Raw genomic sequence first — 142,690 nt, 5'->3', positions numbered from 1 at the left:
GCATAGCAGATCTCTTCTCCTGCCCCAGCTCCCTAGAAATCCTGCCCTGGCACTGCCCTGTGGCCAGTTACCATTGTCCCTGGGGCTGTGTACACCAGTGTTGGCTGGCTTGGCCACTTCTCCATGCAGTGGAAGAGATGTCTGCAGCACATGCTGGTGATGTGCCTCGTGCTGCTGGATGTTTCCAGCCTGCTACTGACTGCATGACTTTGGTCTGCTCTCTGCTTGTGTGCAGACACTTGGGGATTTTTCTGCAAAAAACATACGCACATTCCCTGCTTTTCTACTCCTTTTCATCAGATTTAAATGGTGCCAGGTAAAGATTACAGGTTTTAACCAAGCAAAACAAAAATGATGGTGAAATGAAGCCATGAGTCTACAAGACTGACTGCATGTTTGCTACAGATACCTGAGGGCAAAGTTCTGGGTTTTGTTCATCTTGGCTGCTCCAGAATGCCTCTCATTTCACACACAATTTCAGCAGTTCTGAATGATGACTTTTGATCACTAGGGACATTTTCTTTATTTCCTGGTATGCTTGGGTTTCACCCTCCAGTTCCAGCCACTATTTCCACTATTTTCTACTTGGAAGCAATTCTCCACCTCACCCAGCTGTGTCTTTCTGCTCCTTCCAGTCCCTCCATCTTGAAACCTCAGCCCTTTCTCCCACATCTCACAAAGCCTTCTGCAGGGACAAGCTCCATTCCCAGCCCTCTCCTCCGCATCCGCACCAGCAGAGAACTTTCCAAGCCTCTTCCTTCCGTGCTCTTTTCTTAGGCTGGACTCCCTTCTCCAGCTCCCCCGCCACCTCCCCTGCACTCCAGCAAAACCCAGCACTCGCTGACTTCCTCCTCCATGAGCGGCTGCAGCGGCTTCCTCTGGCCACGGCTGTCCCAGACACTCTGGCTCCACAGCATACCCTCTACATGCACAGAAACACCAAACCAGGGCTTTGCTTTCTTATTCAAAAATGCAGCTCGGCTCAGGCAGCTGTGCCACTGAGGAAACCTGCAATGCCTGTCACCCACTGTGCCACTGCCAGCACGGACACCCCAGTCGGCTCTGCCAGACATCATGACCCATCACTGTCAGGCATTTGCTCGTGTCCTTATCATCCCTGTCTCCTGTAGGGCCTCCTGGCACAGGATGATAATTTTTCAAACCAAATCTGATGTCACAATGTAGATGCCCTGTGGTTTGCAGAGGGCACTAAAATTTTAATTGAATCCATACGAAAGCACTCTGCTTGGGTGAGAGTTTGCACAAGAGAGACAGGGAAAATTCTTCCAGAGTTAGTGTCTGTGGGCAAGCTTGGCCCAAGGGCCTGTAGGGAATGTGCTGGACAGACAGAGGCACCTCTGTCCTGGGGAGCCCTGCTCACTCAGCTGCCCCCCAGGTGCCGTGACTCACCATCCTGCACAGTTAGCGTGTGTAAGGGAGGGCAAATCCCTCCCTGAGAGTGGATCCTGTTGGAGCTTGATTGGGTACAGGCTGCTCTGTGTGTGTCACCACCCTCAGCAGAGCTGTCAGGGATGGGGACAGGACCTGGCCACCTCTGAGCCACCTTCTCATGGCCAGTGTGGGGCTGCTGTTTCCTGGGAAGTCTGGACCATCCCCGGCAGCCTGTGCCCAATCTGTGCCCACATGACTGCTGGCAAAGGGATAGCCAAGCTCTCAGTACAGTTCTCCTTTGGTGCTGCCAGCTCCCAGGCAGATGTGTGTTTTTAGGTCTCATGAACTCAGCAGGCTGGGAACAAGCTGCGACTTGGCAGAGACATCCGAAGAACATCCAGATGTTGCAGGAAGTTCTGTCAGGTGGGGTCAATGTAGGACTAATTCAGAGCTGGTAAGGGCCATGGTGCTGCTGGCCTCCAGACTCCCAAAGAGAAAGCTGCTTTTCATTTCCTGGTGGCTTGTGGCCACTAGAACCACCAGGACCTTCCATTCCCAGCTGCTGGAGTCTGAATGTCTTTGGCCGAGCTCACTTTTAATTTACTTAATTTTCTGCTGCAATTTAAACTAGAGAAGTTTCACTGATTTCCTCCTTTCTAGGCAATGGTTGTGTAACACTCCTGGCTTGAGAGACCTGTTCTGTTCCAGTCCAAAGCAGCTGTGCTGCAGTGGTGGATTTTGGTGATCCTCATTGCTTAGGTGGAGTGTTTGTCATCTGTCTGGACACCCTTCAGTCTGGTGGGGGAACTCTATGATGATAATGAGTTAAACGCCTTGACCTCATTTGGAAATTTTACTGAGGAACATGTGCAGAACTTGGCTGGCAAGGGGGAGGGATAATCAGCCTGTTCTTTACATTTCTGTTCACTTAAACTACATATGCTCTGGCACATGCTACCTGGGAAGCCTGGCATGGCTGCAAGCTTTCCGTCTCAAACAAACCCTGGGTCTGCCCACAGGATGGAAGACTGCTAGGGGAAGTGGTGCCAACGATGTCTAGAGATTCTTTCTGTGCAGAGGTGTGACAAGAAGTGTCTGGCTCTTTCACAGAGGGGTGGAAGGTGAAGTGACATGCAGTCAGGAAAGCAATCTTGCATCTCTTACCAGAGTGGCTTGTGTTAGGGCAGTGAGGGGACATGAAGGCACCAGAGGGTGTAAAGAAGGACAAGTGAAGTCAGGCTGCAGATGGAAAAAGAGCTTTGGGGGCCAGGATGCTCTTTGCTTGTCAGACAGAAGGTTGAGAAGTGATTCAATCACGGTGATTCCACCTGGAAGAGAACTGAATGAGGGGAACTGAAAGCACTTTTGAGTCTTGCTAGTGAGCACAAGCAAACAGCATGAAACCTGGCAAACCCAACCTTGCAGTAAGGAGTCCACTGACACCCCACCTTCCCACTTTGTTGTAACAAGAAGGGATATTTTTCTGCGTGATGTGCTTTGATTCAGCTATTGGCACTACTCTTCAGTGAAGTGAGTAGGTGCAACAGGACAAACTTGCATGGTGTGGGGAATACTCTGTCCTCTGATCCAGCTCCTGATCTCCCTCTTCTTGGACATTATGGAGAGGAAGAACAGCTGCAATTTTACTCAATGTGGTTATCATACACATGGCTGAGTCTTCAGAATATGACAGTAATACAAGCTCATGGCTGCTGCAGAAGTAGGTGCATTCTAAGGGTAGATTTTTTGCTCATTTACAACTTCCCTCTGAAGTTCCCAATATGACAGTACAAAGTGACAGACTTTCACTTCGAAAGTTTTGAAAAATTCAAAAATTTGACAATTGAAGTGTTCCTGAAAACACACTTCTGCCTGTCTGATACCTGGTTGACTGGCCTTGCTGTCAGACCTCACGTGCTTGCAGAGGGTGCCCACAGATTGGTTTCTCCAGAAGGAAACAGAAGGAAATGCGTGTATGTCTGCAGAGGGTTGGATGATTCAGTGGGGAGTTCCCAGCTGCAGCCAGTGAAAGGATGCTGGGCTTACTGGAAATGCCCAGGTGTCATTTCCCCTGGACAGAGCACGAGCGTAGGCGGCTGAGCTGGCAGGTTGGACTCATCAAAGCACAATTACCAAGCAGTTCTCTCTTTTGGACTCAGTTTGAACAACCCAGCAAAGCCAGACTTTGTGTCCTGTGTGGAAGACAGGCAGAGGCCTTTGCCAGCAGCTGAATGCTAAACCAAAGGGAATAGAATAGAATAGAATAGAATAGAATAGAATAGAATAGAATAGAATAGAATAGAATAGAATAGAACAGAACAGAACAGAACAGAATAGAATAGAATAGAATAGAATAGAATAGAATAGAATAGAATAGAATAGAACAGAACTATTTCCGTTGGAATAGACCAATGATGATCATCCAGTCCAAGTGCCCAACTTTGATCAGCAGGACTGATCAGAAGTTAAGGGCATTGTCCAAATGTCTCTTTAAACACTGACAGCCTGGGAATATCAACCATCTCTCAAGGAATCCCGTTTCAGTGCTTAACCACCCTCCTAGTAAAGAAATATTTTGTAATACCAAGAGTGAAATTCTTCTGGAGCAGCTTTGAACCATTCCCATGTGCCCTATCACTGGATCCCAGGGAGAAGGGATCAGCACCTCCCTCTCCACCTCCTCTCCTCAGGGAGCTGCAGAGAGCAACGAGTTCACTCTTCAGCCTCCTATTCTCCAAACTGGAAATGCCAAAAATCCCAACTGTTCTTCACAGGACATTTTTTCCAGCCCTTTGACCAGCTTTGTTGCCCTCCTCTGGATGCATTCAAGTGCCTTAACAACTTACTTAAATTTTGGGGCCCAGAACAGCACATGGTTCTCAAAGTGAGGCTACACCAATGGTAAACACAGCAGGATAATCCCCTCTGTTGATGCATGGATTGCTTGTTGGGGAGAGGCTGAGGTGCTGCCATTCCTCCCTGTTCCAAGACAAGAACATTAGAGAGGAGAAACACCTCTGAAAAATCAGGTGGGAATGAGTGCTTGCATGCATCTGTGACAGCAAATACCTTCTGACACTTTGTAACAGCAAGAAAAGGCAGAGAAATGAGGAACACAAAAGAATGTAATTGCCTGGGGTGCCTAGATTTACTGCCTAACTGATTTTCTTATAATCTGTTTATAGTATTCTATAGCATGCTCAAGCCTTTGTGCATAAAGTCTTAAAGAAACTACCTATGTTCATTTTACACATTGTCTGGGAGCTATTAGAAGTTACTAATAAGGGTGTTAGCCACTATCATGCTGGACTTCTAGTTACAAACACTGGCAAGTCCTGGCCAAAAGGATCGTGGACTGTTCTTAAGCAATAAGTGGAACTGTAACAAGAAAAGTGGTGCAACAGTTGTACATGGCAATGTTTCCACATCCCCTTTTGACTCTAGACTCTCTAACTTGCTGAGGGTCAAAGTGAACACTCTGTTTGAGGTTCAAAACTGTTTTTGTCCCCGGAGCAGAGGACAAGAATCTTCATTCATTTTGCCTTCCTCTACAGTGGTGAGTTGCAGGTTGCCTGGTGGTACCAGCCTAGCCCTTTCCTGCCACTGCTGAGGATCAGTCCATTCCATTCCCAGATTCTGACTGAGACATTATAGTCTCGAGATGATCAAGATATTTTGCATGACCAAGTTGCTGGATGCAGTACTCATGTGAAATCCAATGGTCTGTGATTGCCAAGCCAGGTAAGACAAACTAATGGCCCTTTCTGGTTCCCAGCTGCATCATATGTTGTGTTCATGTTGTTTTGTGGTTGGTGCTCTGTGTGGGACCTGGAGCAATGCCACTTTTGGGGTGTGTGGAGGAGAAACCAGGGTGGGTCACTCAGAGATGTCACATATCCCCACCAGGGAGGCTCACTTCAAGGGGAAGGTGCTGGGTGCAGCGGGAGCAAATGCCCTGATATTCTTCCAGGAGGGCTCCTGAGAGCCTGAGGGTGCTGCACTTTGAAATCCCACTTGAGATTTCCCCTGGGTGAGCCAGATGGGTTTTCAGAGCTGTTTTCAAACTGCTCAAGAGCTCATGTATCTGCAGAGTGTGTGATGGACTGTCTCCACATGGAATTCCTACCAATACCTGTGATGTTTTTCAGGCATTTCCTTTTTCCAGCGCAGACTCTCCTTTCTATCTCTTCTCCCATGCTGCAACCACGGACCCATCCCCAGCTCCAAGTGAGCTGTTTTGGGAGGGGAAGCAGGACCCCTGGGGCAGTCCTGGATGTTGGGTAGCTCCTGTCTCAGACAGTACCGTGAGTGCTGATGTTCATCGCTCACAGAGCACTGCTCACAAGGGAAACTTCTCACGTGTTCTTCTTGGCTCCTCTGTTCCCTCTCACAGCAATTATGTGTCTGCTTCTTGGCCTTCATTTGTGCTAAGCTGTTGTGCCTCGAGTGAGTGCTTATTAGCACTTCCTTCTCTGAAAAGGAGTGACTGCAAAATAAGCCAAGGGTCATTTCCCTTCCCTTGAGACCAGGAGACATCCTGGCTTTTAAATCAGGCTCCATAAATTTCCAGCCTTAGCATCTCATGTGTTTTGCCTAGAGAGGGGTGGAGGTTCCCCTGGAGAGAGCAAGGAAAAGAAACTCCTGATGTGACAGTACATTGCTTGAGCAAAATGCTTTTAAAGCATCTGAGACAGCACAGACCAGTGAAAAAACCAATCATTAATATACCAAGTGTGTGAAATTAATCAGAAGAAGTGGAAAAAGGAAGTCACCATTTTCTATTTCTTGCATCATTTTTACTTGCATATCATCCTTTGGGGTTGGGCATCAGCAGGTGGAGCTGCTAAATATCGACCAACAAAAAATGCTGGGAGTAAATAAAATGCTGTTGTTGAAAGTCAACACAAATAGACTGTGATATGTGTGGTGAATAAAAATTTTTCAACTGAAAGTACTCTTAATATTTGCAGTGTTCACTATAAGCTCAGAAAAAAAGGATTCAGACTAATGTCAGAAGCTTGAAACTTCTGCAAGTCCATAAAAATCCTAAATTTCCCAGCACATCAATTGCCTTCTCAGTACTACCCATGGGTTTCTCTAACCCATGCTGATTCCTTCTGCAAGAGATTCCAGTAGGAATGGCTGTCAGAGAGCAAGGTGGCCCCGAACAAGTGATATCAGGGGTACATGTTGGTGGGACGATGCTGCAGGGAGCTGTGATGGTTGGCTGGTTCCAGTGGTGAGGATGGTATCAGGACCTCAACATGTTCTGCTCCTCTGAGAGAGTATCCCCCTGGTGCTTGTGTTTACATCCTGAGAGCAGAAACAAGGGCTGCACCAAGGACTTCCTCTCTGCCCCTTCCCTGGGGCTAGCTTTTCTTTTCCCCAAAAGTCCCTTGCCTTCACTGGAGCCTCTGTTCTAATTTCTTCCCTACAGACACATTAGTGATGTTAGAAGTTGCCATATTCATGATAGCTCATGGCTTGAAGAAGTCAAACTTTCTAAACCCATGAGATGCTTAGTGAGATTTTTCACCCAGTCCAGAGCTGCAGCCCAACCCACCTCCACCAGAAGGGTTCATGGAAGCAGATCATGGGTAGGAGACAAACACATGCCCAGGGTTATTTCACTCCATTCCAGAATGTCCTGCATGGCCATAGCAAGACAGCAGCATGATGGTTTCATCCTCAGGCAGGGATTGGATCACCAGCACCCCATCCACCGGCATAACCCACAAGGTGGGTATGTGGGATGAGCCTGATGTAGGAGCCACACCCGAACACAAGCTGTGTGTGGCAATACAAGACCCACTTCTGCCTGAAAATCCCAGCACTGCTCGGGGATGGAACAGTCTCTGTGCAGAGGAAAGCTGCTGTCATCTTCTCTGGTGACAGACAGGGCCACAGTGAGGGTGTGCCACAGAGGGAGAGGGAGAAGGAAAGGATTCAGCAGAATATTATTTCTTGATTCCGATCCTGCAATTAAGAAAGGATTGTGTTTTTCACTTTCACGTGCCTCAACTCCCACCAGCTGCATGCACCCACCCACAGCATGTGTGCTGTGTTTTTATTACGGCTGTAGCCTCAGGTAGCGTGGAACTGGGGCCAAGCATACATTAGTAAAATTAGAAGAAATATCATCTGACGGGTCTGGACGGTGCTGTGGGCAGAGCATATTTGGCAAGACTGCTTCCTTCGCAATCCAGCCCAGAGACATTCCCTGATCCTATCTGAACAGGGACTGAACTTGCAAAACGAGTCCCAGCTTGTGAGCTGTGAGTCAGGGATGTCTTAAACACTGCCTCAGCATCCAACACCAACAAGCCCTTTTTATCTTGTTCATCCTGCTTAAATAACTGCAGCAAGCCCTCATGTTAATAGAGCAGCCTTAAGGGTCATAAGGCTGGGGGTTTTTCACACCCTCTAGCAATTGCCCCTTGTGTATCTGGCTGGTTTTGACCCATTATTGTCCTTTTCTCTGGTTCAGCTAATGGGACTCAGCTGCACTGCTCACAGACAATGGTTTGAAACCTGCATCTGCTCCATATGGCCACATTCATGTCCCTCACTGGTGAGCCATTCACTTCAGTGGGTTTTTTCTATGCATCAGCCTTTGAAGAATGTGTGTGCTTAAAATCAAGTATACTTTCCAACATCTTTTGAGTACCTTCCTAGTAAATAAAGCCTCCTTCATGACTCAAGGGATTTCATAAATTGTCTGCCAGGGCAGGCCAGGACAGGCAGGAATCTGTGGAATACCTTGTGTTTACAACCTGAGATGATATACCTCCACCATATCTGAGAAAACCTAGTTAGAAATGTTGGATTTGGGAACCATTCATTGGAAAATGGTGGTGGAAAACATGAGGTCAAAGAAAGACAGGATTTACACTTATCCATTCCAGAAAATCCCACCTGGTGTTGGTATCACAGTGGCTCAAACTCTCCTTGCCCGAGTTTCAGCAAGAGACTTGTGAAGATGTGAAGGCAGTATGGATTAATGACTGCAAAGGTGCATTCGCCTTGTTACTGGAAGCTGGAAAGAGAAAATGTTATTTACCTGTGAAGCAAAGGAATTTAGGAGAGAAGTTTGTAGCAACAGAGAATAGAAGTATAGTGCTTTATTCAAATGCAGAACAATGGAGACAAAAGGCTGATTCAAAAGGACTACATGGGATGTGCCTTCATAGCTTTAATTTATCCAACCTCAAAAACAGGCACGTCACAGGGAATAAATGAGTCCTGGATGGTTATAAACAAAGTGCATTATTTTGTGGGAGAGAGAGGGTCATACCCTCATGTACCAAAGATGTACCAAGATTTACCATTCTCTCATGTACCAAGACACATTCAAGTCTAAATTTCTCAGAAGGCAGGAGAAGGATCAGATTGGAAAGAAAATAAAGGCGGCTTGAAACTGGCTTTTATCTTAAATATATTTTGCTCTTCTTCCACAATACAGTGCAGCCTTTATGCCTCTTTTCTCACCTTCCTTTTGTTTTGCAGTATAATCCATTTCTCTTTACATGTCAGTACTGCCCACTGTCAGCACCACGCACAACAAACACCATTCCCTTCTCATGGGCTTAGGATGACTTATTTCAGAGGTATCATTCAAGGGCCTTAAATATATTGGCCTTAGAGCTATTTTTACTTGCAAGTGCTTGAATCAGACCTTTGATGTTTCATTTGGGTAAAATAGAGAACACATTAAAATAAGCAAGAGCTGGTGGTTTTGTTCTAAGTGTTACCAGAAGCCAGGGAGAGACTCAGAAGAGGAAGGGAAGGGGATTGCCAAAGATTTCCGTTGGATACTTACCCTCTCCAGGGCTTGTAAATCTGTTCTGTAACCCTCTTAATCCCTCCTCCTGCAGGGGAGTATGGTATCACTGAAATCTTCATGATCTCCTGCAAACAAAGGTTTTAATGCAGCCTTTTGTTTATTGTCTCTGCAAAGAAAAAGGGGGTCATTTTTTCTCTGTAGCCTGAAGGCTTGGGGAAGTTACCCAGTGTCCTATCCTGCTCTGCTTCCATCCAGCATTTTGACAGGCATGGACTAGTCAGTATCCAGACACCACCTCTCTGGATGTGCCAAAGGAATGGGGTCCATCTCATGAAAGTCTTCCAAAGTCAGGGTGGAGGGAAGCCAACCACAACTCCCCTCATCTGATGCCACCTAAATGCAAGAGAGAAGGAGACTGTCCTCTTCCAACCTCTGGATCGTACAGGGAATGATTCACATTCAAATCAAAACCTTCCTGTGGCCTTGTCGTTGTGCTGCCCACTTGTGCTGCTTCATCTAGTGAATTTTACTTACCTTTTACTCCATCTTTGAGCATGGGGAAACACCCATCGTTGTCTGTGCCTATTTCAGGGACACCATGTGTTAGAGGTGGACAGGTATAAACCTGTCATGTCTAATATGTCTATGTAGAAAGAGGAAAAAAAAATGTTTGTTTTTAAAAAAGGAAAAGGAAATCCTATAGAAGCCATTCAAAGTGGAAAATATTCTGGGAAGAATATTGGATAATAGAAAGTATAAAAGTTTGGAGAAAGATGAAAGCAAGTCACATGCAAGTAAGCAGGGGAAATTCACAGTACAGCAAGATGGTGTTGATGCTAAAATGGGAGAAGATTTGAGTGCAACTGAACAGAGAATTTACCCTGTGGCACCTACAGAGATTAGAAATGTGGCCAGGAAATAACATCATGCAAGTGGAATAATATGGGCCACCATCACTCAGGGGAAAATATCCCCAAAGGACACTCGGAAGCAGCCATGTTAAGGAAAGTTGGGAAGTGATATAGGAGGAGAATCTATGTATAACTTCTGGCAGCCAGCTGGCACTGTGAAATTCCCTGCCATCCTCAGTGGGCATCACCCTAATCTGCCAGGTTGCTGTTAATTTTTTGGAATCTCAATGCCTTACACTGCAAAGTCAGAAGCCTCAAAGGAGAGTAGAGACATGATCAGATCATTTGGAGTGGGGTTTGATTCATGAAGATGAAGTTGTGCTTAGATATTAGCTGGCAAAGAGATAAGAAAAGAGCAGACTTGAGTCTACAAGTATCTGAAGGATGTAAGCAGGGTCACACAAATACACTTGAAGAGAGAGAAAATAGGACATAAAAGAGAGAAGGAAAAATTTCCTACCAGTAATGAGGAGACAAAACTTGGATATGGGGTCTTAAAGAAAATTCTCTTGAATGTCTTTCTCTTTCAAATAGTAGGAATTGTCTTGTAGATGCAGTCTTGCTTGGACAGGATAAAAGCTAATAATCTCAGCTGAAACTTTTCAGACACAATGCTTCTTGATAAAAGGTTAATTTAAAAAGCGAGTTAATTTCTGCCATGGATACAGTGAGCTGGAAAAGGTCACCTATTCCAGTTTTCTAAAGTTCCTTTAAAAACATTGTGTGCAATGAGCAAAGGAAAGCCAAGAAACTGAGAGCCAGGAGTTAGCAAAATCATTAAAGAAACAGCAAAGAAATATAAAGAGCACAATGCATTCAAATCGGCAGAGAGGGCCAGATGGTACATACCCAAGGGTATTAAGGGAATTAGCTGAAACACTCTTAGGCCCATTATCCATTATATTCAAGTGCTCCTGGAGAACTGAGGGAGCCCTGGTGACTGGCAAAGGGAAAACATCACGCTTCTTTTCCAAAAGGGGAATTACAGATCAATTAACTTGGCATCCTTTCCAGGTGAAACTTAGTCTCTAATAATCAGAAAGCACTATTAGCTGTTCTGCAGGAGGAATGAAACAGAAATGTGTCACACACACAGAAGGGGCACGCTAAGAGGAGCAGTTGCACCCAAGTGATAGACTCTACAGACAGAAAATACACACAGTGTTGATGGGAGGAGGAAAACCCTGTGGAATGGGAAGTGTTGGGTGGGGAGAGTGAAGGATAAGCAGCTGCTTATCCATCATGTGGGATGAGTACACAGCGTAGTGGGACATGCTGGTGGGAGGAAAAAGGGATATGGTCCCTTGAGTCACTTGGTAAATTTACCCTTAAGGGTTTCACTGGCTGACAAGACAACTGGTTTTACAGAGAACTCTTCTGCAGAAAGGTTCTTGGTTTGAGTAAGTAATTTTACTCAGTTTCTTCAGACATAATATGCCTTTAGAACCTGATCCATCCCTAAAGGGTTCCATGCAGACACAGTTGACTGTAACAGTGGCTGGACTGGGCCCAAAGCATTACAAGAAACATGTAGGGTGGATACAGAGAATAACAATGAAAGAGATTAAAATCAGCCCCTACAATAGAAAGTGGAGTATGCTTATAAATATTGCCATATTGGGCTCCTCAGGGACTCCTGCTGACTTGGACATTATATTCATCTGCAGTAGCACTGAGGAAGGAGAAGAAAAATACATCAATCAAATTCAAAGATAACACTCAGCTGGAGTGTGAATTGCAAATCATTTATTAGAATCACCATCCTAAAGGGATTTCAGTAAATGAAGAGTGGGACATATTGGGAATAGCAAGAAATTGAACAAATCTAAGTGCATCCACATCCACAGGGTAACATTGCTCACTAAGGAGAGGTCAAAGCAGTAACCCCAGAGGCTGTGGAGTAATCCAGAAGAGCTCCTTGGATGCTAATTTGATAGAAAGTTACAGCTGATAATTCATTAAAAATACCCAGATCAAGTCTCTTTTGAAGTGCTAATAGGAATACCACTTGGGGTAGGGCCTTCTGAAATGAGTGCAGGCAAACAGGTAATGGTATAGATTAACTGGTATAGACAAGAGGGTGGAAGGAGTGACCTATTTACTAGAACATCAAAGGAAATAAACATACGTAGCCTGGGGAAAAAAAAAAAAAAGAAAAAAAAAAAAAAAAGAAGAAGGCAGCAGGGTATATTCAGATGCAGAGACAAACTTTACCATGAAAGAATGCTGCTGAGTGGGAGAGAGAACCAAGGAACCAAGGTTCATCAGTAAGCAATGGTGGGGGCTACACACATGGCCACTTTCAGACTGGGAAGGGAATAATGACCTGATGACTTGGATCTCCAGCAGGATTGGCTTGGACATGTCTCCATTGTAGGGAAGAATAGGGTTTAAAACCACCATGCACTCAGATCCTGTGTTTGGTTCTCCACCTCCATGGAATCACCATCTTGCTGCCTCTGGGATCACAGCATGTTTACAGTCATATTTTTGGCAATGTTCCTTGAGCCAGTAGACGTGAAAATGAAAGCAAAATCATCAAGGCTTCAATACTGGGGGGAGAGTAGAGTGGAAGGAATGTCACTGCAGATGAGGTGGAAAATCCCAGTGGCACAGGGTTAAATACTCCAGATGTGTACAGACAGAGACTGGCAAGGCAAACTTCAGGCAGGTAAAGACAAGGACGTGAATTATCACACAGAGAAGCCCAGTCCCATCACAAGGATTGCAGATGTCCTTTGTAGTGGTGCTATTTGTTCCTTTTTCTAGGAGACTAATTAATGTGGGCCAGAGGAGAGATTAATCCCACCTTCTTTTAGATATCCATGGGGTAGTATCATGGATATACAGAGCAGGAACTGTGAGAAAGACATGCTACACTGCCATACCTCAAAGACTTAACTCCTGTTAACTCACAACATCATCTAGACTTTTACCACAGACAGGAGATTCATGCTACACTTGAAAATACCAAGCAATCTGGAAAATATGAGAAGACCTATCGGGAATTTCACTGATTTCCTTACAAAACTGCTGGACCACTTGTTCCATCAATGTTCCCATTTCTCTATATCATGTGCCCACTGACTTCCAGATGGGATTCACAGTGCAAATTATGATCCAGAAATCTCAAAACGTGCGTGGCCAACTAGCAAATGCTTTGTTTTCACACACATCACCTCTAAGCCCTTATTAACAGGGTGCTTTGGGGACCCCACATCAGGACGTGTCTGCAGCAGGCAGTTCTTGAATTCACACCCAGCAGAGACACTCCTCATTCTTTCCTGATCCTCACCGCAGGTGGCAGCTCTTCACCTCGCAGCCCTGGCAGTGCTGCTCACAGCAGACCAAGGAATTCCTGGCAATTCTTCTCAGTGGAGAGGCTTTTGCCACACGTAAGCGATGTGAAATCCACCCACACTTTGGGAGGGTGACAGCGCATTAGAACCACGCAGCATCACTCGAGTGCCCGTGACAGCAACTGGAGCAACACCAACGGAAGCTCTGGAGAGAGGGCATGAGAAACTCCCTCCCACCACTTGACTCGTGTGGGCTGCTGCTTGGATACAGGTTGAAGCAGCCACTGAAGTCGTGGCTGTCTGTGGGCTGCCGAGTTTCTAACTTGATGTTTTATGGGGCCCTGTCTATCAAAATATTTGGGATCTGCTCATCTGTGGTTGCTGTGCTGGTTTCAGAAGTGTGTGTTGGCTGCACAGAAGCCGCAGTAAGGCACCATCTTGCTCAAACGCTGGCTGAAGTACCTGCTTTTTGAGCCTGGTTGTCAGGGAAAAGCCATACATGTGCAACAAGCTGTTGCAAATAGTTTTTAAGGGGTGTCCCAAGTGTTCCTACCCTGACTAGGCAATGTAGTACTTGCCCAGGTATTGTTTCAGAGAAACAATCACAGTGAGAATATGCAGATATGTGAACAACTGTTGGGTTTGAGACCTGTAATCAAGGACCCAAAATTTATTTTAAAGAAAATTAAAATTTTCAAAGGAATTTTTTCAAAGGAAATGTTTCACTGTCTGATCTTCAAATTACACTCCATTTTGGTGTTAGTAAATAAGAGGAAGGACAGGCTTCTGGCTGAGATGATGGGACAAGTAGTCCAGGATCAGTTCCTGGTCCTAGCCCAGCTTTCCAGAACCCAAGTTACTCAATCCTCCTATGTATTACAGTTCACTACCAGGAGATAAGGACAATATTACTTTCTCCACACTTCATCTATTTTATCTATTAAATAATGGGGAGAGACAGAGGGAAGATTTAATATAAAGATGAACAACCTCTTGCACAGTGGAGTACCTCATCTTGATTAAGGACTTACACATTATTGATGTTTATATTAATTTCAGCAGTCACAACATATTTTTTTATGCAAAGGAAGACTATTACAGGAAACTGCAGTTATGGAGCACAGTTAACTAGATATTACATGTATCTGTCTCTCTGCTTTAAAAAGCAGGTGTTGGCAATATGTTAGAGGCTGAGTGGTTTAGTAAGCAACCAAGTCTTGTGATGGAGAATTTATTGTGGCTGAAAGGCTAAAGACTACCTTCACTTTCACATGGTGGTTCCCAAAACTAGCTATTATTCACTGTACATCTACACCATGAAAAGCTAATACATATAATTAAAACTAATACAGGTATTTAACTGTTTTGGCACAGATTACCATGAGTCTATTTTAATTCATAAGTCTCATATCTATTCTGTGTTCTGTAAGCAAGAGTAAAAGTGTAAGGTATAGTGTTTCTAAATTGTGATGAGTCAATGGTAGACTATTTAAAGCTTCCTATTCAGGTGAGTGGTGATCCCCATGTCTCCTTCCAAACCTATGATCTCCCTTCCTGCCTTTAATTGTCCTAGTTTTCCTGAGGAAATCAAAACATAATGGTATAAACCAGTCATTTTGTTGTACATAATGCGTATGATTTGCCTTTAAACTTCACTGGGTTTTAGCCATTTAAGGCTAAAAATGTTGTATTTGTGTGCTGTGGGCCTGAGTCAGTTCTGTGGTGATGGTGAGCAGGTTCTGCTGCCTGGAGGATGCTCAGGGCCACATTCAGACCTGAAGAAATCTCACACAATTTCAGATATTTGAAACTCAGGGGCTTGATCCATGTTCCTCACCACTCACTGGAGAAACAACTCTGCAGAGCAATTCTTCACATGCTCTTCTATGGCTGTTGTCAGAACCTGAAGAACCACCAGTGCTGCCAACCAGGCACTTAACCCTTCCAGCTGGAGAGCCTACCACAGTGTAACAATCTGGTTATGAAAAAAAGGCTCTGCCAGAGTGCAAAGGGGCTCACACATAACTGCTCAGCTCCTCTGGAATGTGTGCAGTTACCAGGGAGCAGTCTGAGAGTCATCCACCTCCTTCCACACAAGCCATTCCCACCAGGTCATACACAGATTTCATACAGAACTAAAGCCTAAAGTCCTTGTTTAGGTATCTGCTGTGCCCTTGTATTCAGCCTTCTGCAGGGGCTGAGCTGCAGACATCTCTGAGGCAAATTCTCCATCCCCTCTTGCCAGCTAATAGGAAAGGAAAGTTTAATATTTCAGATTTAGTGCTTCTTATCCATGACTGCTTGAGTTTATTTTAGTCAGTGAGGTGGAAAGGGAGGTGTCAGTTCTTGCAATCCAGGAGTTCTTGGCCACTTGATGCCACTTTTGATTTATGTTTGATACATGTCCCTTTCTGTTTCTGTTCTCAAGCTGTTAAGTGACCTGACACAGAGCACCCTGAAATCTCTGGGTTTCAGAATAGGTCTGTGATGGGTTTAATGCATAGACCAAAGCAGATTGATAAAGCATGAGATCTTCAGCCAAGATGGAAATTTATCCCAAATGTTGATCTACATCAACATTACCTGCATTGACAAAATACCCTTTGTATTATGCCCCATCTGAATTTGTCATGGGAACTATTTAATTTGCCTTTGTAAACCCTGTAGAAATAGCAGGCTTATATTTTATGAAAACAATCAATTGCACTTTTCATTTACAGATGACACCAGTCTTTACAATAGAACTTTCACCACTGCATCTTCTTTAAAGGATTAAAAAGGCATAAGGGAAACAGCATTGGAAGTACTGGTTTGTTCATTTCTATAGGTAGTCAAATGCTGAATCACTACAAAATATGCATTATGCTCTTCAACCTGCTGCCAAGGAGAGTGAGGAAGCAGGCTCCTTTCCCATGTTTGTCTGTGTCATCCTCTCAGGGTGTCTGTTCTACAAATAGCACCATTTGTGTGTTTGAGCATTGACAAGCTTGCAGGTGGAACTTCTGTGTAAACCAAAGGTGAGACAGATCCTGGCTCAGCAGAATAGTCCAGGTTTTATTGAAATCCTCTTGGGTTACTCTGCTGAATATGGGTGTGATGAAGACATTCAGGTAGATAGGGCTATTCACACAGTCACCATTCTGTTTGCCAAGCAGAGCCTCTCTGTCCACTGAATACTGATTTCTTCAAATTTGGTGACTAAGTCTCTACTTTTTCATAGAATCATAGAATCAGAATCATAGAACAGCCAGGGTTGGAAGAGACCTTAAAAATTATCCAGTTTCAATCCTTTTGCCGTGGTCAGGGACACCTTCCACCAGACCAGGCTGCTCTGAGCCCATCCAGCCCCATCCAGGGATGGGGCAGCCACAGCTTCTCTGGCCAATGTGTGCCAGAGCCTCACCACCCTCACAGGGAAGAATTTCTTCCTAATATCTAATTTAAACCTATTCTCTTTCAGTTTGAGTCCGTTCCCCCTTGTCCTGTAACTACATGCCCTTGTAAATAGTCTCTCTCCAATGTGTATATTTTGTACATATTCTTTACAATATTTTGTGAATGTTCTTTAGAAGATGTAGAATTTGAGTTGCAAAAGCAAGTCCTGCCAGGGTCAACATTTCTGTTGGTTTATTTGAAATTTGTTTTTCCTAAACACACATGTAACAATGTATCATTCACTTTCTAGTCATTTATGCCAGAAGATCATGAAACACACTGTTAAGCAAGACATGGAGCAATATTAATAAGATTTAAATTATAATTACTGTCCACAGAACATAGATATGAGTTAATACACCTCCTTCCACACTACTGTTGGACATATTCTGTTTTCAAAATATCCTAAATGAAGTATCTTCCTGAAGTCTCTGCTGCTCCCATATGTTGCTTTTAAATATCAGATGAGTTTTCCAGTTGGTTTTAACATCTTATGCTGTGGCCAGCTGATGTGATTTGGCATAGATCCATTACACCATCAGAAATATGTCAGTCTATACCAGCTGAGATTACAGCACAGTTCTAATTTTAAATATACTTAACATCTTTTTAATGCTTTCTCTAACAATGCTAGTAAAACCTGTTTTATCTCAGTTTCTGTACTCAGTAAGGATATGTGCAGAAGTTAACATCTTGGGAGAGAAGAAAAAGAACAGGACCTGTCCCTGCTCAAACTTTAAGGCAAATATCCCTTGTGAAATCATGACAGGAAGGACTGAGTTTCCATAAGATCAGTGGGATAAAAGAACATAATTTACCATTTTAAGAGGTTCTGAAAACAGAGCCATTCAAAGCATTGAAGAAAATCTTGGTTTCAAATCTGGAGCTGCTTAAATTATTCTCTGTAAACATATGAGCATACTGACTTATCACTTTTGCTGTTCTTTGTCATTTTGTTGACTGAGATGACCTTGATTTACTGACTGTTCAAAGCACAATTTTGCCTATTAAATAACTTTCAAATGCTCACCTTGGACTGCATAAAGCTATTACTGACATGCTGACATAATTCTTCCCCTTGAAGTGCCAGTCTAGTTGTACCAAAAAGAAGTGCACACACACTGTTCTCACGAGCCTGTGTAAAGCCCTGATATGGCAGAGCTTTGTACTTGTCTGGCATGCTGGTGGTCCCTTGTGTGGTGTCTCACCTCCACACCCTCTCAGGAAATAATGATGCTGTGGGATGGAGCAGTTGACTCCTGTGTTCTCTCCCATCCTGGGCTCATTTTCCCCTGGTCCTTTGGGACAGTTGTTGGCACCACGAGTGAAACCAAGAATCCTGAGCAGGGCTCTCAATAGGGACTGCAGGCTGGCCTAAGGAGGGGCTGGAATGAAGCTTTCCCAAAGGTGTGTCAGCTCCAGGGTGGCACACAGAATTCACTTTCCCAGCTAAGCTCACCCCAGCACTGGCAGTGCTTTATAAACCCACAGTGGGATATATCCTGATATGCTATCAAGCTTGGCACTGCAGAGATTTCCCATTTCTGTCAAGGCAAAGCATGGATAAAAATGGGTGTTGTCAAGGTGGAAGGTGACTGACTTGGCTAAATGTACCTTCTGGAAGTTCACTCCTTGTGGGAAGACTAGCACTGACAGCAATTCTTATTCCCAGGTGGTGTGGTCCCCTAGGTATAGGTGTAGGTGGTGTTGGCTTCCCCAGGTGTGCTCCAGAATGGGTTTATCACAGCAGTGTCCTCCCAGGGTCAGTGCTGGATCCTTTTCTGAGGAAAAAGTGCCCCTTTTGGATGCTTTCAGAGTGTTTCAGGAAATTGTGTCTGCCACAAAAACCTCCTTGTGCACTCGGGCATCACACCAGCCTTTCCTGCTCCCTTTTTCCTTCTCTCATCTTATGAAGCACCTGATTTCAGAAGGGAAAAAAAAGATTTTCCTTTTTTAAAGCATTTTTTTTTGAGTCAGAAATCCTTAAATGTTTGTCTCATTCTAATATATCTAAAAGCCCGTTGAGGAACATTCAGCTCAAATCTGGTTTTGTGAGAGTTAAGTGTGTGAGTGGTACTCTCAGGCACGGCACATGGTGTGATTCTTGGGGATGGTGCTGTGCAGGGCTAAGAGTTGGACTTGGTGATCCTTGTGGGTCCTTTCCAACTCGGCATATTCTGTGATTCTGTGATATCTGAAATCTGCTCAAGTGGGAAAGCGAGACGGATGCCATTTGGGAAATGGGGATTTCAACATGAGGACGTTATTGTGCTACTTTTATACAGCAACAAAATAAAGCTTAAAGGTCTCTTCTGTGCATGCCATTTTCAGTATGTCGGGGAAAATATATTTTTACATATATAAAGCAAAGCAAGCTCTGAGAGGCTGCCAGCTCCCTCCAGATGACATAAAAATGCCAGTACCTAGGAAGAATAAGTTAAAAACCCAGAGCTGTGAGAAATAGTAAAAAGCAGAGCACAGACTAGAGTAGTAAAACTCTTCTCCAAAGCAGTTTGGGTATATCTATGTGGAAGGTCATGCTGCCTATAGCTGTCCTATTTAATGTCTGTCTTGTCAGAGATTACAACATAAAAAGCTTTTGGTAAGTTTTGGGCTGATTGTCATGTCCAAAGGGTATTTAAAAATGCCCCCTTTTGACCTGAAGGAAGCACTGCTTGCCAAGGGAAGTTAAATGTCAATACAAACACAAATGTGAGTGCTAGCACCGGTACCCTTAACGCTCATCAACAAAGAAATTTCCCACACTCCCTGCATAAAATGCACTGCATCAAGGTCTGAGCTGAGTTCATTAGACATTTGAACTTTATCCTGTTGCAGTTTAAGTCAGTTTGGTTGTGTTGCAGCCCTTGGCAATGCTTCCAGTCTACACCAGTTGGACACATCTCCCTGGCCATCAGTCTTCACAGTGTGTTGCACCCAGCAACTGGCAAATATTCAGTGGTTTTCCTGTTGCTCGAATTTCTCCTAATGGAACTTCTAAGTAACCTAATTGGCAATTCCTATTTTAATGAGCTCCTTATTATGGGGTTAATAGCCTGCATTATTTTGTGTGGTTCTAGCCATTAGCAGCTTGATGTTAAATGGTTTTAATTTGTTTTGATGTGCATCTGTTGACTTAGCGTCTCAAAGAGTAAATAGTTCAGCGCAGATCTGATCAGGAACGAATTTGGCATATGCCCCTGAGGTCCTAAATGCAGGCAGCAACCCTCCCACTGTCTGCCCTCTTTCAATTCTCCTTATTAAGACTTTCTCAAGACCCAGCAGGGTGCATTTTTCCAATATGATGCTCCACAAAGTTGTCCTGTCTCTGTGGTAATTGGTGGTGTGCTATCATAACCCGGCAGGCTGCTTTCAAAGCATCTCCCTTGTGTTCAGCACAAGGAATGGATTGGCACGAGCACCTTGGGAAAAAAAAGAGGAAAGAAATCTGAAAAGGGACCTGAATGGGTGGGGGAAGAGGAGGAGGAAGGGGACTGGTTCCCAGGGATTTCACACACAACTTCTGTTGCTATGGCAATCGCTCTGTCTGTCTGTACTTGCTCAGAGCAACAGCTTCATCTGGAGCCACAAAGTCAGGTAATTTCAGTAGGGCCCTTTTGGAGTGTGGGGAACAAGCAATGGGGGATGTTTACTCCAAAAAAAAGGTGATGTGTGGGGGTTGTGATAGAGAGAGGAGTTTGCAAATATGCATTTCCTGGTGCCTGTTCTCACCAGGGTGGTGCCAGGGGCACGTTTGTGTACAGCACCCAGCACAGCCACCACCTGAGCTTCAGCTGGAGCTCCCAGGCAGAGCCACAGCATTGATAAAGCAAAAAGGTTTGGGTCAGAAAAGTGACAATTCAGCCTCCAGCATGTGGAGGAACTACGAAATGTGTCTCCTACCCAAGCATCTTTTATATGCTCTGAAAACAAGTAGGATGGGAGAAAGTGTTGAATCACAGATATTGTCCTTGGTGAAACACCGTCTCTCCCACAAATTGCTTCTAACACTAATAGCAACACGGCACAGACAAGAATCTGTGGGAAGAGTGAGTCACTGGAAATGACATATTTATATAGCACCCTTCAGCATTGTATTATGGCATCCCTGCTTTCATGAGATCCGGTCCTAGAGGCCCTGCTGCACTCTAGACCTTGAGGATGTACTCAGTCTTCAAGCTCTGCATAATCTTGGCCTCCCCAAATATAGGAGCTGGTCAAAGTGTTCCTTACAACAGAATCCCAGGTGTCTCACTTCCACTGACCTCCAAACAGGCCAGATTTCAGCTATGGTTCCTGGTGCTATGTGACCACGGAACAAGAGAGCTGCAGCATAAGTCTAACCTGCTTGTGAGTAATCTTGCTTCTGCAGAAGGTGTTTTGACCAGGGCAGAATGGAAAAAAGACTCCATACCTTCCCACACCCTTTTCACCGTGTGATTTCAGGAAACTGCTCCCTCGTGATAAAAAGTTCCTGCAATAATGCACCCCGAGGTGTTGGGTTTTAAGCTTTTCCAGAGAACAAGACGTGTCCTGCTTCAAGAAATACTCACCAGGGTGCAGCTTGCCAAGTGCTGGTATTCAGACTCAGAGAATTGATTTTTTTTACCTTTTTTAGGTTTGTTTTGTTTTGTTTTTGTTTGGGGTTTTTTTGTGCTAAATTGAGATGGATCAAATGTTCATAAGAAAAGAGTATCTTGGCACAGCAAGGAGGGAAAACAGAGATAATTCCAGTTGTGTGTTAACTTTTCAGCTGGCATGCATTTTGTTGTTTAGAACTGGTATTAGAGGGATGTGATCTCTCTGGTGCCAGAGAGGTTAATGGAACTGTCACTGCAATCATTTGAGTTGGGCAACACATATCTCAGTTTAAATCATGCTTCACATGTGGACTTAAAATATTGAAAGCATTTAGGATTTCAATCCACACTTCCTCTTTCAAGTCAAGGCTTCTTTCAGCTTCACCAAATACTTTTGAATGACTTTTCTAAGTAACTGAACCAGGTGGATACAATTTCCAGCACGCAGAGCAGTACAAACTCTGTGCCCTGATCCTCACGCCCCATGAGTCTGGCAGTGCCTGCATCCTTTCCTGAGCCACCATGCAATGGTCTGGAGGTCTGGAGGAGCATCTGCTCTGTTTCCCTGCATCTTCCCGAAACGTTTCCTGGCTTCATGTGCCCTGGAGTCTACTTTTATCAGGACAAAATGTGAGGTGCCCCTCCTGTGTCCTGGCTGCTGGTGAATGCAGCACCATGAGGAAGGGAGCCTCTGACTGGGGAAAACTCCTGACAGAAAGCCCTGCTCCAAATAAATACCAAGCAATGCCCCCATTTTGTCAGGCCCTGCTTCCCTGGTTTCTGCTGGCTGGAGCCATCTGCATCTCCCTCGCTTTCAGGAGCAGGATGGGGTTTTTCCCAGCTGTTGAAATATTCCACTTAAATACATGGGCTCCTAATGGGATTGTCTCTCCACTACAAAAGTGAGAAGTAGTAGAGCCTATCTGAAGTCAGCTGCCCGCAATCATGTTTCTCTTTGAGAAAAATCTCACTTTTTCCAGAGGGCTCCCCTAGCCTGGAAGCCTGGAGATAAGGAGGGGAAGATAAAGGCTGTGCTGCAGGGCTGTTTGCATTGGAAGAGACAATAAAGTTGATGATAGTAAATGCTGAGTGTATGAGACTGAATGGATGGATGGAAAATTACTGAGATATTATATGCTGCTTTATCTTGGGAACTGGAGTGAATGTGATTTCTAGCCCAGCGTGATGTGATACTGGCTGAGCTGCATCCTAAGATACACAGGAGAAGGCCTGGCCTCTCCTGCCTGCCAGCCCCCTGCTCCCCTCAGAGTCCTTTTCCAAGAGCTTCAGGGCATGGACAGAGGGTAGCCTGAATCTAGCAGGAACCACTGTCAGGAATCCTGTCCTACCCCTGCCATGCGTGGAAAATCAGGCAGACTGTTCCTCACCTTCCTCTGATTTTTATCTGTGTCCTTTTGGGGTTCTGAGCCTTCATCTGCCTGTCAGTCACTCCATGTTAATTTATTTTTTTTTTCAGGGCTAATAGCACTTCCCTTCCCACAGCCTGCTGTGTAGATAAACAGGGGATGCCTGAGGGTGTACACTCCAAGCCTTTCTGGCAGAGTAAACCTCAGGCCAGCACTGGGAGTTGGCTGCTGGGGCAGCAGAAAAGGAGGCTGTACTGCTCTTAAAACAACATCCCAACCAACAAACAAGTGAGTGAGACACTTCCCCACCATCTGAAACCTTCCTAACCCTTTCCAGTCCTCACAGCTGCCAGAAAAAGCCTTCATGGAGCACTGAGACAACTGAATGGAGGCACAGTGACACTTTCTGTCCTCCAGTCTGTGGGTTGCTGTGTTGCACTAGAAACCTCTGTGATAGTAGGATGAATTCTTAAATGGCAAGATCCACAAAAATGGAAGGTTGCTGATGAACCTGACCTGGAATTAGGATGGAGCCTCTATCATTCTTTTATACTTTTCCTTTCCTTCTCCTCTTCTCCCACTCCATTTCAGTGAGGGGCTGAAGGGCAGGACTGGGGCCAGGCTGCATGTGGGGAACAAAATGTGCATGCAGTACACAAAGCCCAAAGGATGCACCTGGGTCCCTTCCAGGGAACTGAGTGCAGCCTGTGGATCACCTGTACCCAACAGCCAGGTGTGCTTCCTGCAAGGCTCATGCACCCAAATCCAAAATGAAGGAATGGTCTGTGACAAGCTCAACAGCAACCTGCACCCTGCTCCTTTCCAAAATTGCTGCAGAAACACAATGGGCACTGCAGGCATCACAGCTTTGGTTTGCTTTACAAAAGGAAAGCCCTTGAAGAATTAGGAGAATGGAAAGGGTGAAAATAAATGTATGGGCTACATCCCTCTGAGATATAAAGCAACTGGGACCACCAGGAAATAACTTTTCCCATTGCCTTATAATCTCAATGAAACATTTTTTATTTTTTTTTCCTCCAGAAAGGCACATTCTTTCTAGAGTTAGGTGTGGAGTTTTTCAGATGTGAACTTCAGAGCTCTGGATGGAGTTCCCAGTTTTCCCTCTGGAGTCTGAGAAAACAGCCCCTGTTTCCAGGATGGACTGGAAAATGGAGAGAACTCAGCCTGTCCCAGCAGGGACACTGATCCTCTCTGTGCTTTGGTTGATGGTGCAGAGTCTTCTTGCCCAATATGCTGTTTCCTCACGAGCTTGGAATCTGCCTTTAAAAAGGACAAAAATTATACAGATGTGCATTCCAGGCATCATTCCCACAAGAAAGGATGGTGGCCAAATTAGTCTGGATTTACACCAGCACTGTAGGTCAGCCCAGATGAGAATTGAGCTCAGCAGCCATCCAGGAGCCCAGCCCCACTGTCACAACTGCTTCTTTTGGACCAACACATGATGAACAGGATGGGGAAGGGTCCTGGAGACACCACGTGTCCACAGTCTCCTCTGCAGCAGCTGCTGCCTCAGTTTCCCCATTCCCAGGAGGTCTGGAAGAAAGATTTAGCAGGGCTTGGTTATTCCTCAGTCCGTGGGGAGGAGGTTACTGTACTTTCACATTTCACACATAACTGAAAGGCTGGAGAAAGGTTCCAAAGCCTCAGTTAGCATCCAAGGGGCAGCATTTGTACTCCAAGATCTCACACTACACTTTCATGACCCACATGAGGGTGTTTCTTATTACATATTGACCCTGCAAACTGGAGATTATATACATGTACACGTGTACATGTGTCTGTGTGTATATATATATACACATATATACATCTTCCAGAGATTACTGGGTCAGAGCCTTCACTGGCATAAACACATGCAGGTCCAATAGGGCCAGATGGTGTATGCCAGGAAACAAGGCTCTGTGTGACTGCAGAAAAATCTCACTGGGATAGAATTGTCTGTGACATTTCATTGCATGTCACATTGTTAGTGAAACTGAGCAAATTAATTCGCCCTAAATCATCCAGCCACATCACTGCTCAGAAAGCCAGCATGGGACTGATAAATATTCTTCTCCTGAGCCCCAAATCTGTGCCAGGGCATGCTGGGCATGCATGATTCCCTGTCCTGTCTCCCCAGTTCAACAGGGAAGGACTCCCTCCACAAGGCTGCAGAGGAGAGCTCTGCCTTGGAGTTCACGTCCCTCCTGGTCTGGGCATGGCCAAATTACCCAGGAGCAATGTCCAGCACTCAGAAATTAATTTCCCATGACTCACGATGCAATAATTCCTGCTGTAATTCGCGGTATGACTCCCAGCGTTGTGCTTCTAGGATTCACCACCTGAAATTTGAGGAGAATTGTGAGGGCTTGACTGGATGTGTGGATTGCAGGGCGTTTCCCAGGGATCTCTTGCCCATAGAGCAGAAAGCACCCACTTCTCAGCTACAAATGTTCCAGCCCAGAAGTGTTGTGGATTTCCTGTTTGCAGAGATCCCAGATGTTTGCTTTAACATTCACTCCAGCCCAAATGTTCAGGCTGGTGAACTTGTTCGCTGGACCGTTTCCAGAAAATGAATGCAAAAATGGGGCTGGGACAGGAGTGACAGGCGATGGTTTATTAGTTCACCCTGTGTGAGTCAAATGCACACAGACACTGTCTGGGATTTGACCAGCCATGGTTGGAAAACTTGTAGGAATCAAGTAATGGAGATGGTAGAGGAAATCCTGTCATTCATTGTTTTAGTCTTACTGATGTCACTTTTATGTCCCTTTTATCCCTTGTCTCATCCAAGGCTTCCAGAGAGAAAGTTGTGACTGACAGTTTTGGTCAGACAACCAGACATGACGTGCAAGAGGTCAATTCATCCTCTGTTTGTCAGAGAGGAAGAGATTTATTTGCTGTAGGTACATCCGGCTTTGACTTCTTTGCGATGCTCTTTGTTTATGCAAACCAGTGGGCCGGGGGCACAGAGGTCAAGATCTACATCCCAAGTAGGAAATCGGTGCTCAGAAATAGCAGCCCTGGGAGTTCATGAGATGAAGGTCCCTCCAGGCTCCCTTTCCAGTGTGCCTCATGGAAGGAAAAACAAAAGCCCTGTCTTTCTACGGGAGGGCGTATTTATGGCTTTAAATTGCAAAGCCAAGCTTTATCAAAATGCAGCGAAAAGATTTCAGGGTTGATACACAGAGGAGGTGATTGAGAACTATTAGCTACCCACATTTTTCAAATGGAAATTCCAAGCACTTTAGAACATGCTGTGTTTTGATAAATTTTGCCATACCGGCCCCTTTTGCAAAAACATTCGGGGATTGAGACAATGAGTCCCTATTTGCTATTTAAACACGGGATAAAGGTCAGGTTTGTGCCCAAAAGAACACAGACTCTTAATAAGCCTAATCAGGTGGCTTTCTTCCCTTGAGCTGCAGTTATGTGGTAATCATCAGAGGGTTTTATGAGCTGAAGGCTATCTCCACATGGCATAAGACCTCTCTTTACAAGTTACTTTTACTACTTATTTGCAGCCGAGGCTTCTTTCTTGTTTTCTTAACCCATTGCTGTTAAAAATTGAAAGTGGTTCGAGTCTCAGGTGAAATAACTCCCTCCACTGACCCTGTTAATGACAGACCTCTGTACTTGCCTTGCACAGTTCATGAAGCTGGTTGGTTTCCTTGTGCTGCCATCTACAGAGCAAGCAACAGGTAGTGCCTGGGGATTATTAACAGCCAGTTAATTGTAAATCCTCCTCTTTAAATCTTCATGATCAGCGCCTTCTGCAGCTCCGGTAAGGACTGATGGCAAGTGAGACTGATGGTTTTCTCTTCCAAGATTGTCCTTGAAGTTATCCCCATAAGACCATCTTATGGAGATTCAAGTCTCCAGCCCTCAGAGCAGAGATCAAGAGCCAGACCTCAGCTATAAGAGTTTCTGGACATCCAGCAAGTGATCTCTTCCTGCATCATTCTTACGTCATGCTTTGATTCCTCTTTCTTGTCTGCACAAGACTTCTGCCTCTCCTTCACCCATGTGAGGCTCTCAAGTACTCCTGTGGCATCAATCCCCCTGCCTGGGGATGTTTTTCAGTGTGGTACAAAGGAACTGGAGCCTCTGTCACTCAGCTGCTGCATGATTTTAGTCATCTTGCTTCATCTCGCTTCACCTCGGTGGCTCTCTGCACAGGATAGAGCTGTGACATCCTCCTGTAAATGGGGAAAATGTTGCCTGGGGTTATCCTAAGTATTTTTATTAATTTCAGTGAGTTCAGGGATGGGTGTCCAGAGCTGAGTATGGCTCATGCCAGGGCCCAAGTAGTGGACAAAAAACTCCTAGAGACAATGAGGCTGACAGGAACCCATTTACTTCTGGTGGTTCAGACACTGCAAAAAAAGTCCTTTAACAAATCCTGATGATACTTAAACTGTGCCTGGAACCTCAAGTTCCAGATGGTATGGACCATCTTTTTCCACAGAAGTGAAGAAAGTAGATGGGGAATGTACTGGTTTATAATCTGCTAATAGCCTTACAAATGTGGTCCAGCCTGAACACTCTGAAGGTGCTGTATGAAACCCTAACCCAGGTGACTCCCTTTAGATTTCTGCATGTTGTGCATAGAGTGACTGAAGCTGAAAATTCTGGATGCAAAATGTATGGACCTGCCTGAGGTGGGGATTGCAGAGCAAGGAGGTCTGTCCCTAGGATGGAGCTGATGCCAGGTGTTCCCTTCCAGCAGTGAGAAGGAAACACTCCCGATGTGATGCCTGTTGTGTCTGACGGCAACAGGCAGGAAAGAGCTGGGCCTGGTGTAAGGTTATAGGTCCAGGCCAGTCTCAGGACACACCATAAGACATTTGCAGACACAGAAAAGCCAGACTCCTGGGAGGCTGCAGCAAGCATGGTCCATGATTTCTCCAGCCCTGCAGGAAACAATCATCCTTGGAAATGTTCAAAAGATGTCTAGATGTGGTGCTTAGGTGTGGATGCTAAATCTGAACCAGAGTGCCTGTAGTTATTGCAGGCCACATAGCTCTCAGGCCTGACTGAAGCCTAGCCTGGGAAATTCATGAGAAGGAATTAAAACAATTCTCAGAGATACTAAACAGCCTTGCAGGTGTTGTTTTGCAGCCTGTTGTTTCTCCTTGCAAGAGAGAGTCAGGGGGAGCAAAGTGCCCCTGACCAATGATAGTGGTGTAGTACTTTGTTAACCAATAAGAGTTTCCTTTCTGTACTTTCCACGTATCTGTCTATAAGACAGAGCTGAAGCAATAAACTAAGGATTTTTCCTGTCGTGACTCCCTTGAGAGTCCATTGTCGTTCTTCCTAGCCGTTCCCAATCAGAGCGACACTTAGGGACACGGTTTAGCGGTGGGCTTGGCAGAGCTGGGTTAATGGTTGGTCCATGATCTCAGAGGTGTTTTCCAGCCTTAATGACTCTGTGATTCTATGAAACGGTGGGGTTAACAAGTGCCAGCCCTTCCCGGGGTCCGCTTGGCTCTGGAGAGCATCCAGGCTCAGCAGAGCTAAGGGACACATTGTGCTCCTGCAGATTTGCCCCGTGCCCCTCCACGGCTCTCTCCTGTGCGAGGCAGCAGGCAGCTCCCTCCTGCTGCGGCCGGAGCCAAGCAGGGCAGGGGTGAGCTGCGCTCGGGGCTGCCTTGGGAAAGCGGCGGCGCTGGGGAACGCGCCGGCACACGCTGCGGGCCAGCTGCGGCTCCCGGAACCTGCGGGGAGCCACAGCTTGCACTCCCCTACTGCCTCAGCCGAGCCTGCCAAAGCAGGTAAAGATATAACCTGCAGCTCCCCGAGCGTGTTTGTGCAGCTCTCGGGCCGCGGCCCGGCGAGGCAGGAGGGCACCAGGCAATAACTCGCATACCTGCAGTGGATTGTGTAAAATGCGGCTCTGAGCATCCTCCTGCCGTGTTGCTGCTTGTGCGCTGGGTTCACTGCTCCCTGCCCCAGCGCTGTGTGCGCTGCTGTTTGCAGGGTGGGGTTCATCACAGGGTTCCATGATTTATTTCCCTTCTCTTTGCTGGGGTTTCTGGAGCTTCTGGACAGGCTTTTGAGGCTGTTAGAGGGAATGGTTTTTGTGTGCCTCCGCCTGTGCCTGTGTCCTGTGTGTCACTGTCACACTCACAAGGAAGAAAACTGCAAATAGGAAGGTTTTTCATGCAGCTGAGGCACGGTCTGGGTGCTCGGTACTAGATCAGAAACCGCCTTTTAATAGGATAGAAGTAGTTTTGTTCCCGAAGACTGAGATCCAGGTCTCTGCATGAGCCTGCGCTGGCCAAGCCCTGACGGGCAGCGCACAGGTATTGCTGAAAGCCTTTCTTGTACCATGCAGACACTGCTGGCCTCTCCTGGGACACCCAAACCCACTGCAGGGGAGAGCCTAATGAGCATCAGCAGCCAGCCTGGTTCCTCAGCCTCAGTTCCCAGGGTGCTTGCTCCACCTACACATCCCACACAGTGCCTTAATTCCCCTGTGCCACCTCCAGCTCCCGGGCTGCTGGGGAGGAACCGAGGCAGCCGGTGAGTCAGCTGCAGGCTCCCACTGCTGCCGTGGGTGCTTGCAAGAGGCTGGGGGTACAGGCAAGCCCTCCTCCTCCGCTGCAGAGGACTCCCAGCTTTATTTAAAAAGGCATGATTGATGTTAATAGCATGCGCGGCTACCTGGAGGCTGCAAAATCCTGCAGGAGAAGATGCTGTGAGCTGAAGGGAAGCCGTCTGCATCGTGTTGAGCTACTGCCCTCTGCTGCTGTGCGGACAAGGAGGTGGTCGGATGGATGCATCCATTTCCAGCAAAACTTCTCTCTGGAGGCTCCCAGAGGCTGCAGAGCCAAAGCCCAGGGAGCCTTCCATCCTGCCTTGCCTTAGGAGTGGGAAGCTTCACCCAGGTTTTTATTCAGGATCAAAGCAAACAGATTTGTTCGGCTTGTCCTGAACACTCGCCGTCAACCTAGGCAGCCTACGAGGAAGTAGATGTCATTTACCGAGATAAAAGGTTGCAATTTAATCACTGATTATCTCTTATCGTGCTTTGCTGGCCAGACACGAGCCAAACTGAACACAGGGCTGCCAAGAGATGCTGCGCTGGTGCCCGGGAGGAGGGAGCCTCTGGGCAGAGTCCTCAGAGCTTCTTGTCATGTGCCTGGTGCCTCTGCACACCACGCACATCCCCAGCGGTCATGCATTAGTGAAACACCACTTTCTAAACACATCTTTGATCTGCTCTGCTGTTCTGATCAGTGTCTGAAGGCTGCCTAAAAGCCAGGAGCAGGGGGGGAGCTGGCAGAGGTAATAGCAGAAGGAATGAAGTGCTCAATGAACACCCAAGCCAGGCAGAGGAGCTCCTGCTGGGACATCTCCAGGCCAAGGCACAGAGGAATGCCCAGGGACAGAGGATACAGGGAACCCATTTGGGATATAACAGCAGGTTCTAAGCAGCAGTATTAAAAACAGAAGTCTGTGAGGCACCTGAAGCCCAACCCAGCTCCTAATTTGATGATGTCAGGAAGTAGCAGTTGGATCTGGATGCAGGTTATCCCCAGTTCCAGCTGAGCTGATTGGCACACAAAAAGCAATGCCATGAAGTAGGTGGCAAATAGATGACACTTCCCTGCTGCCACAGCTTGTCCTCTTGCTGGCCATACCAAGAGGTGTGAAGACACTTTATACTCTTCCCTCCCTCCCTGAGTATACAACATGAGAGCAGCTCAAGAAAATAAAGTTAGAGAAGTCTCTCCTGTTTGCCAGTGTGTATTAAGAGAAATGGTCTCTGCTCTGGGCTAAACCTCGCATCCACCTCTACAGATTTTAGATACAGTTTATAACCCTAGGCTAAGCTTTTCTTCTTTCTTTAAATAAATAAGGATTTTAAAAGCCATCTGGAAAAATGTGTCAGCTTCTATGACAACAACCCATTGAATCAGCAAATTGTTTTTGTGGAATAGAAGAATTTAGTTGAAGGGGCCTACAGAGATCATCTTATCCAAATGCATGTAAACTACTAAAATTAGACAAAAAAATATAAAGGGGGATGATTCTTTAGCAACAGTGGGTGAAATGTCTGTCAATTCATGTTGAGCAGAGTGTACCACTACAAACAGCACCAAAAACAAAGATCACAGACTATCTCCCTGATGCTGCTGTTCTTTTCACTCCAGAAACATTATGCCCTAGATATACCATAATATTTTTTCAGCAAATTAGCAAAAAAGTCTGGTTTAGTTAGCATATGAAATGCATTCTGCACACTGCTGCTGTCAAAATTGTAACTGCATAATGAAATATAATTTGGGATGTAAAAATGGCATTTTAATATGCTCTACTCAGGGAGCTGAATTTGATATGTCATGCTAGCTTACTGGTAATTTACATTTCCCATTGGGCAAACTAAGAGACAAGTAGTCATGCTTTCCAGAAAGGTGTCAAGTCATACTCTGTCAAAAATATGCTTTCCTAGGCCGTACAGGAAAAATGTTAAATTTTGCAATGCATGTCTTAATTCAGAGGAGATAACTGGAGTCACATGCTTTAGAACAAAATTACCATAGTCAGGTGACTGCTATAGCAGGCAGAAATTGTCACACCAAACTGGCAAAAAGTAGGAATGATGTGCAAACCTTGCCCTGCTGCTCAGAGCGCCTCAGTTTGGGATCAGGTTTGGCATGGGGCTGGTGTTGGAGCAACAATCACTGGAGTTGCCCAGGGTGCAAAGCCTTTGGAGCTACTGTTCCTTGTGGATAGCTTTAACCAGCCTTCCCTTTCTGCTAAAAGCTGGGGAAATGGTTTCTCAGATGTGTGACTTAGAACCAGAGCTTCTGTTGACTGGCACACAGAAGAACAGGCCAGTTACATCTGAGTAGCTGCCAGAATAGACCAAGACGGCTGAGCTTATGACTAAACACTTATTTCCATGAAACATAGCCTGGTTTCTGAATCAGGACCCTACTGCTTTAGAAAAGAGATGCTGTGCACAGCAGCAGACGTGCAAAGGTGTCCAGCCACTGCCACCTCCATCCATAAGAACAGGTTGCAGGTACAGGGGTCTGTCCCTGGGTGGGCTGTTCTGCATTCAAAAGTGTCCCTTCAACCCCTGCAGTGACCCCAAGCCATGCCTGAGCCTCCCTTCAGCTGCAAAACAGATGCTCAGGAAGGTCAAGGTGAAGTCAGGACTCATCCACCCCAGCAGCAAATGCTACACCCTGGGCATGAGGAGATGCCCCTCCCTGCAACAACAGCCACCTTCACTGATGGCATTTCCAACACCAAAATCCACTCACAGCACTTCATCCTGATTGCTCCATGGCCAATTAGTGACCTTCCTAACAGGATGTCATGTCACTTTATCTCTATTTGCACACTGCTCCAGACTCCAGAGCACTGGCCAGGCAGCCCTACAATGCCAGATGCTGACCTGAATGAACCTTTATCATCTGCTCCTACAGTTTCTGAGTGCTTCACAGGGAATCCTCTGACCTCTCTCCTTGGACTTGGAGCCCAGACTGACAAGTAACCCCTCCACACCTCCAATTTTTTTGTTCTGTTTTATTTTTGGCAAGGGATAAGAAAAGCCTAGTCCCTTCTACAGATCCGTGTCAGGCCAGGCTCAGCCTGAGGGTCCAAGTGGAATCATTTCTCAGACTCTGGGCCTGCCCTTCTGGGAGCCACAGTGGCAGAGATTTCTGACAAGGGAAAGAAGTTTTCAAATTCCACTGGAGCATCTTGCCTGGGAAAAGGGAATCTCTGAATAATCACAGCTTCTGCACTCCCTTTCTGCAATATCCCACCAAGAATGCTGGATCCCAATGCTTGCACCAAGCTGGGCTGGAGCATGGTGAAGGTGTAGGAGGCACAAGTTCTGCAGTGATGGCTCCCACCATCCACCAGTATAAAGCTCCTGGCTGGCAAGTGGGGCTTCTCCATGGGGAGTCCAGTGTGACCCAGGGCTGCATGGCCAGCAGACCAGCAGACCTGCCCCAGTAGGAGCCCACCCAACCTCTGACTTAGCCCAGACACAAACAGACACTTCCAGTGGCTCTGGCAATAGTATACAATCCCCCTTTTGGAATAAGTGGAATAATTAGCAGGCAGTCATTACCCTGATTGGTTTAGCATTGCACTTTGGCTGATGCACAAAAGCCTCACAGTGACACAAAGGTGCCAGTGTCACACTAGCTGCAGCTGAAACATTATATAAGGCTAATGCAGGTAGAGGAGAGCATGGATCTCCTCGGAGGCTGGAGCTGTCACACCAGGGCGTCTGCCAATGCTGCAGCTTTACTTCAGCATCCTGAAAGATTCAGGATCACTTCTTTGGCCCAAGAGTCCCCACAAGCTGGAGTGTCTGCTGCAGGGTGGCCCATATGTCTGGGGTGGGTGACAGGCATGGGAAATGGCACGAACACTGATGAAATGTGCACACTCACTGAGCAGCAGTGGACATTAGACTCAGAACTGAGTCCAAAATAGAGGGGAGACTCTTGAAACAGGTGACTCCTGGCCACCTATTTCTGTGCTTCTGTAGGGCACAGAGACTGGAACAGCCATCACCAGCACCATCAGCATCTGGATAAGCTGGGATATCACAGTGTACTGTCTCCAATAGAGCCTTTCCTTATCTTCCCTGCTCCCACTGGCTGTCCCTTTTCTAGTTTAATTTAACTGACCATTTGTTGAACTCCTTATTCTCCAGCTGAACCATAAACATTGTGTGTAGGTGCAGGAAACACAGAGGTGCAGTTCAAATAATTTTCTTTAATTCTGTTAAAGAAAAGGATTTGGCTGGGGATTACATGGGGCAAAACCATGCAGGTGAGGCTTTCTAATACTGCCTCAAGGAGTGTAATTGCAGGGAAACGAATCCTGGCCCTGAGGTGTTGTCCAGAGGTGGGAGAAGCAGAGAGGTAGCTTGCATTCAGCCTGTGCTCCTTTTCCAGGCTCCCTGCAGAGGGTGAGGCTCACTGTTCCTGTGCAGTTTTCCTGGATATCAGGTGGGAGCCAATACATCCTTGCTCAGTGACAGAATTTCTTCTTGAGCTTCTGTCTGTGTCCGTTCTGCAGTTTCTGGGATCTGGCAGCAAATTATGAAACAACTGCATAGAAAACCTCTGGGAAGAGGAGAGGAAATGAATCGTCACCAAATATGTGTGAGAAAAGGAAGTAATTTTTAGCAGAAAATGGGGTATGTTGTCCCTCTGCAAGCCCAACTGCACCTTTTCCAGTTAAGGCACTTTAATAGCAATGGGGAATTGTCCTATCCCATCTGCAGAGCAGCACCTTTGGACTTCTCTTTTGTTAATGGAACTGAGATTTCCCAGCCCCCAGTGATGACTCGAGTATGTGGCCTGAGGAAAAATTCTTTATTCATGTGAAGACAACCCATCAGGTTCATTAAACTGAAGATTACATTGGCTGATGACAGAAAGAAATTAAATAAGGTTTTGTCTCTTTACTTCCTTATTTTTAATTGAATAATAGACAATTAATTTGATTGAAGCTAGTCACGTTAAACAGTTTCCTGGATATCATATTGAGAACTGTCTCATCCTGCAGGTTGTCCTGTCACTTCTTTGGCAGTGATTTTGTGGCAGTAATTTTGAGATACCCACTTAAGTGCTGCTCTGAGATAGCCATGCCTTTAGTTTTCTCTAGGGAGTGGGGGAAGGTAGGGTTATTATTTGTATTCCATATTTAAACCTGACCTATGCACGGTGGAAAAGACAGTGTGAAAATGGGACAGCTCTGGTCCCAGGTAGGAGTGGAGAGGGCACAAGACCCAGGCTGCACAGATGGAGAAGGGCCAGGATGAACACTGGCCAGACAGGCACCACTCTGCTGTTTCTGTGCTTGTGCCCATGTTTGCTTGGGAAGTTTGCCTGGACACATGAAAGACTTCTGGGAGGAAAACAGATTGAGCACTTTCCATTCCACATCTGCAGAGCCCACAGGGGAGGGAAGATCCTCAAGCAAGGCTGTCTGATGAGTTATGGATGGGCAAGCCACTTCCTGGCCTCAGTGCCTCTGGCAGCACCCGTGCTGATGGCCAGGCTGGTCAGAGCTGCTGTGGCAACGGGGCAGGAGCTCAGTGCAGAAGGAGCGTGGCCAGGCAGCTGCCCCTCCAGCAGGCTCCCTCCCGGCCGCAGAATGCGGAATACTGTTTTGCTCCGAGCACGCATAGTTTGTGTGGGTGTAGATTTACATTTCGTTAAGAAAAATGAAATAAGGGGGCTGGTTTCAACTAGCCTGCAGTTTTATTATTTGCAAGGGCCCTTGCCTTCTTGTGATGCTTTACGTAACAGCCTTACACATCTGCAAAGTATGTAAAGCATTTCCACTGTTGGGAAAAAGAAAAAAGGGAACAATTTTTCTGAAACAATATTTCTGAAAGGTACTGTATCTCCTGGGAGGACTCAACAAGGAATTTTTAGCTCCCAGCAGGAAAGAAAACAGCAAGGACCATGGGTCTATTCTCTCAGACCAACTTTCTCTAGGTGTACAGGATAGTATATAACATTTCCAGAGAAGACCATGTGCTCAAGAATGTAGTTGATAACAGATTGGGTTCAGGAAAAAAAAAATGCTAAATGAGATGGGCTGAGTGGGAATAAAGGCAGTAGGAAAGTGGGACATGCATCCTTATCTCAGGGAGAAAAGTGGTGCAAGGAAGAACATGAAATTAAGAAAAGGATAGAGCTCAGGGAGCAGGAGAGATTATGCCATGAGCAGTCTCTGAGTGGCTGCAGAACTACAGAGAGCTGAGCTGAAAGCTAAATTTTTGTCTGACATCACTTAGAAGATGTGAACAAGCACACTCCTTTAATGCTTGTTATTACCCTATCTGATAATGCAATGTATGTACGCGTCAGGCTGTGGGGGAAAAAAAAAAGGCAAAAATATTATGAATGCCTCTAAGGAGGATTGGAATGAATGAAAAATGTCTGAAGCTGTTCAAGTGCAAAGCCTAGTGAATCAGCCCATCCACTTTTCTTTGACTTCTGAGTCTGGGTAGACCCAAACCACAAAGAAAAGAGGAAACAAAGGTGGAGTAGACATCGAAAAAGATCTTTCTGAAACTTGGCATTAAAATGTAAGAGCTCCCAATCACTGCTCAGCCTACGCATCGTGAAGCAATTGGAAAGGACTGGAAAATCACTGCATGGTGCCCTGAGATGCAGGGGGTGGTTGCTTGTTTCTTTTCCCCAGGAGCTGCTCAAGAATTTTATGACTTCTGAGAAATTGTCACCAAGTTCCCCTTTCACTGCAGTCTCCTTAAAACAACCTGAAAAAACTACAGGAAATGTGAATACTCGGTTCAATTCTGCTTCTGCTTTGTATTCAATTGTCCTCATTTGGAGGTATGGCACCAGTTCTAACAGTCTTCTCCATTTTTATAATCAGGAATAAGGTAGGAATAGTCCAGGAGTAGAAACTTCAAACTTTAGTAGAGTTTCTAAGTTTCCATCTTTTGGACATAATCTCTCAGATAGTTCCTATAATCAGGTGCTTTGACCTTTCTCTTGTTTGATCCTCTCCTCTTTCCTTCTGAAACCTTTATCATTCAGTAGAAATATTTGCATTATCAATCTGTCTCATGTCTTTTTACTGCTGCCCATCTCCATTGCATCTGTTCCTTACCACTCCTCAATACTTATATTTTTACACTCTGTAGGAGTCAGAGATCACTACCACAAACATGCCCAGAGGAACAGTTCATCATCTGAGTCCTTATAATTGAAATGGTCAAGCCAGATGGACACCTGGGGTGCAGAAGGACTGACCACTGTACTTACACCCCTCAACTTGACCACAGACTTCTCCTTGTCCCCAGCTGAGGTTTCTCCTCAGTGTGACACAAGCTACATCTCTTGCTCTTGGCCAGGAGCTCTGTCAGGTTCTTCTGCATGGGAGCTCCATCCCAGAAGGACTGTGGTGTAACTTATTTAATTTTCAAAAATGATTTGCAGGGCACAGTTCTTACTGTTTGACCCCTGTGTCACACAGCTTTGCCCCATTGTGCACACAATATGTTCTTTTGCCAAGAAAATGGCAATTTTTCTTCACTGAAGGGATAAAAGCAAAAATTTGCTCCCAGAGACAAAGGTGAACTTTTTGTCCTTTTTTTTTTTCCCCTTTTTGTTATGCTGGCACCAAGCCAGTTCACTGTGTTTTACTTTCTTTCCTCTGTATGTGTGAATTTTTATATAATTTTTTTAATTTTTTTTTTGCACAGCTCCAGAGGAAAAGGATTTCTTAGCCTTAACATCCTGTCCGCTTCTGCATACTTTTGAATGCACTTTATTAAAAGCCAGCTATTTATACACAGGAACAAAGTACATTCCACTAACCCCTTGTGGCATAACTCCACATGCTGACTGCTAAGCCCTGGAAAGGTGTATTGAATGTATGACAGAGGGCTTTTTACAGGGATTGAATACCCACTGTACATCAGCTCAGGAATACCCTTTCAAAATTCTCTTTGCCATCATGTCTTTGGAAATATGAAAGGCAGATCTTTCAACAACCTCATTCCCTCTGAGTCTAATCTTGATTGTGTTGAGAGGGATAGGTGCCAGATAACTGTATCTGTGGAAATGAAGATAAGAAGGCTGTGCATATCATAAGCAGTTGTACTGCTTGAATTCTGGCCTTGGACAGATGCAGTGACAATAACAGGACAGCACTAATAGATGAGTGGTTCATTTACCTGCCTGGTATCTTTCAAAGACATCAAATTGCGCTTCATTACTGGAAAATTCCTCAGGATATAAAATGAGTCAGGAACAAGTGTGTTATCTCAAAATCACCCCTCTGACAATGCAACACAGTGGGCACCTTGAAAGGGGAGGTTAAGCTAAGTGATGCCTCTGTGCAGCTCACAAAAGGGACTGGGGCTGAAAACAAGATGTCAAAGCAACCTTTCAGCTGAAGAATAGAAGGATCCTTCAGAGAGGATTTGGGTGTTTTGGGTCTGTCTGCTGCTGGAATACCTTTAAGACAAAAGGTTGGTGCCCAAAGTGCAATTCAACATTTTTGCTTTGATTGTCACCTTCTTTATATTCCCATCAAAGAACACACTATGCCCCCTCCAGTTCACAGCTGGTACATTGGTTTCAAAACCCACTGAATTGCACTTCTAATCTTGGCAAAAGCTTCTTCCACCTGCCTGCCCCAAAAGTGTTTTACTGTATGCACAGCTGTGACTGCAGTTCCATCTGGCATTCACCCACCTGAGTGTTTTCTCTGAGACTTCAGGGAAAAAAAGCTGCCCACACAATTGTGTCTTGACAGAGCATCAAGGCCCTGATCTCCAGGGGGGGATTCTGGTGAGACTACATCATGATTTTTACTGTTATGAGGAACAGAGCAGGTACAGCAATGTCACTGAAGTCCCAGCCTCTAAGGACAGAGGCTGTGATGCCATCCCACCTCATTTGTAGAGACACCTCATTTGTAGAGATCAATGCATTGCCCAGCTTTTGTAGTTCCTCCTCGTACTGTGCTGGCACAGAATGTTTCAGGAAGCCTTGGCAAAAGAGAGCAGGAAAAGTAGCCCTTCTTAACCTAGTTTACTTGACAGTTTCCATAACAACTTGACACAGCTATTTATAACACAGGAGAATATCCTTTGCGTCTCATCATTTTTAGAACCTTTGTTGCCATATCAACCTCAGCACCACGTAGCAGAGCACAGCCCCATTCAATTATCTCATTTGCTCAGAAAGAAACTTTCAATGAATTGAGATTCAGTTGGTCTCAGAAAGACCCTTGAGAGGCCTACAAGCCATTTGAAGCATGATTCAAGCCCTAATTTAAATTATTTTTTTCCTTTGTGACCTATCTGCACCAGGTGGGTGGGATCAGCTGCAGTGGGAAGCAAAGATGAGGGCAGGGTGAAGAAGCAGACCAGCATCCCCATTGCCTGGGGAAGCAACATATGAGAAGGATATGACAGCTTCTTACTCTCTCTGTGATAAGTGAGGAAGGAAAAACTGCAATGTCAGAGTTTCAAAGGCTCAGTGTTGGCATGCCCCAGTCTGCTTTTTGGGAAGGAGACTGGGTGTCAAGGAGTTCCAGCACAGAGCAAGGCCAGGATGCAGTGGAAGTCTTGGTAGGTAGAAAAGTGGCAGAAGACAAGAGCCAGGGGAGACACCATGTTCCCAGAGGAGGAGAGGAACCTTCCTTGTGTGGTCTCAGGTGCTGCTTACTCCTGGATTCGTTCCCCACAACGCCAAGCCCCAGAAAGCCACCTTGAAGGAGATAGACAACCCCAAAGCATAACTGAGGCAGGGATTAGGTGTCTCCCACTGCCTCTCTTTGGAGGATGCAGTGGTGCTCAGGCACTCAGTTGTCCTTACAGTCAAGTGAAATGAAGCTGGGTCTCAGTTTCTCTCCAAGGCTGTATACTTGGCTCCTGCTGGCAGGTCCAGTTCATCACTTGCACAGCCACATTCGGTCTGGGGAAGTTCAGCTCTGCCAACCCATGACACCAAATCTGTCCTTCCAGGTCAGAATAGAATTAATTTTAAAATACTCATGCAATGTGCAATCAGGAGTATCTATAATCCACCTGACACCTTCGGCTGACTACACAGCACTCAACCAACCTTTGACTGCTCTGCTTTGTGTCACTCACGCTTCCTCCTCCTGCTGGGAGGTGGCAGGTCTGCTGCCCATGCCCTGACACCTCACTGTCTCAGCCTGCTGTGTTTGCCACTTTCCCAAGATGCTTCTCTTTAAAATAGGTGTCCCCCATTCTCCCCTCCTTCTGAGATCTAAGGGTATCTATGTATTCCTTGGAATAAGCATTAATTTGGCAGAGGAAATTTCATACAAATAAGGCAACTGCTTGATGCAGTTCCAGTGACTTGGCCTGCCTTCCACCAGCAGAAATACACACAACAGCATTTTTGAGAAGCAGCATGGGTTCCTGGTTTGCATTAGTCATATTGTTCTGTCTTGTTTTAATCATGTCAGTATTTCTAGAAGGTCTCCAGTAAGGTTGAGAAGTGTGTTAGCAGCTCCAGCACAGCTGGATTTAGCTGCCTGTGTCAGCAGAAGAGAACCTCAGCCTCAGGGATGTGTTTTGTCATGCAGCAGTGCTGAACACAGACTCTCCAGCTTTATTAATAGCAGCCCTATTATTTAACATGATGTTCCACCAGCCCCTTGGACTGGGGACAATAGGAAATGGCATTTACATGTTTAAATCTGTGGCTTGCTGGACTGTTTGAATGTGTGTGATTCATTGTCAGACAGTGCTATGTCAGGCACTACAGGCAAAATAAAACAGACTGGATATGCATCATCTATATGTGTTCTACACATAAACTGTTTGAAATGCATCCTGCCCAGCCTCTGCTTGCAGAAGCCATCAATGAGCTCCATAAATGTATCTTTTAAAGCATTCTTGGTGGGATCTTGGGAAGTTCCAGCCTGGTGCATTTAACCATAACCCCAGAGGCTGTGAGGAGCTCTCTCTCCTGTCATGCCTGTGGGCACCTGGAAGTTGTCTGGTTGGCTACTGGAAGGAAACAGCTCTAGGTACATAGTGAAAGAGGTCATTTGATTCCTAAACCCAGCAGCTATCATACATACTTCATCAAAACTGAAAGTTTTTGAGTTTTGGGATGGTTGGTTTGGGTTCTTTTCCACACTGATAAATGTTAGTTTAGACCTGAGAAATCTGGGAAGCCCTGAAAGTTTGAAACACTGCTCACATTCCTCCAGCATCTGTCTTGGCTGATTGGTATTCCTGGATTTCATTCCTCTCCCCTCTCCTCTAACCCATGCTCAATTTGCAGAAGAATTGGTACTATCTAAAGTCACTGAATTCAAGGGGAAAATTCACATTTAAAAAGCTGTATCCTGAACACATGAGTGTTTGCATGTAATTCTGAAAGCTGTGACCTATGCTGAAAATTTGTGGCTTGCCCTACAAATAGACCAATGTAAGACTTTTCTAACTTGATATATTTTATTCAGACTGTATCTCCAGTCCTGGAACAGAAAAGGTCCTAAGAACATGTGAGCAATTATTCCTTTGGCATCCTCAGCCCAAAACACATACCTCTTTCTTGAGAAAAACCTGACCTGGGAGGAGACTGAGGCAGAGGCAAACTACTCTGCTGCTAACATCCCTTTGAAAGATTGAAATTCTCTGATCCAGATTAGGATTTCTTCAAAACTGAACAATGCCTGCAAAAGAGATGTGATAAAACCTTTAAGAGTGTTCCCTGGTAATTCCCAGCCCAGAAACATGCTCCATCTCTATTTCTGTTAAAATAGTGTCTTGTTCTCTGCTACTTGTTTTCAGTGTGAAATTAGACTTTACACACAGTACCTCTTTTTGCACTTGTCTGCAGAAAATGATTCTCAATTTGCATTCATATGACAGTGAGAATCACCATTTTGAAGAGAAGTCCACCTGTCTGAAAGCTACAGCAAAATCACAGCCTTTCCCTCAGTCCTCCATGACACACAGGCTTCTGCTCAGAGCACTCACACAGCCACCATTTAATCCAGCTTTTCCTTTCTCCCAGCCTGGCCTTCCTGGCCCTTCTGGGAGCTAAAAGTCAGCACAGAGAGCCTTTTCTTTGGGAAGCCTCAGAGAAATGTGGTGGGATTGTAGCCCCGTGTCACCTCTCACCTCACAACATGGGATGTGCCTTCCCTGCTATGACGGGCTGCCATGTAGGACCTTCAGAGACACCAAGCCCTCTCCACCTGTTGCTGACCAAAAATCTTGTCCATTAACATCCAGATCTCGTGATAATTTCCTCACTGACCACCTCAGCCCTTTGGTGCCTGCCCTCCTGCTGCACATCACACCCAGCCCAGCAAAGCATCATGTCTCAGCCAAAGCTGCACAGATTCCACCTTTGCCAACCTTTGTCCTTGCTATGTCAGCTGTACTCTGTATCTTTGGCTTTTCTACACCTCAAATAAAGAAAATAATCCAAATGCCAGGCCAGGGCCTGGCACACTGTAGTATGCTCCATCCCATTTATTTTACACCACTTTCATGCATCTCTCAGTCGTCTCACTACAGAGACTTCAGGCAGAGTGGAGCCGTGTTCCTTAGCAACTCACAGTACACATGACAAAATTAACCCAAACACTTTTGTTTATTAACTCTTAATAAGGAGCAAACAAAACAGCAACCTGAGAGTTTCACAACAAGAATGCTTTCCATTCTGGGTGTGTTGCTAAGATTACAGACGACAATGTTATCTTGGGTGTTCTGTGAGGATTTTTTTAGCCCTTTTGTAAAGACCTATTTGAAGCACAAAAGTCATCCCCTCCCTCCCCAATTCTGGGTGTTACTATAATGGAAACACTCTATGTAATAACAGAAAAATTAAGACTGCTGGAGCTAATAAGCTCTAGCTGATGCCTGCTTGGCACAGTCCAGGTTTGGAGGATGGAGATGTGAATGTTATTCCCCAGACACTGGACAAATTGCAGGGGAAAGGTTTTCAGACTTCTGGGATTTACTCCAGGCTCTTCAGAAAATGTGACCTTATGTTGCTTTGCCCTTGTACCCCAACCCTTGAAATACAGTCCTGCTTCAGAGAGATTTTATGAGAGTAAATATATTAAAACATGCAAAGCAGCACAGGCTTAATTTGAAGAGATATTTAAGCAGCTAATTAAATATTTCAGCAGCAATTGGTGTCTGCAGATCTGGTGTTCAGGTGCTCTGGAGCCAAACCTGTCCTAAAGACACAATTGAGGAAATCACTTGTGGAAGATGTTGGTTTATGTCCATCATAAAAAGTGACTAGATGTATTCTTCTTATAATTCCTGTTTTGGGGAGTTAAAAAAGAAACAACAACTTTTGCTTTTCAAAAATATGTAAAACTTGCCAGGATTTACCAAAGGATGAAAGTCCCTTGCTGTCTCAGGAGATTTGGATGAAAGATTGTTGCCAAGAATTTCAGGTCTAAGAGAGACTTCTACAAGATTATTTCCAGATATGAAACCCTTTTCCTGCTGTGCTGCTGAGACCTCCCAGTCCAACACTTCATGGCAACTGCTGATAATGAAAGTGCTGAGGCTCCCTCCCAAGAACTAACCACATCAGCTGAGCCAGGCAGCCCTTTCCGGCTTTTATGGAGAAGAATAAGTGACTTGGGCATTCTTGTGAGAAACTACTGGGACACCAGCAACAGCATCTACAGGTTTTTATGGAAGCAGAATGCAGATTCTTATCACACACCATTTATTTAGCAAGTAATGACAAATTAATTCCTTGGAAACTCGCTCCTAGCAATCCCAGAGCATGGAGTGCAGGGTGGTCAGAGGCACGTACTCCAAAGGCCAGCTCTTCCTGAGGACAGCTGGTGGAAGGCGTAGCAGAGAGGTGAGCAAGGGAGAGGGACTGGAAGGGGAGCAGGGGATGAGGGAGAAGGTCCACTTGCCCTCTCAGCTCTGCAGCTGGGCTCTGTCTCTTCAATGGGTTTCTACCCAGATGCAAGTGAGGAGGTGCAGGCTGGAGGATGCTGCCAATATACCCTCACTTGATACGATGTGGTGTATAAACAAACAGGCTCTGAGAGCCTGACAAGATTGTTTATCTTATCTTATCCAAGCCATCCTCTGTCCTACACAAGAATTTTTCCTTTTTGTACATTTTCAAGTATGCTAAACCTCAGTGGATGCAAGCATTTCCCTTAGGAAGTCTTTCACAAGTGGCTTGCTTTCTCTGCCAGGAGGTTTTGCACAGACTGCAGTGACAGCCACATGGCTGGGTGTTCTCAGCAGAAAGAGGGGTGGGTTCAGCTATACAAGGGATTCCTGCTGAAACTAATCTGCAGCCTTGCTCACCTCCTCACCCAAAATTTCAGCTAATATCTTCCATGGCTCCCTGAGCAAAGAGTATTTCCTTTCATTAGCACTCAGTGCAAAGTGGGAACAGTCAGTCTGGGAAGAACAGAGGCAGAAATTCAGGCTATTCCTGCATTCTGAGTATAATTAGTGCTTTAGTGCTGCTCAGGTTTGCTGGCTGCAAATCCACAGGCTCTTCACACTCTGCCCAGCCCTTTCTCTGCACCCCCTTATAAACTTTTTCCTGGTGACTATCACATCCTGGAGTGTATCACGAAAATCTGTCCTGTCCAGCTGCATGGAACAGGCAAGGCCCTCACTGTTTTCCCCTGGAACTTGCCATCTTTGAACCACTATGGCCTTGGCACAGTCCTGAAGTGATTTTCCTCCATGGAAAGCCAGACCAGCTTTGCTCCTACATCTCAGATAAGAACATGTCCCTCCTTCCCCTTGTCTCCTCTCTGAGCTTCACATCCCTTTTGGTTCTTGACATTTGAATGAAGACATCTCTGAGAACATTAGGCTCAAGTCTGCTGCCTGTTGGCAACAAAAACTTGGCAAAATTGAATGAACCTGGAAATAAAAATTGAGGAAACTTTCAGCTTCTTCTCTCCAGAACTGACATGTCTATGTAGGCACAACACAGCTCCGACCACAGCTGACAGCCACACGCTTACTGAGCACATCTACAACTGCAGCATCAAAAGTTTGCAGCTTTGTCTCCTTCCTGAGGACAGAAAGAAATAATGAGCATCTCTCCCTGACAGAGGCTGGGCTGCAGCTTTCTGAACTCAGCTGGATGTTCATCTCAGCTGGTAACTGCTTGTTGTTGAGTGTTGTTAATCTGTGACATAGCAGGAGAATCAAACTCTGCAGCTTATGAACCAAACTTGGTATTGATTTTCAACCTCTCCTGGCCACAACACGAAATGAGACCACTTAGATGTGGACCCATCCATCCATCCATCCATCCATCCATCCAACACCCATCCATCCATCCATCCATCCATCCATCCATCCATCATCCATCCATCCATCATCCATCCATCCATCCATCCATCCATCCATCATCCATCTATCCATCATCCATCCATCCATCCATCCATCCATCCATCCATCCATCATTCATCCATCCAGTCTGCTGTTACATGTGGCTCTGACAACAGGGAAGGGGCAGACAGGGCTCAGGACCTCAGCCTTGAGATCTGCTTCTGCTGGTGCCAGTGTGCACAGGCTCTGAAAAGAGAGAACTGAGAGGGTAATTTTTAAGCTGCCCAGTGTGTTTTCTTGCTCAGTCCCCCTCACCATCACCAGCAGAGGAGAGGATGAGCAAAATATCCAGCCAGTGTTCTGTCCCCAAATCAGCATTTGAGAAGAGGAAAGGGGAGCTTCCTTTGAAGTTGCTGAAGAAAAGGACAGGATAACCTGGGGAAAGATGGGGGCTTCTCCCAAAATCAAAAATACCTTGCTCACATCCATTCATCAAGGTTTTTTCCCTTTCTGTCTTTAATTTTTTTCCCATTTTGTCTGTGCACTTTCTCCAAGAGGAAAGCTGGAAGCTGACACTGCCTCAAAATCTCACTTTAAGCCTTCCCCACCCCCAATTTATACTGGTTTTTTTCCACAGCTCCCTCAGCCCCACCCATCTAACTCTGTGCCTTGCAGCACGAAGACTTGGACACACATGAAGGCATATTTGAACTATTGCCTTTGATAGTTACAGGGTCTGCTTGTGCAAACTAGGCTTAATACAAAGGTTCCTAATAGAAATTTATATCATCCAGGTCCCTCCTGGCACAGACAGCAGCTACAGATGTCCCTCTTGGCCCAGCTCAGGGGAACATTTGCAAGTTTGGTTCACACTCTCCTGCCAAACCCTTGTCTTGTAGAGTTCAAGGAATGCTCAGATGTTCAAGCCACCCCAAGCACATTTATGGTCTGTTCATTACCAAAACTGTTCTGGTGGAAATGCCCTAAACTGGTGAAAAATGTCCCCTGAGACTGGGTAGATTATTCTCCCCCGTCCTTTTACCTTCTTTTCCTTTCTTTGTCCCAGGGCACTGGTCAGCTCTGGCTCACCACCACCAGACACGTGCGCACACAGCCGGGCCAAGAGGGGAAATGAATCATTTGCAGTGGGAGATCTGGATTGCAGGATACTTATCTTGAAAAAAAAAACAAACATGCACATCTCCACTAGCCTGGTAGAGGGAAAAAATCTTGGCTGACTCAAGTATTTCAGACAAGACTTCTTTGGGGACAGGAGCAAGACTAGTTTTCTATTCATCATGATCTTCCTTACAAAAAAAACCCAACACCTAAAACCAAAACACTCACACACAAAAAAATCAATCAACCTGTATACCAACCTTTTCAACTATAAAATAGACACACTGGGAATAGGGAGATGGGAAAATCCCTACCATACCAATAGCTCCAGGCAGGATATCCTCTGTATTGTGAACTTCAGGCATCTTTCAGGTTCCCAAAAGCTGGCAGGCTGCAGACATTGTACCAAATTGGATTACATGGGTAAGGATTCCTGATCTGAATGTCATTGTGGCTGCTGTGTACAAGCAAACACTATGTAGACAACACTCTAAAAACCCAACAGGTCCTCTGAGAACTTAGAGCTTCTCAAGGCAAAATTAATTAAGAAGTAATGAACTGAGCTTTTGATACCACAGTGGAAGCGTTGCTGCAGGCACAAACACTAAGAAAAGGGTGCTTTTGACTGATTTTTAATTAGAATTTAATAGTGCCCTGAAGTTACATCTCTCATTAAAAAAAAAAAAAAAAGCTTACCTAGTTCTATGTGATGAACAATTCAAATTAGATTTTAACATATGCAAATAACTGGTCTGAAAGATCTGCATGGGAATCATAGAGATAGCACAGGTTAAATCCTTGACCATTTACAGTATATTTTTCTTTAACTGATCCATCATCTAGTTTGTTTGCAATTAAACATTGGAATTAATAGAGTTTAAAAGAAGTACTGAAAAGCCATGTGAAATGCAGGCTTCAGCTGAGGTAAATTAGCACAGCCCATTGATTTTAACCACATTAACTATCTCACTGGAGTGTGCAGATCTTAACTACATGCAGTATTTCCAAGTCATGGCCAGTCCCAAGTCCCCACTCAGACTGAATGGTCTCTTACTCCCAAAGATGTCCCATTAAATATTGCTCAGCACATACAAGCCTGAGGGAATCTGCCCACAAAGTCACCCAGATTGCCAAAAAAAGCTCGAGCTGGAAAACAGAGTGTGTCAGGATAACTCCACTGGCTCCTGGGGTGGCTTGGCCAAGGTTTGTACCCCTAAGACATTTGCAGGTATGCTGCTGCTAGTGATAGCATCAAGAAACCCATCTGAGCAAGAGCCCACAGGGTATGGCCCGAGATGAGCTGCTGTGCGAGGAGGCCAGCAAAATACTTTCATTCATCCTGAGCAAACAGGTCCTTTCACTGCACTGCATGTAGGAGTACATTTATATCATGGAAATCTAACTTACTCTTCTGTCTGGAATGCTGCACTTCTCACAGTAATTGTCCCTCCACCCCAAGATGAATAATGTCATGCAATACTAAGCAGCAAAATTAAATAATAAACATGATTGCCCTCAAATGCGGAGATTACCATTTAGCTGCTTTCCAAATGCATCTTGAACTCATTCAGAGGCACAACACAGCTGCTTAGATGGTAAAAATCAAAGGCAAAGCTCCATCCTCATCACAACATCTGCTTGTGACAGAGCCTTTCACATGGCTAAGCAGAAGGCAGAGGAGCTGTCAGGACACACAAAATCACACCTTCTGCCCAGGGCAAAGGGCATTTGGGTACCTAATGTAAGTGCCACAGTTGTTTCTCTCCACTCACTGTACCTGAGCCTCACTGTTCTGGATAATAAGCAACCTGAATCGCTTAGAGATCCTCTGCAGCCTCACTGGCTGTGCCAACAGCAGACTGGGTACAGCCCACAAGCTCTGGTCTGCCATGCTCAGGTGTCTTCTCTGCACATTTCTCTAATCTTTAGGACTTCATTAAACATAGGGGGAGCAATCAGCAGTGGTGCTTGTTGTGGTTTGGGGTTTTTTCCTTGCTTCTTTTTAATTACACAGGAATTTAAAGGTAGCCTAGAAAGGCCATGCCAAGAAACTATCTCTCCTCAGCAGTTCCATTAGTTAAGGACTGATTCTGCAGCTACTGAAAAGCAAGTCTGCACTTCCCTTTGATGGGACCACAGTTCATCAGGAAGGTTTCTGTTTGTACATGGGGGGAAACATCCTGTTGCCATCCTGCCTTTAGAACACAGCACAGGAACAGGTGTTGATGTAGCTTAAATGTCTAGGCTGTAATCTCTTCATGTGACCCCTGGCAGGTTGCATTCCCAAAGACAGAGGCTATCCAGGGATGAGGGAATGGGCAGGATGAGAGTTTCAGGTCATGGGAAGGTAATCCATGGGCAGATAATCCAGGCTGCACTGGGCAGGAAGCTGAAGTTTGCTCTGTCTGATGGGCTCCTATGCATTGGGTTTGTTTCTGAAGCAGTGATGTGCCAGGGGATCATGCTTCACTTGGTTGTGTGGTACATGGAGTCTTTCCCCACTTTCAGTCCTGTTACATCAGTACCCATCCCCATCTGTGGTGAACTCCCTACAAATATTTTTCTAGAGACAACTTTTTCTTTTACACCCATGGGACTTTTCCACTCTGCATTCAGATTTGATGCTGAAATAGAGGCACTGATTTTCATTCAGACAAACTGTCATCTCAGTGCTTAAAGAGACTCATACCAGTCCCAAACTTTGGTTGACTGTTTCTTTTCATCTTCAAGATCCCAGATCATTCCTCTGACCCTTCTCCCAGAAGTCCTTGGATGTTTTGCTCCTTATTCATAGAATCACAGAATACCCTGAATTGGAAGATACCCACTTTAATACCAGCATCATCCAGTCCAACTGTTCATGCCAGCCACACAAACCCTGCTCTTTACAAGGAATTACAGGGCATCCCAGCAAACATCACTGTGAGCAGCAGCACCTAAAACCCTGGCTAGCTGAACTATCAAGGTGAGTCCTTTGGGAACAGAGGACAGAGGTATAAATTTGACCTTGTGATGCTTCTGCATGGCCAGAACAGTTGGGAAAGCTCCTGGGTAAATCAGTCTCTTTTGGTGTTTATTGCAAGCTCTCATCACTGATTTGTAATTTTTGCTTAGCTCAGACAAGGAAGAATGTATGGGGGCTTGACAGGCAGATAATGATAAGAGCTCCTTGGCGATTACTCTGCGTCACCCCCATCACAGTGTTTAGAGAGTGCCTCAAGTGGGTGTTGTTTCAAAGGGGCAAAGCAGCTCCTCAAGCAGTTTTATGGCTTTGGAATTTATTTACCAAGGCAAGCTCAGGTCAGTCACACTATCTATTTCTTTTTTAATGAGGTGCTGTTTATTTTTCACTCTCATGTTCTGGATGGATTGAGACACAAGGAGGTCAAACGACTTCTCCACCAAGTCTCCAGGGCTTCCAAAGTGAAGCCATTCTGCCTTCTAATGTGCTAAGCAAGGAGTTTGACTTGAAATCAGGGGAACTGCAAACATGTTTAAAGGTGCTTAAAAACCTTCCTAACAAGGAGCCTACATGAGAGCCTTGGTTTTTGGTATACTATTGAGTTTTAACACCTGTGCAGCTTCACTCATTTCTGCCAAGTGTCACAGCCAGCTGAGGTGATGTAAGGATATCCTTTGGGGAAGTTCTGCAAAGAAACACTTTTCATTAGCTCCACTACTGATCTGGATAAATTCAGATACTCCTGCAGTTTTCCAAGTCTGAAATAGAAGCTTCTAAACTTAACTTGGAGTTTTCTTCTTCAGACCTGGGCATTTGCCTTTCTGTCCAAATATACCAAATGGAAAATACCGACTCTCTTTCCACACCTTGCCTCCTCTTTAAAATTGTTGCAACAGACTGGGGAATTGAGAGAACACTTGCTGGAGGCTCATTTCAAGAAGAAACACTTTTTATTTTCTCCTTTCTTTTTGCAAAATGGGCAAACACAATCTGAGACTAAAATAAAATCACTTCAGACAGTCTTGCACATCTAGGTCATTAAAGTAAAGTATCAGGTGAAAAACAGTAGAGACTGGTGTCATTTATAATGGCAAACCACAGAACCAGACTTAGGTGCTGTGGTGGAGCCTGTGGGCCTCAGACATGCATGATGTTTGGTGCTGCACAGCAGCAAACCTGCAGACAAGTTACTGTGCTCACTCCTGAGGCACACGGCCACGCCAGGGATCTCCCAGTTCGGATCTGGCTGCCCAGCCCTCTGCCACAGGTACAAGAAAAATAAGGGGCTAAAGTTCATAGAAAATGTGCTAACTGGGTATGGCACAAGAATAAACCGTGGAGAACATAGGTGAGGTGTTTTCATCCAGTGTGTATCTTAGGAAGGTATCATTAAAGAGTTACCCTGTGGTTTTGCTCTTCCACCAGAACCTGCCTTCAGCTAAGGCTGGAGACAGACACAGAGCTGGATGGACACTTCTGATCCCCCTCATCCTTCAGGCTTCATGTGAGGTAGCTCAGGTCCTTCCCACAGAGACAGCTCAGCTCTTAATCAGTAGTTAAGGGGCTTGAAGATTTTGCAGGTTGCTCTTGGTTTTCTTTCTCTTGCTCCATGGAAATGCCCAAATGAGCAGGCCCTGGGTGGTCCTGGGAAGAGGGGTTTCAACTTTTCCTGCTGGAGCTGGTCCAACTTGTGCTGCTAGTTAGCTGTTCACTGAAGCAGGAACCTACAACTTGGTTTTCTCACATTACACACATGAGTGTCCTGACCATGGGGAAGGAGAGTCCATCTTCCATTTCTCTGTGGTCTGGTGAATCTTTAATTATTTATGCCACATGGAACAGCTTCAGCAGGAGACTTTGAGACCAGACCCCAAAGGATCTAACAGTTGGCTGCTCACAGCACGTTTTCAGGACATGAGAGGCTCTACATGGGAAATAGAAGTTCAGTCTGGGTTTCCAACAGCCTGAGAGAGGGCTTAGACCAGTACCATCTGTTTCCAGTGAACAACACTGATGTGCTGAGAAAGCTTATGGGATATAGCCACTTACAGAGCTTCTTGCACCCTGTAAATTTAGAGGATGAACTCTTGGTCAAATCAGGAGGGAGGATGGACTTCCCCGTTTGTTTCCGTGGGCTGGGAAGTCATCAAGCAGGATTTAGGCATGATCATTTCAGCCAAGCCAAGGTTTAGGCAGGTTTGCATTTATCAGCATGTCAGGAATGCAAATGCTCCAGCTAGGTGGGGCAGGTACCCCACGTTAGACAATTAAGACACCTACCTATCTTTATGGAGTTAATCTGCACTAACTCCACAACATAAAGATGCAGAAAGGCTATTAAAGTGGTTGGGAATATACAGTTAGAGAAGAAGGAAAGATATAAAGGCAGACACGATGCAATGTTCCCACAGCATAACCTGTTCTTGGGTTGTTTATCACAGGGAGAGGTTTTATTAGAGCTCATTAAATTTTAAAGCCTTAATGGCACCTTCTGTGCTGTGTGATTGGTACAAAAAGGAGAGCTTGGGAAGACATTAATGCAGCAGGACAGAAGGCACCTCCACAGTGTTTGCGGCTGGGGAGATAAACTCCCGGCTGCCGAGCATCTGCGGGATTAGCACGACATCGTCTGGCCGGAGTCGGTACCCACAGCCCGAGGCTGGAGCATCCCCAGCACAGCCCCAGCGGAGAAGCGATTTGCGAGGTGAATTAACTGGTCCTGATGCCCTGCAGGAGAGCGTGGCAGTGTGACAGTCGGGAGCAGCAAATAAAGCAACACAGTACAGCAGAGTCGGTGTAACCAAGCTGTAACTCAAAAATTCAGATTCTCACTTTGTACTCATTGCTTCTGCTTGGCTAAACCTGCCTGCTGGGTCTACTGTTCTGCTTTTTCTTCTTTCTTTTCCCTCATTTTCCCCACACCTGGCTTTTTTTAAACATCAATGTTTTAGCAACCAGTTGACATATTTTCTGTTTCCACTTCTTTTCCACCTCCAGCCACACTCTGCAGACCAGGTGAGACACACAGCCTTGAGACTATAGCAGTCATGGCCAGGAGCAGGAGTCAGTGCCAGCAGGCCAATAAAGTTACTATCAGGTAGATGTTCTGTGCATGACTTGAACCTTTGCATTCAGAAACCAATAATCTGTCTGTAAGGCTTTTTTTTGATAATGATAACATTATTAGTTTGGTTTTTTTTAGGGTCACCAGGGCTGAAATTTTCAAAACATTTTTAATGGTGTTGCACATCTGAAACTCAGACTCCTTGGATGTCAAAGGCCTGAATGCACTTGGGTCCCTCCTCTCTGAGCCATACACATAGAGCTGCAACCTGAAACTGTGTATGCCTGTATCCAGGTCAGGGAGACAGCATGAGAGCTTATTTGCCTGACTCACTAACTTCCTTGCCAAGAGAGCATGAAATTTTCATGACACTGCAAAGTAGCTGATCCACAGCCTCTTAAATGTTGCTGCTCCAGAGATTTTATACCCAGGAAGCACCCTGAATAATTGATCTGCTTTTGGGATGCAGGTTTGTTTATATATATATATATGCATATAATTATTAATAATTTTTTTATTATTTTTTTTATTTAGGTAGTGGAGGTTTAGGAAAAATATATTGACTGAGTTGGGGAAAACAAGTCTCTATAAAATCTTGGGTGGGATGAGACTATGTACCAGCTCTAAAAATTTAAGAGAAACCCTGGGAAAGTAATGCCTGGTTGTGATTTTAAGCTCTCTTCTGGGACAAGGGAATAGTCTCCATTCTTGGAAATGGAGTCCTCACCATTTCACATTTTTAACATGACAGGTGTCAATCACTCAAATTAAACTACTGCTCCCCAAGAATGTTCTGCCCAAAAACTTTGAAATGACAGCTGAAAGTCATCTCTTAGAATCATTCACAGCCTTGTAGGCATTGGGATATTCTTTTAAATTTGTGACCTTAATGGTTTTTTTTCTTTTAAAAGCACCTGGGCAGAACAACAAAGGCCTCAAAGTCTAAAGCTGGCACTACTCTTCCCCGCTTTTCTCTCATTGTTGGCTCAAGCCACAGCCACAGAGGAACATGAACCTTTTTCTGTATCCCACTTTTGCAGCCTAAAGCTCACAAGGGCCTCCCTGACTTTGCTGACTTTACCCACAGCCTCAGACCTTTTCTGGTTAGGATGGAACATTTCCCAAGATCAAGGTCATCCAGACAGACATAGCCAAGAGGAGCTGTGGCTGTGAGGAGTGGATCAAGGGGACAGACTGATGGCTCAGAACAGAGTCATGCCCATTCCAAGCTGGATGGAGGAAGCAAGCTGGTCTAGCAGGAGGTGTCCATGCCCATGGCAGGGGGTTAAAACAAGATGATCTTTAAGGGTCTCTTCCAAACCAAACCATTCTGTGATACTATGCCTGGAAGATTATATTCATTCTGCAGGAACAGTACTTGTAGAGCTGGCCTGGGCCATTCCTGAATTCTTATGGTTTGAGAGGTTCAGACAAAACATCACCAATCAGTCAGAGGGTTCGAAGCCACATGTTACAAGCTGAGTCTTGCTTTCACTCAGTGGGGCCCAGACTGGGTTGTTTTATTATTCAAACACACTACATCTTAGTCATGTTATTTTTTCAACATGGAAACGGCTACATTCCATCTACAAGCAAAAAGGTTGGATGTGCAGCCTGAACAGCCAAGACATGTCTGAATTTGCCTCTTTTAAACTCCTTGATAACTTTCTCTATCCCTGAGTAGCTTGAATAGTTTTACAATGAGTGACTCAAGAAAAAACAAGAAGCTATCCTTGACTGCATAAGCTGTGAAGGGCTCTCTTTGGATGAATACATTATGATGGCTTTTCTGTGCCTCCTTTGAGTCCTCTGCATGCAAGTGTGTGAGATCCCTTCAGTCACACAAGGACAAGAGAATCTCAGCACGGGCAACAAGCATTTGAGGGTATTTATTGAGGTAGCCAGCCTGTCACAACACAGAGAAAATGTAAATGAGCACCAGCCTAGTGCTTACACACCAAGAGAATGCAGAGACTCCTCACCACCACTGAGGGGGTCTCTGTAATAAATAGCCAAGGAAAAAATTAAAAGCAGCCTGATAGCAGCAGGAGGTAGCTGTGTTGAGCTGCTCCTGGCCCAGGGTGAGGTTTTCTCCCCAGAGGCTTTCTGGACAGAGCTGTTCTTTTCTATCCATGTGAATCTTTTGGACACATGGGAAACACATGTCCATGAGGAGAGAAGAGCTGTGGTGGTTATCCATGGGCAGTAAAGAAGTAAAGTAGCAAAAATTAGAATTAGAAAGTTATCTTTCCCCCCAAAAGCAGGGCTGCATTCAGTCTCTCATGCAGCCTTTTGGACCTGGAGCTGTGACCCTGGCAAGGTGGTGACAGCCCTGGCTGTAGGTGTTACCATCCAGCTACCCAGAAAGTCCTGCCTGGGGACACACAAGCTGGCAGAGACAGACAGACAACCCAGTTCCCATCTGACATGTGCTTTCCCAGTGACTACTCCATTTCCCAGACAGAGAGGAGCTAGAAAATTTCTTTTGCAGTTTTGATGCTCAAAAGAAACCAACCACAAACCAGTTTTGATGCATGCAGAGAGAGCTCTCAGCAGGGCCTCGGGAAATCCCCTGAGTCATTGGGAAGACACCATGGGGCCACCAGTCACAGGGATGGAGGGAAACCCCACGAAACTCCAGGCCACCACTAGATGTTCTCCTAACACCCTGCTGGGGGGAGCTCCTCGGTTCATTTCCTTAAAGCCCTGGGGTAGCTCTCCCAGCCCTTTCCCCATTTGAGGAAGGTGTTCTCAGCTCTCTTGTAGCTACATCTTATTCCCAAAAACCCATGGTTTCATGCTTCACTTCCCAGGACAACTGATAACACCTGTCCACCTGCCCAGTATCTATTTCCAAGCTCCTCCTTACCATTTTCATCTCTGAGGAGAAGCTAACAAATCCAGTGGCGACTCCATCCAGATCCACCCTGGTGAACCTTCAGCCCAGTCTGCTCCTCACATCAGCTCTGCAGGCCCTGCCAGTGAAGGTGCCATCCCCATTTGCCAGTCCCTCCTCTGGCAGACTGATCCCTATTCCCCATCACAGCAACCACTTTACTGAGAAGGGTATTTTCATCTGCACAGTTATTCTGACCTTGCACGTCCCTTGCATGTTCTTGCAGGAAGAGCAGCTCAAAGAATGCTCTTCCTACATAAACCTTTCTTTTAGACCCATTCCCTTCCTGCCAATGCCTTCTTTCATGACAAATTCATTTTCCTTCTCTTCTCCTGTCTCCTTAACTTCTCCCTGCAGTCAGATTCTCCTCCTACCTTTACCTCAGTAACTCCTACCTTTGCCTATAGCATCACCATTCTGGGGCTTTTCTCATCTTGCCAACACCAATAATTGCCATACCTCCTTCACCATCCCTGCCTTCAGCAGCACAAAATTCTTCCCCCCAACTTTCCATCCCAAATGCCATGGCTATAGAAACCCCCCTTACCTCCCTGCACCAGCCCACTCTTCCTGCCTTTTTGTGCCTACTTGGGCTGTAATACCTACAAGTTTTGTCCTAATTTTCTAGACACGGCAAAATGATGACTCTTCTCCATCCTTACATTCCTTACTGTTCTCAAGGCTCACTCTGACCCTCTCCACACCCCCCTAATGCAGCATCCATGGGATCCTGGTCTCTCTCTGCCTCAGCAGCCCTCTGACTGTCCATTATGTTCCCCTCGTCCATTCCAGGCTCTGCAGCCAGAACCAAGGACTTCTCCACCTGGGTGAGTCCTGAGTGGACTTGGCTGCCCTGCAATGGTTTGGGAGCTGGGTGACAGGAGCTGGGACTGTGCTGCTGGACACTGCCCTGCCATGTTCTGCAGCAGCTCCCAGAGTGGGAGGCTCTCTGGCCCATGGTGTTTCTCTCCCCATACACACTCACTGTTACTGTCTCATATTCCCCTTCTTTCCTCCTTCTGGAAAGACATTCCCACCACAACAGCTCGTTTCACAACCACCTTCCCTCAACCCAGATACTACAGATGATGTTTCATTTTTCATTACTGTAACAACGATGTGACTCAGGAGCAGTTTCACTTGTCAATATTCACATGTATCAACAGATCAGCAAAACTGTTCTTGAAACCTCCTAAAACTAAAGGTTTTCTCATGAGCATTCAGGTCTTTCTTGTTTTCATCCTTCCAGATCTGACATAAAATAATAGCCTGAAAACACAAAAAAATATTTGTATTTGACTGAATTCTGGTGTACCAAAGCAAAGCAGGACAACTCATGAATAAGCTGTAGATGGCCAGCACAATGGGTATGAGGCAAGCAGATTTGCTTTTGCTTATCTCCTGTCTTTGAGGAAGAAGGGTGACATCAGAAGCTGAAAAAAAAAATAGTGTCAAATGTGGGTTGCCCACATTTTCAGAGAGGGCCATAGAGGGCTGGTTAGAGCAGCAACAGCAAATACTGCCAAGAATGTGTGTCATGCAACTCCACACACAGACACAGCTTGCTGACTGAATGATGAAAGCACTGAATGATGAAAAAAGAGAACTTGTGGTCAATTATATAGGCGCTAGAAGGGCCAGTAAGAAATGAGAGGAATAGAAAGTTACTTGTGATGGAACTTGACGCAGCTGATGTCACGGAAGCTCAGTGAGATGACTGTCTGATACTGAAATAAAACTGTTGATTAGGAAGGGCAGACTGGGGGCAGTTCTGTTTACCACCACTGTGGAATTGTGAGCTGCTGGGTCAGATTTACAAGATGCTCAGCAGAACAGGGAGAGTATCTGCAGAATGATCTGCTACAGACCACCAGACAAAGTCACAGAGTCAAAAGGCAGGATGATTGTTCTTTAAACCCATTATTCATTTAACCCTCATCCAATTTGTGGACAGAAGAGTTCTGTATGCACACACAGCTCCACGTGGGAGACACATGCTAGAGATGTAAATAGCCAATAGAAAAATAGCATTTGAGTGAATTCTTTAACCCATGAGGTCACACCCATGATGAGGGTGTTCATTGCAACATACCTTGGTGAACCAAATTCTGGGTAGAAAGTTTGTTGACCTCTGAATGCCAGGCATCATTGTGACCTGATTGTGACCTGATTATTTGTCTGCCCTAAACACTCAGCATTAAAAAGGTACATTCTCTAGCTCAAAGGAAAATTACTATCCAGATTCACTGCTAGACAAAATGTGGGCAGAAAAACCCAAATGAAAGTTCAGGCCTTTGATGAAGGACTTATCAGATGGTCAAAAAGTCGGGATTTCCAAGTCAAGAGTGCAAACAGATCACACTTAAAATCTCATCCTGGTTCAGCAGCAAAGTGAAGGAATCAGTGTGAAGCTGAAAAGCAATCACAACTTTGAAAGGGGGAAACAGCTGCCAGTTAACTTAAATTGAAGTAACTGAGAGAAATTAGTAAGTAAAATTAGAACTATATAGAAACACCTCAGAACAGAGCAAAGAAAGTAATTTTTCTTCTACTAAGAACAAAAGGAGCTTAAAAATAGTGCAGGAATACCACTAAAGACTGGTAGTAAAATGGATGGAAATTTAAAAAAGAAAAGTACTAAATTGGTATTTGTCTGTATTCAGAAAGAAGTAAGAACATGTGCACGTATAACATAAGGCTTCTGATGGACATTTTTGCTCAGTTGCATCAAGAGTCTAATAAGCAAGATCTACTAGGGAAAAATATTTTAAATAAGCACTATGGATAATTAGCATTCCCAGAAGAGATGACATAATCTCTCTCCCACTTCCATTTGAAGAAGTGCTCACAGTTATCAATACTCCAAATGGGTAAACAGGATGAACTGGGTAAGTACAGTCAAAGAGAAATGAATAGGAAATGGTAATTGGCATCTTTCAAAGAACAAGAATTACTTGCCAAACTGAGTTACTATTTTGATGAGTTTGGCCCAGACATGACAGATTCAGGGTTTCCCAAGGCTGTAGCAGGGAACAATGCTGTGTCCTGTAAAGCACTAAAAGTTATCCCATAATTGATGTGAGAGCTGGAGAAGTGAGATTGCACACACTAATGAATGGCACAGCACAGGGTCCCAGTACAGCACTATGAGAAAAGGGAATAAAGGAACCGTGAGTGCATATCTGGTGTTCGAGGTAGGCAGAGGTGTAGGGAAATCATTTCCATGCTCGTGCATAGCAGTAGAAAGACCACTGCTGAAACAGTCCCTGACATGCAGACTTGTGGATTGAGGGAGCAGCTGTGGGGAGAGGACACTGGGAGCTGCCCCCATTACACTGCTCCTCCCCAGGAGCTGCTTTGAGGCACCACTGGAGGCTGGATTTCAAACTAGGCAAACCTTTGGCTTCCCAGGAAAACCACTCTTGCTGCCTTCTGTTGTCTGCACACTGCCCATGTGTGCACTCTTCAGAGGAATCTGAAAAGAGGAAACAATGAACTACCTGCAATAGCAACCTGCAAAGACCAGAGCAAACATCACCCTGGATGAGGTTCAGGACTCACTCTGCTCTTTGGTCTTTTATTTGCTTTATCCATCACATGAAGTCTCTTCTCAGTTTACTGTGACTGCATGTAGGCTAACTGCACAAACGTTTTCACAAAACACCACTTGCTCTTGAGTTCCTATCACCACAGGCTTCTAACTGTGCCAGCACAGGTCTGGCCTTGAGCATGACCTTTGGCAGGGTGCATGTGCAGCAGGCATGTTTCAGACCCAGCTGTCAGGGCTGCTTTTCCATTTGATCCATTACAGTTGTCTGTTAAAAGACAAAAATAGTCTCAGCACCAGCAACTGGGACTTCCTTCTGAGAGCTGAGTTCCCCAGCCACAGTCAGTTCCCCAACTGCTTCCCTTCTGAAACATAGATGTATTTTCCACATATTTGGCCTGCTTTCAGTGGGAGAGGTACAGGCCTCACCACCCCTCCTCTCTTCATCATGCCCTTTCTCCAGAGCAACACAGATCTTGATAGGAACCCACAGGAACCTGACACTGGCTGGGGAGCCATGGAATCATAGATATGTATTTATCCAGCTGTTTGCTGGACATTTTGTCCAGAAGGATCCTGTGAGAGACAATGTCAAAGGTTTTACTGGAATCCAAAATGATTGTATCAACTGGTTTCCTTTGATCAAAGATTATTTTTATGACTGGCTACCTTGTATTAAAAAAAAAAAATTAAGTTGGTTGAGTAGGACTTTCCCTCACAAACCTGTGCTGCCTGTGACCAGTGTCTGCCTTGTCTTCCAAGTGTTCTTCAACAACTCACAGATTAGTCTCCATAATTTTACCAGGCACTAAAGTGAGACTGCTGAGGTGCTTTACTGCTCAGCACCGGCACGTAGGAAGACTAATCTGCAGGTATCTAGGGACCACAGATGACAAAAAGTGTGATTGTTAAGGAGAGGAAACAGACTGTGGGTTAAGTGTGGTCTGGAAAAGGGGAGGGTTCACAGTAAGCGTCTGCCATTCTGCAAAGTTATGCCCTTTTTTGTACCTTGAATTTACATTGAAGAAAACACCAGGAACTAAAGACTGCTTTGCTTTAGGTGGGAAGGTTGAAGTAGGTGTGTTCCTTATGTATTAAAGCAGGTGTAATCCTTTTCCATCAACAGCACACTGTCTTCTGCTGGGTCCAGACCGGAAAAAGAAGAGATTTCATCAGTGCTCTTTGATAATTGGGACAAAACACCAAATGCATCATGGGACTGGTGGGCTCTCCATCCCTTGAATCTCCAGAGCAAGGCTGCCCATCTCTGCAGGAGATGCTTTAACCCAGCAGACTCAGCAGCCACACGCTGGCAGAGATCTCCCAGTCACAGACCTGGCCCACTGCTCCACACGCTGGAAACCCAGGGGAGGTTTGGTGAGAAGGGGATTGTTTGGGCTGGTTTTTCTTTTGAACCCTATAATAACACTGCTCACGTCTAGTTGTGCACACTCTTTAAAGAGCTGGGATTCCCCCTTCTGATAGCAGCTACACAGCAGTCATGCTTTTCTTTAATCTCCACCAAACTATTATTTCAACATACCACCCACACAACCAGATGAAAAAGCACTGGTAAAAGGGTGTTGTTGTTTTGCTCTTTCCTTCTCAGAAGAAAACCAAGGCTTAGAAGAACAGCGCAGAGTCCATCTCTGTATGTACTGACTCCTCCTTTCCGTCTGGAATTTCCCATCAGTTATACCATAAACAAACTCCCTTCAAATATGCTAAAATAAAGTGAACTGAAATTCAGTAGCAGACTCAGAATTAGGGACTACTTGTAATCTGGTGGTTACCAAAGAAAGATCAAAAACTGATAGAATCTGATTTTTCATTTTAGACTATTTAAATTTCTTATTCAATAAAGTAATAATTCACTTTATAAATTAGGTTGCATTTGAATACAGCTTTTCATTCGATTTTGTGATTGAGCTTGATAAGGCTTTTAACTACAAGAGGTTGCTCCTTCATTTCCAACTAATGGATAATACTTTGAAGAGCAAATACCAGCATGTTATTGCCATTTTTCAAAAGGATTCAGACATCGTAACAGATTTTTTTTTTTTGTTCTATCACTGATGTTTCTACTAAGACCCCCTCTAGCAGGAGACACAAGATGGTGTCCTAACAGAAAATGTCATTGCTGGAAAAAAGGGCACAAATCTTAGATTACCATGACAGGTTTGTAATTTTTTTACAACAAACACTATAAGGGAATCAGAGAACTATCACAGAAAACACCAGAAGGTATCTTTTTTTATAAACAGTACAGCAGATTTTACTTTCTCCTCCTGTTTTTCTGCCTTTAGATTGCTAAAAAGCTTTTTGGAGCAACCTGTTTTCCTGGTCTTTAAAGAAGTCCTGAGCAAAGGGACAGCCTGGCTGTGCAATGTCAGGTTTCTCCAGGGCACCCAAAATCAGGTATAGGATACCAGTGGCTGCTCCTGCAGCTACCTGCAGACATTCACATCCATCTCTCTGCAGAAGACATGAGCTTGTCATTGCCCAGAGCCCTCACTGACATCTAGGCATGTATCTCAAACACCTTGAAACCAAGCAGAGAAAAGACACTGCATTCTTTCTGGGCCATCTTTCTTCTTCTGTCCTCATAGCCCTTTCCTCCTGTTCCTGAAAGTGCCAGGATGTCACCCAAGCTGATCAGACAGGAAAGTGCCTCTGCAGAAGAATGGGAGATATATTTTATGGGTGTGCTTGCATTTCTGTGTTCTTTGGTGCTTGGCAGCATAACAAGACACCTTTTATTTTCACCCATGTATTTGCTGTGTGCATTCCATAAGCTGCAGCTCCAGGGTGTAGCTGGCCTGCAGCCTGCCTTTCTCCTGCCAGTGATCCTGTTTTCCTGGGACCTGAGCAGTGATGCTGGCACAGCACACCATGACACTTTCATTCAGTCAGGTCAGTGGGAGCATTGCCATTCGGTTCTGGAAAACTGTGGGATTTTCATGTCTCATTATATGTAGATATCTATAGTTGGCTGTTTGCTTTTTTAAAATTTGCTATAATAACTGGGTCTCTTACAGTATCTTTTTGCCACTTCATCTCAAAAAATATGCAAAGGAAGTCTTTAAAAGAATTCACAGAAATTCTAAAAACTAAAGAAAAACTAAAAAGAAAACTAAAAACCAAAGAAAAACTAAAAGAAAACTAAAACTCAAGACAGAGATGAGATTAATGAAAAGAGACCACAAGATGAGTCCAGAACTGAGCTATATATATTTTCTTCCCATTACTTGACAGCACACACTACCAAAGCTGGCAGAGAATTATAAAATATTTGCATTTCTTAAAATGTTGAAACCTACAGGTTTGGCTGAGCAGAGTTTTCATGCAAAAACATCCCACATCTGGGTAGCCTGGAGTACACAGAGAGTTGTGGTGTCAAAGTCCACCTGCTTCCACTCTGCAAACTCACTCCAGAAAAGTTACCACAGGTATCACTCTCACGCACCACAGATAGACAGACAGACAGACAGACAGACTTTCCATCCCCAGTGTCACGTGTTAAAATGTGCCTGTGCCACCCCAGCACCAGGTGAAGCTGTCTTTCCATGAGTAATTTGATTTACAAAATGATTGAAGCTGCTAGTGTCAAGAGAAAAGATGATGGAAGGGATGCTTTTTAATGCTGAAGAATCTTTCCAATTTATATGGCTGCTTCACAAATGAACCTTCAAAAAGTACATTCCCAGCACCAAGGAGGGCATAGAAATCATGCCTGGAAAATTAGGCTGTAAATTCATTGTTTAAGTGAAAGCAAACTGAGCAAAGAACAAAATCCCAGGTGCCAATAAGAAGACCAATTTATAGCAAGATACATTTATGCTGGGAAAAATGTGCCAGAGCTCAAAAGTCAGTGTTTTCAAGGGTGATTTCCAGTAGATTTTTCTTTTGTCTGTTCCATTATTATGATGGAGTAAGAGGATCTGAAAAATTGGTGGGAAAGGAGGGGGGGAAAGCTTGAGTTTTCTTTCTCCTTGGGGTGTATACATATCTAGAAATCTCACAGACCATACGTTTTTTTTCAGACTGTATCAGGGAATTTATCTGAGAAAAAGCGAAGCAAATATCTCCAAATACGTGCCCCACTAAATCTTTCACTTTAGTTTGAGGCTTAATATAATAGTTTCACCAGGTAATTTCTTTTCTTCAAAACATTGAGATGCTTATAACAGTACATTTTTTGAACTCATCACTGAAAGTGTTCAAAAAATGTGTGGTTGTGGAACTTAGGGACATAGTTTGGTGGTAAACTTGGCAGAGCTGGGTTAACAGTTGGACTGGATGATCCTAGAGGTCTTTTCCAACCTAAATGATTCCAGCAGAGACTGGAAGGGGTCTTTCACACCCACCAGCACCCCCAAAGACTCAGAGGAGATGCCTCAAAAAAGACATCAGAGGTAACCATCCTGCTGCAGGAGATGGCTCCATGGCCTGGCCACTTCAAAATGGAATCATCATCCAGTTCAGCAACCACATATGAGCCTCAGTTTCCCCACTGGAGGTCAGTGACATAAAGGAAATGGATCAAATTAAGAAACAAGTAACTGTAAAATAGAGCCTGCCCAGGTCTGTCAGCTCCCCCATTGAGGTGCAGACAGGTGGACCACAAAAAGTCTGGCAAAGGCTCACAAAAGTCACTTGTGCACAGCATTTCTGCAGAGAGATCTGCTGCTGGCAGGAGTGTGCGTCCCACTGCTTGCTGAGGCTCGTGTCAAGGGAGGGTTCACCCCAAAGGAAGTCACAGAAACCTCTGAAGTCTTCCCTTTTTTGAGAAAGTCTGAGCAACAAAGCACAGGGCTCACAACTCTACCCTCTGTGACTACTCCATCACACAGCTGAAGTTCAGATCAGTGGCTCAGCACCTGGTTTGCTCTAGATAAGGCCTGGTGTGCCCAGGGTGACTCCAGCTGTATACATCAGGGAATTCTTACTGCAGAAGAACCCCAAGATGATGCAAGTCGCACATTTTGATAAAGAGAGACATCCTTCTCAACAAAAGGGCTCACAGTCCTGAGGGTCCACGTGTGACTACAGACCTCAACAACACACCACGCTCAGGAGAAAACCCAGCACATAAAGTACTGCTCCCAATGAAACCGGCCAGCCTTTTTGTTGTCCTCTTGCCTTTTTCCTCCCCCTCCTCCTCTGTTCCATTTCCTTTTCCTGTGTGCTTACATGGCAGCCCCTGTACATGTAAATCAGTAAATCAAACCATTTACAGAGCATTATTTTCTATGTTATCTCTGTTCTGCAAAACATTTCCTGCTTTCCTGTCTGCAGCTTTTCTCTAAGGTGCCCCTCAGCGCTCAGCCCCAGCACAGACGTGCTGGGGTCACCCAATGGGCACCTGCCAGCTCTGTGACATCCTCCCCTAGCAGGGTACCAGCTTCCTAAAGCCACCCACCTCGAGGGTTTGGTGCAGCTCTACAAGGTGGACTGCTGGGATCCTTGCCATGGAGAGCTGGCAGCAAAGGTCCCTGAGCACAGCAGGAGCTGATGCAATGTAAACACCAAAGCCCTTTGAATCCCTGCTGCATCAGCTGGGTCCAGCCTGGCTGCAGAGCAAACTGAAGGAGACTAAGGGGACAACAATGGTAGCAAAAAAAAAAAAATATTTGGACTTACAGCAGAGTGTTTGAGTAAGATTTGGTTTATCTGAACCGCAAGTTTGTCCAAGGCACTTCTTTGCTCTTCAGCCACTCCGCTCCCTTGGGATTCAGAATGGGAGGATGAATTTTATTACTTTGCTTCCGTGGTCGACACAGTTTTTGTATTAACCCCAGATTTAATATCCAAAAATATAAGAGTCCTGCAGTAGCACAGAGCTTTGGGTAGTCATATTAGCTGTTTGCACAAGATGCAAAACCAGCTTGAATTTCTCTCTGATCTGTGATAGTTAAACTGATTTCAGATCTTGGCCCAGCACTACTGATGGTTTGCGTTTGTAAAAAAAATATGAAATGAGTATTCTTTGAACCGCACCCTTTTCCTCCCCATGCACTAACAACTGTAACCTTTCCACCCCTGTGGGTGTTAGAGTTTCTTAGTAAAAGGAAGGGTTTTCATAAGAAAAGAAAGCCAGACATACCTGTCACAAGGCAGCACGTGTGGCGTGAGCGGCAGAGCTGAGCCTGCGGCACAGCATGACGGGTACTGGTGGGTGCCTGCTAACTCATTATATTTTCAGTTTACTTTTATTCTGACAGCTGGAGCTGAATGAAAAGACAAAGTGGATAGGCTGGGATTCTTGGGAACATACACGTTCAGAGATTGAATTCAAAGTTTGGAGCCAAATTCCATGAGCTGCAGCAGCACACTCGCTGTCTCAGCTTTGGCCACACCACTGGCAGCAGGGTGTCCCAAAGAAGCTGTTAGATACAACCCCACCTTGTCTCAAGGACCCTAAGGTCCAGACTGGCACCTCTCCACTCTTACCACACAGAGGATAAAGTTGTTGCTCCAGAGAAGTCAGTGGTGTCAAATGTCTCTCAGAAACTCCATGTGACAACCAGCTGCACTCTGCCAGCAAGCTCCTAACAGGGACCATAATAATCCCAGTATGTGACGGGGTAGGACTGTCAAACATAAATAGAGCTTTTCTCTTCAGAGTGAGAGAACTTTCCTTGGTGAGGGGCATAATCAGTCATATTCAACTTAGTGGATTTCCACCCCTGAGGCACACGGTACATCACTGCACCGGTGAAAAAGGAGAACAGCCAAATTTCTACACAGCACTCACAAAAACAGGCAAACTTAAAGCAGGAGGGCTTCCAACACAGACATGAAATGCAAGTATTTATGCAGCCTGACTAAGCAGCAGGAATCCTGCCCATCACATGTAGGAAAGCCACTGAATGAAAAATCTTACCAACTGACAGCCCCATGTTTTTAATCTCCAGCAGCAGGACTGGAAGGCTTCTGCATTCCCTGCAGACTGCACACTATGGATTGGGCATGCATGGTCACACAGAAATCCATGTAAGCTCTGTGCTGGGCTCAGCTCAATGGTTTTGCCACTCAGCTGCCAGGGTGGCACGTGTATGCCCTCATGTGTAAGGGAAAGACTCTGCAGGTAGGAAGTGGCTGGCAGGAAGCTGAGCTTTGGTTTTAGCAGTTTAACACATTCTGGTCTGAGGGATCCAACCTGTGGTTGATCCTGATATGGACTAGAAAAATCACCCTGGCCAGCTTTTGTCCCTGTCCCAGAGCAACAGCATCACAGCCACTGTCACAGACGACCCAAGTTTGAACCACAAGCTACTGAGATTCTTTGCTAGGCACAGTTTGTATCATGCCAGTGCAGCAGGGGCACTCATACAGTGCTCCAGCCACAGCAGCACAGAGCAGAATTCAGTGCTTCTTAGCCCCTGAACACTGCTGAATTAGAGAGACTCTTGGGCACTTTCCTGCCTTGCTTATGATTAAGGAAGTCCTTTTTGCCATTCTGTATACACTGCACTCTCCAGACAAGTCTGCAGCTCTGTCCCCTTTCAGTGCACTGCCTGGTAACATGAGAAGAGACATTTGGCTGTTTCCTACTAAGACCTGCACTTCAAGACACTGTTTTCATTTCCTCACTTTCCATGCTGCAAATTTAAAGCCATATTCTATCATTTTTCAAGAAAAATGAACCTTGTTTACCTACAAAAAAAAAGGTGCATGACTGCACAAAATTGTCTTCCTGGGTAATCTTTTGCAATATATGACCACAGCGCTGTATTCAGTTGCAGGTAGAGGAAGGAGAGGCAGATGATCTGACATTTCCTCCATTTACAGGTTCTTGTTGGTCACAACCAGATAACAACAATAACATTAACACAGAGTATTTTCATACGCAGTGGGACAGAGATATATCATACCTGCTTTTCTCTTGATAGTTTCTAAATGAAAGTTAGTTCATAGTTTCTCTATCAGAGCTGTGAAAATTAAAAAAAATAAAAAAAATAAAAAAAAAATCTGTGTTATGTAGAACTGAGTTAAAACAAGGCTGGACCCTTTTCTCTATTGTTTGGATAGTCACTGTACCTCAGTAGGAAAATGATGGAAAATGCATGTGAGATATCACCTATGCAGCTTACCTTGCTTGAACATGCTACCTTAAAGGCAACTAGCTAAATAACACCCAGAAATTAAATGGCAGAAATAAATAGTCTCAAAATGCCCAATCCAAACTCATCTAGGTTAAAAGAAACATTTCCATTTACTTCAACTAGATTTGGCCAGGGAGTTTCTGCACTCTTCTTTAAAAGGTTCTTCATCTGATCTTTTTTTACTGACTAAGTAAGATGTCAGTGCAATACAGCTCATACCAAAAAATTTATTGCTGTACTGCTAGTATTATCTCCACTGAAAACAGAGTAAACTTACTTGCAATGTTTGGTTTGGTTTTGCCACCCACAGAAGGTCTAGCTTGATGTTCATCTCCAGTTACAGAAGATATTGTGAAAATTTTTGAAAGCATCTTCCGACATGACATCTTGTATCAGTCTTAATCTTTCAGGGGAACAGTTGTAGGTGATGTCAGTTGGGGCTGTACTGCTGAAAGAAGCGTAAAGAAGATAAATAGTAATAATTTTAAGGTCTGACTGGAAGATTTAAGATGTGTCATCTCTCATTTCCCTATGGAGGACCATGCAATTTTCAAAGTTTCATCATAAAATCTAGCTGGAAAATGCAAATGTGTCTCTGACTATCCTAAACCAAACATTAGGGAGAAAATAATCAGGCAGGTATTTGACCCCATAGCTGATTGCAGCCAAATGGGAACCTTGAGCTGGTACATCACAAATACCACAAAGGAGCCCACTGGTCTCTGTGAAAACTCCAGCTCTTCAGGTCTGAGTGCACCCTGCTCTTTTCTATCCCACGTGTGTGAATGAAAGACAAATACAGAGACAAATCAGCTGTAGTCATCTCAGAAACATTATTCATTCATTGTGTTTTCCTTTGAGTTTGATTTCTACTCAGAAAAGGAACAACATGCAATCACATGTTTGAGGCAGTGCACAGGCTGGTTCCAGCAATAAATCCAGTCAAGCTGAGCTGGTAAAGACAGAAATTTCACCTATTCTCTACAGATAGAAACCAGCTTCAGCCTCTTTTTTCCCCAGTTCCTTCTGGTTCCTGAGAATAAATTGCTCTTTACAGAAAGACCCATCCCTAGAAACCTTCTCCAGAGCAGAACCAAAGTAACTTTTCTACACCAGAATGAAAGTACATACCAAGCATTTCTTTAATTTTCAGAAGAACTGTTTCAATACAGATACCAAAAGTAAATTCAGTTCTCTGTTTGCCTTAGGTTGCCACTTTGCAGCTCCGTCCTGTCCCACCTTAGCCCTCAGCAGTCTGCAAGTCCTGGCAGACCCTTGTGGGGTCCTGTAAGCACCTCACTGTGAGTGGAATTTGTAGGAGTTGATTGAGAAGTTGCCTGAAAACTTCATAAATCTGGTCATAACTGACTTTGACTGAGTGACACACAGCATCAGCAAAAGCATACAGAATAGGTATCACAAACAAGGTCTAGCCTGGCAATGTAACATTGGGATCTTCTTCCTCCTTCACACAAAGCCTAAACTAGGGCACTCGGTAAAGAGCATATGCTCCTTCTTATCAGTATTCTTATCTATTACGGAACTCCTGTAACTGAATTCTTCTTCTAGAAGGTTCTCTAACCACCATCAAATCTTTAGCATTCTCAGCCTTTTCTATCCTACCTGTCAACAAAATAGGCTCTCCCTCCTATCACCACTCCCTTTATCGGGCTCTGTTTCCCATTTACCAACACGCAGCCAATTCACACATATTCAGGTCGTATATTCATGTGTCGAAGGCAGAGTGGGAATTACCTCCAGGGTAGAAATGAGCACCTCCCACAGGTGCTCTGTCCCTGAGCAGCCACAGAGCTCGGGCAGCTCATGGGTTGTCCCTCCGGGGCAGTGATTCAGGTGCACACCCAGAACAGGAGCCCAAACAAGAGTCTTGGCAGCCACAAAAGCAACCTGCCACCTCTGTACAAGTGACAGAATTTGACAGCAAACTTTTTTTTTTCTTAAGGTTGCTTCTCCTGCTAGGTGCTCTGCTGGCAGTGGGCAGCCTCTGCTTTCTGTGCCCACCCAACTGAAAGTGCCACGCTTGGGGAGCCTGATGAAGTTGTGCCCACAGAATTTATTTTAGCTCACCGCACTTAGGACTGCACGTGGTTTCGTCAGCTCTTCCTGCAGCTCTGTCAGAGCAGCCTCTGAGCACGGCACGAGCTGGAGCACTCCATCGTCTCCTCTGCAAAAAAACAGGGAAAAAAAAAAAAAAAGGTAAGTGTTCTATCTCTGAGTGAAGGCATTGCTTCTATTTAGCAGCATTTTCTTTGTTCTGTTCTGGTCACTGTTTCTCCATGCCGTGTTTCTCCACACCGTGTGTTTGTGCTCAAGAAGTGCAGATTGTGTTGATGACTCATGGTAGTCTAAATCTCCTTGTGATTGATGCAGTTGCTGAGTCTGTATTAATTAATTGCAGTTAATGCAGTCCTTCCTTCCTGTCTTCCTTATGAATTCCCTTTCCTATAAAAAACATATTTCTCTTAGAAATCAACTTTAGTTCCAGTCAGGGATAGACAATTATTAGGATTGAAGGATTTTGGCAGAATAGAGGTTGCTGTGAGCTTAGCTTTAGCTATCACTGCAGTGCATGAGCCATGAATACAGAATTATAATAGAAATATGAATGCTGGGTTCCTTTTCAGGAGAATTCATATGCAGCCTTTCCTCTCCTCCTTACTCTGCTGGAAAAGCAAGACAGGCATTTAATTGTCAAGTTTACCTGCTGGTCTGTAAAGACTAATTGGATACGCTACATTCCTTCTTTTCCTCCACCTTTTATTCACACAGCACTGCTGATCTCTGGCACTCAGGAATGTGGAGGCTAACTGGAGTTTAAATTAACTTTTTTTTTTTTTCCCCCAAAAATATTTTCAGAGTTGACTACTTCACAAAGACCAAAGAGCATCTGGGTTTATTTTAAACCTGTCCTTCTCATAATTCTGCTTAGATCTGCTGGTGCCTCTAAACCAGCAGCTCTTTAACTTCCAGTAACTTCATTGTAGAAAAGAGAGTTGTAGGGGGAAAAAACCAACCAAACAAAAACACAACAAAAAAACCCCACCAGCACTTATCTGCTCATTAGTACAAAATGGTCAAGACTGATTTTCTTCTGAGATGTTTTCCCAAGTCCTCTACACAGGACAATACGTTTAAAGAAATTTAAAGTTTGAATTGGGCACCCGCTCTGTACAGATTTCTGCCTGAAAGTGCAGACAACTCTTTCAGTTTCTGCATTTCCCAAGCCTCTTAGAAGACACTGATCTTCCAGCATGGATTACACAAATAATTTTGCTGTCAAGTGTCAGGATGCTTTGGGAAGTATCTACTAACTGGAATTTTTACATTAATAACTTCCAGAGTAGACCCTAAGTGTGCCAACAAAGAATGAGATGCTCATTGTGGTAGATGTATAAAGAGCCAGAAGAGATCAGAGATGCGGATTCAGACAAAACACCACAGATTCAGCAGAAGTGAGTGGGCTCACAGGGACGTCAGAGGTGTGTGTACATGCAAAGAGGAATCTTTGAGCGTCTCAGTTTTTGTTGGTATCACTGAAGTCTTCAAGGGGAAAGCCCTGCTACTGGTATGGGAGCAGGTAGCTACAGGAGGTGACCCAGATGTCAAAAGGGAAAATGGAAGTTCTCCAGTTAGCTGAGAGCAAATCAGAGGACAAAAAGGAACAAAGAAATTGTGTTTCATGGTAAATGGAGAAGGAGGAAATATTTGTGTCTAAGTTCAGAACACTGTTAAATACCACTTGCAGGCACTCTGTTAAAAATAGGATTGTTTAAAGAAGGCACTGTGGTTTTCACAAGGCTTTACAAATCCTACTTGCTGAGAGACATCCACCTTAGACAAAAATAAAACAATTTTCAGATGAAACTAGCTAGACAGTAACAGCCAGTATACCAGTGAGCCCAAGACAGATCATGAAATTATTCTGGGCAATTCTTTGCTCTGTTTTTCCCCAGCAACATCTTTAGTACTGATGATGCCACCACAGCAGTTTCCACACAGACCCACAAGGGCAGGGCCAAGACCCCTATCAGGGAGAGATAATCTACTGTCACAAGGTCAAAGTCAACACTATCTTTGCATTTTCTTACTCCTGACAAGGAGAAGCTATCCTATCTGTGCTCACTCTTTGCAGCACAGTTAAGACATGCTGTGACTGTGGGATTTAAGAGGGATGAAAGAGCCTGTGATCTCTGTGACTGTAGTGACTGCAGCGAAGGTGTCAGTGCAGGAAGAGGAGAAGCTTGGGAGTTTTATCAGATGTGTTTGTTTATGAATAAATATTCTCTGCAAGTGTCATTGCCTGGTGGAAGAGGACACTTGCCTCTGATCCAGCATCCTCTGACTTCCAGGAGCTTGAGCAACAGAAGAGGTATGATTTACCATTTGTGAATCTCCTGGGACAGCAGTGGTTGGAAAACCACTGCCTTGGGGCAGAGGGAGGAAGAGCAGCAGCATGATGGTGAAAGGCAGGAATGAACTGTGGCAATACATTCAGGGAGAGACAGAGCAGGTGATGACAGGCTGCAGGAGGTGACCAGGTCAGTGGTGAAGGACAGAGCCTGGGCAGGGCTCAGCAGTGACAGGCCAACAGCACACAGGACCACACTGTGGTCAGACACAACCCTTGAGCATTAATAAAAACAAACCAAGACATGGGAAACACCTCTAACAGTGTGCCAGCATAGCCAGACTTCCTCGCCTTGTTAAAGCAGGCTGTTCCCTGATATCCCAACCTGTTCTCCAACATCCCAGCATGCTCTTTTGAGAATCCAGAGCAGTATCCATCCACTTGAAAGCCCTTAGTGCCAAATCTGCTGACACTTGGTTGTGCTTCAGCATCCTTGAGCACCCTGATGCAGGAGAGAGGAATAGGTATCACCACTCTCATCCCTCTTCTTCTGAAACTTTGTAGCTCCAGCACACACTAGGAGGAAAGTTTGGTCAGTTGGGTTTCCAAATGAGCCACTTCTTTAAAAAAAGCTATATACAATTAATCCTTAATGTCAAGGCCACCAGTTAAGCTGCAATTGTTTTAGGGAGTCATGGAGCTCGAGTGCCTGATGGTTTCAGGTGTGAAGAGGGTATGAAGCAGAGTCATTCTCAGTTGCTCACTTTCACTGCTGCTGCTCCGGCACCTACACTTTCCTTAGTCTTTTGACTTGACAGGCTTTATAGTTTAGCCTCAAATTTATGACAGCTTTTCTGGGCTTCCTGATGCTTCTCCTGGCCATGGAGCTATTCCTCTGGCTCTGGGATCTTTTCCACACAAGCTGGTAGGTACTGGGGAGTAAATCTGGCCTGAAATAGCTGCACTCAGATGATCTCAGGATGGACAGAGAAACTTTGCTTGGTCCAAAGTCCCAAAATCCTGACTCATAGCCTTTAAATCATGAGACCAGAGAAAAAACAAAAAATGTCCCCTGGTATGGGTGGATTTTGGGGTCTATTTTTAACCTATGAACTTCCCCTACCTACAATGTATGACATTTAAGCAGTTTTACCTGCTTTTATATATGTTGTATAATGTGGTCTTAAATCCAGTATCAGGATCTTTTGTCAACATATTTCTTTCCCACCCACCAGACATTCTTCTCTCCTGTGCAGTCCCTCCCCAGGTAACATGGCTCTAGGACACCCAGATTAGGGAGGATCACTTTTTAACACTGGGCCTTTTTCAAACCTGAATTATGACAGTTCCCCTTAGTAATACCACAGCTGTTCATTTTAGGAAATTAGCACATTATGTACTATTGTGGGATTTCTAGATTGTGGAAAGGGGGAAGTGGATGTATGGATTTATGTAAAAACCTGCACTTAGGTATTTAAAAATCTAAAGTCATTGAGAGTTCACATCTATGAACAGTGTTATCTTCAGGTTAATCAAGTATCCTCCCCTTATCAGGAAAGATTGCTGAGCTCCTCCCCTCCTGAAAGACAACTGATTAATAACATCTCTCTTCTACCAAATATCTTCTTTGTAATTACATTTATTATCATTATTTTAATATATTTATGAGTTTGCTTATATCTGCATTATTTCTCATATCTGCAATATGAAATTAAATGTAAAGGCTGTATAACTAATCCCAGGGTTTTGCTGCTTTCAGCCTACAAATGCCCCATAACTTGTGTTAACCAGCACTAGGCAAGAGAGGGGTTACCTGCTTCTCCAGTGGAAGAAAGATATTTTGGGATAGAGTTGTGCTCAGGCTGGATTCCCAGAATAGCTTTAAAACACTCTTTTTTCTAAACAGAGTTTTGAAACTATATAGTGCCAAGATTATATATTCATATATTATGTTCAAATTTGAAACTATGTTGCTTAAAAATACATGGGTTTGTGTGCAAATTTCAAATTACATAGCTTCAAATCCCACTGTGTTGTGTGTGTCAGTAAAAATGATTGGTCTGATGGGTAACCAAGTGGAGCCATGGCTGTTTCTCCTTTTTATGCTGAGATTTGCTTATAGGAGTGATTTACTCTACTAATTTGTTTATTAATAATAGAAAAAAAAAATAAAGCAGTTCACTGACTTGCTGGCCAAATGGGCCATGATCTGTTTCTATTCGAAGACACCATAAACATTTTTCCTTCTTTCAAGAACAGCAGAGCAAATAATCCACAGCAATTTCTTACTTTCAAGTTAAGAGACACAAAAAGTTTATCAGTTGATAAATTACAGGCAGGCAGTGTAAGTTCTGCATGAGAAGGAGAAGCCCAGGTTCAGATGCTGGAGGAGTGACATTGCTGGTGATGAGCATTGTAGGTGGCATAAATGTCACATCTGGGAACTGATGTTTTTCAGTGTTAGATTTTAGTGTCCAACCGACATCCTGCTGGAACCTTTGTGTCAAATCCTTCCAGCACCACGTTCTACTAAGGAAAGCACACAAGATCCCTCAGGAGAAACTCAGGTCCCCTTTCACTGACAGCTGATTTATGCTTTAAGACACACAGGTTTGTTTTTTTCCTCTACAGAGATTGGGGACAGGAAGGAAAGTGTGAAAGGAAAGTTTGTTTAATTTTAACCACCATAGCAGTTATTTTAAACCATTCCAAATATCCACATAAATGCCTCAAAACTTTCAGCACTAGCAATAATCCCTGGAAGAGATGGATGATGAGAAAAATATTGGAAAATAAAAAATACATGAATTAATGTTTTGCTCATGTAATTGTACTCATATAATGGATTTCACTGTATCCTTTTTTTTCTTCTGTCCCTGTGTATCTCAGGTGACTTATTCCAAAGACTTTCAACCAGTCTCTGTCCAATTATTGTGCTTTTTTTTGACTTATCCTTCTCTTCCTTCTAGCCATATCTGTAATTTTCTTTTTTTACTTTTTCTAATAGTGGTTATTTTTATCACTCCAACTTCTTCTTTGGAAATTTAAACAGTTTCACATGAGCAGTTCATACACAAGTAACAAAAAAAATAGATAAAGTAAAGCCTTTTGCTTTCCTGCTTGTTTTCACTTCCCTTTTTTACACTTCAGTGTTACTGAAAAGATTTTTCTTGAGAAAAGATCAATGCAACTGGCCCAAATGAGCAGCAGGAGCCACTGCATTTTAGGAGTATGAAACATAATTACCTAATTGTCTAACAGTGTGGACATAACACAAGAACCTTAGAAATGGGATAGTATAAATACAGAGCAGGCATGCAGCAAATCTTAGCAGATTACCCCATCTTCCAGTGATTTGTGCTCAGGTGCTTCATGATCTCTCTCTTCTGGAAGATGAGATGTTCTGCACATCTTGAAGTTGAGAAACTTGCACTTGATAACTGTGGTTGGTTTCATGCAGTGACTCTCACAGGACAAGAAGTCTTGGAGGGCTGACAAAAATACACTGAGCTGTTGATGCAAAACACAGCCAGTACCTGCTGTAACACCTAGTTATGGTTGGTGAGACCTAGCAGATCAGGATAGGCCACAAAAAGATGAAAACAGCTACTCTGGAGAGGCTTTGCTCAACTGAACAATACAGGGCAGCAAATATAACTCACTAGAACAGTTTGTATCTCACAAATGCATTCTTGGATATTGCTAATCCTTGTCATCATCACTATGTTCAACCCTTTATAAATGCTTGAAAATTGCTGAGTGTGATAAATCTCTTGAGTTCTGGTGTTCAAAGCAAAACTGATAATTAGAAAATGGTGTATAGTATTTCTCATCTATGTAATTATTACTGTTTTTCATTTGAATTAATATTTGAGATGCAGGTTAGCCTCAACATCCCAGAGAAAGACAGAACTGGGAATCTTCTGGGCTGAGCCAAGCATCAAACTATTAAACCCTAAAGGTCTGAAAAGAAGGTATAGATGTGCTTTCAATTGAAGAGGGGTGTAGATGCACAGAGAAGTTGACTTTAGGCACAGGGTGGATTGTGGTGTTACTTCCCTTTAAGGTTGTGTCAACACAAGGGAAAATGTCACCAGAAGAGATATTTCATAAATTGTCTGCTGACTGCTGCTTTGTGATCTTTGAGATCTTGAGTTTAGGGTGAAACCTCTCTGCAGGCCTGGGGAACTGAAGGAGGCAAGTGAAGCTCTGAACTGGGGGTGGATGCAGTGGCCAGTGGAAGAAGACTCTTCCCTGGACAGGGCTGAGAGCCTGGAGAACTCAAGGAGTGGAGCAACTGGGTGGCCTCCTCTCCTCCTTCCTTATACTGGGCTGGGATTTAGGGCATTCCTGCTGGGATGGATACAGGCTGACAGGCCAAAGCTTCAGGACAATCCTTCAGCACTTGTTTTTTCTTGTGGAGTGCAAGTCTGTACCTATGGCTGCACTTTGGCAGCTGACAGCCATTTAGGGGTGACCGTCTCTTCAGCTCAGCCCCAGCGCTGTGGCTTAGTCCATATACCACACACACGGAAAAATGCCTGCTCCAGGCAGGTAGCTTAGAAAGTCACATCTCCTTCCTGAGACTTCCTCATGGGTGCTGTGCATGGGAAGGAGACTTGGAGCAAAAGTGAGAGGGGCCAAGGCAAGACTAACATTGGGAGCCATGTGTCCACAGGACTCTTCTACTGTTCCTGCCCTGCACCATCACTGACACTGTACACAAGGGAGAGTAGACAAGCACAGGCTCAAGAGAAGTCTGTAAAACCAGGAGGAGGGGAGAGAGTACCCTCAACCACTCTTGCAGGTGTTTGTATTGAGGCGTGTGGGGTAGACAAGCTGATGAGTAACTGAGGTGATTTGTGCCATGCCCCTGCCCTGGATGTCACCATCTGCCTATGAACTGTATTCACCTGTTGTGCTTTACTGCAGATGGGGAGGTCTCCAAGACCCTCTGTGGTGTGCAGGTGTACAGCAGCTCTCACCACCAGCTGTGTTTGAGTCAAGCACAAGCTCTGTATGTCAGCTCACAGATGAGGCCTGGGCAGAGAACCAGAACTCAGTACACAGCAGCTTGGTAGATGGCCCAGAAGAGACCCCCTCCTCTGCCAAAGGTGACAGATGTTCAGAGACAGCAAAAAACTCATCACCACCAGCCCTTATTGCAACCACCATGTTTGTAAGTTAACACCAGCTCAACCACCCTCGGGGTTAAGAACATTTTTCTAATATCCAACCTAAACCTCCCCTGACACCACTTCAGGCCATTCCCTCTGGCCCTGTCACTGGTCTGGATACTGTCCCATCTTCTCCACACAGCAGTGAGGATTCTTTTCTCCAGTCATTCCAAAGATAGGACAATACTGAACCCAGCTTTTTCTTTTTTTTTTCTTTCAAATATGTCTAAGCTGCTCTACAACTTCATATTCATCTGCTTTACTTTTGTAGGCTGATCCCCATATGAGATTTTGGATGCAGGTGATACATGGCATGAGGAATGATGATGGTTTTAGCATTTATAGTATGATTTTAGAATGGGAACTGACAAAAAGGAAATGGATTATTTTTATGTCCAGGGACAGAACTTCAGATCCCCCTTGAGAGAGCTTCCACACAGCCACCAGAATCCAGTCCAACTCTCAGAGGTGCAGGCATATGACCCTGTCTTTCTCAGTTCGTGTCTGAGGAGGCAGTTTTCAAACATCCCCCATCCCACTTGCTCCACTGACATGTCAAATTGGTACCTATGGGACCATAATCTTTACTGACACATTTTTAAGTGATGCAATGCTAACTTTCCACCTTTTCTTCTGATTCTCAGGAAATACCAGCTGGAAAAAGAATAATGGAACGTTGTCTAGATGAAAATTGTAACTCCACTTGCCCAGATATTCCCTATGAAGAGAGTCAGACACTTCTGGTTGCTGTTTACAGCATTGTTTTTGCTATAGGCCTTCCAGCAAATTGCTTAACTTCTCTGCTTACATTTGTACAAATCCAAAGGAATAAAGTGGTTGCCATCTACATTTTCAGTTTATCATTGTGTGAGCTGATGTATTTAAGCACCTTGCCTTTCTGGATTATCTATGTGAAAAATGGACACAAGTGGACCATGAGTGACACTGCTTGCAGAGTAACAGGATTCATCTTTTTCTGCAATATCTACATCAGCATTCTGCTTTTGTGCTGCATCTCTCTGGATCGTTACGTGGCACTGGTGTATTCTCTGGAATCAAGAGGGAGAAGAGGACAGAAAAAGGCCATCATAATAGTCTGTTTTCTCTTTGCTGTGGTTGCAGTAATCCACACTCCAGTATTTTATATGGAAGATAAGCAAAAATGTACAGATATGAAAACCTGCTTTGAGACAGTGCCCCTTAACATTTTATTGGCTTCTTTCAGCTTTGCTAGATTCCTATTTGGATTTGCCATACCCTTCACAATCCTCATTTTTACAAACTACAAAATTTTCCAAACTACAAAAAGAAGCAGCAGTTTGACTTGTCGCCAGAAAGCCAAAGTGAAGTATGTGGCTATTGCCATTATTGTTATTTTCTTGATCTGCTTTGCTCCATACCATGTGGTGCTCATAATAAGAGCCATATACTTTATGTTTCATCAGGACTGCCCGTGTCCATTTGAAAATAAGATATATTCAGTTTTTACAGTGTTTCTGTGTTTAGGCACTGCAAATGGTGTTGCTGATCCAATCATCTATGTTCTGGTCAGTGAAAATGTCAGAGAAGACTGTTATAGGAGCCTGAGAAGATGGAGATGGAACTCATCCAAGCTGAATTCATCCATTGATCACAATACTGACAGCAGAAAATTGGAAACGCCAAAAGAATCAGAGGAAGGGGGCCAAAGAAAAGAAAACAAAGAAATAAGAGATTCATCCAACATTCAGAAGGCCTGTACTAGTGGCAGAGACCAGGAAAGTGGCACCTAGCTGGTAGCTGCTGGAACAAATAAGTTCCCAATGCCAGCTGAAGGACACAAGTTTTTACATGCTGACATCATCTTGTGCATCCTGCATGGGCCATTAACTCCTTGAGGACACTATGGGAGCAATAATTCACATTTCTGTTTGTCTCCTACGATAAACTTTGCCCACCAGTATCATTGGTGAAAATACTGCTTTGCGAAGGATATGTGGATAAACTAAGTAATTTACATTGACTCAAATTGGGATCTTAAAAGCTTATTTTTTTGGACTGACTCTTTCTCATTTGAAATAAAACCAAAATTTTAAAAAGCACTGCTGAGGAAGACAATGTACCATTCCTATGATTGAAATTTTTGCTTCTTGAGGAGGTACATGTTCAGGTTCTCATACATGTGCTCTGCTGTTAAAATTTGTGGTTAACCAGTGGAAAATATTAAAAATGAGTAAGTTGTTCAACAAGAGCCTTGAACGTTTTCCTCATATACCAGTATGTGGCTTCAGGTACATCACACATTCCAGGAGAATTAGAGGGAAAAAAAAAATGGCCTGATAACACAGACCAACAGTACTGCTGCTGCATTAGACAAGATCCTGCACTACCCTGAAATTCTTAAAATGTACAATTCTAATGCTTGGTAGTTTACAATTAGTAAATTTTACTTGCTTTGCAGGCAGATCTAGAATGCACTGAAATATACAGAAAATGTATACGTTTCCAAGTGGAGTCAGAGACTGCTTTTATGCAGTCTGCAAACATTTGTTGAACTCATGTTTAGTTTCTGACTAAGCTAACCCTTCCTTTTTGTTATGGATCCCACTTTTACTGTGTAGGAGCCTGTAGCAGGTACGGGTAGACTCACAGATGGTATGGAAGGCTGGCAGTCTGGAGAGCACAGTCCTTCCTCCCCACAGCTGGGAACTCCCTCAGATATCCTGGGGCAAATTTCATTGTTGCTGCTGCCACTTCTGTTATTAATAACTTATTGATAGTAATGCCTTGTGCCTTCAAACAAGAATTTAAAAGGTAAGAATGATACAAATCTGGCAGTGTTCATCTAAACAACTTCATCTTTTTATGTGATTCAACAGACACATCATGAATCAGTTTGAGTACGAGTTTGTAGAATGTTTCATAGCATCATTCCATTTAATCTGTGGTGTTGTATTTCTGAGACATGTTGAAATTGTTATTGATGTTGACATTTCTGCATTGAATTAATATTAATATAACTGCAATACTTTTTATTATCTTAAAATTGCCATAGGTATTTCTGTATATTATATTTTATCCTTATATATTCTTACAGTTTTGTAAAGAACCATTATGCCAAAATTATATATCCTCAATTTATTATATTTATTGTGTATTTCATTTTTTAATTATTTAATGACTCTGGTATTTATCTGTGAAATCGTTTTGTCCTCAAAAGTAGTCCACATATTAAATTGGAGGTGGTTTCTTGGAAAAATGTGAAATTCTGTGGTGATGCTAATTAAAAAATTCTGGATTTCTATTTTTATATGTATGTCAGAGATCAAATTCTCTAAGGTATCAAGGAGAAACCTGAAAAGTGCTGAATATCTATAACTTTCCATTGCTAAAAGGATTCTGCAGCAGCAGAACACAGCTCATGACAGCCCCTGCCAGCCAGAGTACTGGTGACTCATTTCTGAAGACACACATGCAAACTGCCCCAACCTCAGGATTTTCATAGTCTGAAAGCAAACTTGAATGAATAGCAGTGAATTTAGAAGGAACAGGAGGTACAGGCTTCTGAACTGATTGACATAGATGTAAGTTAGCTATTTACCTCAATGAATTTAAACTTCTCTGACAATTTTCTTCTGATAAAGAGTGAGTGTCAAGGGAGGGGATTGTCCTGCTGTGCGCTGAGCTGGTGTGGCTTCACCTCAAGTCCTGTGTGCAGTTTTAGGAGCCACAATATAAAAGAGACATTAAGCTATTAGAGAACAGCCAAAGAAGGGCCAAGAGGATGGTGAAAGCTCTGGAGGGCAGGATACGAGGAGCGTCTGAGATCACTTGGTCTGTTCAGCCTGGAGACTGAGGGGAGATCTCATCATGGTTTACAACTTCCTCATGTCAATGAGGGAATCAAGGAAGCAGGCACTGGTCTCCTCTCTCTGGTGACAGTGACAGGACCTGAGGGATGTCCTGAAGCCAAGTCAGAGGAGACTTAGGTCAGATGTTAGAAAAAGGTTCTTCACCTGGAGGGTGGTTGGGCACTGGGACAGGCACTCCAGGGAAGTGGTCACAATGCCAAGCCTGGGGGAATTCAAGAAGCATTTGGACAATGCTCTCAGGTATGTGATGTGATTCTTAGGTGTCCTGTGCAGAGTCAGGACTTGGACTTGATGATCCTTGTAGGTCCCTTCCAATTCAGGATATTCTACAATTCTGTGAACCCATTGGAACTCAGTGCCATAGATGCAGGGGCCAGGGATTATCAGGGTCTGATGCAACAGCTGCAGTTCCTCTGCCTTACTGAAGCTGCATGCTGTTCTAAATTACTGTGTCATTATGCATCTTCTCTTAATGAAAGTCCTTGGAGTTTCTTTGTTCCAGCACACTCTGAAACAAAAACTTTAGAAATGACAAAGACTTGTGCAGCCTGATCTGATTTAAAAATGTACCTAGATAATCTCCAGGGCTGCTTTCCAAACTAAAATACTCTGTGATAGATTACTGAAGGGATTAGGGACCTGGTATCAAGCAATGTATCCACATGGGAAAACTACAAATGCTGACTTCTTTGGATAAACAGAAAAGCAGCATCATGGCTGAGTGAGGGCATCAAGAAACATTCAATCTTGTTAAAATATCTCATCAGATAAAGTGACTGTTTCTTGTCTGATAATTCAAGCACATAATCTATTTTTTGTCAGACAGTATCTGACTGCACCACTCAGGCAAAGGAAGGAGCTCAGCACTGGCACAAGTGAGACACACAGCAAAGAGCACTTCTCAGTTCAGAGTAGATCTGAGGGGTGGATTGCTTATGTGGGTCTTTCCACCCTTTCCTCCTGCAGAGGCACCACCAGTGAGCCCACAGGGACTGCTTCATGCTGTGAAGAAAGGTTCACCTGCTACATCAGATCTGCAGTTCTCAACACAGCCATTTGGATCTGTACCCATTTGGATCTGGCTCCCAACTTCCCCAACTCAGCCCAAGCTATAGGATGCATTGGAGAGAATACAGAACCAAACCTAGGCTGTGCCTCTCGATTTGGTCTTTAGATGGCCAGGTCTCCACACATAAGGCTCAGAGCAGGTAAACTACTCACTGGTGTAAGGGGGTGGGATTAGAAAATGTCACTCTTTTATACTCAGCATTTACACAGGTACAACTTCCATGATTTGACTAAAAGAATAGTGGGCTACTGTATAAATAAGACATTATTTCATTTTTACATGTGTCTCAGACATTTATAATGTGCCTAGGAGATAAGCTCATTGCTGATTAAGTACGACTATAAAACACAAAGTGAATAATTCCTAGCTATGAACTAGACCTGGCCAGACTAGTTTTTGCAGACATTATATGTGATTTGTTTGCTTATTCATTAATTTTAAGTTATATCTGAAGACTGCAATTTTTTTAAGTAAATGTTTAGGGTAACTCACTTATAAAACTCTATTCCTAAGAAATTATTTCATGTCTGTATTATATTTTGCTGCAAGAGTATTACTATAATTTTGCTACAAAGCTGGCAGAACCCCATAGGAATGAACTCAGACTCTCTACTTGTGAAAAGTTTCTTCTGCAGTTGGTGACCTTGTGACTGCTCTCACGTACAATCTAATGTCAAATTTCTGTTGGGTAGTGAGTGATGAAATCTAACTCAGAACCAGGCTTTCAGAAACTTCCACAACCTAATGGATTTTCTTAGTGAGGATATTGTAATTCTGCAGCTCACACTGTGGGACAGGTCTTCTAGGAGATTTCCTCTGTACAGTGAAACGATGCCAAAGTTCCCTAACAGTTTGGAATGCCCCTCTTATTTTCAAACCAGCATAAACTAACATTAGCAAATAAAACCAGGGGGGACTGCATCAGAGAGAGGCAATAATTTTTTAATCTTTTTGGCATGCAGGGATGCATACAGGTGCTGGCATCCCCAGAGTTGGATCTCCCAGCATGCCTTCTGCAACTGGGCCTAGAGGATGTGATACCAGTCCTCTCCATCTCTTCCAGTGCCTGCTGGAAGTGGGTGGTTTGCATGGCTTTACTCTCCCTCTTTCCCTGGAAAATGGATCTTTGCACAGGAGAGGACACTTCCATTTGCAAGAGGGATGCAGCATTGCCTCATGATTCAAAGTGACAAGAATGTGAAGCACAAAAAGAGAAAATGTTATCCCAAACTGGACTAATACTAATACCCTGGTGTTAGTAGCTGCCATCATGAGCTGTTGGCAAGAAGGGATAGGGCTCTGAACTCATTATGTCTAATCTGTAATTCAGGTCACTGATAACTTCTAGGACTTTACTCTCTTACTCCATCCTGTAAGAAATGCTTAGAGATAAGGAAGCAAAAACCAACCTTTCAGACAGAAAGTCTGCTGAAGAGATATGATAAGACATGTGGTAAAAATTTTACAAAACATCACATGAATATTGTCTAAAACAGCAACCTCTCACTGCACCATGAAATGATCCATCCTGTTTGGTAGTCTCCATCGATGACAGGGCCTGTGTATTTCAGCCCATGATCACAGAGCATCCCTCTGTGTTCAAAGGTCTGTCTTGAAATATTTTCTTGAGGGCAATGAAGAATCAAAGAGAAGAGAGATACTGTGGGAAAACGATGTTGTATGATATATAAAGTCCTGAAAAACCTTGTAAACCTTCAGTCACAGATGTTCTGAACAAATATGCAAATATCCATGTTCAGAAAGCTACTTAGTAATGCAGCAGCCTGTATCACAGTTCCCCATCTGTAAAATGTGACATTTCTTCCCTTGAGCATTGTCTGGCTCCTCACTTTAACATACAAGCCCTTGTAAAAGATACTAGAAAGCGTGAGCAGGTGTGTGTATGCAAATTGAGAGCTTATTGCAATGGAGCAGTAAACAGTGTGGAGGCAAATATGAGATATTCAAGCACAAATTCTAATTAGTCAGCACCTTTAGGGTCAGACTCAAAGTACTTTATTTGCTTCTATTTATGCTGGGGCATCAGAATAAAAAAATATGCAGACTTTCATTTTAACTTTGTCTCCTTCTGGTAACATGGGCATTAGACCCTTGGGGATTTTGCTGGGATTTTCATCACTGTGATATTCTGGTGTTTGGAGGTATCTTGTTTTTTCAAAAGATAAGGGTGATACTGATCTGCAGAGTTGATTTCCAGACTGGAAACACTCAGGGCCAAGCACTCACAAGGCTCACAGTACCTCTCTGGGTACAGGACTGAAGACATCAGTAGCACTATTGCACTGCTGTACACAGGAGGCCACCAGCAATAATCTCTAAAATCCCTAGTTCTTGAAGATCTATCCATGTGGAACTTTGCCTCTCAAGTTCTTCCCTTCCTGACACTACTTTCATCAGTTGGGAAGCACTTTCTTAGCACCAGTTTTCAGGGATGAGTCTCTGACAGTGTGAGTCTGATACACTTAAGACAACAGCACTATTACTTATTGATTTGATTAATTGGGGGCTGGGGACACAAACATATCAATTGCCTTTCTTAAAATAGTCAAGAAAACAAGGGTCATACTACCCACTACAGGTAGTTTTTATTCTTGTATGTTTGACATTCATAGGTGATGAGGCAATGTGTTTGATACAAGACATTTGATAAGGTATAAAAAATTCTATAATTTTCCATTTAGCTGCATGTATTGTTTGTAATGGTCTCTTCATTCTTTTGTTCAAATCCTTCATAAAATAAGGCTCTCAGTGGAATGGTGTATCCCTGCATCACTGACAGGTACAGCTGTGTCCCAAAGGGGACAAATGCTCAAGTTTCACACTAAACTCAGGACTGGATGAAGTGATACGGAAAAGGGAAGAAAAATGTACATTAAACAGCAAGGGAACTCAGGAGTATCACCAATTTCTTGCTGTCTTGACTTGTGGAAATGGCCCACCAGCAAAAGTCAGGAGATTCTAGACAGGCCAAGAACAAATATGAAGTTACATCAGAAAAAAAGAAGAGGACAAATGAGGATCTTCCTCTGTACACAGTGGTTTGAAGCAGGAACAGGCAGACTGTAAATTAGAAATGGTTTGATGGTAAATTAAAGGTCAGAGGGCCACTTCAGTTTACACAAAATCAGAATTCAGAGGTGTGTGTTATTTTATAACACAGCATGGGGTTTTCCCTAATGAGACGCTGAGTAGACTCTTCTTGCTTTGTTAAAGGATGAGTCATTGCCTTTTCTGACCAGAAATACTCCCCTCTCATGAGAGGGGAGAAGCTGGAAATTATACGAAATATTTCTGTCTTCCTAGAATTAAGTTTTAGATACTAGAACAAGTTCTTAGTCAAATTCCAGGATAAGAAATAACACTGTACAAGGGAAAATCACAGATTTTTTTTTTTTTCCCCTTACCTCTGGAAATATTGAAACCCATTCCAAATAAATCAATGTGAAATTAAAACAAAGCCATGAAAATAGCCATCCTCCTCCTCCCTTGAGGCTGTGGAAGATTAAATGTGAATCTGAACCCCTTTTGCTGGACCATAGTTTCAGCTCATAATGACTCCAACCCCACAGAATTTGGAGAATTTGGGGAGTTTTTCATTTGGAAATGTAGCTTGGGCATAATCCTCCATGATGTAGGGTATATTAATGTAAAACCCTGACTTCTCCATCCTTCAGTATCATATCTAGATGAACAGCATGAAGAAAAGTTTTTATGAAAGCAACATATCATTGAAATATTCAACACACCAGTCAACTATGAGTTGTGACAACTGCTTCTATTCTGAACCACGCAGAATTTTCATCTCAGAAATAACACTGAACGGTTAATTCACCCTTTTCTATACTTCCAGCTTTTGTTTAGGGTAAATTTCTTTGTGTTTACAAGCGTAATTCAAGCTCTGACCGCTTTTAAGTTAGCGGATAATGTTTTTCCAGCAGTTTACTGTAGTCACAAGAGGGCACCAGACTCTACCCTATTTCTCCTGCTGGGCATGGTAGACTTCACAGTGGCAGAAATAAACATTAGTAGCTCTTATATCCCTAAACTTCACACCCTGTAAACATAATTTGTAAGAATTTGTGCTTCTCTTAGGTAGAACAGTCTGTACAGAAGAGTGTGTTTGTGTGCTTATCTTCACCATACAAATAGCTGTTGAGCCAGACACAAGATCAGGCTATAATACTTACCCAAATATGGCAGAAACACACAACCTTTTTCAAAGGATGGCTACAAACAGGCTGAAAAACAAGAAGCAACAAAAAAAAAAAAAGAAAAAGAAAAAAAAACAACTAAACAGAACTGAAAATAAACAGGGAAATCATGGGGAGAAAGAGATAATTCCCTTGCATTAAAATAAAATGGAGGATGCTGGAACTTGCCAGGATCTGTCCATGATTCCCTGGAGAGATCTAAGTGGCAGGAGACAGGCAGACCATCTAAGGCATTCAGCTGAGCCCCATGCAGTATCTAAATACCCAGCAAATTCTAAACAACTCTTTGATGAGCACTACTTTGCCTCTCTGCCTCAGCAAACCACTCCCCACGTTATCCTGCACCACTCCTCACGGCAGCTCCTGCGACTTTATCCCAAGTCTGTTGGCATTTGGTGCTATTTGTAAGTAACACAAATTAAAGATTTATTATTCCATTAATACGAGACATGTTGAAATGATTGCTGGGAAACCACTGGCTACTGGCAGACCACCAGGAGACAGAAATTAACATTCCTTTACTGCTACAAAAGTCAAGGCTGTCATTCCCATCGAGGTGCAGGACCGGAGCAGAGAACAAGACCAGATCACAGCCTGTTATCTCTGTTCATAGTCATGCTTCTAATTGGGTTAACCCTTTAAACAGACAAGGCACACAAGTGTTAGCAATCATCCTCTTAGGAAAAAACCCACATTTTTAATATGCCTTCTCATGCCTTAGTTTACCTACTTCTCATCCTCACTTTTTGATACTCTTTATTAAACTGTAATTGTTTTGTTCCTACTATAATTTATATTTTTACAGACTAAGTAATTCTGCTAAGCCGCCAGCAAATCAACATCAGCAATAATTTGTAGGTACAGTACATCTTCCTTTTAACCTATTGATTCATCAGACTCTCAAACAAAATTTGGAAACAATCCACACACTCCAATAAGCCATCACAGCTGCCTTCTACTCCTTCAAGGCTCACAGAGGGTCATTTTAATTTGCAGATAAAGCATTTGTTTCAATATTTGTATCAATATTTCTCTTATTGATGCTTAATTTAATTCTCCTTATATAAAAGGATAAAAAAAATGATTTATATATAAATATATGATGGGTCTAAAGAAAATCACATTTCTGGCTTGGAAAATGTAAAACAGCTAATGCTGTCAACAACTTCTTACTGAAGTCTCAACCACCAGAATTATTACTGCATATGAAACTCAGTGTTCTTATTTTTCTACTTTTCCCCCATAGATTTCATGGTCCAAATGCTTACCAACTCTAAGGCAAGCTTAAAAATAAATAACTGGACCACATATTCTTAAAAGTTTTGTTAGTTTTAACTGTGCTTTTGAATTATAACTCACCAGTCTGCCATGACTGCAGAAATTAGTTTCCCACTGATACTGTAAATTTCAAGGACACAGCTTCTAGGAACAGCACGGTGCCTCCTGAAAGGCTGGTTTCACTGTAATATCAAAAGATGCAGAACAGCAAAGGTGCAAGCTCAAATCTGGACTAAAAGATTTGAAAGCCACACTCTAATGTATGTTCAAAAATATATGAAAAAGGAATTATTCATTAACTTCTTCAGCCTGCAACCACTCCAGGCTATTTTGTTCTTATAGTATCTGCTGTTTCAAAGGAAGGCAGAGCTGATGAGGGAGAAAAGATCTTCACATGACCAGCACAAACACATTCATCAGAAACAGACTAGCTCCTGAGATGAAAATACTGTACTTAGCTGGCTGAAAAGAAAGGAATACCTTGTGTACTGACAGGCTGCACATGGTTTTTCAGCCTCTGGGTGCTATTTAATAGTAGATGCTTAGTTGCTATAGCAACTGTCATAGCCTATGGTATTTATGCTTAGATACAGAGCACATATTTTAAGCAGCACCAGATAACATGGCACTCAAGTATCCAAAATGTACATTTAAAAAATCCCAATTAAGAAGTAGGTATGTTCTTCTGATTATTAAAAATCCTTTCTAAGTCACTGCTTTTGCAACAACAAAACAATCTTGTCCCTCACAAACATAAACCTGAACCATCACAAAGAGCTACCTTAAAATAAAACCCCAAACAACATTCAGCACTTTAAAATCTATCTTTGGTGATTGCTGGTGCAACATTTGGAGACTTCTGCTGTTTGGTCCAGTGCATGGTGCTTTGTCACTTGAGATTCCTATAGTCATTAACTTGGTATCATCTGGGTTTTGTTTCTCCCTGTCAATGTCTATTACAACACAATTCTCACCTGCCATGGAGAACACCTTCTCTGAATTGGCTTGTAACTGTAGATCTTGCTGAAAACACTGCTCTTTACTTTTGTCACATCCTCCTGGTTGAAGAGCATAAACAAATACTGTAATTAGAGCACTCTTTCTTTCAGCTCCTTTCCGCTGTAAGGGAAAACTCACTGACTTCAACAGTGAGGGCCTGTGAGGGGTCTTTTAACTCCAACCAAACCACTTTAGCCAGGCAAGCTAAGAGAGCTGGTGGACTACTGCAAGGTTACCTGCTTTCCTATGTCCTGTTTTCACTCCATTTGCTGCAATCAAAACATACTAATACCTCTTCTTAGCAATTTATTATTGGTTGCATAAAGCTTGGGTAAAAACAGCAGCAATGCTTTTAGCTCACAAAGTATCTTAGTCTGTGCAAGTTCTTACAAAGAATTCACTTCTTGGCTCATGTCATTCCTAATATCTATGGCCTCCTAGTAGATAGATCAGATACCCACAGCCATAAAACCTAAGGCCTGAGGCTGGTGGCCTGAGGCAGACAGATTTCTTCCTAATGCTTTGCCATTGTTGTGCTGACAGTCACACACCCTCCCATCACCTGCCTACTATCACTGTTCAGTTTTTCAAACACCCAGCTGAGCCAACACTGCCATATTCAGACATGTATTAGCTGGTTCGTGGATTAGCTGGGGTGATGAGTGCTCTGACTCTGCTATTCTCATTTTGTAAGCCACTAACATTTCATGCCAGCATCATTATTATCCAACATCAAGCTACAGTTAGTCCACAAATGTTCACTGCTTACTACAAACCTGGTTTGTTTTACAGGCCCCACTTGCCCACTGCCCTTGTTTAAAGGTAGGAGTATAGGTAGGAGTAACATCCAGGCTCAGAGCAGTGAAGGAGAAGCTTACCCTCACTGAAGGCTGAGCAGAACTTCCAGCCACCTTTGGTGATCCACACATTAAGGCACTGCAACGACACAAAAACACTTTCTCTTACATTCAGCCCACTGTGACTGCAGACTGCACAGTGAAGTTGTATCCTGTGCCTGGCTTATGGGGCCCAGCTGAGCTGCTACTACAGCCTTGTTTCTTGACTAACAGCCCAATTTAATTACTTGTTAGCTGGTTTTCCATCTGCCTCTGGATTTTTTAGGTGAGCTCTGCTGCAGGAATGTGCTTGTCTGCAGAAGCATTCAGGACTGATTCATAATGCTGCCTATCTCAGAAGTAATCAAAATTTGCCAGGTTGGGCTTAAAGGAAACTATGTATACTAGGAGTGGGCCTCCTGCCCTATTCTAGAGCCAAATTAAAAAGACAAAAGTATCTTAAATGCTTTAATCAAACAGTAATTATGAGAGAAACAATACAGACTCAGAACAAGCCTACGTTGTCTTTAGCAGGCAGAGGCAAGCAAGCTCTGTCCTCGTTCTGAACCAGTGGGATCACCGCCAAAAAACTCTTCCAAACCACAGGCAGTCGTACTGGTAATGGAGAGAGCTTGAGCTAACACACCTTGTCTCTCAAAAGGAGTCACTAGCCAGAGCACAGAACTGCACTGCTGACAGCTCACAGCTTCCAGTTCAGGGCTGAGTCATGTCTGGTTTTGTTTGGTTTGGGGTTTTTTTGTCTTTTAAAAGGGTAGTTTCAGGCCTGCTCCTGGACACTGCGTTTCTGTTAATTTCTGCGGTTTTATAAACATTATCCAGCTCTAAACAGCCTTCCCGCCGCAGCCAATGTGTGAAAATCTGGCCAGCTCAGCAGGGGCTGAGCAGCTTTGAGAAAGGAGCGGCAAAGCTCCCGACGCATCAAGCACAGCCCAGCACAGGCTTGCTCCAGACGGAAAGGAAGGGGGCTGGGCGGGAGGGAGCAGTGGCTGCTTTCCAGCGCCCATGGCACGCAGGTCACACCAGCCGGTACCAGCCACCGCCGGAGGAGCAGGCAGGCAGGGCTGCCGGCAGAGCAGGCGGGCTGTGGGATGGGGAGAGCCGGAGCTGGCTGCCGGCACAGCTCCCGCAGCCGCGGATGCTCCGCTCGGGGAGGCGGCACGGCTGGAGCACACGCAGCTCTCAGGGACTGAAGCCAAGCCCGTCCTTCCACCGAGCACATCCCCTGCCCAGCCAAGGGAAGGCGGCTCAGGGCGGCAGCTCCGCTCGACCCGGCCCTGCTGCTCTGAGGCTGCGGCTGCAGCTCAAAGCACTCCATGTGCTAAGGATGGATCTACACCTCCGACCTGCTTGGAAAGGTCGAGGCAATGCCTACTCCTGTTAAACCAGCCCTTGTGCCTCTTGTTTCAGACAAAGAGAGCATCTCATTCATATTTCATACAGGCTGCCAGTGATTTTAAATCCCTTCAGAACTTCCACTCGCTCTGGAGATCTTGCTGCGTGTCAGTGGTGACCCGGCTTCCCAGGAGAGACATGCTGAGCTGATTTGCCCCATTTTCCCTGTCACCCATGTTATTCATTTCCTCAGCAGGCAGGCTGCTCTGCAGTGTCTTACTAGGTGCAATGCTTCCCAATTGTCTAGAAGCTCTGGGTATATGCTCTGAATTACCTTTTGATTTAAAGGTCTCCTGACAATCCTGGCCAGTGATTCCCTCACTTTTTTTCCTTTTCTTTGTATGCAGTTACTTTCTTCATTTCCATTTCCCCTGTCAGGTTGTTTTGCAGATATCTCTTTCCAGCTCTCTAGTAAATACTTAAGGCTGCATTGTTTTGCAAAGACCCGTCCAGATTTTTCCATTTTGACTTTTGGAGTTTTGTTTCTCACACATGTGAGATGTGAGAGTTGCTTTTGGCTGAGAATAACCAAATGAGGAGGCATCGCTAGTTTCTCAGATTTTTAACGAAGATGGAGAATCTTTCACAATTTTTCTTTCACTGGTTTAGTCAGAAACATAGATGATGTAGTTCTTAAGCTATAAAACATCCTCCAGTTTCACTGGAGAGGATATTGGGAGGGGGGAAAAACCTATAAAAATGTTGTGATCCTCTCACTGTAGCGACTCAGAAAAAAAAAAAGAAAAAAGGATAAAGAGAGGGGACTTAACTTTATATAGATTATGCTATCACTAGAAAGAGCAATGCAAATGAACTCTCTGAGCCATGATCCTTCAGGGAACAGCCTCCACACTGCCTCGAAAGGGGCCTCCACGGAGGCTCAAAGGTTCTTGGAGGATTTGTTGTGGGAATACCTATTTGAATTCCTGCTGAGCTGGGGCTGCCGGGGGCCGTGGGAGGAGGGTCAGGCCCTGCTGCCGCCAGCTGTGGGAGGCGGTGGCCTGCGGGAGCAGCCGAGGCGGCAGAGCCTAGATCTGCTCCAGGAATATGCTGAGTGTCTGGAGTGACGGCTCCTGGAGTGACTAAGGCATCATCATGACAAACCAGGCACTGCTTTGGGAGAGACTGTGCCCAACGGGAATGTACTTTTTCCAGATATTCTTCACACTGATCATCTTTTGTTTCACAAGTAATTTAGAGATTACCAGGATTATATCTTGGCTGACTGTGTGTTGGGGATTTTACTGTTTATTTATAAAATATTAGAAATAAATTGTCTAGGGTTAAGTTTAATTGTAACGTGCTGACAGTTTAGCACGAGTGGGTCCTGCTGAAAGCTTGGTGTCAGGGAACTTTAAATGAACTTTGTTAGCAGGGACAGCTAAGCAGGGGAGTAAACAAAGAAAGACTGGGTGTCTTCAGATAAGAGTTGAGATCCTGAAGTGCCCCAGGATGGAAGAAGCAATTAACGGCCTGCCCACATGGACATGAAGAAAGAACTCCATGAGGTATTAGAAGACTGCAGACCATAAACCACCAATGGCGCAGGAAGATCAGGTGCACAGACTGTGAGGATATAGAAGCACAGAGATTTCTTTGGGATCCCTCTCCAGAGGCACCACCTTGAGCTTAAAGAAACTGGCTCTGGTTCAGAACCTAAGGTCCAAACTGTTCCTTTGTACAGCAAAACTTCAGAGGTGACACAATTCACAGCTGAGTACCTGGGAAAAGTCTTTGCATCACATAGATGGTAGGAAGTTTGGTGTACAGATGTGTTTGAAGTTCTTGTTGGGGTAGCTGATATGGAGTACTCGGCTCTGAAAGCAGTTGTGCAACTCAGCTTTTCTTGTGTGAGTCACGGGACAGCTGGAACCTTTGAAGCTTAAAGGATACCAGATACCAATGTGGGAGCTGTGGGTTGTGTGTGGTGAGTCAGGAGAGTTTGACCAGACAGCACAAGCTGTAGAGCATGTCAAGCTCTTCTACCAGTGTGTCTGGAGGACTCGGACAGGGAGAAGGAGGAGGATGACTGGGATTACTTTGTGTGATGTGTTGAGCCTTGATTGAGGTTGCATTCTGACATCTGAGAACATGGTATGATTCTGGGCTTGTTGCTGATTGTGGTAAAGACCTAGAAATACAGTTTCATTGTAATCCACTGACAGCTGTAAATGCCTGTTATGAAGCAGACACAGTCATCATGTCTCCTGGTCACTGTGTTCTAGGGGGCCTGCTCTGCAGTGCTTATTCAGTTGAATTCAAAGGCTATGGCTTTTATATTGTGGTAAAATAAACAAAAAAAAAGGAGACATCTTTCTTGATTGTACATAATCCTACCGTTTGAAGTGAATGCAACATGAAGTTGTGAAGGAGGTTTTAAACATCCATCATGGGGAAAAACACCCTAGAGAATTGTGTGTTACACTGTGGAACCAGAGGCATAACAGTGCAGACATCAGCAAAGCTATTAATGAAAAACTCAGATCTGTGTGATGCCAAGGGTGCTGGTGTGGGAATATATCCAGGTAATGCATAAACTCTGTTCAGCAATAGTATGTACTTGCTGCAAGGAGAGAATTCTTATAGATGACTTCTTAGATGAATATTATGACATTCCAGAGGTAATTATGATCAATAATGGGATCCATAGTAATAAAGCATATGATGTGGTCCTGGTCAGATCAATGATGGTCTCTGAGTCAGAACAAAAGGGAACACGCAGCCCACCCAGTCGGGGGATGGCCAGCCTGTGTAGAAGCTTCAGGCATGAATAATTACCTGAATGCACAGCTTCATGAGAGACCTGACATTTCTGAGCAAACTGAAGGTAACTTCGAAATTGCAAATGAACTCGGGGCTACTTCTACAAAGAAGACCGGATGAAGTGACAAAGGATGACTGAGTGAACTGTCTTTTCCTAAAAACAGATCTTGTTTTGCCATGGAAACGTTATTTCCTCCTGCTTTACCGTATATGCCACAGCTCTGCTGTTTCCCATCCTTTCCTACAGAGCCTTAGCCGCAATAGGAATCAGCCTCGCCGATCCTCCAGCTCCTGCTGCCTATCCCACCCTTTCTCCATTTCCTTCCCCTCCCCGTCCCGCCGCGCCCCGGGGGCGGGAGGCAGCAGCTGCCGCCTGTGCGGCTCTCCGGCAGCCCGGGCCAGCCGCCCCTCCTTCCCCCGGGCTGCTCCCGAGCAGCCGGCACGTAGCTGCTGGGCCGGGCGAGCGACCGAGAGACGCTGGGGCGGCCTAAGTGGTTACAGATGTGCAGCTGCATCGAGCTGGGGTCACAGCGGCGAGCAAGGTTTGGGGAGGGGGTTTCGCCCAGCAGGGCAATGGCAGCTTTAGGACAGAATCAGTCTGAAAAAGACTTCCGAGATGGAGTGCAACCTGTGACCAAACTGGATCGTGTCAGCTAGACCATGGCACTAAGTGCCAGGTGCAGTCTTCCTTCAGCACCTCCAGGGACGGTGACTCCACCACCTCCTTGGGCAGCCGGTTCCAGTGTCTAATCACCTTTTCTGTGATGAAAGTCTTCCTAATGTCCAGCCTAAACTCCCTACAGCACAGCTTAAGGCTATGTTCTTTCTTGTGCTGTCACTCGTTCCCTGGGAGCAAAGCCCGACCCCACCGGGGCGGGGGGGGGTCACCCTCCTGTGACGGAGTTGTAGTGAGCCTCCTATTCTGCAGGCTAAATAAGCTGCCTCAGCTGCTTCTCATAAAACTTCTGCTCCAGACCCTTCATCAGCTCTTTCCTTCTCTGGACACACTCCAGCACCTCAATATTCCTGAACTGAGGGGCCCAGAACTGGGCAGAGCACTCGAGGTATGGCCTCACCAGTGCCCAGTACAGCGGGGCGATCGCTTCCCTGGTCCTGCTGGCCACACTGTTCCTGATAAAGGCCAGGATGCCGCTGGCCTTGTCCAGCTGGGCACTCACTGCTGACTCGTGTTCAGACAGCGGCTCCCTGCGGAGTGTGAGACATCACCCCCGCCCCAAGCACGCGGGTTCTTGGCTCTGACTGCGAGACCCGGGGCTGGGCGGCCGGGCCCTAACAGGAAATGCCACAGGCCTTGCTAATGGAGTACTGAGGCCGCCTGTCACCCCCGCGGGCACAGCTCCGGGGCTCCCCAGCCCTGAAGGAAGTGGCGCCTGACGACGGGAAGTGTCCGGGCCAGGGCAGCTAACGCTCCCTCCTCCAGCACGGCTCCCCGCGGGCTGCAGCGCGGCCAGGTCTGAACCTGTTCCCGCCGGAGCCCGTGGCCGGGAGCCCAGACGCGCCGCAGGCCCTTGGCTGCGATTTGAAATCGGGGTGGCCCCGCCTCGCCCCCGCCCCCGCCTCCCTCAGCCTCTCACGGCCGAGGGGAAGGGCCGGGCTGCCATGGCAACCCCACCGCCTTCGGGGGCGGAGCCCGGGGCGGGACAGACGGGCGCTATAGCCAATCGTAGCGGCGACTGGCGCCTGCCGGGCCTGGAAACAGCCAATAGAAGCCGCCGTCGTTCGTTGGTGGGCGCGGTCTCCGGGAAAGGCCCGCCCCCGGCAGACGCGAGTGCCTTTGTGGGGTTTGACAATAAGATGGCGGGCGGGGAGAGGCGGGGCCGGCTGGCCCCGCCCGTCCCTCGGGCGCGGAGCGGGCGGTGAGGCGGGAGCGGAGTGCGGGTTCTTGGGCGGGCGTGCGCCGGCGACAGCAGCGGCAAAGCTGTGAGTACGGTGGGCTGGGTCGGGCTGGGGTGGGTCGGATCCGTGGAAAGCCGGTGCTGGCGAAACCCGTGGAGGGGACGGGGTCGATTCAAAATGGCGGCGGGAGCGCGGGCGATGAGTAACCGCCGGGAGTGCTGAGGGGGCCGGGGCGGGCGGGACAGGGGGCCTGTTCCGCACCTCTCCTCCGTTCGGTCCCTTCCGCAGCCGTGCTGCCTCATCGTCCGCGCCTCTGCCGGGCACTCCGCTACCCTCCCACCACCGGGGAGCTCCCCCTCGCTCCCCGCCCTGGTCCCGCCTCTCCCCCCGGCTCTCCGGGCTCCCCCCGCTCACCGCTCCTGGCCCCCGCCTGCGTTTCCACGAGCTCCTAGCCCAGCTGCCCAGCCTGCCCTTCCCCGGCTGCTGGAACCTCTTCCTAAATATCTCGAGTGCCGGAGAGCTGCCTGCAAGCCCCCTACGCCCCAGGGTGGACAGACCCTAGTGCTTTATAGAGGCCTTTGTTCCAGTCCGAATAGCGATGTTTCTGGCCTTAGCAGCCCTCTGCTGTGTCTGCATCCCACCTTGTACCTCGACACCACCATATGGGTACACGTGCATCGTTAAAGAGGAGGAGTAGCTCTCTTTCCGTCTTTTTCTCCACTGTTACACAGAGCTTTGGTTTCTTCCCACGGTTCTTAGAAAAGCCAGTGTTGAAGCGGAGAGGATTAGAGTAGTAGAGGGGACATACGGCCCCTTATTGCCTTCTTGTGCTAACCATCATCACTGTACTCGCCTGTACAAAAAGCACCACTGTGCTTCACAACCTCCAGCACTGGCCTAGGTAGGTTTTGTCTGCTTTCTCCTAAAGATGAGCACTGCTGAATTTCCGTGTCTTCTCTGTTACCCCAATTCATGGGAGGCAGCTTTTTCCCTTAAGTACTTAAGTATATCTTTGGCAGCAAATCACTATATGAGTCTGAATTAAGTGTGAACCTGGAGTTCTGAAGTTGATGCTCTAATAAGAATTGGAGCAAATTTCAAGCCTCTTATTTGTAAAGCAGACTGGGAATTTGTCAATCCTAAAAGCAAAACTTATAATGAATTGCATAATACTGTGCTGTTATTTTCTAAAAAAGCAAAACAACAAAACCCCCAAAACTCCTTTTTCCTAGTGCACGATGCTGCAGCTAGCTGTTGTCTTCTTAACAACATTTATTTTGCACTGATGTTTCAAACAGCAATTTAGTTGAACACACAAAGTTTGGGCTCATGACACTGGGATAGCAGAGGAAGAAAGGAGATGATGCTGCCTCTTGGACAAATAAAGATGTTGCTTGAATTTTTCAGGGGATTTTGAGCACCTTGACTCTGAAGCAGCAGCAGTCTTGCTCTGGTGTAGCAAAAGGTTTTACACAATGGCTAATGCCTTTTTGAGTATTTATATATCTATATATTTATATACATGTATAAATTTATGTATATATTTAATACATAAATCAATAGGAAAAGGTACTTAGATTTTAATTAATTAAGTTTCAAATTTAGCATTCTCTTGAGAAGAGTGCTTATTGGAGATAATGCAGAGAAGTCTGCAGGAGGTCATTTGTGTGCAAGGTTTTAATTGCATCTGACAGTAGCTACGAAGTTAATATGCTTTTAGTGAGGTTTCTGAGGTACACATCTATGCCAGTTTATAGAACCCAAATAAATGAATGTTGTGATGGACATATTCTTCAGCTTTATACTAACAGAGGTCCACGTGGTTTGGTTATTGTCCTAGGGAAGAACCTGGAATCACATGCAGCAGGTTTTACATATTATTATATTGCATGGGAAAGCTTTACTTTTGTAATATGTAAATGTATTACAGACTGGACTGGTCTGCCCGCATCCCCTGTCTTTTAGTTAGTGGATGTAATAATGGCTCTTTTACCAACAGCAGTGGTCCCCTCCTGTATTGTCCACTACTTTGCAAGGCAAACAGCCACAGCCTCTCCCCCTTAAATTGTCAGATATACCAAATAGCATCAGAAAATATTTCAATTTATTTTTCTCATGACTGCACCATATTTACCTATAGTTATTGGCGGGGGAGGGGGGAGTGTTTGTTGTGTTTTTCGTGGTTGGGTTTTTTCAAATTAGGTTTATGTCCTTGTCACCTACCTCCCATAAATAGAAATTTTGGGATTCAAATAGTTACCAGCCACAGGCTGTCGAAGAGATCACTTTTCATTTATAAATGTTTTGAAACTGTACCTGGGGAGCAAAAACTTCTGAACTTTTATAGTGTCATAAAGTGTTTGCCAGAAATAAGAAATAATTCACTGACTTGATAAGGTGTCTGACTGAAATTGTAGTTCAGATGCCTTAAGACACTGTTTCTAAAGTTGCTGTAAGCTCAGTCCATAAAAGAAAATGAGACTATGAGTTGGTTGAAATACAGTTTCCATGACATAAAATCATGTAGTTTGAATATTTGGGATCAAGTCAAAAGATTTTGGCTTGAGAATGTTAAAGGTGTTTTTTGTTTTTTTTCCATTATGGTATTTTAACAAGTATGCAAGCTTCTTGAGGAAAAATATGTTTTCTGCACTCCCACCCCCAAGTCCTTTGTAAGCCATCTTCTTCCCCCCCACCCCACATCTGTGAGTAAGCAATCTTGAGAAATTGTTTATTACTAGACAAAACAGAAAATAACAACAGATGTCCATGTGCATCCTCTTTTGTTTCTTTTCTAGGTATGCACTTCAGTTGGAGACACAACTGACTTGTACTGCACAGACATGTCTAGAAAAGTATCTGAATTGTTTCCATAGTTTATTATAAAAGTTTTTGTAGCCTGTTAGAGCAGCATTCTTTTTAGTTTCTGTAGTTAAGGGAATTGTATTTGATATATCAAATCTTATTATACTTTAAATGGATTTAAAAACTCAGCCTTTATAGTTCAAGCAGTTTAATTACTGTCATTACTTTCATTATTGTCATCTTGTAAAATAAGTCTTAGTCACAAAGTTTCTGTGCTGGTAAAGGGAAATTCTCATGTTTTGCTATGTTACAGTTTTGTGTTTGTGCCACTTCATTTTCTCTAGATGCTACAGAGACACACATGGGTTTGTACAACAAAGGTGGAAACTATAGTTTTGTAATAAAAGTAAAGGAAGACTTGCTGTCATTATAAAGTGAACACTTTAATGCTCATATAAAAAAAAATTTGTTTGCCCTTTAAATGGCAAAGGTGTAGGCAGAAGGGAGAGGCTAGTCCAAAGGTCAAGTCAATAGCCTAGGACTTGGGATTAAACTGGTATTTTCCTCCTGTTGCAGATTTTGGGGGTATTGTTGGCCAAATCACATTTGTGCTCTAATTGTACATTGGGTTTAATTGTACTATTCATGTTTTTGGGAATGATGCTCACATCATACCAGGATAAAGATACTGAAGCAAAACTATTTTGTTCTGCATCTCCTGTCTCTGCTTGACATCCTGCTTCCCTGTGCTTGGCAGGTGGAGCTGTCACTTTTACTGTATGGACTCTTGCTCAGTAGCATGGGAGAAGAGGAAGGACTGCATCAAACACAATTCCTGGTACGTCACTTTTTGCTTCTTAAATGAAACCATAACCTGGTACTCTGTGCAGTCATGAGAACAGGATGACAAAGAACTGGCTTTATCATGTAAGATACTAATTGAAAGCAAGCTTTAGAAAAAAATCCAGTGAATGCTGTGGAAGATTTATCTTTAAGAATCAATAAATGTTTTTCGTCTGCTTCTAGGTGCCCAAGTGTGATGTATTGAGGTTTTCAAGTTTTTTCCTGTGTTCTGCTGGTGTGCCTTAGAAAGCATATAAATGCTAAATTATAGATGTAAGAAAACCAGGTTAGCATTCAATTGAAGTTTTAATTACTCTTCACAGAAATGTAAGTTGAAATAAAAGAAGCTTCAAACTCTGCACAGTGTTTTATGTTCGATGATTCAATCATACATAATTTGTACACAGTCCCAAAAGATATTTCTAGAGGTTGTTTCACATGGAAGGGCAGGGTGTGTTCAGAAATTATACAAGTGTAGGAAAAACTAAGTAGGATATCCTTTGATAGGAAATTTGCAGGTTTGTCTAAAAATCTGGAAAAGGATCTATTGAGAAACATCATGTGTTGTATTTAATAGGAGTAATGCAAGTATGTTAGGTTTCAGGATAAAATTTTAGAAGAAATGTCCAAAGTATTTAATCCATAGCTAATCCATGGATAGCTTTTAAGAAGTTATGAAAAATTACTACAAGACCAAGTTGATTCAATTCTGTAGTCTCTGCACATTATGATTTCTGAAGAGTTTTGTACCTTCAGTGGAAAAAATCTTTCAAGAGCGGGTAAATCCCAATGAAGGTTATTTCATGGATATATACAGCAATGTAACAAGTGTTGTACAGAGTCAGACCAAGTGTTTATCTAGCTACTGTGCTATCCCCAGGTTTTCACAGTAGATAAGCATGTAATGTATTTTGAAAGGAACAGTGTTGTTGCCTTTTAGTGGATTTTTAGAGTCTCTGAAAAAGCTGAGAGAGAATTCCTTGAAAATATGTGGAATGTACTGTAGCAACCTGAAAAGCAAGGCAGAGTTTAGGGCTTATCGAGGAAAATGGGAAATTATATACAAAGACACTGCAATAGTATTTTGGTTTTATCAGCCTTTAAAGTTGAAAAACTTTTTTGTTTGGGTCACTACCTTAAGAAAAAAAGTCCTCAGATAGTGGGCAAACAGGAATTCTAAGATCAGAAGACTTAGAAAGAAAATAAGGAAGAAGCATAAATGTAAAGATCAGGCACCAGCTTTAATTTACAGCCCAATTTTTATAAGACTAAAAGTGATATACACTACATTAAAAAAAAGTTACTTTGTATTCCAAAGTACCAGCTGCAATATTTGCATGGGATACTGTTGTCAAAATTAGTGCAATTCAGAAGAAGAGCTAAGGCTGGTACTTCAGAGGCACCCCTTGGAGAATTCAGCAAACGATTTTAGGTGTGAATACTGAAAAGCCTGCATGCACCCTGTATGTTTTTAGCTGTGAACCTAAGCTTTGAATATAGGAATTTTGCTATCTTAGTCAACTGGGAAAGGAGTACAGGAGCCCACACAGAGGATGACTGTGACTATCCTTACTGGACTTGCCCAGTTCTTATTGGAATTATGCAGTTCACTTACTCACCCAAGGAAGGGAACTGGAAGGACTGCTTTAGGCACCTCTTCTGAATGTCTCAAGTTACATAGAACAAATCTAGATATTACTCTATTTGTAGCCAAAATAAGCTAATCTTTTCACATATGCTGCCCATGTTTTATTTCTTTCATGTTACTTTGTAAGGCATATTAATGTTCTGGAGGGGTCAAATCTTTTAAAGATGGTATGCCAGGTTGTATTTTTATTTCCAAAATTAGAGGTTAAGCATGCCAGTAGAAACTCGGGAGGAGCGAGGAGAAACTGCCTCTCCAGTAGGTGAAATACAGCCGGTGAGATGTTTGCTTCTGTGCGAGGCATCAGCCCCTGACTTCCATCAAGTGTGGAGCTTAATGGGAGCCAGGAGCTGGGAGCCCCTGCCTCTCTCCGATGCCATGCCTTGTGGACCTGCTCACCCCTGGTTCCCGAATGTCGCCTTTGGGACCCAGTCCACATGTTCCTGACCCCTGTTGTACCACACTGGCCATTCCAGAACATGGTATGACAATTCTGATGTTTCTATCTTTAAAGAATTTGCTTGTTAATAGAAGATTAAAGTTCGCTGTTCTCTTTTTTAGTACTTTTTTTTCCCTCCTCTCTCTTAAGCTGTTTATGTTGTACATGGATTTTTTTTTTTTTATTTGTTTGGTTTTTTTAATAGGACACAATGTTTGTACGAGGGTTGAAGAGAAAATGTTTTGATGGTGAAGAAGATATTGAAGGGACTCTGGCTGGTATTAAGGCTATCCCTTCCTATAATCTCCAGCGGCAGTCACTTTTAGATATGTCCTTGGTTAAACTTCAGCTGTGTCACATGCTGGTCGAACCCAACCTTTGTCGTTCAGTACTTATAGCCAACACGGTACGGCAGATCCAAGAGGAAATGACTCAAGATGGGACTTGGCAGATGATAAATACACAGAGTACAGGGCAGGCATCCCTGGATCGTCTTGTTTCAACAGATATCCTCTGCCGTTCATCTAGGGATCAAGCTGAGGGAAAGCATGTTCCAGCCTATGGTACTTTCAATAAAGACTTTGAGAGTGACCAGGCACAAGATAGTTCAGAAACTATGTCAACAGCCTCTTCAGTGCAAGCACCGAGAAACCTACAGAGCAACGTGTGGGAAATGGAGAATCCACAAGAAAATAAAGGAAACTTTCAAAAATCTTTAGATCAAATATTTGAGACACTGGAGAATAAAAGCCCTAATTCTGTTGAAGATCTGTTTTCAGAAGTTGACAATTCTTATTATGATCTTGATACTATGTTAACTGGCATGATGAGCAACACAAAAATGGGACACTGTGATAATCTTGAAACATTTTCTACTCCAACAAATACAGCTTCTAACTCTAATTGTAAATCTGATCTTAATGACCTTGATCATATTGTGGAAATCCTTGTTGAATCCTGAACTTCATTGCATAGGAGGTAAATATCTGTTAATGGGAAGAAAAGACTTGAGAAAGCAATTTCCACAGTTTGTTCTATCAAATCTGCACGAGTATTTTACAGGTATCTATATATTATATAGATATATATATTAAGAAGCACTTCATATTGCAAAATAGTGTTAACTCTTAAAGTTAACCTGTAACTTGTAGTGTAACAATCTGATTTATCGTACACTGAACTGTAAGTACATATGGAAAAAGTGTCTATGTTGGGGGTCCAAGGCTCTTGAAATTGGGTTCTTTTTACCAATTTCTTTTAGCCTTTGATAGAGGATATCCTCAGGGAGAGGGATTCTCTCATCTTCTTATACTTCCATAAAAATGGTAATAAACAGAGAGAGAAGTTGGATAACTGGTTTCCTATTTTCCTCTGGTTTCCACTTTGTTACACCACAAAACTCCTACCATACCTGCTGCTTCTGTTTTACATCGCTACATGGCTCTTAAAGAGCAGTATGCAATAGTCTTTGTTATCCTTGCTAGCTTCTTCTGGGTTTTGCTACAATTTTTACTTCAGAAATAGTTTTAAAGTGTTTATTGGTGTTTAGATTTTTCCAGGTATTTTCCTAAAATATATTTTTTACTACAGATGTTATGTCAGCTGCTGACTTAGTAACTTTTGATCATATCTGCAGTTGATGTATTTTTTGCAAGATTTTCAAAAAGGGATGTTTTTTTACCATGAGCTACCCAATGTAGTTCAGTAAAGTGTATGTAAATGTAAATATACAATTTTATACTTTGCATTAAAATGTAAGAGCTGTTTTCATGATTTTGTTTTATAGAGTAGTACTTTACTAAATTGAGAATTGTACATTTATGCTTTTCATACCCCACATATTTGAGTATCATTATAGGAAGAGCTTTGATCTAGCTAGACACAATTACATTTAATTCATTTCAGACCATACTTTTTGTTAACTACAAACCTAAATGATGTAGGTTTTTATTTATGTGTATTTATATGTAAATGTCATCAAGTGAATTGTTTATCATGGAAGTCTACCATCAAATATTTGTTTATATGGGATAACTATCTTGCACTAATTACTACAAAAAGTGTTACTGGCGGCCTTTAAGTCTCACTGGTTGGAATGTCATGATGTCTTGTCATAATTAATATGTCCCACTCTTACCAAGAGTTTCCTCTTGGCTTTTTTAAATAACAAAAAATGTAATACAACACAGGATGGTGGTCTTTTTTTCCAGCGCATTTGGTTTAGAGTGTATATAACTAAGCTCCTTCCTAGGAGGCTTTCTGGGGGAAAAGGGATAATTTGAGTCTAGCCTATGATTTTATTCTAAAATAAATATTTACCATCAGAAGCTGCTACTGGGGAAAAGCCCCAAGCTAGCAGGGAAGTGAGAAAATGTGGATTGGTTTCAACACTGGAATATGTTGGCTGTGGCTGTGTCAGGGGAAGACATCTCTCAGTAACATGGTTGTTTTCTGTAGACCTAAGCCAAGCAAGTTGCTGAACAAGAAAAGAAAACCTTGCTGTGTGTGACAGGCTCTGCCTTCCCATGAGTGACCTTACCTGTGGTGCATGTTCTCAAACCTGGGAACAGGATTGGAGGTGGGGGTGCCACACTGGTGTTAAGAACATTTGAGTATCACTTCAAGAATAAGGAGACCACTGAGCTTATGTGCTTTAGAATCATCTGCTTTGAGGAAAGATCGTATCATTTAGCTAAATTTTGCAAACTTGACAGTTGAATGCGTATGGGCTCCATCTTCTGAAACCATGCATTTGGTGTGAGTCTCCAGTGAACTGCAAGATGCTTCTTTACATTAAATTTGGCATAAGATAATTTGTAGTTGCTGTAGTTAAACTTTGCTTTCTCACTTCAATTAATAACTTCACGTTAAAGCACCAAATAGCATATAGGTACTTGCAAGTTCAGTCTGTAGGATATTGCTGGACCAAAGAGAATTTTGCTCATGCTACATGTTTTAATTGAGAGATCACTCATAGGTATTGCAGTAATAAATGCTGATTTGGGAGGATCCAAATAAAGATACAAACTGTCATGTCATATCTCACAGTGAAATAAAGCTGGCTTGTTTGGTAGTGTTTCTTGTAGTATCAGAGATTCCTTAAAAATCATAAATCTGCAGGTAATTTTTCTTGATGCTTTTTTGTGCATGAACTGCTGGACTGGACTGCAGATGCCTTAGGGGGTTAATCAGAAAGCCAGGCAGTTTCAGAGTTTTATAAAGGGAATATCAACATTGATTGGAATAACTAAATATCTTACGTTCCTCTGGGAACCTCCCAAAATTGCTCTGAACTGTGTTGAAAAACCACAGGTTTGAGCAATTATGGATGTTCCCCTCTGCCTCCATACCCTCTATTTTCATTAAATGAGCAATTTTGTATTAAGATATTTTAAAAATGCTCTTCCCCGCCTCCTTCATGTGCATTAGTCTGCATGTTACAGATAGGAATCAATATAACTTGTTCATAACTTAAACTGTGTCTCAAATGCACATGTGTGTATTTATAACTCTATTAGTGTTAAAACAATTTATAGAGACTAGCTGGATTAACAGGAAATGTGTTAGGTAAGTAGACATATATAGAGTTAAGCATTTAAACAGAAATATATATTCTATTTTATTACATTCTTAAAACTTATGCCAAATCTTATGTGCTCTTACAAGCCTGATATCTTGGCTCAGCAGGTATAATAATTGTTATTGCTGAAACTTGCACAGTCACCATGCAGAACTGATGGGTGCCTACAACTGGTCTGACTTTGCAGAGACCAGTCTGTAAAATCAGCTTGTCTCCCTGTTGGTTTAATAATGTGTCTCAATCTGATTCAGCTTCTCATGCTTTGCTTCTCCTGGTGGTAAAAAAAAAAAAAAAAGGAATAATAAAAAAAAAATCTTATTTTCTAACTGCCATTTCATTTCTTTAGTAAGCTGTTGCTACAAATGTTAGCTGGTGGGGATTTTCTTAATTTCTATTTGTAAATGGGAAATTAAAAAAAAACAACAACAAAAACTTAGCCTCTTAAATTAGGAAAAGCTTGTGACAAATTTTGCTGCCACTCCTAGCACTTTGTACTCCTAGGGAAGGAGCTTGTGGAGCTTGTACATCATCAATGCCGTGTGTCTGACAGGGCTGTTGGTCTGCCTGGTGTCACTGGGCTGCAGACCTGCACAAAAGAAAACACTGTCAAGCACATAGCTAATATCCAATCTGCTTCCTTTGCAGGTAACACTGAGTATCTGTCCCCTTCTTCTGTGCATGTGGTTTTATTTCCCCTTTTCCCTTGCCGGAAAATCAGAGCTCAGGCATTCTGCAAACGCACAAGAAGTGCAAGGATCCAGGGTGCTGTAACCATGGCTTGTCTGCTTATTGCTTCTGTGTTTGTGTGGTGTATGTTGGTTTCTTTTAACCCCCTCTCTCTGCCACAGCTCTGGGAGTTTGCCTAAGACAAAAGTGCAAAAGACATCATCTGTCTCTATGCTTGTCTCTACGACTGTAGCTATATTTGCCTAAAGAACAAATTTAGTCAATGAAGAGAGAATCAGGTCTTTGAATAAAAAAAGCACCTTTCCTGACCAGTCTGCCTTGGAGGTGCAGCAGGGAAGGGTTTCAGCCTGGAGCAGTTAGGGATTCACACGTGAGCTTAGCCCTGAGACTCACCAGGAATTACCTGTTCTCAAAGCTGTCCTTAGACTTTTTTTGAAGTTCGGGTATGTCTGGGCTGCTTTAGTAAGCATTTTAAAAGGCATTTTAAATTGGCTGAGAGTATAGTTTAATATTGTAATTACCAGACCATTATAGATTTTTTGTGTCTCAGAATATTGATTTGCGTGACTGCCTTGCAGTCCTGCAACTTATTCCATATTACCTTATAAGTAAACAAACTGTGAAAAGCTAGAATGAAAAAAACCCAACACATTTGTTTTCTGACATCTATTATAGAACAAATAAAAATGCTTTCAAAAATTACTTCTGTTCAAAGTGAAAGTATGCTTGTGTCTCAGGCCTAGAATGTGAAGTCCCATATAAAAAAAAAAGACACTGATGATGACAAATTTTTTTGCTCATCAGTTCTTAAATGAGTGTTACTTCATGCTCTGTGACTAATACTAAGAGTACAAAGCCACCAAGTTTCAAAGAAATGAAATAAAGATTTTGGGAACATACATACTTTTGTCAATCTGGCTTATCAGATACAAGCTTTTGCAAGGATTGTCTAAACTTCTTTTGTTGTCTTTTGCAAAGTTGGCAGTTAAGTTTTCCTACTTTTTTCCCAAGGAATTTTCATGGAGAGGTAAAATTCCATCAAATAATTTGTCAGGAAAGAGACTTATTTTAGATGTTTGTTGTGCCTTAAAAAAAATAATAAAAAAAAAAATAAACAGCTAGTGAAAAATCCAAAATTTTCATTATTTGACATGCTTTTCATAAGTTTGTATGGTAGCTCTTTCTTTAAAAAACAATAATTATTCATTTGCTTAACTAACATTCCCCCAAAATGAGTGGTTTATGACTTGAAGAATTATTGTGCTAAATATTCAAGCATGACAAACATATCAATAGGAAAACCTAATGCTTTGCATTGCCAGGGAAATATTTCAGTAATTTCAACTGTCATCTTTTTAGGCAAGAGTAATTGAAGATACAGGTGATTACAAGACTTCTTGCAAAACCAGAATTAAACAGAAATTGTATTCCCCTGTATGCTGTATTTGGAAGTCCCCGTGGAGCTTGTGGGAAGTGCAAGTATGTACTGCAATAGTAAAGTGCTGCAGCAAAGGAACTGTATATGCTATTTTTCATGTTCCATTTACAGACAAGATTTGGAGAGGAAAAGAAATGTACCAAGTAATGCAACTTCAACCTGGGGTTCTGCAAGCTTACAAAACAGGACTTCCAAGGGGAAGAGCAGGTATGTTGATAAAAAACAAACTCAAAAACCAAGAGTTTAATACTTAAAAGAAAAAACCCCAGTACTTGTAACAAATTCACTCTTCCGTGTTTGAAGTCATTACTGAGAGAAAGGCTAGATATGGAAAATACTGGGTGTTTGGATTATTTTGTGTCCAGTGAGCTGACTGAAAGTTTAAGACAAAATTTCTGAATGGTTAATTGTTTAAATTGAAGCTCGGTACCATAGTTTGCTTTTGTGTCTCTGCTTTGTTTGAAAGGTATAGGGGGAAAGTGCTTTTTCTTGTAAATTATGATTCTTTTGACAAAAGAGAACAATGGCTAATTTCCTACTCTGAGAAATATTCAGTAAGGTGTTGTTAGGTTTTGTAATAAGCATCTTGTGTCATAGCTTTTTCTAATAAACTTGAGTAACTGTCTAGGATTAGTTTGTTCACAGCGGCTTTACCACCAAAAAGAGGTGGTAAAACTAACAGGGCTTTAGTGCAGCGTGCTCTGCCTTTCTCACTTCCCTGTGGAAGGATGGCATATATGGGATCATTCTGCCACTCAGCTTTAGAATAGCTAATTTATGTCAATCAAATCTGGCAGATCTCACAGTCACTACATTTTTAGAATGTATCCAAGTGTGGAGATACCAGAAGAAAACAGCATTCTGTACTGATATCCAGTAATTCAGATAAGGGAGAGACATAAGTTTCCAGGCATGAGACCAGCTTCAATTAGAGCTCATACCTTAGACACAGAGTAATTAATCACAGGCATAAATCCATAGGAAAGCAGTCTTCATTAGTTCCTGTGTTGCTGGAACCGTGTTTTTGAATAGATGCCGACTATGAAGGTAAGAAGAAGTAGCAAACCTCTGGCTTTCCTTTCAGGTGAGTTATATAGAGACATTGATTGGTTTGAGGGTTGAGTTTTTTCCTGGTTTATGCAAAATTTGATGCAAAAGCAAATATGCTGCTCGTGAGAATGGCATCCTGGACTGCTGCAGTGAGTACAGACATTCTGAAAGGCCGTGTTTAAATCATTAAAAAATCATATGCAATCCTGTTTGCCTCAAGCTTAGTTCAAGTCAAAATGGGAGAGCATTAGACTCCTAGAACATGACCTCATTTGAGAACATAAGGGCCTTTTAAAGGAAGTTTTTTGTCAAGAAAGGCCTTATATGTGTGCTCAGACCTCTGAATTCACTGTGTGAGACAAGCATGCCTCCTCTAGCACATAAGATGCTAAATATTGCCAAGCTAAATGAGGTTCCAGTTCTTTTATGTGAATTCTACTGTTAACACAAGCAAAGAAGTGACCAAACTCTTTGCAAATAATCACCATATTTTGGGTCATTTCTGTTAACTTCAAGTGTTAAGCCACGAATCCAAGGTTGTGATGCATGCATTTAAACAACTCCAGGTTCTTTTTTCCGGTACCTCTTGTCAGAGCATGCTTGAAACAACTGTCCTTTCTAGAAACACCCACTATAGAAGGCATATTCACCCTTTCCTATTGCACAGAACAAAAATTGCTCACAGAACCTGACTATGTTATGTTAATCACTCAAGAAAGAGTGAATGGTGTTGGTGTCTTTCTGGGAGGTATGCTGGACTTAAGAAGAATGGTTGTACCAGAGGCTCAAGCATTGTCTTGAACTGTAGAGAGGGAGAATTGTCCAGGACTTTACTGCTGCTGCAGAGTAGCCCAGAGGTCATAGACTTTTTACCAGCAGGGGTCAAGTCTGCAAAGCCTAACCTTGGCTCAAACTATGGGAACACTTTAGGGGTACTGCTAGTTAAACTACCCCTTTATATTCTGTATTAGACATAATGATTCCAGATCCAGCTACCTTTGTACGCCTGTCCTGTGTCTCCTCATTGGAGATAATCCCCAGCATATGGCAGGGGTCAGTCCTGCTGCAATACTCCTGGTTGTCCCTGGCTGACTTTAGCAGGCAGACGAATCCTGAACATCTCCGGGTTACTCCTCCACTTAAGCCATAGTGTGTGGTGGGAAGGAAGGGGTCTGGGGGAGGTATTTGGTCCACTCCTCCCCCTCAGTGCTGACACTGGTTCTGCACTTACACTTGGTGCAGCAGATGGACCATGGGGGTTGGGGTGTCACCCCTCAGCCATTCGGGGAGGTGACACAGCTCCGGCAGCGTGTCAAAAAGGATTCATTAGTGCTTCTCATGGCAGCACTTGCTCCCCTTCTGTGCTCCATGACCCCCAGCAGTGAGGTCAGAGCACAGCTGTGGCTGAGGAATTGGGGGCACCATGCTGCAGAAGAGTGGTGGCCTGGAGAGATGGTCCCCTCATCCTCAGTGAGAGACCCGTGGGGGTCAGCTCCGGCTTTCTGTCTCTCTGCCCTTCACTCCTGTATTGGGTCAAGCCTTGCACACTCCTACCCATCAGGAGACACAGGGGTTAAAATCTATTGGACTTGAGGGTTTAAAACAAAAAATCTTCTTTGCTGAATAATCACAAAAACTTTCATCAAAGTTGTAGCCTATCTCCAGCAGACAATTGCAAATGTTTCTGTAGTATGGATGAGACCAACATGGAACCTTGTGTATGAAATTGGTCTGTGCTCGCTGTCAATGTAGGAACCCATCTGGGCAAATGTCCTTGAGTTTTGTTTGGTTTTAATGTCCTAGAGATTGGCTCTTTCAAAGATGGGTTTAGATCAAGCAGCTTTTTGGGGATGCATCACGTAACCAACCCATGGCAAGGTTCGGCAAAGGAGGAAAATCGACCTTCACAAACACTTCAGTGTCAGATTTTGAAATCTGGTTTGTACAAACACTCGTGCCAATGTAACTTGATTACGCAAATGCCCGTGAAAAGCAAATATGAGGCTTGAGCATGGCTAAAACCATCTCATCTTTGAAGAAAAAAAAAAAAAAATATCAAGTGAATATTCATGGCAGAATTGTGCAATGTTTGACGTAGCTCTAGGGCTGGTCGGGTTGTGCGCCTCGTTACCCAAGAGCCCTGGCACCGGCGCTGTAGGAACGCTGCTCTGTGGAGGCCCAGGGCACGCCTTTCACTGAAATTTGGTAGTTTTGGTCACAGACGGAGCGCGAGTTTATACAAAAAAAAAAAAAGAGGGGGGGCGGGAGTGGCTGTGGGCTTGGGTCCGGGCTGGCCGGTGGCTCCGCGGTGGTTTCAAGGCGCAAAGTGCAGCAGCGAGCGCAGCACCGCGCTGCTCGGCCGAGCCCGACCCGGCCGCTCCGCCATCCCCGGCAGCGCGGGCGGGGCCGCCCCCGGAGCGCCGCGCCGGGGGACGCGGGACTCGGCGGCGCCCGTGTTCCCATTGGGTGATGCCGGTGCTAGGCCCCGCCCCCCGGCTATTCCGGCTCTCTCATTGGGCGGTGCTGCGGGGCCAGCCGTAGCCCCGCCTCCCAGGCTCATCAGCCAGTCAGAAAATGGTTGCCGGGCAGGTTGAAAGGGCCGTCGGCCAATGGGAGGGCGGGCAGCTGGCGCGCGCGGCGCACGCAGCGCCCCCCCGCGGGAGTCGCGGGCGGAGGGAAGGGCGGAGCGGAGGCTGCCGGGCCCGGCGGGGGTGGCGCTGCCTCCGCCTCCTCCCGGCCCGAGTCCCAGCCCCGCCGAAGGGAGGGAGCTCGGCCGGCTGCGAAGGAACGGGGGTTCCTCCGCTCCCAGGTGGGGCGCCGGTCGGGAGGCGGCGGGAGGGCGCGGGGCTGGGAGCCGGGGACAGGGAGCCGGGGGCAGGGAGAGGGCAGCGGCGGCCGCGGGGTGACGGCCGGACACGGCGGGAGGCCGAGGCGGGGGCGGCGGGACCCCCGACCGGGCGGGGGGGGCCCTGCCGGTGAGGGGTGGAGGGGCACCCGGCGGTGCGGTGGGAGAGGAGGAGACAGCGGGGACAGGTGGAGGGGACGGCGGGCCCCGGAGCGGAGCGGTGCGGTGCGGTGCGGAGGGACGGCGGCCCCGGGGAGCTGGGCTGGGGCCGGGGGCACAGCGGGGCCGGGGTGCGCGCACGGCGGCCGCGGGGAGCTGGGCTGGGCGCAGGGGGAGCGCCCGGAGCGCGGCCGGCGGTGGAAGTTGTTCGCGCAGTTATAATTAGCCCGGCCGGGGTCTGAGCGAGCCGGGCGGAGGAAGGGGGAGGAGTGTAACTTTTCGCAGCTCGGGAAGCCCAAGGTTGTCTCTGGTTACCGCTGCCCACGGCGCGGGGGGGGCGGGACGCCCGCAGGAAGCACCGGCGCTCTTTCCACAAAGGCCAAATGGTGGCAGGAGCCGCGGGAGCGGCTGCGGGAGGCGGCAGGAAAGGGCTTTCCCTGAATCCCAGCAGTTCCATCCTGGCACTCCAGATCGCTGCCGCTTGGTAGTTGCGACTTACGTATAAACTGCAGTTAAATTTTTAATAGCAGGTTTTGTTTGGCTTGTAAACGTGTGGGCTACGAGCAGGTGGATAGAACTGGAGGAGCATAAGATTGGTCTTTATGCGTATTGCAGATTTGCTCGCAAATAGGTGCAGTTAATAATTTCTGCCCTAGTTAGGCCTGGAATTTTTCAAACTGTGTTGGAATGCTCATTTCTAAAAGCACAGGTAGGAGCCTTATGCAGTAGTTTTCCAGTTTATTTTTGATGTGGCTGAAATTCCGTAGTTCAGGCAGTTAACTGCAATGTGGGAAATACCATTAACATTGAAATGATGCTGTAATCTCAAAATTGTAACTGAACACGTACTAGGAAGGGAAGACAAAAAGTAATCCACTAGAGATAGAATTCATAGTGATTTGCAGCTACTCTGTGTCGTCTATAGTTGTTCTTATTTTTTTTCCTAACAGATTGTAAAAACTAAACCTAATAATCTTACTTCTTCCTGACACTCAACCCAGTGTGAAATCATACAGGGCAAAAGTCAAAACCTCCACAGTTACTGCTGCAGGAATCCTTTGAAGTATCTAATAGAGAAATTAAATTTGAAAACTTCCTGACTTCATCTCCTTCTAGCAAAATATTGGACTTCTAAAACACAAGTAACAGTACTGTTTTTTTATCCAGTGCTTCTAATTTTGTTTGGTTCGGGGTTTTTTTAGCTAAGGTGCTAAAATCTAAAACTTTTCAACACTTTACTATGCTTGTTAGCTTTGTTGAAGTTGTTTTAGCATTAAAGAATCCTAAACCTCTAAAACATGTGTTTTTATATCCAGTGTATAGAAAATGCAGTGACTGCACACCTCTCCCTGTGACCTAACAAGTACACTCTAATGAACCTCAATAGTGACCATCTGAAGTCCTGCTGTTTCAGAGCAAATAGGTTATGAATCTTCATTTGTGTCTTTGTCTGGGGCTTTTTTTATTTTCTTGTTTTTGATTATTTACAGATAGCGTGGATATCATTATACTGGGAAGGAAGTCAGCTTCGAGGAGGAGGAGGAGGAGGGAGATGTTAATGTGTTTGTTGCTGTGGGTTAGATTCGGCTTGCTTAGGTCACGGGCACTTTACTGCTGTTTTACTGCATCTTTACAGTTCCGAGGTTCTGTAAGCGGAGGAGCCCTTTGGTAGCATCAGGCTATGAGTTGCTTTGTAAGATGAACTGTAGGCGTTTACTTGCCCGTCTGTCTGAATGTAAGACTGCCTTTCACTACGTATTATTTTAAGATTTGTAAAATAATGTCTGAACTCTTGATTTTGTGATCACAGAGGACTGTGTTGATGCGGATAGCACTGATCCTTGCTCCTGCGGTGCGTTTGTGAGGCGGTTTGCCGTAGCTGGGTCAGGTGTCTGTGTGTGTGATGTGCACAAACAGGCATGTCACATCCAATCCTGGCTGCAGGCTCTTAGCCCCTGCAAGGGCTTTAATTCTTGGAATTCATAGCTGTTTGATTCTCCAGGTGGAGGTGAGACCTCAAGAGCATGGATCATGCGATTCCCTCCACATTTCCTAGCCTAGCCCGTAGTTTACCGTCACTTCACCCTTTTCGCATTTCCCAGCTCCAATGCCTTGAGCTAATCCATGATTTAATCCGTGTGGTCTCTAGCTATACTGTGATGTTGCTATATCAGAGGTTTGATGGAAGTGATGCCACACTGAACATTAGACACAATCGTAGGATACCTTGTCAACTGTCTTCTCATACTGGTTTTATGTATGCTGAAGAAGAGGAAAGTTGGGGAATTAAATAAAAATCAAACTGCTTTTGGAGCCTGTAAGCATCAGGGGATAACTCTGAAATGTAGCTCTTCACAATGCATGGTATTCTCTCTCCTGATTATGTAATTTTGGAGATGATTACAATTGTAAATTGGTGTTTGAAAACCAGAGGAGGTAGCAGGGCAAGTCCTTATCCTAAAGTCTAACACTTAGAGGATCAGCATTCTGTAATACTCATTTATGAAAGATAATTTCCACATTCTATGTGTTCACAGGTGAAACTGTTAGGTCCTCTTATTTCAATGTATTCATGAATTTTAGGGGGTTTTACCCATATTTATCTGCTTTAATAGAATTTAGGACAAATAATTTCAAAAGTAGTATTGAATTATGTTCTTAATGCTTCTGATTAAAAAAGTTAAAACTACCACACAGTAATTAAATGCTCTGGTTTTGTTTTGTTTTTCCTCTTAAGTCGCATCATCCTACCTCGGTGGATGGCTTGGCCTCTGGGACAGTTCAAAACTCTTGGATGACCACGCTTTATGCAAAATCCAGAATCTTCCTGCCTGGACTCCTTTCTGTTTTCTAAGGGTAACTACTTGTATGTTTTTATGAAATTGTTCCTTACGTGCATAGGGCATGTTCTGTAAATGAGCTGCAGATGTTATTTGTGGATTAGAATAGTAAACTGAAATATATCTTTTAAAAATGGGATATGTAATATAAAGTGAGGTAAAAACTCTTTGGTTTGAGTATTCTGAATTTCCATTACTGTTTTTCCTTCATAAGGGGGAATTATTACAATGCAATAAAGCATATTGCTTTAAGATCACATTTTTCTTGCAAATTGCCTAACTAAGACTTCAATGTTATGGTAAGATCCACTGTTCAGCTGCTAAAATTGAGTGTTGCAGTTTTGTCTTGTGAGAAGGTGGCACTTTGGATACTAAAGTAAAGCTGTGTGCTACAAGAGAAAAGTCAATGATTTCTGATTTGGTTACTGAAAGAATAAATGCACAGTCCTCTATCAGGGAAAGAGCTTTTTTTCTTGTTTGCTTTTACTGTTAATGGTCCATTTTTTTCTGTTAATGGTCCATTTTTTTCTGTTAACTTATGGACATGGGAATTTTTCATATTTAATAAGCTATATCTTTATTAGTATATCTTTTAGATATACTGTATCCCTAAAACATGTGTCATTGTTATGTAAATGAATGCATCTAGTATCTGTTTGAAGCAAATACAGGATTGGGAGCTGTTCAGATGACTAGAACAAGCTGTGAAGAGGTCTGTCATTGCATTTCAGCTCTAATGATCCTTTGTCTCTCCAGTGAGATGCTTTGGTAGAACTATGGTGGTTTGGTTCTTGTTGCTTCCTTTATGAGTCTTACGTTCTCATTTAATTATAGTTTAGTTTTATATTATGGGAGTTTCTAGGTTTAGTAAGTCTTGATCATGTATTAGCTTTTACCAGCTAGTATTGATTCTTAGTTTAAATTATTCCAGGCCCTTCTTCCACTAAAAAAAAAAAAAAATCTACCCAAAATCCCTGAAAAAACCTTGCTAAACACACTCATTAAAATATACACATGAACTTTATTAATAAATATGGAAAAACATACACAAAGTGACAGACAAGAGTGATAGTGGTTTAGTTTGTAGGTTTTAAGGATGGAATTTTCTCTCTACTAAGCAGTGGAACCCACTTGTTTTAGCTGTGGAAGATACAGATTCTAACAGAGGAGTTCCTTCTCCAGAGTGAAATGCCATGCTCTGAAACTTAGCTGCCACAGTTTGTAAAGAAAAGCTCTTATCAGTGCTTTGTAAAATGAAACGGGAGTAAGAAACTCACAAAGATGTCCTTAAGTGCAGGAATTTTCCAGATCCCGATAGACATAACATAAACAGGTTATTGTGGGGGGGTTCAAACTAACTTTAAATCAAAGTAAAACTCACTTCCAAGTGCTTCTTAAACGTCATTTCCACTCCTAAAATACTTGTGTATGATACAGGTTTATTTTCTACTTTCACACATGGTGAATGACAGTGGGTATGTTAATAATTCCAGAATAATTCTGTGCTAAACTCAGTCTTCCTATCATTCCTTTCCTGTACGTAATGAATGCTGTTCAGTCTAGTCTTACTTTCAAAATGTGGGGAAATCCTTAGGTGTGGGGTTTTTTCTGTTTTGTTTTCCGGGTTGGTGTGTGTTTGTTTGTGGGTTTGCTTGTTTTTGTTGGGGTTTCTTGAGCCTGAACAGTAGCACATCTTGGTTCTGTGTTCCAGTTGCTTTGTATCAAAGTGGGAGCAGGTTACAGGTCAGGATTTGTTGACCGAAAAGTTGACATTAAGTCTTCTTTCTTTGAGCAGCTATTTTCTAGTAATTTCTGACTCGTGTGAAGAAGTTGTTGCATAGGAGTTTAGGTATGGGAGTAAGCTGGTAGGACTGCACTCCTCCCTGTATGCACACTTTTAGTCACTTGTGCCTTCTCCAGCAGTTACTCATCTTGGCTAAACTGGGGCAGGGCTGGGGGGATGGGGAGGCAATGGACTTAAACACATTTTTGTATACTTAGAAGTATTTTCAGGTCTAAACTGCTTTTTACCTTGGTGTTTCTTAAGGTGTTTAGTCCTTCCCTCACTTGCTGTGGGTAACAGCCAAGGTGTAGTGTGGGGATGTCTAGCACTTGCTGGGGACCCCAGGTCAGAGATGTTCTGTGTGCTCTGACAGCTTACACTGTTATGTAAGGCATGTCCAAGTGATCAGCACTAAGCCCGGATGGGAGGAAGGGATTTGTGCTGTGTCTGTTAACTGCACCTTCAGCCTTTCCATTTTCTTGTGCACTTACTTCTACACAAAATACAAGCCCAGCAGCCAGTCCAGCACTTAAATTAGAGCTGCTCAAGAAGTTGTGTTGCCTTAAAATGTGTGTTGGGTAGGGGAAGGATTATCATTAAAAATAGTGTGCAGCATACATCAGATAATTCTGGGAAACAGCCCTAGCTGCTGGGGTGTTTGTCTTCCTTTGCACTTCCTGCAGATAGACGTGTTCTTGTGAGATGTGTCCGTGGAAGAGAGGGGAGAGCAGAGCACCAGGAAATCAGTCAGCCTTGTTCATTCACTGATACAGGTCTACAGCCCAGAGAGACTTCTGTCTGTCTTTACTCCTTAACACTTACGAGACAAAGGAGACTTTGAAAGGGAATTGCCCAAATTACAATAGCAAGGAGTCTCTAATTTTGATTTTAATACCTAAGTTGCATTATTGCAAACTGGACAGGCAGCTTTCACTCATGAGGTGCTTACATACCTGCAAAGCTGGTATTTTAGTCCTGTAAAGAAAAAGTAGTGTTTCACTTTGAGTCTTGATTTAGACTTTATTTAGTCTTGGGCTGAAAAATACAGAAGTGTGGCTGTACAGAAAGGGTAAAGCAAGTTTGAATTTAATAATACTCTAAAAAAAAAATGCCAAAAGAAACCACTATGAATTCAGTTATCTTTACCTGCATAGTGAAGGCCAGGTACTTTATTGATGATCTTGCTATTTAAACATATTTAGTGGTAAATAAATAACTGTTGTGTAGTTTAATAAAGTTCTTGTTTTGTGCATGAAAAGTTCGTGTTCTGATGATACTGATCATGGCAGTCATGTTTGATACACTCATTATTTTTGTACCTCTTCTCTGCTAAAAATTAAGGCTCTGTGAGGTCCTGAGTTCTAAACATTGTTGAACTTCTCTCTTTAGTTCTTCTCTCTCATCTTCCAAAAAAGTTTTTAAGTAGTAGTTTGCCCAGATAGAAGTAATTGAGGGTTTTCACATGTTGCATTATTCCTTGAGAGTGTTCCCAGCTGTACTTCCCCACCATGTGTCAGTGGCAGCTGCACTGTCAGACCGTGTGACAGATGGAGCTGAAATGGTGGCACGGGCCCCGTATTGTCCACAACACGTTGCAATGTGAGTTTTTCTTGGTAGCCTGGAATGTTTCTTCTGAGTGGCTGCACCCTGACCAGGCCTGTTTGTTTGGTATTGTGTGGATTTGCCAACCAGGGACGGGCCTCTTCCCTCCCGAGTTTTTTCAAACCCTGGTATGGTGTAGGATTACAGTGCTTGGATACTTCTTCCCATCTTAGCAGGGAGGAGTTGCTGTGAAATGTCCTCCATGGAGGACTGGAAGGAACTGGGGAACATGCTGTCAGGGCAGAATTTCTACATAGACTCCATTGCAGTTCAGTGATGTAAATAGAGAGTTTGGTATTCCCAAATACTGAGTTCACCTTTGCTTCCTTTTCTCTATATCTGAAAAATTATTTTCATTAAAAAAGCATTCTGCCATAAACAACCTGTGGCTCAGTTTGCATTACTATAATGAGAGAGGATGAGAAAATGCCAGGAAAAAATTGAGATGTGTTGCTCCTCATTGTTCCTGGTTTTTTCATGACAAAAGATTCTAAAATAGATCATCTGAATGGAAAAAAAAATTCTGTTGTGGAACTTTTTCAAGTTCAAAAAAGGGTGGCTTAGAGCTTGCTGCTTTTATAACTGAACAGCTATGTACGGACCTCACATTTGAAGTTGGCATAAACTTTTAATTTTTATTCAGTTTATTTACTTAAAAATTACAGAGTTATCAGATTGGCACATCCCAAAATCCTGTTAGTTGATCCAATTTTTTGAGATGTGAGTAGGTTCCTGGAATTGGGCTGGAGTAACAGTTTCTGGAGGCTGTGCTTTACTGTTCTGCTGTGCGCTGGCTGTGCCCTCGTGTCAGCCGATGGAAGGAAGGGCTGACACTGCTCCTCGTCTGAGCAGGCAACTGGGGTTTGTGTGTGCTCGGCTGCTTGTTTGCCCTGCTGCCAAAAATTGGAGTGGAATAAGCATTGCGTAATTAAATAATGCCATCAGCATCTTCTGCTGCAAAGTAATGCTGCGAAGGAGAGCAGCTGACTGTGAATTTTGGGTTTGGGATGAGGTGTCAATATGCAGCGCTCTGGAAGAGCAAGCTGCTTAGAAAATACACAGTAGTTTGTTAAAGATCTGATCCTGTCAGAAATTCTTGTGTTAGAAAGTGAGGCAAAGGGCCTGATAAAATGTAGATTAGCTGCTAACAAAGGGGCTTTGTGTCTTTTGTAGGTCAGCAGCTGAGTGTGTTTGACAAGAACTGAAATTTAATGTCTCCTGTAGCAACCATGACACTAGTCATTTTTAAATCCACCGTACCAATGGTACTCTGGCTTTTATTAGCCTTCTCCTAATTTTTGTGTAACCTCTGAAATCATCTAACTCCTGGCGAGAGAGTAGGGGATCCTTCCTGTTAGGAAATAAATTAGTGTTAGACAGAATTTTTAAAATGTAAGGTAGTACTCTGTTTATTTTAAAAACACATCTTGGAAGTGGGGAGTATGTTTAAGTAGAAACATTTTGAAGTTGGAGCAAATAGTGTTTCTGGCACTTCATTTTTGCAGTCAAGTGCTGTCATGCTCAAGCATTGTTACATGTTTCTAAAATGCTCTGGGACAAATTTTATGAAGGAAATTTGAGGAATGAAAAGAGGGGTGTCTGCCTATATGAGCATGAAGTATTTAGTCTAACTAGGCTACTGTTTGAACTGAAAAGTAAAACATCATATTAAGTTGTTTTTGTGAAATTATACATCCTCGCATACCATGGTCTCCTTGCTCTTTAAACTTCCTTACTGAATTTGATTTTTGAGATGTTAGGAATTAACATAATTCATATAGTTCAAAGATATAAGAATAGTATTTCCTGTGTGTCTTACAAAGTATGAATTTGTATTTAAAAAAAAATAAAAGGAGTAAATTATCAAAATGAAGCATTCTGAATGTATGAAATGTCAGAATTGCTGTTTCTTGCATGGTCATAACTTCATTCCCTCATGGATGTGAATTTTGGTCTGTTTAATTAATTGAGAGAAAAAAATAAAAACCAAACAAACCAACCCCACTAGTGTGCAGTGTATGGGAGTGATGGTGCTTAGTGAAGAAACAGCCATTTTGATTCATAATTTTTGTTCTTATGGTGATGCTATGAGGTAATGCCTGAGGTAGTACACATTTAAATGCTACTCAAAATGGAGACTTCACAATTTCATTGTGAGTTTAGGATTTGCATAAATGATTGTCTTCACGACGAGAGTTGGTATGTATAGGAACAGTCTACTTGTCCTGCATAAATGTGATTTTCCATAGATTGAGTCAAAAATTATCAGTTACAGTATTGTCAGTGGTTTGAGGATCCTTGACACACTCACTGCCTCCGCAGAATACTTTGTTATTATATTCTGTGCCTGAACTTTGTATCCAGATTTGTTCTGATTTTGTTGCAATGCAGTGCTCTGTACTGGCTGTGTCTGCTTGCTCTAATGGGGTGCCCGAGTGGGAGAGCCATACATGATCAGTGTGGGAAGATGACTCAGGTGAACAGGCACACCACATCCAGACACCTTCTGGTTTTTAAAGAGATACAGCTGGTGCTGTGCCAGTTTAGCAGAAAACTTCAGAGAAAATCAGAAGTTCAAAGTTAAAAGATAGCAGCAGTGGTAAAACAACAAATAATTAAAGTTTGTGGCTGTTTCAAGAGTGACTACCTTAATGAACTGAAGACAGTCCAGACTACTCCCTGCCAGGTTAAAATGCAGTCCTAGGACAAGCTGGATTCTACCTAGAATTTCATCTAGGTAGTGTCCTTACAAAAAGAAAGTGTGTACTGTTGATAAGTCTGACACCTAAACTCCTGTAGCAGCTGTTTTCTCTCCTGTGTCTTGCTGAGGAGGATGCACTGCTTGCTTCCTTTCTGTTCCTCCAGAGGAGCAGAGTTCTCCAGCAGCCTTGTCTGGGCAGATGGATGTAGCCATGGAGCCCTGCCATGCTCCCTGCAAATCTGGAGAAATCCTGATAGTAAAAGAGGCTTTATCCTGCTGCCTTCTCCTTGTCCCCAAAAGTCTAGCGACAGGCTAGCAGCTGGCAGCTGCGGCCATCAGCTGAGCTATTGCTGGCAGCATCCAGTGCTCACATGAAAAGGAAGTTGGGAGGCCCTCGGCAGCATGCAGGGTCTGGATCATTGTGCTTGAAGGATCTGCCCTTAATCTGCCACTGCTGTCTAATTTATGATTGCTTAATTTTTTTTAATAGTTTGGGAACGAGGTGTCTGTATTCATGGACACTTCAGGATGTGTGTAACTAAGATTTTACCAGTGTTTTCTGTACAGAGTATACTCCTTTTCTGTGTTTTTATGAGTGATTGCATAGGGCTTCTTGTCCCTAATAAAAAACTCTTTAGGCTTGGGATGGTAATTGCAAAGTACCCAAGCAGGTATTTCTTTGGATCACTTGTATTTTAGATGTGTGTGTGTGTACAGGTTTTTATACCACATTGTTCTAGACCTACTCTATTTCAGTGCAAGAGCACACAAAGAAGAATGAAAGCAACTAAATTCTAATTTTTTCCTATCTATTTTACCAAAATTGGTTACCTTTAAAATGCTGTCTGATACCTTCTTGCCTGATGTTCTTGGTGTGAAGGCAGTAGCAGGTTGTGAACCAGCAGCCATGAGCACCCATTGTCTCTCTGTGAGCTCAGTAGTCCAGCCAGATTTCCTCCCACATTTAACCAAACTACCAAGCTGTGGAATGCATATCAAGATCCCATGGGAGGCCCTGCTGTAAAACAATTGTGGGTCAACAGAGGAAAAAAAGAGAAGAATCAGTCCTACATAGAGTTCTCAGAGACACTGAGCAAGATATTAGAATGCCTTAATGAGATTAAAATGGGTGTTGAAAACTAGCTTGGAATCTTACCTGCTGTACTCAAGAATTAATGCTCAAATGGAAATGATGAAATATTCTGTAGAGTTGTTTGATCCTTAATATAAGCATCTATTTCATGTGGACAGTCAGATATACTTAGAAGTATTTAGCTTTTTAAAAAAAGCTAAATGTTTTCTGTTTAGAAAAAAAGTTGCCATGAAGCAATATGGCTGGAAAGTGCATCTTTTCAATGGAAATCGTGTTGTGTAGGATTTATTTCTGTCTCTTGACATTCTGTGACATCAAAAGTCTAAGCTAACCAATACATTTTGCATTACGGGGTTTTCAGAATTGTCTATTGGGCCTGCTCAAGGTTAATTCATAATTTTTGTCTTGCAGGTTCATGTTGGGGAGAGGCCTAAAGCGCAAGCTGAGTGACTATGAGGAGAACATGGCTGGTCTCTCGAGTGCCTTTGATTCCAGTCGAGGTCTGCCCTACCCGCTCAAGAGGCAGCTGGTGCTCAACATGTGCCTCACCAAGTTACAGACGTACAAAATGCTGGTGGAGCCCAACCTGCACCGCTCCGTCCTCATCGCCAACACCGTGCGGCAGATTCAGGAGGAGATGAGACAGGAGAGCAACCAGCAGCCAGTGAATATCTGCCCTGGCATTGCTCCTGCCTCTCACAGCTACACAGGGATGGAGTCACCTGGGATTTCCCTGCAGTTGCCTTCAGGTGTTGGTCAGCAGGAGTCTCACTGCTGTGACCTGCGGTCTGTAGAAGACCCGATTGAAAACAGCCTGCTGATCGTTTCGGACGACGACATGTCATCTGCTATTTCATCTATTCTGAAGGATTTAGACTTTGTAGAAGATATAAGCCCACCTACTTGTCTGGTTCCTACTGGAGATGACCAGCCAAAGTTTCCAGAAAATACTGGTCTGAAACTAGAAGATGATAGACAGGATTTGAAGGGAGCTGAATGTGTGTTTGGTTCCTTTGAGATTTCAAATTCAACCAGTTACTTGAAGGATTTGGCAATAGATGACATATTTGAAGATATTGACACTTCAATGTATGATTCAGACTTCTGTTGCCCTCCCCTGATGCCGCCCAGATCACCATCTCTCACTACAGAAGAACCATTGAAAACCTTCCCATCGTGTAATTCTTCTTCAGCCAACAACATTCAGATATGTAGAACAGATCTGAGTGAGTTGGACCACATCATGGAAATTCTTGTTGGATCCTGATACTTGTTTTACCCAAAGATACTTTTAAACTGCCACTTTCGTTTGGTTTCAGGATAAAAGCCACTGGAATAGTTGTAAAGAATTCTTTAAAAAGCAAACTAAATAGTAATTTGTCCATAGTAGGATTTTCTAAATAATTCCAAAACTTATTAACCAAAAAAGTGGCAGATTTTTTTTTTTTTTTAAAAATTTATTTATCAGAACTGTGCAATCATCATTTTCCTTCCAGGGTGTTTGCGGAACAATGGCACATACCCTCTTCACCCCTCATGCCTCTTTCAATAAACTTTTTTATGTGCAATTTTTAATTTGACAGAAGAATTTACATGCAAAGCAAATTTCATGTGAGGTTATCTTTTACAAAGCCTCCACTTTATTTTTAATATCAGAGTCTATGCCAAGCTGGCATCTGTCAAGTTGCAGAGTTAGATTGTGTGGATTGCAGACACGTTACTAGAGATGGGTATATTTTAAAAATGAGACACGCTTTGCTTTCTTTTGGTCAGAAAAGCAGATCAAGACACTTACCAACAAAGTCTCTTGCATTTTCTAAAGCATTCAGAACTATTTATTTTTGTAAATTTTATAGTCTTTCTACATTTTACTACGTTATTTCATCATAGTTCAAATATAATGGACTTCTAGTTGGATGTGTTTAGCACTACCTCTGAGCTGAAATGCTTTAACTCTTTCCAGTGCTTCATCTGAGACTGCAAATCTTTTTGTTTCTGTTTCTTTCTGGGGGAGAGTACTTCTAACTCATTAAGTTGATCCTTTGACAGTGACCTAGCTGATTTGTGAAATCAAGGGTATTCAATGTTTAAAAACTTTTAAGTATTTACAAATTAATTTATATGTAGATTGTGCAATTTAACATTTTTCTGTCAGTATTATGTGCTTAGATTTTGAATAATCTTGGCGTTCTTTAAATTAAAACTTACTATGTACAGGTAGCTTTTTATTCTCTTTTGGAAAACACTGTCCTTCAACCCTGCTTTCACTACAAATTTTAAGATGATTTTTATGTGCAATATTATTTAAAAAGATACACGTTTTGTATACCTGGCATTTTTGGGAAGAAACGCTTCAAACTTAAAACCTCTAGCACCTTTGGAGGATACTCAGCCAACATTTCTGCATCCTTTCAGAAACCAAGCTGAGAACACTGAGAACACATCACCCACTGCTGTGACAGCCCCTGGAGCACCCGTGGGGCTGTGGGGAGTCAGTGCTGGTGGCTCTGTCCCTCCCAGGGGCTGGGGTCACCTGGGCTCTGGAACCCTGGAGCTGCTGGCCCAGGCTGTTCTGGGTGGGGCAGGGCTGCTTTTATACAGATAGACAAACACCCTGCTCAGCCAGAGATGAGATTTGCAGTGAGAACTGGTTTTCATCAGGCAGTTTGGGTTCTGTGTTTCAGCCTGAACCAAGGTCTAGATCGATCCCTGCTACCATCTTCTGAGTTTCACACTTGCACATTGCTTTTTGGTTTGGGTTTTATTTTTTTTTCTTCCTTTTTTAATTACAAAACTTTTACTTTGTTCTTGAAAGCTGCAGCACCTGTCTTGGAAACTTGCAGTTGTAAAACCTTTGCTTTGGTTTCTTGTATTTTTTTGGTTTTTGTTGTTCTGCTGAGACTTCTTATGAATGGCGCGTCGGCAGAGGGAAAAAATGTCGCCTGTGTGTTGCATCTCACAGAAGTTGAAATCCTGGCCCTGTTGAAGGGGCCAGGGTGTCACCTGGTATTTCTAGTCTTAACTGATGCTGTGGCACACCTACCTTGAGCAGAGATCTCCATTTTTTACTGTGACTCTCTCGGTTAACAGCTAGCTGCCGACAGGATTTGGTGTCCCAGGCCAATGGAGAACCATTTCAGGTCACATCCTCGCAGCCATCTAGGTTGTTTAGCAACCGAAGGGTATAAATGTATTTATATGCATATATTGTATTGATTCTAATATAAAACTTCTGATCTAAAGCATTTTGAATTGCTGGATAAAGGGATTTGTTTGAAGAGTGTATAACTAGTTCTTGAAGAGGTACAGCTTCAGAATGTACACAGATTGTGCATTGTTTATAGACTACTCTGGCTTTTCCTCAGCCTCTACTTTTGTATTAAAAATATGACTGAATAAATCCTTGAAATATTAAGGGCCTTCTGCACTGTGATGAAACAGAGATGCGGTTAAAAAATGTCTTTAAATTCAGTGATGAGGGAGAAAATAAAAAGACTGCATCTAATCTCTTTTTGCATATGAAAATATGGAATGTTACTATGCAGTAAAGATATTTTGGTATGAAAATAGTATCATATAGCAAATAGTGAACACTTAATAAATACACTTACCTTGCAGTCTCTCCAGAAACAGAAGACAACTTGCTTTTCAACATTTATGTACTAAAGTTTTTTGTATACTGCAGCAAAAGATTTAATTGTTGGTAGATCTTTTATCAACAATTCAAAATGCAATTTTTGTACAAGTCCTGGCTACAGAGCTCTGTTTCTAATTGGTTGCTTGTGTCACAGTGCCAAGACCATGAGCTGGTGTGTAATGCAGTTTGGTTATGTTTGGAATTATGTGCAAAGGGAAGTTTAATTTTTAAATATGCACAAACTAATTTTAAAATCCTTCCATGTAAAATGAAGTTAGAGGCTAGTTGTGGTGGACCTATTTATTGTATGTTTGGAAATAAAAGCCACAGTTTTGCATTTAAACCAGTTATATTTTGGAGCCTTCAGTATGTGAGTGTTTTAAAACAAAGCATAAAAATAATCTATTTGCTACCTTTTCTTTGGTCTTTCACTCAAAGACATAACATTTTCCCTAGGCATTTGTACCTTTTTTCTTTCTCCACATGCCCTCTCTCCCCCTTCCTTTGTCCCTAGAAATCCTAAACACCTTACAAAGGTGTCCAGAAATTGCACAGGCCAGGCCCCATAAGAGGGTTCCACATGGGATTTCCACATACCCTGGAGGATGGATTCTTTTAGGGCAGCACCACAACTTGAGCTGGCTGTCTCCAGACAGGGACTGTGAACACTGAAATTCCTGGGCACTTATGTCTATAACAGTAATAATAAAAATAATTCAGACCATTAAGGATAATAAGGTCTGGGTTCTTCATGGTGTTGGTTCCTCCATTGCTCTGTGGTTGCTGTCTTACACAGCATCTCATCCTCCCATCCTGGGAGCCTGAGGCTGCAGTTCAGGATTCGGGATCTTCTAGTAATGTTACACTCATTTTCCACAATCCATAGGTTTTCTCTACTCTAGCTACTACTACCTAAGCTGCAGCTTTGCTCTGGCTCTTAAGTTTTCACTAAAAAGCATTACACCCTCACAATCCCTTTTGAAGAAAGGATGGCCCACAGAGTGTTTTTCCAGCTGGTGGGGCAGGGGGATTCCTGTTGGGAACAGTGTTTTAGCACTGAGCTGTCCTCTGGGCTTTGTCTCCAGTGCCCTGTGAATGCTCCCAGCCCCTGCAGTTCTCCATGTCCCTTCAGGGCTGCTGTGCCTGAAAGCACATGTTACATACAAGTGTCCTTGACACACAGAGTGTGACTCCAGACCTGTGTGCTTGTCAGACTGGACAGGAGCCCTGCCACTCTGGGCTAGTGAAAGGCAGCTTGTACAAATCCAACCGGCAGCTTCAGGTTTAGAGGTTTCCTCTTCTGTTGTAGACCTCAAAAATGACATCCTGACCCTTCTGCAATGAACTTCCAAGGTTTAAATTGAGGCAGAATCTACATTTCCCCTCATTTTCAAGTGTTTAAATAGAGATGAACATCTTTATGTGCCATGTTAAGAATTGCATCAAGTTCCCTCAATTTTAAGGGAAAAAACATTCATACAGCACTGTCCAGCAGCTTTCACTGATGAGACTGCACTGGCTGATGCTTACAGACTTCCTCCTCCCTTTGTCAGGAATCCTGCTGACCACAGTGTGAAAAGCACAGCTCTAGAAGGAGCTGCACAGAAATGCAGTGGTGTGAGCACAGTGCCATCAGCTCTGGGACTGATTCATTCCTGAGGAAGCCACTCTGGATGCTGCAGCACAGAGCTGAGCCAGTGCCTGTGGCCTGGGAAACGCTGCCTTTCAAGGGTGTGCTGCAGTTCAGTGTTTTTAAGAAAATATTTTTGAAGCTTTCAGAGCAAGCTGAGACTGTTTAAAGGTGGTGTAGGCTTTCATACGCTTGCATCGATTTTAGTCACGCTGAAAGATGTGAACTTAAAAGCACTCGGAGCAGCACAGCTCAGTGCAGTGCTGCTTCAAACAGCTGGCTGGGGAGGTCTGGGTGCTACCCAGAGTGCTCTGTCCAGCTTTGTCATCTGTGTGCTGGAAGTAACACTTTAAAAGACTAATTTTCCAGCACAAGCAACAGGAAAATACACCAAATTAAATAAACTATCCACTAGTTCTGTGAGGAAGATGAGTTATAAATTAGTGGAAAAACTAACTTTGAGCTGTTTGAAATCAATGTTAGAAGTGAGGAATTAAGCTCTGAAGATGCAGAAGTGTGTCTGTAGAAGTGTGTGTTAATAAAGCAGATGTTTGGGGAAGCTGAAGGATTTTTGGCATTTCAGGATTTGCCCAGCATTCACAGGAATCTCGCCTTGATTGAAAAAAACAAAAAATGTTGCAACTTCATTCCATACATTTTTCTCTCATCAGGGCCTGCTTATCCCACCCAGCAGAGCACTAAGCCAGGCTGGCTGTGCTCTGGCTGTGCTGTGGGAGGCAATTTAGGAGGTTCTCACACATATTTCAATAGAAGGAGCAGAAACTTTTTCTCTTTTTAATCTTCCAGAGCAGATCTGGAAAGTTAAACTTGGATCCACCGGGAAATTTGGGAGTTTACAATTAATTTGAAGGTAGCTCGGTTTTAGCCAAATTCCCCTTGCTGTCTTAACTGGAGTAGGAGTACTCCAGAAAGTCACATTTTTTAAACTATTAAAGCTGATTTTCATCATTAAAAAATACCAGAGTGCTTTTAAATCCTGCAATGACCTTGCATTTTGAAAAAAAAAAAAACTTTCACCTTTACAAGATTTCTTTCATTTGTTTTTCACTCCATTTTCTGCATATGCAACCAATGGTGGGACTATAGTATGGTTAGAAATCATCCTGGAGGCTCACTGTCCCACCCTCTTTTTCTTGATTATTTTTAAATTATTAGAATTAATCAAATTCCACATTTTAGAATATGCACTGACAAATTTTCAGTCTTTCACAATGAAGTTGGTTTGAGGGATTTTTTTTGCAAAGGGATGTTTACAGCATTCCTTCCACAAAGGAAGCATTTCAGTAATTACACTGCTGATGGGAACTTTGTAAAACTTTATTCTGTGGGTGTATTTTCCCTCTAATCCCATCAGAAGAAAGAGGCATTGCTGTCCAGCTCTGCTGTCCAGAACTCCTGCCTTGCTCTCATTTTCACCTTTCCAAAATCCTAAGCAAATGTCAGAAGTCTGTGGTATTTCCTTTCCGCAAACGCAGGGTACAGTGACACGTTTAGTTCACCAAAACTAAGGATTTCAGAGCTGAGAGCTCGTAACCAAGATGAGAAACGGTGAAATTCGTAGCTTAAAAGGTGCTGAGGTACAAAGTGGCGTGTCCTGTGTGCAGCCCTTGCAGAGCAGACAGCGGTGCCTCTGGGCCACAGCGTGTGCTGCCACGCTGGGCTGCCTGCCAGGGACAGCAGAAGGAGGAAATGACTCAAGGAACCCAACGGGCTCTGCTTGTGCAGAACACGCCAGAGGCGCTTCCGGCACCCCTCGTTCCCCAGGATAACCACGGAAGGCGAGGCTACGTCTTTACTATGAAATGTGCCTGAAAATGGTTGGCTAGGCTGTGGTTGGTCTCCCTGGCAGAGTCCAGTTTTGTCTTTGCGGGTACCCCCAAATGTGCCGGTAGTGTCCAAATTCCGGTGGGGGCTGGAGGGTTGCCAGAACTCCCCAGCCTTGAAGCTGAATTGATTTACATTGCCATGCGAATTTTGCTAGTCTTTTCCCCTGGGATGGTGAATTTGTTCATCTCAGATTGGAAATGGGAGTTACAGGGTCCCTCAGTTGTCTCCTGCAGCCAGTGCTGACAGGCAGTGAGGGCTCAGGTGGACCAAAGTGTCAGTCCAAAAGAGAAAGACCTGCAAGGTGGAACCCATCACCTTTGGAACCCCAGTAGTTTGCTCCCCTGCTGAATCACAAGGGCTGAACCCTTTTTTCTTTCCATTCTGTACCTTGGACAGGGCTGTAAAATCTGCTAATATAAGGGAAAGATGACGTATGCATTCTTCTCCCAGAGTGACAGTGCAAAACATTTTTCAATACATTCATCCAATGCTCACAAAAGGAAAGGCAAAATAGAAAGCCCAGAGGAAAAGAGGGTTCTGATGCATTAGTGAATGTTGCACACAGTATGAGTTGCCTCCTCAAGCCCCTCTGCAGGTCCCTGCTTGTCTGAAAGCATAAAAATGGGATTTTAATCTTATAATTGATTTTAATAATGTTTATTACCAACCTCAACTATTCATTCACCATTTACTGGCAATTTAACATTTTGTGAGCTTATGACTACAACCTATTTAATACATATTTAAGAGCTCTGAAAGAATATAAGGGAAATGAAAAATTAATTCAAATCTAGAGTTAATTGAAAAAGTTAACCCTGCTCTTGTATCCATATGGAATTTCCAGTTTGGCTTTGCAGGACTCTCTCCATGGCCAGGGAAGCTGCAGAGCCACTTTAAAAGAGCATTTTTCCAAATGCTCTCTTCCATCTACTGAGAAAGCAGGACAGAGTTCATCCCATGCTAATAGCACTGAGGTAACACTTAAGTTATTACAACAATTGTAATGTCACTGCTGAACACTTTACTAGATTAAGAATTGAAGTCTGCCAGTGCTTTATAGTATTCTTAAATCTAAGAACAGAACAGGCGCTTCATTAAATAATTAACTGACTTAGTTTTGGAACACCCAACTTTGTTCCCTGCTTTCAACACATAAAATATCAGTTGCCGTGCTTAGCAACTCCTTAAAACAAAAAGCCATATAAAGTTTTCATATTCACAATGTCCAGAGCAGCAAACAGATCTGTAACTTGTGTAAAAGTTACTGCCAATGAATAAATAAAGCTGTTGCATGTGGCAGGGAACCAACACAGATTCTTCTCAATGACAGCGAGGTGCATCCCCTGTGGCACTCAGGCATGCAGGAAGATGGGCAACAGTCAATAATTTCTATAAAATTCTAAAAGGGCAGGCATTTACACCATGATGCAAGTCCTGAACTGCAACTCTGCTGAGCTTTTACAAGCAGGGTATGCAAGTGTGGCTGAATGAACCCAAAATGTCCTGTGACAATCAGCTTCAATAAGGTGATTTATTTCAGCCAGAAACCAATGCCAGAACGAAGCATTTTGCTGCCTCCACCCCTATCACCACAGCAAGCTTCACCAGACAGAAATTAAGACACTTCTATTTTGCTAACCCCCACTCAAAGTCCCAAATGAAGAAGGCTCCTCTCACTACACTCATTACAAAGTGACAATCTCAGCTGGTCCAAACTGGAGCAGGTATGAGGAGAGATGGTGACAAGGCACGTTACCACACACCTGAGACTTGTGCAGGCTCTGGCAGGGAAAGAAGGGTTTTGATTGAAGAGGCATTAAGGCCAGAAAGGTCAGTAGTTCAGGAGGCTCCACCAGAGCTATCTTGAAGCGTGGCTGCAGCTGCAGCATTTACTGTAAGAGACACGACTCTGCAGCAAAATCTAGCAGGGAAAAATTACAAAATCTGACTTCAAAACTAAAGAGGAGAAATATCTTCTAATAACATGGCCTTAGGTCCCTCATATACAGCAATATGTCACTTTCCTAAAGAATGTCTGTAGTCTATAGTACCAAGTCAGTAACAAAATCAAGGTAGACTGCATTCAGTTAAAAAAAAAAAATAAATAAAAAAGGCTAAAAATTGCATTTAGTTCAACAAACATCACTACTGAAAAATTTCATTTTTAGGTTGTGTGTGGCAAAAATCTGCTTCTTCCTGGGGATTGTTATACACTGTGCTTTTTCATTTGATGGCGTGGTCTTCAAAAAGAGGTTACAGGAGAAAAGGTGACCATGTCTGGAGTCTGGTGACACAGAAAGCTGAGTGAAAAAGGAAAACTTAGTTAATTTTTTCCATCCTACAGGAGGTTAATCACTTTGCATAAGTCAACCTAATTTAAATAAATTTTCATTAAAATAATTTTTTAAAAATTATTTAAATTTTTTTAGAGGATAAAAAATACATATATATGAAGATAAATAGAAAACATCCTATTATATGATTTGACTTAGCTTAAATTAGAAATAGTAACTTATGTTTTTTAATGACTTTTTCTTTGAGACACCAAGCTGCAGCTTTTGTTCTTTCCCTTATAAGGCTATCCCAGAAATACACTGTCCTTCTACCTTAACTTTGTACCACAATTCTTTTTTCTTTTATTCCTTCTTTGTCTACTTCAAACCACTTCTCCTTTGTCTAAACCCTGTTCCTGTATTTTACACATTTCCAGTGTGATTCAGCCACTGTGATCCCCCTTCATGTACTCACTGAAGCAAGCAGAACAGAATTATGAAGGAATAAGCTGGACAGTCCTTTTAAGTTTTATTTCTGAATTCTCCAGCTTATCATCTCTTGTGTACAAGGTTCCCAGAACAGTTAAACACCTTCACTGTCCACAACAGTAAACAGAATAAAACAGGGGAGTGAAAGCATGTCTGAAACTATCTGTTTCCACAGTGGCAACAGCTGCTCAGTTTTATTCTCCACTGAGGAAGGGACCTTGGGTTAAGAATACTTCTCCAAAATACCTTGCTAAAAAACAGACTGAGATGATTGAGGTGTTCTGCAGCAATGAAGTATGACACAATTTTCCTTCCAACTTGCATTGCTATGGCATGAAACAAACCAGCACCAAGGTATCCTTTCTGAAGCTGTCAGAGTTTTCAAAGAGCAAAAACCAATTCCACATCCAAAAGTTGTACCAGGACTAAATCATTACATGAGAACAGGTGCTGGGACAGCATGAGAGGAGCATGCTAAATACACTCTGTGGTTCTCTGAAGTGCTCACTTCCAGAACAATCCTTACCTTGGTCTGGATCAATGCTTTGCAGTCATTAACACTGAATCCATCAAATCTAAAGTCCTCATTATCTTTGACATCTGATTCCTCAAGAATATCAGCCTGGTTCTCTGAAATGTCCTGAAAAAACATAATTTACATTTTACTTATGAATTTATTTATGCATTTCTACCTGATTCCAACACATACAACCTAAAGACAAGTTTCCTTCAAATAACAACCACTAAATTTTGCTTTCTGAAGCTGTATTTTATCATGTGTCCCCCTTTGCATTAAAACAATTTTATGCAGAACCAGTCCTATGATGCCTTTTGTATTTTTCAGATTCTGTACTGCATTAGTGTATAACTCTGGACTCTGTACAGAATGCTAGTTACCTTCCTTCACATTTTGGTCAGACTAAACAATCCTTCTGGGCCTGAGACCCAAGGTCATCAACACAGCCTCAGGCCCGAAAAGTATAAACAAAAGTAAATCGGGAGAGAAGCAAACCAGGGAATGTTACTTCATTACCTGAAGCTATAATTGGGCAATTAACCTCTGATATGCAAACAGACCAAACGTTTATCTGTCTGAGAAGACTGGTGATCTGTCTGGGGTGTAGCCTTTGCACTGCCCAAGGTGTATCCTCTGAAGGCATTTTAATAAATACCAACTTTAACTCTGTCTAGTCTCTGTTCCAGGTAGCCCCTCAAGGCATCACCTACACATGTGAATCTGTGACTCCAATTAATAAAAAAGCCATTTCCAATTAGAATTAGCCTTAATTAGCACCAAAGCATTGCTGAGAAATGCATCTTAATCAGTATTGTTAAAAGCAATACAGTTTTCCAGTAAGAGATAAGAAGTAATGATGTGAAGTTTAAGCTGCCTGGGCATTGATTTAATGCTGGGGGGCAAGAAAAGAACAGAATGAGACTTTAGACATGTTAGAGAAATGTCTCCAGTTCTCTTTCTGTTAAATTAGAGTTCTCCAAAGTGACTTTTTCAAGTGCAAAATCGGTTTCTACCTTCAGCACCGTCCTTCTGTTTGTATATAACTTGCATGAAAAGTCAAATATGCCCATAAAATCATTACCTTGCCAACCCTGTGCTTCAGCATTCAAATAATCAATTGAAACCGTTACTTCTGAAAATTACATGTGACTAATTAATCCCAGCTAAATAACTGAATTCTAAACCATCCCTGACACCTGTATCTTCTCAAAACAAGAGATTGTTATACAGAGATATTTCTATTTGAGATCTTTCAACACTGCTGGTTTGGTTTCAATCCAATTTAAAACATATTCTCCCTCAAGCCTCACAAAAGCAGACAGAGGAATAATGTGAGGAAAGGGGAAGTTGAACACACTTTCAGTTTCTTCACAGTAAAAACATCCAATAATTACTGTAACAGCCCCTCTGATTCAGATCTGATTTTCACTTCACAGAAAGATATTACAGGCTAACAGTCTTCTCACAGTCTGAGCAAAAAAAGTAAACAATCCTATAGCACACACACCAGGGAGCTGATCCTCTAGCACCTGAAAACTACTTCTCCATCTCTACCAAAGCTGAGTGTACCACCTAACTACAGGGAACTGTGCTGGGCAGACTTCAATGTAAAGACAAAGTGTGATCCTGCACAGTTTCTTAGTTACTTACACATGAAGATGAGAAAACACTAAGCTATTGTCTTTAAAAGCTCCCTGTTAAAAAAAAAACCAACCTTGTGACTCACCCAGATCCAGTCCCTCATGCATCTGCATGTACAGCTTGCAGAAGATCAGATTCCCAACCCAGTGTTTGTGCTGGCAGAATGGAAAGCCATTGTTCAGTTACCTTTTGATTTGCATCTATTCCGAGAACACTCAAGAGGTTTTCTTGACAGTGAGATTTACTCCAGGGATATCTTAAACTGGGGGTATTATCAAAGTCTCTGAGTGCTCCCCATACGTTTCCAGAATCCATGCTAGGAAACAAAACACAATTTGAGGTTTAGAGCTGAGGCTTCCAGTGAACATATGCAAGAGTTATTTTCACTACATACAGCTGTATACTAACCCTGATCTAACAAGCAACTCATCTTAAAGCTCTTTCTACACTTGCCCAAGCTACCAACCCAAGGTACTAATGAGCTGGCACGACAATTAGTGGAAGCAGTAAGTCAGCATAAGTGTATGTTTGTGCTCCTCAGATAAGAAGGGCACCAGAAGCACATGTCAGACTGCTACATGCCAACAGCTCGCAGTATTCTGTGAAATGTGGGCAGAGTTCAGCCCTGAGAGTTCTGCACTTTGCCTTTCCTGTCTCTCAAGTCCTTCTCCATCCCAAAGGTCACACTTCACCTCTGCAGCACCTGCAGGACAGAACAAGCCAAAGGCACTCACTGCTGAAACTGCAAGGAGAGACTTCCCCTGGCGTGGTACTTTGGATTCTTACACTGCATTCGTTGCATATAAAAATTCAGTTGGGCTTTTCTTAGTTTGCACTTGTCATTGGCCTTAGTTACTCATCACAGTAGATGAGGAAATTTTTGTTTTTACTTGCCACTCTGCTGTAATAGTGCAGCCCCCTTTACAAGTATATTTCTCCACAAGTTTGATGATGATTAAAATATAGCACATATGAAGGGAACTCGGCTAAAAGGGTGCCCACATTATGTTTCACCTTCATTTCTTCTGAGTCTTAAGACATTTCCCAAATGTGGTCTGTCACTGGTTTCTCCATGAAAAAATAACTGCAACACTCTTCAGTAGCTACAATACTGCTCTGAAGCTGCTGATCCTTAAAAAACACAACAAAACTAGAAGTGCTCCAGCTGTCACAAGAGAAAGCTTAGTTAATGATACTAATTGCTATTAACATAGCCCAGGAAAGAAGACAGATGCACCAGAGATTCTGAAGCACATCTGGTTAAACATGAGAAGAAGTTACCAACTGGGAGAACTGAGGGGAGAGAGAAAAAAAAAAAGCAAGTAAGTTGTTAGTAGAAGCAGCAGCCTCCAATGATGAAGAAATAAGTGGGATGTGCTGTAAAGAAAGGACAAGCAAACAGGAAGAACAGGCTGCCTGTTGGGTTCTGGCATTCCAGAGGCTTAGTCATAAGGAGGCACACCAACAGAAGGAAAAAGCCTAGGCAGGAATTTGTAATTTTGATATATTCCCTTCATTGTTTTCCAATGGCTAAAACACCATCCATTTCCTTTAAAAATATGCTACAAAACTGGTAAGATCTATGCACTGAAAAAAACACTATTAAAAAGATTTTTAAGTGCACCACTTATTTTTAATTATGAAACAAACAGTGTAATTGATGAGGAACCTTTTTTCTTTCTTTTTTTTTTTTTTTTAAACTAGGAATCTAAACTCATTACCAAAGTTGTTTCTTCAAAATTTCAGGAATCCAAACATTTTCATTATTTGCATCAAGAACTTGCTCTAAGCTTCTTATGCACTCTCTGGACTGCGGTACAAAGACTTCTGGAAAGCCCAACATAAATGTCTCTTCATAGCTGTGGTCTTCCTAAAAAAAAAAAAGAGATTTTTATTGCATACACCATACAGACCATCCCCATAGTTCATGAAGGACCTGGTCCAAAGACTACAATAATTCTAGAGATTGTTTTTTTGTTTTTAGAATTTATATTTATATCAATATTCATAGCAGAATGGAGGGACTGAGCTCATATTTCAGTGTTTTGAGTATTTTGAGTACCTAGAATTAGAAGAAGCAAGAGTCCCAGAGTTTCTAATGAACCTTAGACTTTAACTTCCCAGCTTCTCGGTCACAGACTTGCATATTTATTACTTATGACTCCTCCTTCTGCTCAGCTAATTCAGTCCAGGTCAAGGCTAACCTACACATCAATTCAAAAGCTTCTGCTAATTCAGTATTCAAACACCCCAAATTCAAATGTAACACAGCTGCCAAATACTACAATTTATAATACTAATAAACACTTGCACTATGCAAGTCTGCAAAAAAGCTGGGGTGAGGATGTTCCTGGCCTTGCATTTGCACCAAACGTTTTCCAGCCTATGTTAAAAATCAGAGCCAGATTTAAATCCTTGTTCCTCCTCAAGCAGTGATGAGGAGGAGGTTTAGAGGTCTGCCCACAGCACAGGACTGATCTAGACAGGTGTCATGGAACTAACCACTGGTAAGTAGGGTTATCTGACAACTAAGAAATACATATACAAGGGAAAACATGCATAATTTACATCCTATCCTAGAGGCATGCCATCTAGTTTGGAAGCTGTATCCTTTTATTCCTTCAAGAAGGGAATTGCTGCAATTTTCCAAATAAAAGCAAATCAATTGACTTCACCACCCTGCCCAGGGACTGCAAGGCAAGAGCAGCTACACTGTGAAAATTCAAGAATGGAACCAGTCAGTTGATTGCCCAGCAATCAACAATTTAGCATGAAAAGCCTTAAGCATATATACTCCATATTTTTATAGTTTCATCTAATTGTAATTCAAACAGCTGAAATATTTCCACAGTCTCATTACACTGAACACAGATAAGTGGGGTGAATACAGAGTATGGATTTAATCTAAGGATAAGTGGGCAAAATCAACAGAGCTGGTAGAAGGCTTCTGCTCTTCTGACCATGCTTCAAGGAACAGAACTTGTGCCCCATGCTGCCCCCTCCTGAAGTAAGGCCTTGCTAAAATCCTGTCCTGATGATTCACTGCTGGGGCATTCAAAACCTTCTGGGTAAATTCCTTAGCGTTTTGCCCAAAGTGTAACAATAGTTTCAATCAATTTGTAAATTACCTCAACAGGGATACAACGTAGAGGAACCTGACCAAAGCTGGAGAAGCAGAATTCTGTGAAGCAACACTTGCTAAAGCATACACGGCCAAGGAAAAAAAAAAAAACAAAAAAACCAAAAAAACTTCCAGGTAGGGAGCAAAACTGAGATGGGAGTCAAGGAAAAGCCAGGCAGCTGCTCTTGGCTCTGGGATGGGAGAAGTTAACAAACCCAGGGAGTGCATGGAGGGAAGCACAGCTCTGCCTCAACTGCAGCATCTCTGTAGAGCCTTGGTGCTGCTCCAACACACATGCAAGTCACTAATTTATAGTTTAGCCAAGACAGATAAAGATATTTTCATTACCTTTATTACTGTCTATTACAATGAGTGTTTCTGAAACAAAGTTTGGGTATATTTCCATTTACCTTGTGGCTTTGTACTAATTATAAAAAATCAATATACAAAGTTCACATCGGTACTTTCTGAATAAATCCTCTATATCCTATTATATCAAAATTCCCATGGATTAAACACATGCATCAGTCCCTCTCTCAAAGGCCAATGTTTAAAGAGCACGTGAAAAATCCTCAGAGTGTTCAATTGTGCAGGCAAATTACCCAGCTACTGCAAGGAAATTAATGATTGTTTCCATCTTAAAACACATGATTCTGACCCCAATTTACGTCATTTAATTAACTGAAGCAATAAACACTGAATATCAGACCTCTGACCTGAGATGATTTCTAGAGGTCTCTTCCAACACACCTGGCCTTTTTCCTATTGATCATACAGAAGCCAGAGTCCAGTTCAAAGACTTTATGATCTCAAACTAACAATGCAAAAAGCACAGGGATAAAGGCTACACACATATTCTACACTCCAAGGAATCTCCAGCAGCTCTGTGGCTGTCTCTCTACCTTAAGATAAGAAAAGACAACTTGAAACTCTAAGCATGGGTAACTTATTTAACTTGTACTGGACATTTCCTTCTGCCTTTAACAAATGCAAAATAAAGAAAAGGCTTCAGTAAGATTAAGATCTGTTGCTTTTGGAAAGAAACCAAGCAACCTGTTATATTCCATTTCAGCTTCAGTCATTAGAACATTCTTTTCCTCCAACAGAAGACTTCTTGTCCCCCATTCCCAGGATTACAAAAAAATTGAATTCTCTGTTTGTTCACACCAATAACCAGGTATTTTGTGTATCTATACTCAGTCAGTGTGGGCAGCTTTTCCCACCTGCTTCTTTGTGATTTTCCTAGTAATACCTCTGCAACAAGTAAGATTCCTAGGCAAAGGGCAAGAAATCCTGTCTCCACAAAAGTCTCAGTTCCCTACACAAAGTGAAACTCACCCAACAGACTACAAGCAGTAAATTCTACTGCTACAGATTAACCCCATGGAAGTCCTAGCTGATTATTCTCCTTTTTAAAATGTTGTCATTTAGGATTAAAGTAGTAAGAACAAGGGGATTTTGTTCTGTATTTCTATGTTCTTTCTTCCCTTTTGTTACTTTCCTTTGCTGATGCATGTTTGGTCCACATGGAAACACATTTATCCCAACAAGATATAACCCTTTACCTGAACAGGTTTTACTTTGTGCTGATAAGAATTCATTGCATTATTTATGCAGAATTTTATCTCTAGTATTTTAAGAGTGAATGTTATATCCTATGCTAAAAAAAATCATATTTCTATTAATTTCTTGTGTGTCACCATCAGTCTAAAATTCCAGAAAAACTGTTGATATTACTCAGGGAGTATACTGAGTATACTAAATAATAAAAGACATTGTTTTTGCCAATTTCTAACTCAACGGTATGTGGGTTTACTTCAATAAGTTTGCAGTCAACTCACAGAATTTCTGTCCACCCTGCTTTTGTCACCCACCTCCCCAATTTGTTCCAAATTGTTGTTTCTTATGTTCTTTCTTGTCTAAATTTTAAACTTCATGTCCTTCAGGGCAAGGTTCAAGGTGCCTACGTGCCTATGTGCCTACTTATTCCTAGTGCCTGGAAGCAAAATAGTGCATTACATTCTTTAAAGCTCTCCAGCAGGACAGCTTGAGTATTTGTCAAACACTGTAAAGGAGCTGCTTTTGTTCCACCTGAGGTAGCTTCCAAGCAGCTGGAGAGTTTCTCTGCATGTGCAGCACTAGCCTCCACAGAGAAGACAGATCTGGAGGTGTAGGGAGCAGCAACACGAGCATTTCTGCTCCTTGGTTTGCTGTGAACACGAACCTCATTCAGAGAGCCCGAAGCCTCCTGCATCCCATGGCACAGAGATGGCTCAGCACACACCCGGGCACCAGAAGTGCTCCAGTCTCCGCTGAGCAGGTCTGGGTCAGCTCCAGAAGCTTTTGTTGCGTTCACCAAAACTTCAGGGGTATGACTGAATCTCTCTGGTTTGTCTAAGGGTTCCTTGAAGCCTTCAAAGTCACCCCAGGAAGCACTGGGTTCTGAGGTACTGAAGCTGCTCTCAGAAATCCCCTCACAACTTCTCCCTTTGCTGTTCATTACAGGGAGGCTTTGCTGCATTGCTTCAAGATTAAAAATTTCTTCATTACTTGTTCTTTCATTCCAGTTACAGCCACTTTCATCGAGAGACACGACACCTGTCTCAGCTGCCAGGTCTTTTAGAGGCTCACAGTGTGATATGTCTGTATTAGCAAAACTTTCTACCACTGACAAGTTCTGCATCTTTGTTCAGGAGAAAAAAAAAAAATTTGTTGAAATCTGTACTGCAAAAAGGTTACTGAAGTTCAGTTGCATCAGAAATATGAGTGTTTCCAAAACAAAATCAAAATCTTCATTTCACCCCAAAGAATAACAACACTGCTGAAACAAAACAGGATGTCCTTCAGCCTCTCCTCCAGTACTCGGCATGTGCACGTTGTTCAGCCTCACTTTCCGTGGAGAGTATTAAGCCTGCAAAGAAAGGATTATAAATAAATACCTCTGTGATAAGGCCTGTGTAGGAATAAAGATAGCTGATAAAGTAGGAGAAGGAATGCTTGCATTAAAATAAACACATTCCGGCATTATCCACTGAAAATTGCTGTAGGCAAAATTATTTAAAATTTACACTGAACTATCTGCCCACACCACAGGAAAGCCATGAAATGAGTGAACAATACTCAGCAAATACATAACAGAAGTTACTGCATTAACCCAGTACTGAGTATACTGGAAACAAACCAATATAACTACAGTCAATGTCCAACACTTTAAAACTATTTTCTGTAACTACTTCATCGACCTCAAGCACACTCGAATAATGCTATTTTCTGCCTGCACAGGCTGCCCCATCCCAACGACTAGAATCCTGTAAAAATATAGTATTTTTTACTATATAGTATTATATATATATATATAATATAATATATAATAATATATAATATATAATAATATATTATATATTATAAATAGATAATAATATAATATATATATAGTATTTTTTACTATATTTTTTACTATAGCCATTCACGTAATTGAGGCAGATCGAATAAATTCAGTTTGGCATCTGTAAATGACACAGACAGTGCAGCATCGACCATGTTAGATTAGCCCATAACCAAATCCTCAAGCATTTTCCCGAGCTGTTTAGGAGGGGGGCGGCTTAAAACCACTCACTAAACGCGCTTCTCGCCGACCTGCCGCGGTGTTTCACAGAAGCGAAGGGTGTTTTCCCCCCGCTTTCCTCCGCAGGCGGGCCGGGCACAGAGCAGGGCTGCGGCAGGTCCCTCGGCTCGCAGGGACACGGCGGAGTGCCCGGGAGGGACAGGGCGGGGAACGCGTCCGGAGCTGCGGGCGCTTCTCCCGGGCAGCGGCTGCTCCGCCCGCGATGGCACCGGGGCGGGCGGGGAGCGGGGCCACCGGAGCGGGGCCACCGGAGCGGGGCCACCGGAGCGGGGCCACCGGAGCGGGGTCACCGGAGCGGGGTCACCGGAGCGGGGTCACCGGAGTGTCCACACCGGAGCGGGGCCACCGGAGCGGGGCCACCGGAGCGGGGTCACCGGAGCGGGGTCACCGGAGCGGGGTCACCGGAGCGGGCGGGGAGCGGGGTCACCGGAGAGGGGTCACCGGAGCGGGGCCACCGGAGCCGGGTCACCGGAGCGGGGCCACCGGAGCCGGGTCACCGGAGCGGGGCCACCGGAGCGGGGTCACCGGAGCGGGGTCACCGGAGCGGGGTCACCGGAGCGGGGCCACCGGAGCCGGGTCACCGGAGCGGGGTCACCGGAGCGGGGTCACCGGAGCGGGGCCACCGGAGCCGGGTCACCGGAGCCGGGTCACCGGAGTGTTCACACCGGAGCGGGGTCACCGGAGCGGGGCCACCGGAGAGGGGCCACCGGAGCGGGGTCACCGGAGCGGGGTCACCGGAGCGGGGTCACCGGAGCAGGGTCACCGGAGTGTCCACACCCGAGTGTCCACACCGGAGGGGACTCACCGGAGTGTCCACACCGGAGGGGACTGACCGGAGTGTCCACACCCGAGTGTTCCCAGCGGAGCGGCCCCACCGGAGCACCCTCACCGCCGCCGCCCGCAGGTCGCCAGGGGCGGGCCGAGGTGTGCGGGGCGGGCCGGGGCCGGCACCGCCCGGGGACAGCCGAGCCCTCCATCCCTCCGCCCCGCTCATCCCCAGCGCCCGCCGGCTCCCCGCGCTCTGCTTCCACCAGCGCCTCTCCATCCTCGGCCCCGGGCCCCGTTCCACCCGCACCCCTCGGCTTACAGCCGCCCTGCCCGCCGGGAAGGGGCTGGGGTTCAAACTGTGACGTGAAAAAGAAAAGTATTCACTCTTTTTTTTCCTCCCCCAGCTTCTTGCTGCAGCCTGGCAGGCTGAGGACGCACGGCTTGATGGTGGTGGTTCCCGTTTGCCTTTCATTTGAGACTAGCTAAAATTCCCACATAGTTGCAAACTTCCAGGTTATGGATTTCATAAAAGTGACAATCAGCCCACCCATTAACAGAACCTCAGGATAGAATAGTAGGAAAAGACCAACAACAACCCTCTTCCTCCCCCTCTTCTTTCGCTCCCCAAGATATTTGGCTGTCCCCCCTCTCTGCTGAGGCTGAGGCTTGATCCCCTCCCAGCCAGAAAAGCCAGAAGCTGTGGGTCCAGTGCTGCACACAGGTCACCCCATGGCCCAGCTGACCATCCCATCCCATCCCATCCCATCCCATCCCATCCCATCCCATCCCATCCCATCCCATCCCATCCCATCCCATCCCACCCACCTTGCCAGGAACAGAGGTGTGGGCCGGGGGCTGCATGCCCCAGGCTGGCTCTTCCCAGGCCTGGGGGTCAGAGGGAATGACACAGAAAACTCCTCAGCTCCCTGTCCTCAGGCTGGGTTAAACATCTGGGTAGTCCCAAGGAACAGGGGACAGTTGTAAAAGCAAGGAAAGAGGTTTTCTGGAGCAAGGCCCAAACTAAAAAGCTTTCTCTAGGCACTACAGTACATATGTTTTCCAGCCCAGACACAGACACATGCGCTGCTCCCACGCATCTGACTCTCATTCCAGGCTGTAGTGCTTTATCCGAGGGCGAGAGGCTGGATTTGGGAGCGATGCCCAGAACGCAGAGCCAAAGAAACTTTATTGGCAAGTGTCTGCAAGGTTTTTGTAATTTGTTTTCTTTCTGCTTCGGAGCGGTTTCCTGCCCTGCGTGGCCATCCCGTGGCAGCCTGCAGCTCTCAGGATATCCGACCGGCCCAGCCAGGCTGATTCAGCCCCAAAGCGCCTGGCACCGCCTGGGCTGCTGTCACCCCCACGCTGCTGTCACTGTGTGCCCTGGGGACCTCAGGGCTTCCAGCTCTCTCTTCAGTTTTGAAGGGAGATCAACATTTTTTTGCAGTGAGTGAGGTTGTTTTGCTCAGCTCTACACTTTCACCTTTGTCTTCTCGAAGGAAAGGGCCACAAGCAGGCGGCACAAAGGCTGAGGTGCTCCTCTCCTCCACCACACTTCACATCAGGAGAAAGGCTGCGTGGGATTTGCAAACCCTGCTGAGTTCAAGGTGTCCCTGCAGCAGAGCAAGGAGCTGTGAGAGAGCTGGGGATCTTCAGAAGCTGCCACAGAGTGTGGGAACAAAAGAACCTCCAGCACCTTCTTCCCAGGGCAACATCAGGAACTCTGTGAAGGGCTGGCCATGCACCGCTGTTGTTTGTGTCTCTCCAGCACCTTATAACCCACCTTGGGAAATCCAGTTGCTAGCCCTGGGTCCCTGCAGTGGAGCAATTGCAGCATCTGCTGGGTGTAACCACTGCTGCCTTCTGCTCTCGGGAAAATGCTGATGAAAACCCACAAAAACACAAGAAAAACCTGCCCTGCTGTGTTTTTGGAAGGTTTGCACTTCTAAAGTGTGAAGTACAGCCGTCCTGAAAAGTGGATTTCACCTGAATTCATTCCTCTGGACTCAGCTGAGTGTGTGACAGCTGCTGCTGGGATCAGCAGCTCCTGCTTTAAATGACACTGGTGTTTAAGTTAGAAGCATCAACACACTTGGATTAAGAATTTCCCCCTCTGAAGGACAGTGGGATAAAATTCCTGTTATCTGTTTGGGGGAAAAAAAGAATTTTACAGTTTTGTCAGACCAGGCCTTGTGTATAATTACTGCATTAAATCAGTATTTTCTTTTTGAACTATCACTGTGGGGTTTTGGTTTGTTTTTTGTTGGTTTTGATTTTTTTTTATATAACTCAGTCATTTAAAGGTAAAAGATGGTCAAAATTACCTACTTAAGAGGTAAAGAGGTCAAAAGCTTCAGACATGGAATATAAGTTTATATTTAGACACACACATATGCATCTACCAGAGCAGAACATCATTACTCAAAAATTCACCAATTTGAACAACTGAATTGGCTGAACACTTGTCTTTATTATTACTGCTCCTCTAAGCATTCCTACTGGAAAATCATTTGAGTTTAGTACACATACTCTTATATTTTTCCTTTTATCCTTTAGAAAAACACCAATTTGCAGTGAAAAAAATCAACATAGTAACTGAAAAGTGTTTATTTTCAGGTCAAATCAGCACCGTGCTGCTGTATTACAAATCTGTGTTTGGTTATGAAAGATCTGGTCCTGGATTATTGAATTGTTTGGTTCCCTTGTAAATGACCAGGATTGTTTTTTATGGATTGCTTTTTTCTTCATTCATTTTTTCTTTTGGAAAAAAAAAAAATATAAGCAAGAGATACCTTTGTGTGCATAATTTTCAAATTTATTTGTTTGTTTCGGTTTTCTCAATTGAAGTTTTAAACAAGATTAAGTTTCTATTTAAAGAACTGAAATATTTTCTTTAATTTCTATTAAATGTCTTTTCTCGTAAAAAATAATGCAGTTACATTTAGCTGAAGTGATGCAAAATGCCATTGAGAAAATAGAAGTAAACATGTTTTCAGAAGCAACTAAATAATTTCGAATGACCCAAAACAGCATTTCAATAAATCAGCTGCCTTTTCAGTTAGTGATTAATGTTTTTTTTCACCCTAAGTACACAGAATTTAGAAATGTAGGACATCACCAATTCTTTCATTTCCAGGATAATGCAGAATGCTCAGCTTTTTGAAAACCCACTGCAGAGATCAGGTGTAAATACTGATCTAACTGCCTGTCTGTGGCTTACACTTGAAGATGTGGCTGATTTTTCCACTGAAGCCCCTCCTGGAGGCACAGTGGGTTTGCCATACCTTCTTTCCTCTTTGCTTTGCTGCTGGTGTGGATGGTTTGAAAGGTGGGGAAATCCATCCTCCTCTTCCTGATTTACACATGAGAACAGCAGATCTTCAGGGCAAGCTTTTCTCCTCTCCAGGGCACAGGGGGTGCAGATTCCTGTTTCCCCTGTGGAATATTGCTCTGTGTGCTAAGCCAGTGTGATGGGAGCCTCTGGCATGAAGGAAACACCTGCAGCTCTTA

General features: G+C 43.6%; 4 protein-coding genes and 1 long non-coding RNA gene across 46 annotated transcripts; 3 read left to right on the top strand and 2 right to left on the bottom strand.

Annotated features, from left to right (window-relative positions):
* Nucleotides 1–41,872: 41,872 nt before the first annotated feature.
* Nucleotides 41,873–93,428, bottom strand: LOC111929751 (uncharacterized). The gene is made up of 9 exons (XR_015288562.1): nt 93,344–93,428; nt 88,134–88,191; nt 87,231–87,314; nt 68,369–68,465; nt 66,558–66,728; nt 64,279–64,402; nt 63,816–63,898; nt 45,627–45,758; nt 41,873–44,321 (listed from the first exon to the last, which is right to left on the bottom strand). It is a non-coding gene; the product is annotated as an uncharacterized LOC111929751 (long non-coding RNA).
* On the top strand, nt 68,040–79,115 carry GPR132 (G protein-coupled receptor 132). Of its 5 annotated transcripts, none has more exons than XM_086895117.1 (5): nt 68,040–68,134; nt 68,244–68,497; nt 75,676–75,828; nt 76,098–76,170; nt 76,471–79,115. In XM_086895117.1, exons 4-5 carry the CDS (start codon nt 76,147–76,149, stop codon nt 77,596–77,598), a joined length of 1,152 nt encoding a protein of 383 aa, XP_086751243.1. In that variant the 5' UTR covers nt 68,040–68,134; nt 68,244–68,497; nt 75,676–75,828; nt 76,098–76,146; the 3' UTR covers nt 77,599–79,115. The 5 variants fall into 5 exon arrangements, with proteins under 5 accessions (XP_086751243.1, XP_086751242.1, XP_086751245.1 ...); XM_086895116.1 differs by having other exon boundaries at nt 68,075–68,134; nt 75,582–75,828; XM_086895119.1 differs by lacking the exon at nt 76,098–76,170 and having other exon boundaries at nt 68,075–68,134.
* CDCA4 (cell division cycle associated 4) lies at nt 92,189–105,259 on the top strand. Of its 11 annotated transcripts, XM_086895111.1 has the most exons (5): nt 94,856–95,025; nt 97,687–97,767; nt 97,956–98,058; nt 99,622–99,899; nt 100,062–102,934. In XM_086895111.1, exons 4-5 carry the CDS (start codon nt 99,855–99,857, stop codon nt 100,815–100,817), a joined length of 801 nt encoding a protein of 266 aa, XP_086751237.1. In that variant the 5' UTR covers nt 94,856–95,025; nt 97,687–97,767; nt 97,956–98,058; nt 99,622–99,854; the 3' UTR covers nt 100,818–102,934. The 11 variants fall into 11 exon arrangements, 10 of the variants coding, with proteins under 10 accessions (XP_086751234.1, XP_086751233.1, XP_086751232.1 ...); XR_015288561.1 differs by lacking the exons at nt 94,856–95,025; nt 97,956–98,058; nt 99,622–99,899 and adding exons at nt 92,973–93,331; nt 104,082–105,259 and having other exon boundaries at nt 100,062–100,918; XM_086895106.1 differs by lacking the exons at nt 94,856–95,025; nt 97,956–98,058; nt 99,622–99,899 and adding exons at nt 92,974–93,331; nt 96,923–96,979.
* A 3,998-nt stretch (nt 105,260–109,257) lies between these two features.
* LOC111929753 (SERTA domain-containing protein 2-like) lies at nt 109,258–123,614 on the top strand. 23 transcript variants are annotated; one of them, XM_086895092.1, is made up of 6 exons: nt 109,279–109,420; nt 110,566–110,757; nt 110,932–111,038; nt 111,252–111,350; nt 112,353–112,471; nt 120,046–123,614. In XM_086895092.1, exon 6 carries the CDS (start codon nt 120,050–120,052, stop codon nt 120,899–120,901), a length of 852 nt encoding a protein of 283 aa, XP_086751218.1. In that variant the 5' UTR covers nt 109,279–109,420; nt 110,566–110,757; nt 110,932–111,038; nt 111,252–111,350; nt 112,353–112,471; nt 120,046–120,049; the 3' UTR covers nt 120,902–123,614. The 23 variants fall into 23 exon arrangements, 22 of the variants coding, with proteins under 22 accessions (XP_086751216.1, XP_086751219.1, XP_086751217.1 ...); XM_086895096.1 differs by having other exon boundaries at nt 109,286–109,420; nt 110,617–110,757; XM_086895081.1 differs by having other exon boundaries at nt 109,344–109,420; nt 112,353–112,481.
* A 3,776-nt stretch (nt 123,615–127,390) lies between these two features.
* On the bottom strand, nt 127,391–140,304 carry CLBA1 (clathrin binding box of aftiphilin containing 1). Of its 6 annotated transcripts, none has more exons than XM_023927430.2 (6): nt 140,009–140,304; nt 137,015–137,701; nt 133,391–133,539; nt 131,856–131,985; nt 130,038–130,151; nt 127,391–129,049 (listed from the first exon to the last, which is right to left on the bottom strand). In XM_023927430.2, the coding sequence occupies exons 2-6, from the start codon at nt 137,471–137,473 to the stop codon at nt 128,882–128,884; spliced, it is 1,020 nt and encodes a 339-aa protein (XP_023783198.2). In that variant the 5' UTR covers nt 137,474–137,701; nt 140,009–140,304; the 3' UTR covers nt 127,391–128,881. The 6 variants fall into 6 exon arrangements, with proteins under 6 accessions (XP_023783198.2, XP_023783196.2, XP_023783197.2 ...); XM_023927428.2 differs by lacking the exon at nt 140,009–140,304 and adding an exon at nt 138,407–139,355; XM_023927429.2 differs by lacking the exon at nt 140,009–140,304 and adding an exon at nt 138,427–139,345.
* Between the last annotated feature and the right edge of the window lie 2,386 nt (nt 140,305–142,690).

The sequence above is a fragment of the Cyanistes caeruleus genome, chromosome 6 (genome assembly GCF_971803275.1).
Source record: "Cyanistes caeruleus chromosome 6, bCyaCae1.hap1.1, whole genome shotgun sequence".
NCBI classification, from domain to species: Eukaryota; Metazoa; Chordata; class Aves; order Passeriformes; family Paridae; genus Cyanistes; species Cyanistes caeruleus.
The sequence above is the reverse complement of the archived record's forward strand: the minus strand, read 5'-3'. Positions and strand labels throughout refer to the sequence as shown.

What these genes read in the sequence shown, in the direction of transcription:
- GPR132 (XM_086895117.1), top strand. Translation starts at nt 76,147, where the DNA reads ATGATGATGGTTTTAGCATTTATA. An exon ending in TGATGGTTTTAGCATTTATA is followed by an intron (nt 76,171 to 76,470) that starts GTATGATTTTAG and finishes TCTGATTCTCAG; the next exon opens with GAAATACCAGCTGGAAAAAG.
- CDCA4 (XM_086895106.1), top strand. Translation starts at nt 93,032, where the DNA reads ATGAAAGTCTTCCTAATGTCCAGCCTAAACTCCCTACAGCACAGCTTA. An exon ending in AACTGGGCAGAGCACTCGAG is followed by an intron (nt 93,332 to 96,922) that starts GTATGGCCTCAC and finishes TTTCTTTTCTAG; the next exon opens with GTATGCACTTCAGTTGGAGA. An exon ending in TGCATCAAACACAATTCCTG is followed by an intron (nt 97,768 to 100,061) that starts GTACGTCACTTT and finishes TTTTTTTAATAG; the next exon opens with GACACAATGTTTGTACGAGG.
- LOC111929753 (XM_086895088.1), top strand. Translation starts at nt 112,423, where the DNA reads ATGCAAAATCCAGAATCTTCCTGCCTGGACTCCTTTCTGTTTTCTAAG. An exon ending in TTTTCTAAGGGTAACTACTT is followed by an intron (nt 112,482 to 120,045) that starts GTATGTTTTTAT and finishes TTTGTCTTGCAG; the next exon opens with GTTCATGTTGGGGAGAGGCC.
- CLBA1 (XM_023927430.2), bottom strand. Translation starts at nt 137,473, where the DNA reads ATGCAGAACTTGTCAGTGGTAGAAAGTTTTGCTAATACAGACATATCA. An exon ending in CTTCGGGCTCTCTGAATGAG is followed by an intron (nt 133,540 to 137,014) that starts GTTCGTGTTCAC and finishes TTTTTTTTTTAG; the next exon opens with GAAGACCACAGCTATGAAGA. An exon ending in AAGCATTGATCCAGACCAAG is followed by an intron (nt 129,050 to 130,037) that starts GTAAGGATTGTT and finishes TTTTTCACTCAG; the next exon opens with CTTTCTGTGTCACCAGACTC.